Source organism: Leishmania major, chromosome 24 (genome assembly GCF_000002725.2).
Source record: "Leishmania major strain Friedlin complete genome, chromosome 24".
Taxonomy (NCBI): Eukaryota; Euglenozoa; class Kinetoplastea; order Trypanosomatida; family Trypanosomatidae; genus Leishmania; species Leishmania major.
In genome coordinates, this window is record NC_007265.2 from 1 (window position 1) to 132,760 (window position 132,760).

General features: G+C 59.6%; 39 protein-coding genes across 39 annotated transcripts; all 39 read left to right on the forward strand.

Moving 5' to 3' along the window:
- Positions 1-4,495: 4,495 nt before the first annotated feature.
- Positions 4,496-5,947, forward strand: LMJF_24_0010 (putative pyruvate dehydrogenase (lipoamide) kinase; the record flags this gene model as incomplete). Its single annotated transcript, XM_001683467.1, has 1 exon — positions 4,496-5,947. The coding sequence occupies one exon, from the start codon at positions 4,496-4,498 to the stop codon at positions 5,945-5,947; it is 1,452 nt and encodes a 483-aa protein (XP_001683519.1).
- A 682-nt stretch (positions 5,948-6,629) lies between these two features.
- LMJF_24_0020 (putative clathrin coat assembly protein) lies at positions 6,630-8,081 on the forward strand (the record flags this gene model as incomplete). The annotated part of the gene is made up of 1 exon (XM_001683468.1): positions 6,630-8,081. One exon carries the CDS (start codon positions 6,630-6,632, stop codon positions 8,079-8,081), a length of 1,452 nt encoding a protein of 483 aa, XP_001683520.1.
- A 466-nt stretch (positions 8,082-8,547) lies between these two features.
- On the forward strand, positions 8,548-9,048 carry LMJF_24_0030 (conserved hypothetical protein; the record flags this gene model as incomplete). The annotated part of the gene is made up of 1 exon (XM_001683469.1): positions 8,548-9,048. The coding sequence occupies one exon, from the start codon at positions 8,548-8,550 to the stop codon at positions 9,046-9,048; it is 501 nt and encodes a 166-aa protein (XP_001683521.1).
- Positions 9,049-9,458: 410 nt separating this feature from the next.
- LMJF_24_0040 (putative 60S ribosomal protein L17) lies at positions 9,459-9,959 on the forward strand (the record flags this gene model as incomplete). The annotated part of the gene is made up of 1 exon (XM_001683470.1): positions 9,459-9,959. The coding sequence occupies one exon, from the start codon at positions 9,459-9,461 to the stop codon at positions 9,957-9,959; it is 501 nt and encodes a 166-aa protein (XP_001683522.1).
- Positions 9,960-10,421: 462 nt separating this feature from the next.
- On the forward strand, positions 10,422-11,822 carry LMJF_24_0050 (conserved hypothetical protein; the record flags this gene model as incomplete). The annotated part of the gene is made up of 1 exon (XM_001683471.1): positions 10,422-11,822. One exon carries the CDS (start codon positions 10,422-10,424, stop codon positions 11,820-11,822), a length of 1,401 nt encoding a protein of 466 aa, XP_001683523.1.
- A 576-nt stretch (positions 11,823-12,398) lies between these two features.
- LMJF_24_0060 (conserved hypothetical protein) lies at positions 12,399-13,643 on the forward strand (the record flags this gene model as incomplete). Its single annotated transcript, XM_001683472.1, has 1 exon — positions 12,399-13,643. The coding sequence occupies one exon, from the start codon at positions 12,399-12,401 to the stop codon at positions 13,641-13,643; it is 1,245 nt and encodes a 414-aa protein (XP_001683524.1).
- Positions 13,644-14,538: 895 nt separating this feature from the next.
- LMJF_24_0070 (conserved hypothetical protein) lies at positions 14,539-15,858 on the forward strand (the record flags this gene model as incomplete). Its single annotated transcript, XM_001683473.1, has 1 exon — positions 14,539-15,858. One exon carries the CDS (start codon positions 14,539-14,541, stop codon positions 15,856-15,858), a length of 1,320 nt encoding a protein of 439 aa, XP_001683525.1.
- A 1,028-nt stretch (positions 15,859-16,886) lies between these two features.
- On the forward strand, positions 16,887-18,116 carry LMJF_24_0080 (conserved hypothetical protein; the record flags this gene model as incomplete). The annotated part of the gene is made up of 1 exon (XM_001683474.1): positions 16,887-18,116. The coding sequence occupies one exon, from the start codon at positions 16,887-16,889 to the stop codon at positions 18,114-18,116; it is 1,230 nt and encodes a 409-aa protein (XP_001683526.1).
- A 576-nt stretch (positions 18,117-18,692) lies between these two features.
- Positions 18,693-19,379, forward strand: LMJF_24_0090 (conserved hypothetical protein; the record flags this gene model as incomplete). The annotated part of the gene is made up of 1 exon (XM_001683475.1): positions 18,693-19,379. One exon carries the CDS (start codon positions 18,693-18,695, stop codon positions 19,377-19,379), a length of 687 nt encoding a protein of 228 aa, XP_001683527.1.
- Positions 19,380-20,223: 844 nt separating this feature from the next.
- LMJF_24_0100 (conserved hypothetical protein) lies at positions 20,224-21,063 on the forward strand (the record flags this gene model as incomplete). Its single annotated transcript, XM_001683476.1, has 1 exon — positions 20,224-21,063. The coding sequence occupies one exon, from the start codon at positions 20,224-20,226 to the stop codon at positions 21,061-21,063; it is 840 nt and encodes a 279-aa protein (XP_001683528.1).
- A 932-nt stretch (positions 21,064-21,995) lies between these two features.
- Positions 21,996-23,312, forward strand: LMJF_24_0110 (conserved hypothetical protein; the record flags this gene model as incomplete). Its single annotated transcript, XM_001683477.1, has 1 exon — positions 21,996-23,312. One exon carries the CDS (start codon positions 21,996-21,998, stop codon positions 23,310-23,312), a length of 1,317 nt encoding a protein of 438 aa, XP_001683529.1.
- Positions 23,313-24,132: 820 nt separating this feature from the next.
- Positions 24,133-25,800, forward strand: LMJF_24_0130 (beta transducin-like protein; the record flags this gene model as incomplete). Its single annotated transcript, XM_001683478.1, has 1 exon — positions 24,133-25,800. The coding sequence occupies one exon, from the start codon at positions 24,133-24,135 to the stop codon at positions 25,798-25,800; it is 1,668 nt and encodes a 555-aa protein (XP_001683530.1).
- Positions 25,801-27,729: 1,929 nt separating this feature from the next.
- On the forward strand, positions 27,730-28,914 carry LMJF_24_0140 (ankyrin/TPR repeat protein; the record flags this gene model as incomplete). Its single annotated transcript, XM_001683479.1, has 1 exon — positions 27,730-28,914. One exon carries the CDS (start codon positions 27,730-27,732, stop codon positions 28,912-28,914), a length of 1,185 nt encoding a protein of 394 aa, XP_001683531.1.
- Positions 28,915-29,856: 942 nt separating this feature from the next.
- Positions 29,857-30,519, forward strand: LMJF_24_0150 (glycosomal membrane like protein; the record flags this gene model as incomplete). Its single annotated transcript, XM_001683480.1, has 1 exon — positions 29,857-30,519. One exon carries the CDS (start codon positions 29,857-29,859, stop codon positions 30,517-30,519), a length of 663 nt encoding a protein of 220 aa, XP_001683532.1.
- Positions 30,520-32,294: 1,775 nt separating this feature from the next.
- LMJF_24_0160 (conserved hypothetical protein) lies at positions 32,295-33,164 on the forward strand (the record flags this gene model as incomplete). The annotated part of the gene is made up of 1 exon (XM_001683481.1): positions 32,295-33,164. One exon carries the CDS (start codon positions 32,295-32,297, stop codon positions 33,162-33,164), a length of 870 nt encoding a protein of 289 aa, XP_001683533.1.
- A 930-nt stretch (positions 33,165-34,094) lies between these two features.
- Positions 34,095-34,823, forward strand: LMJF_24_0170 (conserved hypothetical protein; the record flags this gene model as incomplete). Its single annotated transcript, XM_001683482.1, has 1 exon — positions 34,095-34,823. One exon carries the CDS (start codon positions 34,095-34,097, stop codon positions 34,821-34,823), a length of 729 nt encoding a protein of 242 aa, XP_001683534.1.
- An 859-nt stretch (positions 34,824-35,682) lies between these two features.
- On the forward strand, positions 35,683-37,290 carry LMJF_24_0180 (putative ATPase domain protein; the record flags this gene model as incomplete). Its single annotated transcript, XM_001683483.1, has 1 exon — positions 35,683-37,290. The coding sequence occupies one exon, from the start codon at positions 35,683-35,685 to the stop codon at positions 37,288-37,290; it is 1,608 nt and encodes a 535-aa protein (XP_001683535.1).
- A 1,087-nt stretch (positions 37,291-38,377) lies between these two features.
- On the forward strand, positions 38,378-40,819 carry LMJF_24_0190 (conserved hypothetical protein; the record flags this gene model as incomplete). Its single annotated transcript, XM_001683484.1, has 1 exon — positions 38,378-40,819. One exon carries the CDS (start codon positions 38,378-38,380, stop codon positions 40,817-40,819), a length of 2,442 nt encoding a protein of 813 aa, XP_001683536.1.
- Positions 40,820-43,930: 3,111 nt separating this feature from the next.
- Positions 43,931-44,848, forward strand: LMJF_24_0200 (transcription elongation factor-like protein; the record flags this gene model as incomplete). The annotated part of the gene is made up of 1 exon (XM_001683485.1): positions 43,931-44,848. The coding sequence occupies one exon, from the start codon at positions 43,931-43,933 to the stop codon at positions 44,846-44,848; it is 918 nt and encodes a 305-aa protein (XP_001683537.1).
- Positions 44,849-45,649: 801 nt separating this feature from the next.
- Positions 45,650-46,651, forward strand: LMJF_24_0210 (putative transcription elongation factor; the record flags this gene model as incomplete). The annotated part of the gene is made up of 1 exon (XM_001683486.1): positions 45,650-46,651. The coding sequence occupies one exon, from the start codon at positions 45,650-45,652 to the stop codon at positions 46,649-46,651; it is 1,002 nt and encodes a 333-aa protein (XP_001683538.1).
- Positions 46,652-47,617: 966 nt separating this feature from the next.
- LMJF_24_0220 (hypothetical protein) lies at positions 47,618-48,640 on the forward strand (the record flags this gene model as incomplete). The annotated part of the gene is made up of 1 exon (XM_001683487.1): positions 47,618-48,640. The coding sequence occupies one exon, from the start codon at positions 47,618-47,620 to the stop codon at positions 48,638-48,640; it is 1,023 nt and encodes a 340-aa protein (XP_001683539.1).
- Positions 48,641-50,784: 2,144 nt separating this feature from the next.
- Positions 50,785-52,401, forward strand: LMJF_24_0230 (putative protein kinase; the record flags this gene model as incomplete). Its single annotated transcript, XM_001683488.1, has 1 exon — positions 50,785-52,401. One exon carries the CDS (start codon positions 50,785-50,787, stop codon positions 52,399-52,401), a length of 1,617 nt encoding a protein of 538 aa, XP_001683540.1.
- Positions 52,402-53,424: 1,023 nt separating this feature from the next.
- Positions 53,425-54,825, forward strand: LMJF_24_0240 (WD repeat protein; the record flags this gene model as incomplete). The annotated part of the gene is made up of 1 exon (XM_001683489.1): positions 53,425-54,825. One exon carries the CDS (start codon positions 53,425-53,427, stop codon positions 54,823-54,825), a length of 1,401 nt encoding a protein of 466 aa, XP_001683541.1.
- A 1,003-nt stretch (positions 54,826-55,828) lies between these two features.
- Positions 55,829-57,646, forward strand: LMJF_24_0250 (putative ATP-dependent RNA helicase; the record flags this gene model as incomplete). The annotated part of the gene is made up of 1 exon (XM_001683490.1): positions 55,829-57,646. One exon carries the CDS (start codon positions 55,829-55,831, stop codon positions 57,644-57,646), a length of 1,818 nt encoding a protein of 605 aa, XP_001683542.1.
- Positions 57,647-58,753: 1,107 nt separating this feature from the next.
- Positions 58,754-68,272, forward strand: LMJF_24_0260 (conserved hypothetical protein; the record flags this gene model as incomplete). Its single annotated transcript, XM_001683491.1, has 1 exon — positions 58,754-68,272. One exon carries the CDS (start codon positions 58,754-58,756, stop codon positions 68,270-68,272), a length of 9,519 nt encoding a protein of 3,172 aa, XP_001683543.1.
- A 1,117-nt stretch (positions 68,273-69,389) lies between these two features.
- Positions 69,390-73,403, forward strand: LMJF_24_0270 (putative protein phosphotase; the record flags this gene model as incomplete). The annotated part of the gene is made up of 1 exon (XM_001683492.1): positions 69,390-73,403. One exon carries the CDS (start codon positions 69,390-69,392, stop codon positions 73,401-73,403), a length of 4,014 nt encoding a protein of 1,337 aa, XP_001683544.1.
- Positions 73,404-74,277: 874 nt separating this feature from the next.
- LMJF_24_0280 (dynein intermediate-chain-like protein) lies at positions 74,278-76,338 on the forward strand (the record flags this gene model as incomplete). Its single annotated transcript, XM_001683493.1, has 1 exon — positions 74,278-76,338. The coding sequence occupies one exon, from the start codon at positions 74,278-74,280 to the stop codon at positions 76,336-76,338; it is 2,061 nt and encodes a 686-aa protein (XP_001683545.1).
- Positions 76,339-81,035: 4,697 nt separating this feature from the next.
- Positions 81,036-81,752, forward strand: LMJF_24_0290 (conserved hypothetical protein; the record flags this gene model as incomplete). Its single annotated transcript, XM_001683494.1, has 1 exon — positions 81,036-81,752. One exon carries the CDS (start codon positions 81,036-81,038, stop codon positions 81,750-81,752), a length of 717 nt encoding a protein of 238 aa, XP_001683546.1.
- A 2,248-nt stretch (positions 81,753-84,000) lies between these two features.
- On the forward strand, positions 84,001-89,361 carry LMJF_24_0300 (conserved hypothetical protein; the record flags this gene model as incomplete). The annotated part of the gene is made up of 1 exon (XM_001683495.1): positions 84,001-89,361. One exon carries the CDS (start codon positions 84,001-84,003, stop codon positions 89,359-89,361), a length of 5,361 nt encoding a protein of 1,786 aa, XP_001683547.1.
- Positions 89,362-90,368: 1,007 nt separating this feature from the next.
- LMJF_24_0310 (conserved hypothetical protein) lies at positions 90,369-91,328 on the forward strand (the record flags this gene model as incomplete). The annotated part of the gene is made up of 1 exon (XM_001683496.1): positions 90,369-91,328. The coding sequence occupies one exon, from the start codon at positions 90,369-90,371 to the stop codon at positions 91,326-91,328; it is 960 nt and encodes a 319-aa protein (XP_001683548.1).
- A 4,078-nt stretch (positions 91,329-95,406) lies between these two features.
- Positions 95,407-97,056, forward strand: LMJF_24_0320 (putative fumarate hydratase; the record flags this gene model as incomplete). The annotated part of the gene is made up of 1 exon (XM_001683497.1): positions 95,407-97,056. One exon carries the CDS (start codon positions 95,407-95,409, stop codon positions 97,054-97,056), a length of 1,650 nt encoding a protein of 549 aa, XP_001683549.1.
- Positions 97,057-99,384: 2,328 nt separating this feature from the next.
- Positions 99,385-102,507, forward strand: LMJF_24_0330 (conserved hypothetical protein; the record flags this gene model as incomplete). Its single annotated transcript, XM_001683498.1, has 1 exon — positions 99,385-102,507. The coding sequence occupies one exon, from the start codon at positions 99,385-99,387 to the stop codon at positions 102,505-102,507; it is 3,123 nt and encodes a 1,040-aa protein (XP_001683550.1).
- A 917-nt stretch (positions 102,508-103,424) lies between these two features.
- Positions 103,425-106,346, forward strand: LMJF_24_0340 (putative ethanolamine phosphotransferase; the record flags this gene model as incomplete). The annotated part of the gene is made up of 1 exon (XM_001683499.1): positions 103,425-106,346. One exon carries the CDS (start codon positions 103,425-103,427, stop codon positions 106,344-106,346), a length of 2,922 nt encoding a protein of 973 aa, XP_001683551.1.
- A 964-nt stretch (positions 106,347-107,310) lies between these two features.
- Positions 107,311-108,102, forward strand: LMJF_24_0350 (conserved hypothetical protein; the record flags this gene model as incomplete). Its single annotated transcript, XM_001683500.1, has 1 exon — positions 107,311-108,102. The coding sequence occupies one exon, from the start codon at positions 107,311-107,313 to the stop codon at positions 108,100-108,102; it is 792 nt and encodes a 263-aa protein (XP_001683552.1).
- A 2,662-nt stretch (positions 108,103-110,764) lies between these two features.
- Positions 110,765-112,567, forward strand: LMJF_24_0360 (putative UDP-galactose transporter; the record flags this gene model as incomplete). The annotated part of the gene is made up of 1 exon (XM_001683501.1): positions 110,765-112,567. One exon carries the CDS (start codon positions 110,765-110,767, stop codon positions 112,565-112,567), a length of 1,803 nt encoding a protein of 600 aa, XP_001683553.1.
- A 5,180-nt stretch (positions 112,568-117,747) lies between these two features.
- Positions 117,748-119,043, forward strand: LMJF_24_0370 (putative aspartate aminotransferase; the record flags this gene model as incomplete). Its single annotated transcript, XM_001683502.1, has 1 exon — positions 117,748-119,043. One exon carries the CDS (start codon positions 117,748-117,750, stop codon positions 119,041-119,043), a length of 1,296 nt encoding a protein of 431 aa, XP_001683554.1.
- Positions 119,044-121,284: 2,241 nt separating this feature from the next.
- LMJF_24_0380 (ppg3-related protein-like protein) lies at positions 121,285-124,308 on the forward strand (the record flags this gene model as incomplete). Its single annotated transcript, XM_001683503.1, has 1 exon — positions 121,285-124,308. One exon carries the CDS (start codon positions 121,285-121,287, stop codon positions 124,306-124,308), a length of 3,024 nt encoding a protein of 1,007 aa, XP_001683555.1.
- A 2,387-nt stretch (positions 124,309-126,695) lies between these two features.
- Positions 126,696-128,564, forward strand: LMJF_24_0390 (conserved hypothetical protein; the record flags this gene model as incomplete). The annotated part of the gene is made up of 1 exon (XM_001683504.1): positions 126,696-128,564. The coding sequence occupies one exon, from the start codon at positions 126,696-126,698 to the stop codon at positions 128,562-128,564; it is 1,869 nt and encodes a 622-aa protein (XP_001683556.1).
- Positions 128,565-129,903: 1,339 nt separating this feature from the next.
- On the forward strand, positions 129,904-131,889 carry LMJF_24_0400 (conserved hypothetical protein; the record flags this gene model as incomplete). Its single annotated transcript, XM_001683505.1, has 1 exon — positions 129,904-131,889. The coding sequence occupies one exon, from the start codon at positions 129,904-129,906 to the stop codon at positions 131,887-131,889; it is 1,986 nt and encodes a 661-aa protein (XP_001683557.1).
- Positions 131,890-132,760: the final 871 nt, after the last annotated feature.

Genomic DNA, 132,760 nt, shown 5'->3' on the forward strand with positions numbered 1-132,760 from the left:
AACCCTAACCCTAACCCTAACCCTAACCCTAACCCTAACCCTAACCCTAACCCTAACCCTAACCCTAACCCTAACCCTAACCCTAACCCTAACCCTAACCCTAACCCTAACCCTAACCCTAACCCTAACCCTAACCCTAACCCTAACCCTAACCCTAACCCTAACCCTAACCCTAACCCTAACCCTAACCCTAACCCTAACCCTAACCCTAACCCTAACCCTAACCGCGAAATGGCAGAGCGGGCCGCAGGCAGCGCCGCACCGATGCAAAGACCTTCCAATACGGCGAAATCCAGCAGCCGACGAAAGACCCATGAGATGGAGAGTGACTAGCGTGGTGGTGCGGTGGGGGTTCCTCGATACGCTCAACTCGGTCACAGACGCACGGCGCAGAAGCACACAACGGGCAGCCAAGCATCTGCGCAGGGGCGTGGGAGGTCGCGCAGGGACAACCACGAGGTGACGAAAGACCACGACGACAAGCAAATGTGCCAGGAACATCTCGGTGCAGCGCAGGTGGCACAAAAAGTAGTCACATCCCTCATTCCCGTGTCCTTAGAGGGCTTTCGAGAGGTACCAGGCATGTGAAGCGCTGCTGCGGTGCCTGGTCGGCACCACATGCAACGCGCCCATAGGAGGAGCGAGGACCAGCCGCTGGGTGCCGCAGGCGGGGAGAGTCATGGAGCGTAAAGACAGGGGCAAACAGGCGCACACATCCACCCATCAGCACACAGGCTGGGCTTTGCCGACCACCGGTGTCGACACCTGGCGCACTTGACGGCCTTCAGGTCCATGAGCGGCACGCAAGCCCACTGACGAGGCGTTCTTTTCATACACACCGGAAGCACCACTAAGGCAGGCCAACTGGCGTTACGGCCGCCTTCACCACAGGCGAGTAGACAAATGCGAAGCCGAGGGTGTTCCAGCGCGACGCACTCAAGTCCACCAACTCTGCGACGGGCACGCAACCAAATAGCCTAGGGGATAGAGGTGTCAACGCCGCCAGCGCAGCCGGGCGCCACAAGGGAAGCAAACGAGTCGCCTCAATGCCAAGATCCCGCTGACGAGGACTTATGCAGCAGCGACGCACCCGCAACCAGCAAAGCGAGCCAGCCACGGTCGAAAGTCATCCTGGTGAGCAGGAAAGTTCGCGTGTTGGCGGTCCAGGATGTGCCGTGAGGATGCGGCGAATTGCGTCGTCAAAGGCGGGGTCGCGTCGCCCGTCCATCACGGGAGCACGGAAGCGACTACTCGACAGAGAGGAAAGCGACGTGCATCTTGTGCTGTTTTTCTGCGGCAGCGCTCCTAATCGTAGCAAGCGCGCTGCTGAGGAGAGTCGCGTTGACGTGGTTTCAGTGCCCGTTGCGCATCATAAGGTCCCTTTGCTGGCTCTTGAGATAACTGTGACCTTGCAGGCTTGTTCGTGGACAAGGAAACCGCACCGATGGAACGCAGCCCCTGCTTCCCGGGCGTGGGCAAGGACGCGGGGGAGCTGGCGACATCTGAAGTGTGAGAGCCGACACGAGCCGCACAGCTTACAGAGCCTGCTATTGGCCCCAAACGCTGAAACCACACCCGATCATCCGGACGGCAGATGCCGCAGCCGCGTCCCTCGAGCGTGGCTTCGTGCATGGGCTGGGGCGCTCAGCGAGCCCTAATTGTTGCTGCGCCGACCGAGCGGCATGGATGAGGGAATAAGGCAGGACAAGTTAGCGTGAGGGGCGCTTTCCCCTGCGACGGCAGATGGTTTGCCATGGACGCCTGCGGCGCAGGCGCGTTGCTGCGACGGCACTGGAGCTGCTGTTGCTGGTGGTAAGTTGATGGTGGTGAGGTTGTGCGTGAAAGAAGCAAATAAGCAACCAAAGCGGACGAACCCCGTAAACCTTGTGCGGGCCGTGGTGTGGGAAAACTGCTGGCCGCCGCTGCCAGTGGCAGACTTGCAGCGGCTGCGCGCGGTGCGGGCGTGTTTTTTTTTTGGATGGCGGTTGGGGGTTCTGGGCTTCGGGTGTTTTGCCGCGTTTCGTTGGGGTCGAGCCGCGTGGCGCCTGTGTGGGGCGGGGGGCCCCTATGACGCCGGGGCCTTGAAAATACCGGGGGGCTGCTGGGAAAGTTTGGCGTCGAGGCGGGGGAGTCGTGGCCAGCAGGTTCTGAGGAAGAGGGTAAGCGGAAAGATTTGTGGCTGTTGACATCTGTGCACCTCCTGTATTTCAGCACAGGGCATCTTCGATTCGCTGGCGGTGGCTTGAGGCAGGCGACCAGTATTGTCGATTTTCGGCGCCTTTATAATGGTAGCATAAAACAGTGAAAACGGTGAGGAAAAAGGGGGGTACAAGTAGATCGTTCGCGCGGAAATGACGTTCAGCAGTCAAAAATAGAGAGAGCGAGGTGAATGAATATGTGCATGATGCATTCCAATACATGCGCCCCGCTCTTCCCAGCTGGCGAGTTCGCTATTACCGATCAAGAGTATGACAAGCTGCAATCCTTCGCCTTGCGCTCACGATAACACTACGCAAGAAGACGAATACCTACTTATCTTTATTTTGTCCCGTCATTCAAGGATCCCTGTCTCTTCATTTTAGTAGCCCTGCGCTACGCCCCTCATGGCTGATAAGAAGCCACAAGACGGCCTGTCTGCAAGAGTATGCTTTAAACGAATGTAGCGACATGGGAGGAACACGCCCAGGATACCGAGAAATGTATGAATGCGTGCAGTCTCCTCTGCCCCCGTCACACACGGCGGGAAGCCTCCTCTGATGAGTTCCAAAGGTGATGTGTGTCTCACACAAAATATGTGAATGCACGGCAACGTGCGCGGCAGAGCCCCGAATAACCTAACCCTAGGGTCCGCGCTCCAGCCTACACCACCGCCTATGGCGTCGTAACGCAGTTTTCACCAGCTGTGCGAGCCTCGCCACTTTCAGAAAACAAAGCAGCCAATCAGCCAGAAAAGGGCGCAACTGTAACCAGAGTCACCGTCGGAGCCTCCCTCTTCCCTGACACGAAACACGGCGCGTTGTCCTCTCGGCGATTCGGCAAATCGGTGGCCTGCCTCAAAGGCACTCCTGGGAGACCCGCCCTTTTTGACAGAGCCAGGTGATGTGGCTTGGGTTATCCACGCTGATGGCACTGAGCACTTCCTTTTGGTTTATGCTTGCGCACCGCGGCACGCAAGTACTTCATCGGGAGCTCCATTGGAATGATTCTCGTGTTGCTCTGAAACGACCCGTGGTGGCACTTGCGAAAAGCCGTTCTTGCGTGTATAAGCGAACAACCGCCCCAACGTGGCACTGTCTGCCTCGGCCATTCCACGTCAAATGGCCAGGGCGGGTTACAGCGTTGCTGACCAACAACATGAGCGAACGTCGCGCCGTCTCGGCTCGCTCATGAGACACTACCAGGCCCACAGGCAATTTCGTGTGCAAGAAGCGACTCCGCAGTCTTGCCCGACAAATCCCTGTATGTGCCTCCCCACGCCCTCACGTCCTTGAGAGCAAACTCACCCTCCACACCGGTGGCTTCCTCGCTCGTTGTAAGACTTTGTTGGTCAGAAGAATGGGTCAGAAACCCGGTCTCACAGCTCTGGGGAGCTAGCGGTACCTTCTCAGCTTCGTGGTGCAGCCCGAGAATAAGGGACGTGTGAGTGACAAAGGTCTCCACCACGTTCTCCAACTCGCTCGTCATGCTCATCACCTTGAGAGCAGGACGTAACAAAGACACTGTGTTTCGACTCAGTCTTTGTGCGAAAATCCCCTGCATGAGGTCAAAGGACGCCACCAAACGCATCAGGGATGGCCTTCGCTGTGTCGCCACCCTCATCCACGGCCGCCACAGCTTGTCAAATGGCCTCCACTAACGCTTCCAAATGTGCTGTGTGCTGGAATGAGGATATCCATGTCTTTCTCCAAAGTCGAGACTCGAGTGGCTAGCTGACCATCCTACGCACAGATCTGGTCCCCTGTCAAGCTTTCCATTGTCGTTATTTGTTCGCCGTAGCGCTCCTCCCATTGATGAAATTTAGTTTTAACAGCAACGCGATTGCTTTTCTCTGCCAATGGAGCTTTACGGGAAAAATACTTTTTGCGGCTTTGGCAACTGAAACTTACGGAAGTACGCACGGTGTCGCTTGCGCATGCGCAGAAGCAAGTGCTATGAGTTACTGGTGTCCTCAGCGTCTGAAATGCACAGAGGTACAGGAAATGGAAAAAACGAAAGGTTTAGGGAATGATCTTGTTGCACTGGAGGACAGTATTTCGACGTGTTTATCATGATGATGTGATTCATGTGCAAGGATTGTCAGAAAAAGATGTGGAAATGGCTTACTTGCATGTGGAACGCAAGCGACTCTTGTCTAGTGACCCAGGGAGTAGGCCGCAGTGAAACGTGTTCTGTGCGAAAGTCTCAGTGTGCCATCGGCGGTGAGGAACTCATACGTGCGGCCTACTGTTGTGCATGAAAGGATACTTTCTGTGTCCCTTGTCGGTGTGGCGACATCATGTCTCGACTTTCTTTGCCTTCACTTGGCCTTTTCGTTGTTTTTGTGCGCGTTTTGTGTAGCTGCATCACTCACGTCGGGAGAGCAGATCTACAGATGCTTCGTCGAGGCTTTTGCCGCAGTATCCCGCTCTTGGGACCCACCTTTACAGAGCTTGTGGAGCGGCTGGACTCCTTTGAGAAGGAGTTCATCGAGTGGAAGGCGTTTCGGAAAGCGGTCGAGTCAACGTCTCCGAAGGTGACGGAGGCAGCGAAGGAGATTATTGCGGAGAGCATGAAGGAGGTGAAGACGAGCAAGGTGAACTTGGAAAACCCGCTGACGCCTGAAGAGTTCACGGAGTTGAACCAGTTTTACGCCAAGCAGAAGGTGAAGGATATTTTCTTCGAAAACTTGCTTTACATCAACACACCGAATGACTTGATGCAGCATTCGGAGATCGTTTTTCGACAGTACCTTGTGCGCATTGCCCGTCGCGTTCGCCACTTGAATCATGCCCCGTACGGCCTTTCGCAGATGCCGGGAATTCAAATGCTGAAGAAGTGGTACCAGTGGAGTTTTCACGACGTTCGCAGCACTCCTGTTCCAACGACCCGAGACGGATGCTACCGATGTGACCGCATGGTGCGGCGCGTTTTCCTACGCCACTACAACGTGAGCTCTCTCATCACCGATGGTATGGTCGAGTTTGCCGGCCGCGAGGGATGGACGCATGTAGACGAAGAAGTGATGCACACGTATGATGAGCTGCAGCACTTTTTCGAAGCATTTTGCCTGGGTCGTGTCCGTCTTCGCTTTTTGGTAGGCAATTATATGTATCTGTCAACCAAAATCCTTGGTGTCTCGAGGGAGGAGTACGCCGTGAATGACGCAGACGGGCTTACAGTGCCCATCTTTTTCGACCATAATGCGGACGATTTTGTTGGGCAGATCTGCAAGAGATGCTCTCTGTTGGTACTCACGAAGTGCGCGATCAAAGAAGCGCAGGCGACTTATGATGCGGAGATCGAGCTAAAACTGGCTGGGGATCCTAGTTTGGTCTTTGTGGGGGTACCGTATATCACGTATGACATCATTTGCGCGATGCTGGAGGACGCCGTGTCTGCCAACGTTGATCGCCAGGAACGGACAGGCAAGGAGTGCACCAAAATCGAAGTCACGCTGGCGCAGTGGCCGACAAACAAGCGCTTTGTTCTGCGTATATCTGATACGGCGGGCGGAATGACCTTACGCCAGGCTTCAATGCAGCTGTCCTGCTGGTCTCTTTACAGAAATATCCAAGGTCATAATCAGGATACGATTTCAACGTGGACCTCAAGTCCGATTCGGCTACCCTATGCGTACAATGCCGCGCGCGTGATTGGTGGGAACATTACGCTGGCGTCCATTGAAGGCTACGGCACGGATCGGCAGCTGTATCTGCCGTCTACTGGACTTGCTGGTGTGTCGCTGTGATGCTGCAGATCACCGGAGAGAAGGGGCCGGGTCACCACAGCTTATGCGTTGGAGCGGTGCCGTGCCTTATTTTGTTGCTTTCTGTCTTCCTTGTTCGCGCTTTTGCTTTTCCATGTGCGTTCTGTGTCTCTTAGCTGACTGCTCCTGTTACCGTTCTGTTTGTTTTGGGGGTAGTAGGCGCCGCTCATTGTCGGTCGAGCGCGATTTTTTTTTGGTGTGTGCTGTGGAGGTATCGTGTTTCGCTCGATGACGTGCTTCACAGCATCTGGATTTGGCGCGTCTGTCGACGGCGGTTTGCTACCCTTATTATATACCATCCTCTAGTGCCTGCACTCCGGTTGACAACAAAAAACAAGTAGGTAACACACCTATCCGACTGCGGGGCAAAGCATATGCCGACGCTGATTTTGCACTCTGCTCTTCACCGACTTCTGCTACCAGTGTCGTTGTGCCTATACTTAGTGGCGCATCTCTCTGCTCTTTGCTTCTCCCATTCATGGAGCACGCTACGTCGTAAATGTCTACGTGAGCGTTTTTCCGTCTTCACACGCCTCCAGCCTTTCTCGCTTGATTTTCAGTCGGGTATGCCGACACGACTTCGCACCGTGTATTTCACCCACACGCCGCAGAATAGCGCTGTCTCTCTTTTTCTCTTCTCGCGGAATAAAAAAGAAACGGAAAGATGAACAGTACCGATACAAAACAGAGCGCCGGCTACTTTAAGGAAAAGGCGACAATCGGCTTGAGTTCCTTCAGTGGCGATGAAATCGTGAAGGCTATTTTGAAGACTACCAGTCACCTACTGAAAGCACCGAAGGAAAAGTATATGCAGAAGCTGGTGGCCGCCTCGTACGGGCAGTATGGATCTGGATTGAGAGAGGGGCTTCCGATCAATGAGTTCATTGTCCGCGAGCTGGAGAAGCGATCTCACACTCACAACTGGATTGTAGTGCTGAAGACAATGGTCTCTTTTCATCGGCTGATGTGTGATGCCTCGGACAGCATGGTGGAAACGATCTGCTATTACAGACATGTGTTTAGGGCCTCAAACATCAAGAACCTGGCTGACACCGCTGACGGGGCTGGTCAGGCGTATTTTATTGCTCAATACATGACTTATCTGGAGGAGCGCTGTGTTATGCAGAGTGCTCTCGGAAAGGGTCGGCGCGTTGAGATTCGTGAGTTTGAGGAGTACCTGGAGACGCTGAATGCAAAGTCGCTCCAGCCGGTGTTTGAAATTCTGCTTCGACTCTTCGAGGCGGTGCCAGCAGTCGAGTACCGTGAGGCTGTGGTGAACAACTTTTGCACTCTGGAGGCGTATCAACTGCTTGTCCGGGACGGAAAGCAACTCTTCCAGCACTTGGCAAAGCGTGTCATCTTCATACTCGATGGATTTGAGGACTTTTCGCTGCCGGAGAAGCGGCGCTGGTTTGACTTGTACCGCAGATATGCTAGTGCATTTGCTTCTGTCAAGCAGTACTTCGATTCCATGTTGTGTTCCTCGCGCGTTTTTCTGGAGCCGGTGCCCAAGTTAAAGCCGCTACCGGAGTCACTGCTGACTCGTTTGGAGGGCGACATACGCGCCAGTGAAACGGCAAAGGAGGGACTGTGCACGCTGGAGAGCCTCGGTATCTGCAGCAGAGAAGATTCGCGCGTTGATAGCAAGGAAGAGAAGATTCGACCGCCGCGCGCGCCAGAGCCGGCTGTGGTAAATCAGTCAGAAGCTGTCACCGCTCTCACGCCAGCTGCACCGACCGTTTCATTGGATGACCTTTTTGTGCCAAGCCAGGAGCCAACGAAGCCAGTGCAGCCTGCTTCTTGTCCTGCCTCTTGGACACCTGCACCACTGGCGGCCACGTCATTCCAACAGGGTTCCGAGCAATTTCAGTGGGAAACTGGCGTGCCGCAGAACTGGGGATCTGGCGGCCATATCACCCTCCAAGCCATCGCGACGCCACCAGTGCCGCCGCCGCAGCACGCCTTTTCAGGTGGTGCACCACCGCCTGCTGGAGAAGGCGCGCTGTACCCTCTGGTGCAATCGGCGTTGAAGCAACCGCCGCCGCCAGTGCAGTTCAAGAAGCCGGCGGACCCGTTAAAGGACTTGTACAATAGCTGCCACTGGCAATCGAACTAGACACTGATTGCCGAAGGAGAACGTTGTTTTCGGACTATGCTGTCTGGATGACGTCCGTCGCTGCAGACGCGTCGTGCGTGTTGTTGGACGCGGTTCTAAGGGGATGCGAGAGAAGAGATGCCAAGGGTTCGCTGTATTACGGTCCTCACCCTGTCATCCTTGTCGACACTCTTCCGGGGTCTTTTGTCTTATTTTGCTGTACTCTTGCGAAAAGTTACGGATATGAAGGATAAAATGAAGCGAGCGAAGAGATAGGATCGAGCGCCTTGGTAGTAAGAGGGACTTACGCAGAACGAATGCGATGTAGCCTCTCTGTGGCGCCATCGCGCACGGTGTTGCTTCTGGAACTGGACAGTGGCGTTTTGCGTCGTTATCATTCTCCCCTTTCCTTACACTCTCTCTTGGGATCTGTTGCGAACGGATCCGGTTTGCCCTTTCTTAGTACGTCTCACACGTCTGTTAGGAAATGAGAGTGCTTTGTCTTCGGTCTCTGGCAACTTGGCCTGCTGGCTTAGCGGCTCGGTTTTACGGCGGGCAGGGTGGAGCACGACCTCCTGCGGGTGGGCGATATCCGCGGGCCGTCGGTCCTCCGCATCCGGACCGACGAAACGTACCCACGGAGCCACAGATCGTGGCACGCCTCATCACATGTTTCCCGCGTATCAACACATTTGTTCCGATCAGTCGATGGGCTGCTGCGCTTCCAGATGACCTGCGAGAGGCACTGGTGCCGTACGGGGGTCTCGGTGCCTTTGCCAGCGCGCAGAGCAACTTTTTCATGATTCGGAAGGAGAATGGCGTGACCGTGGCGTCGTTGTCAGCGATGGGGGCAGAGCTAGCAATGGAGCACGAACGAAAAGAAAAACAAGAGCAGAAGCGCGTGGAGAAGTTCAATCAGAGGAGAGACAAATTTGCGTCGCGCGGCCGTAGCTTTTCACCGTCCCAAGGCGGCCCGTCGCGGAAATAGTGGTTGCACAACTTCGGCCGTAATCGAGGTGGGTGACACGGTAGAGGCGCTTTTCGTGTGTTCGCGTGTGTCTCCTGTTTTGCGTGTTGTGTGGTTGTTGCTATGAGGATGTGAATACTAAACGTGTGATGCTACCGCGAGAAGATACATGATGGAGAGGCAGCTGGTTTTGTGCTGGCGCAGTGATAAGCTAAGGCATCATAGTAGGAGGTGAGGTGTGCTCACGGTTCCGGGGTTTTTTCTGCCGTCTTCTCGTGTGATGATGTCGACTGCAGTTGATCTCGCGCGTTCTCAACTCTTCACGGCTTTGGTCCCCCTTCTCGCTTTTTGTCTGAATCTTGCTTTTTCTGTTCTGGCACCATGCACGCAACAACAACAAACCGATTCGGTGGCTAGGTCGGTTCGTGATCATGACGCACTACTCCCGAAAGCCGCAGGTGTCGTCGAAGAGCGCCAAGGCGAAGGTTAGCGACCTCCGCTGCCACTACAAGAACACCTTCGAGACGGCGAATGTGATCAACGGCATGCCGCTTCGCAAGGCTCAGCAGCTGTACCGCCAGGTGCTCGCCAAGACCCGCTGCATCCCGTTCAAGCGCTACAACGGCAAGATCGGCCGCACCGCTCAGGCGAAGGAGTGGGGCCAGACCAAGGGCCGCTGGCCGCGCAAGTCCGTCGTGGCGATGATGTCGCTGCTCAAGAACGCCGAGGCCAACGCCATCGAGAAGGGTCTTGACCCCAACCAGATGGTCATCAAGCACGTCCAGGTGGACCAGGCTGCCCGCATGCGCCGCCGCACGTACCGTGCCCACGGTCGCATCACGCCGTACATGTGCAGCCCCTGCCACGTGCAGCTGTTCATGTCGGAGAAGAAGGAGCGGGTCCCGGCCCCGAAGAGCGCCCCCAAGAAGTGAGTGCGGCACGCATGAATTCATAGGCCAACATTCTGTTCTGATTTTAGTTTTATGGGAGCGAAGAAAAAAAAAACAACTTTAAGGATGACAAGCGCGGTTGCGCTGCAGGTGTAGGTGTGTTTTCTTATGAGGAGATGCGCCGAGAAAGCTGAGTGTCTTCATCTCGCATGCGGAAGAGCAAGGAAGCGTGATTGTCCACGCGCTGCTCCTGTTTTGCAATGAGGTCGTGAGTTAGGAGATTTACCTTTTCGGCTGTCGGCCCTCTCCCTTCCCCAGAGTTCTGCTCAACTCCCGCATGTCTTCTCCTTTTTTTCTTTCGCCTCGTGACGCGGCATTTTTACGCTTCGCATTGCGTTTCTGGTGGCATTCACTGTTTGCCACGAAGTATCGAAAGAGTTCAGCTGCACGTTCTGCCGCAGAGCCGGTTGCTGCGTTCTACAAGTAGGCGAGGATGCGCTCAGAATGATTCGATGGGCCGCAGTTCTGCGTTGTGGTGCTCATGGCGTGCGCGAGGATCGCCAGGCCCTGGCGCGCCATCACTTGAATCTTCTTGACAAGCGCCACTGGGAACTGACAACGCCGTCGCGGGCGCTGCCGGTGGTGGAGGTGTTGATCCGTTCCGGTGTGCTGATGGACAGGCTTGAAAAAAGCAGCACCAAGCCCCTGGCGAGCTTGACTCCATCCATGACAAAAAAGGAGCGCAGTTTGGTGCAGAAACTCTCCCACATGCTTCACCAAGCCTCGCCACCTACGGCATGTCGCGTTTCCAGGAATGCAGTGGAGGAGGACGAGGCGGTTCGTGCCGCTTATTCGGCGGCATGCGCTACCGGAGCGTGCACAATCGATGTGGTAGTCGATCTCGCTTTCGTCCGACACCTTCGATTTCCTTTGTCTGCGCTGATGCTGCTGGAGCTGGTGGAATCGCGATGCGTGAAAGTGTGCTGGACAAGAGGGAAGCCGTGCCTCTCTAAGGAGTTGCTAGACTCCATTTGCGACCTCTTTGCCGAACACGAGCAGTCACTGGACTTCAGGGCAACGTGGTGGTTGCTCTCGCTGCTGGGCGGTGGTACCCAGGTCCGCGACTGGCCGATCACACTGTCTGCTGGAAAGCGGCTCTTCCGGCTTTGTGTGCGCCGCATTCATTACCTGCTTCCTGACCTGCCGCTAGAAGATCTCCTCCTCGCGTACGTACAGCTTGCACGCATCGAGGGCTACGAGAAGCCGTTCATCGTTCTTGGCGAGATGGAGAGGCTGCTCCTCGCCACCTCGTCCGATGAATACACAGGTGTAAGCACCAACGTGCTCCTGAGGTTTATGACGATGCCGTTCGCGGTGCGGCACGCCGATTTGAATCTGCGCCTGTGTGCCGGCTGGAGCGCGGCTTCGAGGATAACAGAATTCACGCAGGAGGAGTGCCTCGCTGCGTTCGCGATCGTCGCCGCGCTGCATGAGGGCTGCGTTGCTGAAAGTGCAGCCGCGGTTGCGGCTCTTCGGGACTGGGAGATGCTGCACGATGCGCTTTTCGCACAGGTATTTTGTGTTGCGCATGAGATGACGGCGGCCGACTGCTTTCGCATCTTGGACCAGTCGGAGCTGATTAATGTATCGGGGTGGGGCATCACCGTGCCGCAAATGCTGCTCGAGAAGCTCAAGAAGAGAATCCTGTCGGAGTGCACGCACTACGCCATGGATGAATGCCGTGTTCCTGAGACAGCGGAGCTACTGCTGCGGGTTGCGCTTGGGCTGCAGGCGTTGATGCAGCGCTACACGGTGCTGCCGAGCAGCGCAGCCGACGAGCACGCTGTTGCTGAGTGCATTCTTCTTCTCGAGCGCTGTATCACGGTGCTCCCACCGCACGGTTGAGAGATGAGACTTGGGGACACATGCAGACGCGACATGTGCGGCTCATTGCGCCGGCCGTTTCATGCGTTGAGCGATGTCGCGTCCAGTGAGCAGCTGCTGTCGTACTTGCTTTCATCTTGTGCTCCAGTTGTGTGCTACACCGATAGAGTTGCTGCGTTGAAGTCGCCCTCTCCTTCACACGTCTGTTTCAGTGAAGATGATGAAGAGGAAGGCCTCTAGAGAAGTGTGGTGTGCGAGCAGGACGCACATGTGCACGTACACGGGTGTGCGCGTGGGTGACGCCGGTGCAGGAGCGTGGTGCACAGCACCACAAGCTCGAAGTGTCGTGCGTGCAGCCATACTGTGTTGCAGCGCGTATGTTTCTCACTCCCTCTCTCCGACAATGCCATATATATATTTTTTTCAGCGGCGCCTCCTCCACTGCCTTTGCCTCATTGGGCTCTCTCTTTCTTGCTCTTTTTGTAGTGCGTTTCCACGCCGTCCGCTTGCGTATTGCATCACCACTGGTGCAATACGCAGCTGTCTTTTCTGTGCTGTTCCTTTTTTTTTGCGTTTCACGAACATCGAAAAGTAGTCATGTCGTATTCTTCCCTGTTAGCTGCGCTCATCCTATTTTTCGTCTCGTTGGGTTTCGCCAATGGCGACAGCTCGTTCAACTTCGAAGCTCAGATGATTTTAGAAAACGCTACAGTAAACTCTGACTTTGTGGTGACGTCCGACTTCACCGAACTCATCACAACCGCGCTTCAGAGCGTCTCAAATCCGCCATCGCCCCTGAGTACGGTGGTGCAGGCTGTCCCGCCTCATTTGGTGATCGTGCTTAGTATGTGGTATACGGGAGAGCCCGAGTCTGTACAGAGGGCAATCAGCAATATTAACGGGACCTACACCAGATGGGCAAGCGGTGACACCCTCGCCGTCAGCGGGGCGTTGAGCCACACCTGCCTGACAAACATCGGCCAACAGCCAACGTTCATAAATTACACAAACAGTTGCAGCTCCTGGGACGCGCTCCTCCCACCAAGCAGCAATCAAACGTGCTGGCGGAACTTGTCCCTCACGTTCTACACCGCAGTCACCAGTCAATCCGACCCCCGCGCCAGCCTCCAGTCTTCTCTCTGCAGCTTTCTTCCCACCGACTGTGGGCTTATTACCTACGGCGATTTGACAAGGACACAAATCACTATCAGCGACTCGGTTGTTACCGTCAACGTCATGCCATTCACCGTAATGTCCGAAAACCGGGAGGCGACGCTAGCGACGCTTGTAACGTACGCCCAATACGCCTCAGTGCTGGTTGAGCACAAGATCGTATACATTTTAGCCAACGGAGTGCAGGTGTTTTTTCAAGGTGACCCGCAGTCGTTATCGATTAACGGCACCTTTGAGCAGTGCGTGAAGAAGATGTGGTACCTCGTTTTTTTGATTGTCCTTGTCCCATTGTTTCTCATCGTTTCATCTTGTCTGTTTCAGCGCGGACGGGCATCTGGAAAGCGGCACATCAAGGACTCGGAGAGGGAGATCCGCGCTGGCGTTCGCTTTAGCGCCGCACCGTGGACTAACATCGGCGGCGGCTATCAGTACGGCCCTCCGCAAGGGTACGGAGGCGGCTACGATGGTGTCGGTGGTTGGCAAAATGCCGGCGCTCTCTACGCGTCGCCGCAAAATGCCCCGCAACGGTTATCGGAACAGGGGTTACAGGGCGGGTTTGAGTTTTGGGGAGGCCAACACTACGATGACCAGTACTTTGGAAGCCAACAGTATGACGCGCAGCAACGCGTTCCACAGGAAAGCTACGAGAACCGAAACAGCCAGTTGTAGTACGGTGGAGAACAGCACGGTGGTGCAAACCAGTGTGGTGACGACGGTGCGGGCCCTGCGTACCAGTGCTGGCTCGAAGAAAACAGTGTTCTGCGGGTTCTGCTCTATCCTACGTTTCCCACCGATTGCTCATCTTTTCCGCTTAGTGTGTCTCCTTGTGAGCGGCGATGCCGTGTGTGCATGGAGGTTCTCTGTTTTCTTGTGCGTCGAATTTGCAAAGGCTTTGCTGTCGGTGTCTATGTACTAGACTGCTACAGTTCTTAGATAGCTTGCTTGCTTGCACAGAGGCCTGAATCTTTTTCATTGCTTTGCTTTCGCGTTTTTCCGGCGTTGCTTTTTTTAGAAGCTGAAAAGTGCGACGGGATGACAGGCACGTGGATCTGTGCTCGTGCGATTGCCTTCGTCTTTCGACTTTTTCTCTACGGTTGCCTCTCTTCATGGCGCTTTACAGGTGTCAGTGCTCGATCTATTGTACTGGTCACTCACGGAGTGCGTTTTCCTCAGATTATGCAAGAAAAAGAAAACAAGGGTCGAGCAGCCGGAAACGTTTCCACGTGCGTACGCGCTCACTGCGCACTACCACCTTTGCACGACCGCCGGCTTCTCGGGAAAGAAGCTTTGAACGCTTGTATGGTGCAGAGTAGGCGATGCACTTCATGCATGTGTGCTTCTTCCAGCTTCTCAGCACTTACTTCAGAGTACTTCAACTCCACTTCCATTCCCTTGCTCAATCTCCACTGCTTCTCGGCCGACATGCCCCCGTGGGTTGTCGGCGCTTTTTTGTTGTTGCAGCTCTTCGGCCGTTATCCGTCGTGGGGAAAGAGGAAAACGCGCGAGACTCTTCTCGCACATCTTTCTGAATAAGAGCTTCGCGTTGGGTGTAGGCTTGCACCACATGAGGTGCACTCGTTTCTGGCTGTGTGGCGCGCTGAGCCACGTGGCTGAGGGAACGGGTGTGGTCAAGGACTACCAGAAGATTGATTCGCAGAGGAAGGAGGTGGCGGCGCGCGAGGCGAAGAAGGAGTACGAGGGCTACCCGCTGCGCTACCAGCTCCTGGAGTGCCGGCCGGGAATGCCTCTCGCTCTGACGAAGCTAAAGTATTTGCTGGCGTGTCGCCGCACACATCCCGACGCAGGTGGGGATGCCGAGTCTTTTCTGAGGGTGAGCCTGGCATACCAGGACGTGATGAAGGACTACGGCGTGGAGACGGTCGACAATAAGATCGTCAACTTGGGGAACTTCCAGTCCGATGATCATGAAGCGCAGAACTACCTGGAGGCACGGGCCAGCATTAGCTCGTACATCCCTATCTCGACACTCGAGGATCACATCCGACAAATCGAGGAGATCCAGAGTCGCCTTGGAGACGAACTTTTGGAGAAGCTGACGTCAAACAGCAATGAGGCGATGTGGCTACTGGAGGACATTGAGGACGTCATGGAGCAAACAGGCCTCAAAACAGTCAAGCTTCGTGTGCTGGAGGACGGCAAGGTACGAGTGAGCGATGTGCAGATGCTCACGGATGGCACTGAGAGACCGCTGTTCCTTGCAGACGGAGAAGCGCCGCCGGAGCGGCGCATTCCTGCTAGCGCCACCGGCGCGGAGACAGCAGGCGTAAATAGTGCCCCAGCGAACGCGTCTACCGCGGATGCACCGTCGAACCCGGCGATGGAGGCGCCTCAGTCAAGCGAGGAGACGCTGCATGAAGCAGAGGTTTCCAGATCGGACATTGATATTTTGAACGAGAAGAACACCCTGCAGGACAGACAAGATGTGGCAGGCCTGGCCGCGCGGACGGCCACAGAGGTCATGAACAACACGGAGGAAGTGAAGCAGATGAAGCTGGAGTCCTCTGTGCTATTTGTGTTTCTCGTTTCGCTGACGACGCTTGTTTACATCTACATCGAGGGGGCGATGCGGGCGAAACGTCAGGCGAGCTCACGTCCGGAGACTATGGAACACGTCACGAGCGACACAATGCTTCCGTGGTGGGGCAACGATGCCGAGTATGAGAGCCAGGTCAAGCGCATTTTCGTGGACGAGTGGAGAAAGGCGCGCGCGTCGTCACGCAGGGCGCAGACGTTTCAGGATGGCGTTGCTCGCGAGTCCCTGGACGAGGAGACTAAGCGCGAGATGGATTTGAAGATCTTCACCGTCACCGCAGAAAAGCTGCGCGCCATGCGTGACAATGCGGAAAAGCACCACGTCCGCTAGGATGCACACCGCATTCTCCATTTCCTTTGTCATCTGCGGATTCTCTACCTACGCGGTGCGTGCTTCTTCATGTGGGGAGTTCTCACAATGGGTTACCCTTGCAGGCTCAGGGGATGTGTGTGTGTGTGTGTGTGTGTGTGTGTGTTGCGCGCTGCCGTGGTGGTGATGGGAGCCTTCTGCTTGTGTGGACATGGGGCGGCGCCGCAATCTCATTACTGTAGTTCGTGTTTTCGCGCTACTCTCACAACGCCTTTCGGCCGTTTTTCCAGCCCGGTGATGCTGCTACGCTCAGCTGTCTTGCCTGTTCTCCGTCTGTATGGTACCCTTGTCGAACCCGCAGACATCGTCTGAGGACACGTAGTGAACGAGTGAAAATTGCGAAAGAAGGAGCACAGCGAGGCACGCAGCAAGAGGTGCCTTTTTTTTCCTTTGCCTTCCGTTGTATGCACACCGCTGTAGCTGCGTTCAAGCGACGTGCGTCAAAGACTTCAACGGCTCTAGCAGGCAGCGATGCTGCGGCTTGCTGATTGTTAACAATTAGCGTATCCGCTGCTTGTGAGCTCGGGCAAGTCGAGGTCTATCCGCCCCTTCTCCTCTGTACGCGGCACCGTGGTGTGAGGCATCCTCATTCACGTTCGTGCCGCGATGGGCGTCGAAGTCTCAGTCAAAGAGGCACCGTTTCGTGCTCAATTTCCACACCCTCCTTTCTTCGCGAATGTATATGTTTATGCTACGGCAGCTTTTATCGGAGTTGCGGAAGCATCCTCTTCCATCCACCGCTTTCGGCAGCTGTCATCCAACACGAAAAGTGTTTCACGTCAATGCCCGTCATCGGCTACAACTGCGATAGCGGCGCTGTGGTAGAAGTTGTAAACCCGGCAAGTGGGGCGCTTGGTTTTGCAGGAAAAACTGTCATCCCGGGCGGCATTGTCTCGGCAGCCTCCGCCGGCGATGGTACTCTTTACTACCTCCCAACGTCGTTTCCCTCGATGCTGCATCGGCGCAACTTGGAGAGCGGGGCGGATGAGATGGTCGAGAGTTTAGCTCGCGCGCACACGCAGGTTTTTTTTCACCGCAACAAGGTCATGTGCATTTCCGCCGGGAGCACCGAAGTGGCTGTTTATGACCCGCTCTGCAGTGTGACTGAGATTATCTCTCTCCCGTACCGTGTCGTTCGCGCCGAGCCGGCCGACCACGGCTTCGTCTTTCGCAGCGACTGCAACAGGGTGTTCGGCTACGATTTTAACAAGGGCCTGACAGAGGTGATGAACGGGTGTAGCATAACGGGCTTTTTGGGCCACTACAAGCAGTACGCCGTTGCGCTGCTTCACGACGGCGACGAGCGTGTGGTGGGCGTCACTGAGGCCGGCAGCATCGTAGAGCTAGACGCAGCTTTGCCATGTGTGCCGTTCACGTCCTTGGATGATGTCGTTCTCTACACAAGTGAGAATGAAGTGGTGTCCTTGAAGGGTGGAAGTGCGGTTTCTCCTGTCGGGGAAGTTCACCTTTCGAGCTCGCAGCCAACTGATAGCGAGGTCCTGTGCACCGTTTGCTTGTGCGAGTTCGATGGCGACGACGGTATCACCTTGGACTGCGGGCATTACTTTCACAAAGAGTGCATTGAGCAATGGGTGGGCAACTGGATGGACTTCGCGGCGAAGGGTGAGCACGTGAAGTTTACCCGCGCTGTCTGCCCTGGCGGGTGCAAGCACTTGGTTCGCCACCCTCTGTTGGCACAATCGAAGCAGATCAGCGAGTTGTACACGGAGGTGACTGCGAAAAAGGCGGAGCAGCTGAAGCACTTTGATGCGACAAAGGCCCAGCACGAATTCCTTTTCTATCTCTGCGGCAGGTGCGGGGGCGTGTTCTACGGAGGCGATCAGGTGTGCTCACGGATGCAGGGGCACGAACCGTCGTCTTCCCCGCAAGAGCTGGTCTGCGATACTTGCATAGGAAAGGACCATCGAACATGTAACACTCTGATGGCCGTCTTCAAGTGCCGCTACTGCTGCAATCCCGCCACACAGCGATCGTTCGGTACTCGTTTCATGTGCGATCGGTGCATCGCGCGGTGGGACACCGCGGAGCCTGCGCTCATTCCGTGCCCGGGAGCGGACAGCTGCCCGTTTCACGGAAATCACCCGGAGCCCGTGTGCAACATTGCGGCCTGTCTTACGTGTCTCGATCCGGCCATGGTGAGCCATATTTTTGATCGAGTGGCGGGCGTTGCTGACGGTGCAGGTGGCGGCACCGATTAGTCTGCCATGCACAGGACATTGTGCCCCTCCTGTGCGAGGTGTTGGACGGTATGCTGGCGGCATTATGCAAGCTGCACCTGCCTTCTCTTATTACTGTATGAATGTGCTTACGCTAATGAGCGGCTTGCACGTGCACTAACATGCATCATGGGCGCAGCAACATCTCTTGAACACACTGTCATGTCGCTTTTTCGCCGTGTGAGAGTGCGTGTGATGTACTCGTGCTACTGGGACACGTCACGAGGTCTCTGCGCGGCTGTTGGAGTTGGACAGGACAGCGCGTACAAAGGGAGATGTTCTTTGCGCAGTCGTTTGTTTTTGGCTTTTTTGGCAGCAGTTGACGGTCGTGGTGGACGCGCCTTTCGCGCGCGCGCGGCCTTGTGAAACGCGATCGGCTCTCTCTCTCTCTCTCTTCCAACTGGGTACGACGGCTTCACTTCACCCCTCTCCAAGCGGCATTGGGCAGCGTCCGTGTTTCCGGGTTTTCAACCTCTCGCTTTTCCCTCGACTTGTCTATCTGTTTATCTTCTCGCGTGTTTGTCTCGTCGTGGTGGCGCGAGCGCAACATGCAATTCGATGCTGCTTGCAAAGAAAATGTCGTCTGGCAGAATATACAAGTTTTTGTTTCGCAAGGAGCAGCCCCAGTGGCTGTGGGATATGGCGCTTGAGGTTCGCCTCCCCGCCTTGTTTCTGCTGGGCGTGGTGTACGTGAACACAAAGTGCTACTGTGACTCGCTGACCGCGTACCAGGCGGGCTCAAGATGGGGCATTACACAAGGAAAGCTGCTAGAGCTACGGAAGCTTAACTATAGGTACATTATCGTCCCGCGGTATGCGGTCAAGTACGAGTTTGAGGTGGATGGCAAGCAATACGTCTCGACTCGTGGCACCACCGGCTCTCCGTATCGAAACTGGATGGAGGGCTGGTATTACGACACGATCACGGAGGCGGAGTACCTCCAGGCCATTCCAGTGCTTCGCGTAGGGGAACGATGCAGCGTCTTCTATGACAAGAAGAACCCCAAGGCACATTCGGCACTCGCGCAGGACGCCAACTCATTCGAGATTTCCTTTCTGGGATTCTTGGCTGTCTTTCCGCTGCTCATGGGCCACTACATGAAGGCTCATTTCTGGATGCTGCGAAAGGCCTACATGCCGAACAGAAAGATGCGTATCCGCTTCCCAGTTTACGATCATCCGAAGCCACCCCCGTCGCCTCCAAAGGAACCCCAACAGATATCGCAGCTGCCGCCAAGGAATTGACCACGTGCGTGTGCGAGAGTGTGCTAGGGAGACTGCAAGACTTGCCTTGTACGGTGTTTCCACGGGGTACTGCTACGCGCGTGCCTCGTAGAGGTGTGCCTGTGACCACCACGTTGCCTTCGGCGGCACACAGGTGGAGTTGTCCGCGAGGGAAGCCCGATGCGCAACACCAGTCTTCCGGTTTTTGTGGAGGCTCTTTCTCTGTCTCTCCTTCTGGCGTCGCGTGGTGCGGACGTGGCGTCTTAGCATCAACACTTGCCGATACTCACAGCCGTGCACAGATGCTGCTCTCCGTCTGTGTGTTCGTGTGTTTTTTTTTGTACGGAGCCGGACTTTGTGCTGCGGCGGGGACAGAGTTGCTCGACTTGTTAACCGTCTACATCTCTCAAAGCGTTGTGCAACGAAAAGGAAAGCAAAGTGATGTCGCGTACATACGCAGCGATACATGCCAGAATAACATGAGGGAGCTGTAGGCCGAACCTGGCCGAATGCGTTTTTCCAGAAGGCAAACAAAGGTGTGCTGCTTTCCAAGGTTGACTGCGTCCGAAGAAGTGGCGCCATTTGCGTGTGTGTGTGTGTGTTGTCGTGATGGGAACCTCTATTATATGGGCGTGCTGGTGTGAGGTTTTCTCTGGTACCTATTTCTCTGCGTACTTCCCCCTCTCTTCCCCCCTCCTCCGTGTCGCTTGATGTGTCCCCGCGCACCACAACGTTTCTCTCGCTTTGGTGTCTTCTCTCTTTGTCTTCCGTTGCCATTGGGCCAATCATGTGGTATTCCGCTGACCAATACGCACGCTCGCTGCAGCCTTCGAAAGGTTTGGAACACTAACCCTTGCTCCGAAACATGTCTGGTGAGTGCGTGTACGACTTGGTGAGCGCCAGCGACTCCTTAGGGGCGGGCGGGAACGTGGTGAACGTCAAGCCCGCTGCCACCGCCAAGAAGAGTCGCCGAGCACCACCGCCTACGGCGTCCACCTTCGGCATTCACGGCACAAGCGCTGTTGTAGCTAACGCCGGTGGCGAGTACACAGACGCCTCGGTGCACCCCTCGCGGAAGCCCATCGGGACTTTTGGCCGCGAGGTTGGCTCGACCGTGACCCCGGAGAACTTTCTCCGCAAAAACGAGGGTCCGCTCACCGCCAGTCGCGGCGCACCGACTGTGGACAACTCCGCGTTTAAGAAGAGCGAATACCACCGCGAAAAGACGAAGCCCGACGTGCCTTTGCGTAACGAGCGCCCTGTCATGGGATTACGGACAGAGAAGAACTTTGTAGTCGCTAACGCGGTGGAGAACACGATGGCGGTGCCTACCAAGGTAACGCCAGCCCCACAGCCTCGTGCGACGGATCGCGAGGACTTTGGCAAGGTGCCGCAGTATATCACAGAAATCAAAGAAGACATGACCGCGCGCAAGCAGATGCTCGAAGACCACAAGGGGGCGGAGAGAGCTGCGCAGGAGCGGTGGTCGGAGCTTTCTGCGTCGGAGCTGGCGCAGCTGCTTGATGGCCTTCAGCGTCGCTGGGACGCACTCAACAAGGATTACCAGACGAAAGGGTTCAACAAGTTGGAAACACCGTCGCAGCGTGCACATCAGGAGCTCGTAGAGAAACAACTCGTGGCCGTAGAGTTTGCGATACAAAAGCTTAGCCGGCAGCACGTCTTCGTATTCGACGATCAGAAGTGAGCCGCCACGTGTGCGGCGCCACCTCTCTTGCAGGTCCGTGGGTAGGAGGCTAGACGCGTGCTTCGATGAGTGTGTGCGGCATCAATACAGGCGTTTTCGGTTGTAAAACAAACAAATGTACCTTTTCCCTCTGTATCTCCTTTCCTTGTGCTCATTTCGAAGCCCGTCTCGCAGCGGTGCCCCGCTCAGGGCTGCCTTTATCGTGCCCTACCTCGGTTGTTGCGTTTAGAGTCCGCGACTTCAGGGCGACCGGGCGAGGGATGCGGGAGCGGCAGCCGATATAGATGACTGAACTACTGGGCTGCTTTTGGTGAACTGAAGATGGCCGGTGCTGTGCGTGTGTGTGTGTGTATGTGTGCGGCTGCGTCGGTGCTTCTTTGTGTGCCGGATGTATAGATGACCCTGCGGTGTTTTTTTTTGTCCGTAATTGTGCATACGAGTGACGCCCGCTGATGTACCTGTGCCTTTTTGTTTTGTCTGCGCATTTTCGAGTGGTGCAATCCAATTGAACACACACCGCAAGACGCAGCTGTTGGACCCGCTGGTGGTGCCCATAAGGTTGTCCGACTTTAGCGTTTGCCTTTTTACAACGGCTCCTGACATAACGTAGCGCCTTGGGTGCAGAGGATGGCTTCACAGCCGGTGAGGTCATGGTCTGCTGCCCATCGGTATCACGGAACCAACGTGGGTGTGTCTACTACGTCGGCTACGGCGCTGCTTCGAGCCGCCCTCTCAACACTGCTCCCCTTACACTCTTTCCTTTTTTGATTGGTGAACGGCGCGCACTCACTGCGTCGTGCCCTTGTCAGCTGTTGCCGGTTTCTTTGTTCTTCTCCCTGGTTTCCTGTGCGTCTGTGTGAGATCCCTGGTTGTAGGCATCAGCTGCACGGGTTTATGACGTTGACGGGGCCGCACGGAAGAAACTAGGGAGAATGTTCTTCGACCAGCGCCGCGTACTTACGGAGAATGCGCCGCGAAGGCCGTACCAGAACAATGCCTCTACAGCATCCTTCGAGTGCCCACTTCTCAAAGGGCTGCACTACGGGCAGCGGAAGCTGATGCTGTCGGAAGTGGAGTTTTTGGTACAGATTTCCATGCACATCAAACGCCGCTGCAGCGGTGCGGCTCCAAAGAGGGTGCTTGTCGTTTACGCCGGCGCTGCTTGCGGACTTCATTTACCGTTTCTCTTTTCGCTGTTTCCAGCGCTCGATTTTGTTCTCATTGACCCAGCACCATTTTGCCCACGAGTCAAGGAGATCGCGTCGAAGGAGGGGAGCTGTGTGCTGGAGCTCATCGAAGACCTCTGCACCGCGGAGCTGTGCTTGCGGATTCGGCGTACGTACCACGAAACGCATGACATTTTCCTAGTGAGTGACATCCGTTCTGGCGAACCTACGGGAATGTCGCTGAATCAGGAGCACACGGACATGATCCAGCAAGACAACAACGCGCAGCGAGAGTGGTGTTTCTCCCTGGAAGTAGAGGCGGCCATGCTGAAGTTTCACCCTCCTTATCCTGCCGCCAAGGATAGCGACCCGGCCAACTACAAGGCACAGGACGCGACGGTGGAGGAGTACACATACCTGGACGGAACACAGCTGCTTGGGGTCTGGGCACCCAAGTCTTCCTCAGAGGTGCGTTTGATCGTCGTCGGTCCTTTCAAGCGCGGCTACGCGGCGCCCACTCGGCGCTACTACTGTACAGTGCACGAGGAGCAGTGCTACGCGTACAACACGGATAACCGCTACGAGAAGGACTGCACGGCGGAGCGCCTCATCCTGGAGGCGTACCTCAGCGCTTTTCCCGGCGCGTACCAATCCGTCGAACCACTCTCCAAGGAGCTCAGTGAGCAGCTGGAGTATCCGCTGTTTTGTCCGCTGGAGCCAGGGTTCACAGAACAACATGCACGGTGGGTGACACTGCTGTACTCGACCAGGAAGCCTGCTGCTCTCCAGTACTTTGACCTGCTAAAGAACGACATGTCCGTCGAGCAGGTGGCAGGCCTTGTGACGAAGTACAAGGACTGCTGCGAAATCCCTGCTGGCGTTAAAGTTGGCGATATCGAGTTGACACCTCATTTTTGGTCCGTCTTTGCAGCTGGTGACTTTGCTGTTGTGTACTGCTTCCCCTTCGTTCGATGGGAATGGAAGCGGCATGCGCATCGACGCCAGCCGGACAAGCGACGAGACGACGGGAGAAAGAACCATCGCAGATTCGCCGGGAAAAAGCGAACGGCAAACACTGCTTGACAAGCGACAGCCGAGGAGTGCGCGAAAGACGTTGGTGTCGGTCTCTCTGTGGCCACCTACGACAACAGCCTTGGGCGCTGCTCGCGAAGAAGCGTCTTGAGTCACTGCTTCACAGGCTGCGCAACGCGAGAGAGTGAGAAATGAAGCGAATCATCGCTGATTTCGGTCGAGCGGTGTGTTTTGCGTCGGACTGCGCTCGTCTCTCGGAGGCAGTGCACAACAAGGGAAAGAATGACAAAAAAGAGCACAAGAAAGTTGAATCGCGCAAGTAGCCGGGCTACTGAAAATAGTGCAGGTCCAGACAGAGGTTCTCGAACCGATGGCACGGAAGTTTCCCTTTGTTGGTTTCTTTCAAATGCTGCGGAAAAGCCTGTCTCGAGATCCCCCCTCGCATCTCCTCCACGATTTTCAGCACAGTGTCACTCGGTCTTTGTCACCGCTGGCAGAGTCGGCCGAGGTGAGGAGGGTGTCGTGGTGTGTATGCGAACAAGCGAGCATTGAGATCAGGGTAAGTGAAGTGCAGAATATGGTTTAGTCTTCTCTTTCTCTTTGGCTCACTACTCTCCTTCGCTATCGGACGTGGTGCACACACTAACGCCTCCCAATCTCCGCATCCATTTTTCGATACTGGCACTGTGCTCGTGCCCTTACTGCGGCTGTGCACTTCTCACGACACCCCCGCACGCATAGATCGCACTTTACTCTCCACGCTCCACTCATATATTGTTAGCCGTTTGGTCAGCTCATTTTCTCGTTTTTGTAGTTGGTGCTAGCCAAGGAAACACAGACACACACACACACACACACACACGCGCCAGAGATGAAAATCACGATCAATATTGAACTCGCGCACTCGGAGCTGTACAAAGCGGCACATCTTCAGCAGACAGTGTCCGAGCTAGACCCGAATGCCGCGGTGCGATTCAAGACGGATACGAGCTTCCTAGCGCAGCGCATAAAGGATGCGGTGAAGGCGAAGCAGTACGATACAGTAGTGAGCGAGCTGGTCCACCGTCTCTCATATCCTGCTTCCTTTGCGGATAGCCTGGAGGTGATGTGCTCGATGGCGTTCTTCAGCAAGGGCCGCGTGGAAAGCGGCGAGGGCGTTGCTCCATTTGTAGAGGTGCTTACTCGTCTGCCTGAGGAGGCGAAGGCGCACGCAAGGGAGGCGATCGTGCAGCGCGCAATGGCGTTTCTGTCGAAGCCACGGCGCCTGGACTGTAGCCGTGCACCCTTAATTGGCTATGCGGAGACCTTGGCCATGATGACGCGAAGGGAGCTGCTGAGCGTCCGTAGTGTCGTGGGGACGTTGGTGCAAATGATCGAGAACGACACGACTCGGACTGCTGGCATGACGTGCTTAGGCAAATTAATGGAGGTCGCGTACGAGGCTGTCCGGAACTGCGACGCGGCGACGCTGAGCGCTTTGCGAGGCGCGGTCCGCCTCGCACAGGTGAACGATACATTCCTGTACGACGTGGAGTACATTATGGAGGCATTCGGATGGTCGCCGTACAAGCCGGCGCTGAGCCTGCGTCGCTCCAGCTGCCATCATGAGTTCCCCATTCTCTCTCTTGCCTACTGCGGTGGTGCGAACCATCGCGAGGTGGTCGTGAGCTCCTCTTCGGACGGCACGATAGGGACGTGGGACGGCGTCGGCGTGCTGCTGCAGAACGTCCTCCTTTCGCGCCATTACGCTTCTTGCCTAGACCTCACAAACCGCGGCCATACGCTGATCGTCGGCGCGGTGGGGCGATACACAAACACCCCGCCGGCCGTGATCTTTTACAACGAAGATGGCAATCGCAAGGCGCAGTGGCAGGAGTGCGGCGGCACTGAGCCTGACGACGCTAGCTTTATCTCTAGCCTCAAGTGTCTGAAGGACTCGTCCGGGTCGCGGTACTGCGTCGGCGTGCAAACGTCAAACGCGAACTCCCTCATGATCTTCGACGGCCAGCACGTGACGCAGCGCTACTTTGATCACACGGACATCATCACAGCCATTCACGTTCCCAGCGACCGCGAGAACCTAGTCATCACCGGGTCTCGCGACTGCTCGACGCTGATCTACGACCTCCGAGACCCCCGCAGCGTCAGCGCGGCAACGCACCACACGAACACTGTTTCCTGCATCACGAGCTGTGACAACAACCTGTTCACGGCCGGGCTCGACAAGCGCGTCGTGGTGGAGGACTTCCGAATGCTGCGCAGCCCAAACGTGCAGCGCGACATGGAGAGCGCCGTGCTGAGTATGTCTGTTAGCAATTCGCTACAGTGTGCCGTGGCGACGCTTACTGGCGTGTACCTGATCAACTTTTCTAGCAGCACCTCCGTACCCACGTCGTCGCGCTCCGACTGTGGCGGGAGTGCCTCTCGCTACAACGCCGTGTGCTGGAACAATGCCGGCACCATCCTCTTCGGTGGCGGCGAGGCACACACGCTGGATTTGTTTGCCCCTGCGTACGAGCTAAACTCCTTTGAGGTTTAATGGTGGTATCGTGCATCCATGAGGGGCGAAAGGAACGGCAAAGACACGCTAAAAGTGAAACAAACAAAAAAGATATAGGTGGAAGCAGCTCGAGCGTGTTGTAGTCACATACTGCAGCAACGTGTGCCGAGTGCACGCTCTACGTGTTGCCTCACCTGATCTCCTCCTGCCCTCCTAAGCTTTCTCTGACCCCTCCTCTCAATATCCTTCCGCAACTGTTAGGCTCGTGTCTCCGCTGTCGATGTCCGACCTCATTTTCAGCGCCTACACAGGAGAAGTGCACTTGCACTTCTCCTCTGTGCTTTCTTTTCTCTACTTTCCTCCGTTTGTTGCAAGTAATGCTCTAAGATGAAGAGAGGGAATGCAAGCCGACGCCCACGACTTCTCTCCCGAAACACCCACGTGCCAGGGTCTCAGCAGGGAATCGAAGAGCGTGGATGCGCCGAGTAGCCGGGTGGGGCAGCGGTGCGTGTAAGAGAGAGACGGGACTGAAGTACCGAGCAAGCGTGTGCTTGATCGTTTGTGTTCTTTTCTACCTGTATGCTTTTTTTTTTGAGGTGACTAAATCCGGCTTGGAGTGCAGCAGTTGCATGCTGCCATGCTTTGTTCTTCTGTTCTCCTTTCAGTTTCCCCTCCTTCGTGTCTTTTCTGTGTCTATCTTGTTGGATTCGCGTCTGTTTTCTGTTTCTTTTCTTCTGTTACCTCTTACTGTCCACTGAACCCCTCATGTCAGGAGGATACCTTTAGCGTGGTATCCAGGGTTCAGCACCCGCTGCGGGCGAGGAAGCCAAGCAGCCACCCTCTCCTCTGTCAACGCCGAACCACGTCCGGTGCTGACAGGGTCAGGTACCTACGCCGTGAGGAGGTCAGAGCAATGTGTGGCTGCTGATGCCGGAGGTGGGGCTGTGGATGGATCTGCGGTGGAGCGGCCTGCGGCAGCGAAGACATGTACACTATCCATATTATAGGCAGAGCTGCAACGTAGCGCGAAGGCAGCCCACACGGCCCTCGCACTGCCTCCTGGTATGGGCTGCCTCGGCCACCCCGAGGAGGATGCACGAGGTGGCGGCCGGCAGAGCGGGAGGTGGGTGGGTGTAGTTCGAGGCAGGGGCCGTGCTCGGGTGAATGAGTCGGCGCATTTCGTGTGCCGCGTGTGTCTACGGCTGCTTGGCAGCACGCGATGGGGCCTGTGGTCGTCTGGCCGGGGTGGCGGTAGGGTGGTGTCTGAGGCATGCTGTGTGGCAGAGTGGCCACGTTGAAGGGAAAAAAAAGAGCTGTATACTGATGCATATGTATGCACCCACACCTACATGTGTTAGTGGTGGGTGGAGGAAGTGTGAGGGTGTCCTCGCGAGGAATGGACGGCACGCATCAGTGTGGCGTCCGTGCGATAGAAAAGCGAGGAAGAGTCACACATCTCAGATGAAGTGCACGTTGCACGTCTTGCTGGTTTTGCCTAATGCGCTCACCACTCGCATTTCCGCAGCGATACCGGCTTTTCCTCTCTGCTCTCACCATACGTCGTCGACATCGAACACAGCACTCTTGTTTTTCGCAGGTTGAAATCAATCTCGTTGGTGAGCGGAGAGAAGAATGAGCTTGGCTGACCTTGAATGGAAAGGAGCGCTTCTGAGCATCTCTGGTCACCACCACCCATAGCAACTTTCCTCTGTTTGATTCCTTGTTCTCATTGTTGGTGTGTATGCGTGTGTGTCTGGCGGGGGGGGGGGATAAACTCTCCGTGCACCGGTGGCGTTGCCGCGAACGGCGGATAACCGACCGCGGCCTCCACTGGCAGCACAAACAATTGCACACGTTAGTTCGTAGAGAGCGGTAGCGAAAGACGAGGAGGAAGCGGTGCGCGCGAAATAACGACATCATTGGAGGGCCAGTGCACGTTTTCATTCCCTGATAACGACAAAAGGAGACATGGACGACGGAGCTCGCATTGCCGAAGATGTGGAGAAGTTTCTTCGCGCTGCGCGCTCGCGCGAAACGGCAGATTGCAGCCGAATGCTGAAGGAAAAGCCAGAGCTCGTGAACTGTGTCGAGGCTGGCGGCTACGCTGCCCTCCACTTTGCCGCCTTCAACGGTGATGCAGAGACGGTTCGTCTTCTACTAGAGTACAAGGCGGATCTGAACATCGAGAACATGGACGGCAACACGCCTCTGGTCATGAGTGTGAAGGGACGACAGCTGGGGTGCATTCGCATGCTGGCGAACGCGGGCGCCGACGTAAACAAGGAGTCCCACTCAGGAAGCACGGCTGCGCACTACGCCGCATCTATGGGATACCTGGACTGCCTCCGCCTTCTTGTGGAGCTGGGGGCCAAGAAGATATACGGGGAGAGCGAAGCGGGCACTCTGCTTCACTGGGCGTGCCACTCTGGTGACGTCAACTGTATCGGCGCTGTCATTTACGAGCTGAAAGTGCCAATCAACGCAGTGGACAAGCACGGCGGCACGGCTCTGTTCACGGCCATTTTCATGAAGAAAATGGAGGCTGTGGAGTTCCTAGTTGAGCATGGCGCGGCGGTCAACATCGCCATTGCCAACGACGGCAGCACGCCGCTGCACATTGCTGTAGAGCATGCAAACTCGGAGTGTGTCCGCCTGCTGTGCAGCTGCGGCGCCGACGCCAGCGCCAAGAACGGAGAAGGCAAGACGCCGCTGGACTTGGCGAAGGCCGCCAACAACTCTAATGCTGTCAAGGAGCTTGAGAAGGCGCAGCTACCGCAGGAGAAGCGTGCTGATGAGGCGGCACGGTTCAAGAACCAGGGCAACAAGGTGTTCCAGCAGGGCGAGAACGTCAAGGCTGCAAAGTTCTACACCCTTTCCATTCACCTCGACCCAACCAACCACGTCTACTACAGCAACCGCGCCGCCTGCTACTTCAACCAGCACTTCTACACAGGAGCTTACTGGGATGCTCTGCGCTGTATCGCACTCGACCCGTCGTGGCCAAAGGGCTATCTGCGCAAGGCCGCCACTGAGCTTGCGCTGAAGAAATACAGTGACGCACTCACCACCGCCTCACAGGGCTTGAAACTCGACCCCACGAACAAGGACCTCCAGCAAGTGAAAGACGAGGCGTTCAAGATGCTGAAAAAGTGACCAAGGGATCCGTTTCGCGCAAAGAAAAGAGCGCCCAGGCTGCTCTCCGCCCCTCTCCCGGTACGCGGCGGCGAAGAGATGGGGTAGGAGCAGGGAAGGGCTTGCCTGGCGTTGAGCAGATAAGCCGCCATTAACGCAGCTTTTGTAAAACCGTTGTGGTGCACGGTGCAGGTGGGAAGTGAGAATGGAATACGACGGATGTCTGGCGCGGTCTCTCCCTCTTTGCAGGTGTGAATGCGTGGGTGCTTGCTAACGTACTTCCTCTTAGCGAATGTTACGGGTGCCGCCACGTCGCTGAGAACAACGGAATGCAGAGCAAAAGTACAGAGCGTAGATCAGCTCCGACCTCTCTTTCGCTGCAGGAGGTCACACGGGTACGCTTAAGCGTCTTCACGGTCACTGCTGCTTTCTGCGTGTCCGCGAGTAGGCGCGACGTATCATGTGTCCGAACCCGTTTTTTTTTTCTGTATAGCGCTAACTTTAATCTTTAGCAACGCCCCTACGAGAAAGCGAGGCCCCTCATGGTGCGGAGCGGGTAGCGCCGTTGCTCTTGCATCTCCTGCGATGACTTCTCTCCTTACGATGGCACTTGAGCTGCCTTCCACTGCCATGTGGAAAACGCACTTGCGCGAGTGATAGTGTGATGCGTCTGCGAGCCAAGGCCTGTGTGGCAGCGGCTTCTGCTGCATGGAACGGCTTCCTTGTCGGCCTGCTGTACACCCTCCCCTTACCCTTTTCTGCTGTTACCTCGCGTCGTGTGCCTGTGCATCCGCTGCTCCACTCCTCCGCCTTGCACGATTGCACTCTTGCCGCCCTTCTGTTCAGCGCTGCTCCCCCATTACAGGCAAGCACACAGCCAGACCATTCGTGCTCGGCACAAAACTATAGTCCCCCTCTTCGTCTGGTATTTCTCCCTCAGCACCACCCCTCCAGAAGTTCAAGATGTCCGTTGTTGGCACTCTTAGCACCTACATGGCCGCGACCGACTCACGCGACAAGATGATTAAGGGTGCCGGGTGCTTCTTCAAGCTGATGGGTGCCCTTTACGGCAACCCCAACTTCATGAAGGCAGGCGCGGCCATGTCCGATGCGCGCTGCTTGATACGCATGCTGTCGTGGCTCAGTAACGTGCAGAAGATCAGTGACGCGATGGAGAAGCGCATCGTACAGCCCCGCGACGTTCTGTTCGTGCTGCGGGTGCTGTTCGACGGCATCTTCAGCCTCCTGGACAACATCGTGTTCGCCGGGCGTTTCTTCAACCCCAATTCGCCAAGCTTGTCACAGATGTCGTATGTCTCGCGCGCGTCCCTCTTCTACGGCTATGCCGTGGCTGTAGTGCTCGACGTTTATGACCTCGCGCGGGATCCGAAAATGCCGAAGCGCGGTGACCGCTACCTGGTGCTGACGCGCAACGCCTGCGATATGGTTTCGGCCATCGGCAATGTGTGCACTGTGGACATCGGCGGGGTCAATGTGGCTGGACTGGGTCTCATCAGCGCCATCATCGCGACCCGCGAGCAGCTCCTGGCGGCGGCCACCAAATCTGGTGGCAACACCATCGGCACTATCCCAGCGAAGGCGGCTGCGCAGCAGCCGAAGAAGTGAGGGCTCTCTTCGCTTCAGCGCATGCCCGGCGGTAGGGTGTGCTCGGCTGCTTTTCTTTTCCGTTTCTCTTTTCCGTCCATCCGTAGGCTTCGTTCTGAGCACCAGTGCTGGGGACCCTCCGTCACTGCGCTGCTCCCCCCCCCTCCCTCCCCCCTCCGTCTCTTACGACCTCCAACGCTTTCTCTATTTACTTTTTTTTGCTCTTTATGTTATTTTGTTCTATACACGTGCGCGAATAGACTTCGCCCCCGTCGACTGTTTCTTGCTTGTCTTTCCGAGCCGCGTAACTCGCTTCCACCTCTCATGGATTTTACCCCCTCGCAAGGCCACCGTTGCCAGTCGTCGGCACGGATCTTGTCTATGCATGCCTGCGCACTAGCACGCATGCGTTCAAGCGTGCACCTCGGGACATTGCTGAGTCTTTGCTTCTAGGGCTCCTTGAGATGTATGCGTGTGTGTTTCTCTTCTGTGATGGAGTTGGACACCTTTAGCGTGGTATCCAGGGTTCAGCACCCGCTGCGGGCGAGGAAGCCAAGCAGCCACCCTCTCCTCTGTCAACGCCGAACCACGTCCGGTGCTGACAGGGTCAGGTACCTACGCCGTGAGGAGGTCAGAGCAATGTGTGGCTGCTGATGCCGGAGGTGGGGCTGTGGATGGATCTGCGGTGGAGCGGCCTGCGGCAGCGAAGACATGTACACTATCCATATTATAGGCAGAGCTGCAACGTAGCGCGAAGGCAGCCCACACGGCCCTCGCACTGCCTCCTGGTATGGGCTGCCTCGGCCACCCCGAGGAGGATGCACGAGGTGGCGGCCGGCAGAGCGGGAGGTGGGTGGGTGTAGTTCGAGGCAGGGGCCGTGCTCGGGTGAATGAGTCGGCGCATTTCGTGTGCCGCGTGTGTCTACGGCTGCTTGGCAGCACGCGATGGGGCCTGTGGTCGTCTGGCCGGGGTGGCGGTAGGGTGGTGTCTGAGGCATGCTGTGTGGCAGAGTGGCCACGTTGAAGGGAAAAAAAAGAGCTGTATACTGATGCATATGTATGCACCCACAGCTACACGTGCTCATGGCATCCACCCACCCGCAGCTGGCACTTAGCCAATGAACGTGGTGACACAACGTCAAAAGAGTGGGAGCGCATTGCGAAAGGGATATGCGCCTCGTGTGAGATTAGGGCGATAGTGGGGGAAAAGTGTTGCCACCACGTTGGTGAGGAGCGAATCTACGGCGCTCTTCATCTCATTGCTCCCTAGAAGGGATCAGCAACACTTGTAGCAGAGGGAGACGTATGCCGCTAGCGCACGACAAAGTAGGAGCCACCGTTGCATGGGACCGTAGTGCAGTATTGACATCCAAGTTGCCGTGCCCTCACCCCTCGTCCCCCTTTTGCAGCTGTGTGGCGTTTCCCTTCTCCGTAGACGGCAAGCGAGTCACACCGTGACGTTGCAGTTTCACGAATCTTTCGCACTGCTCGTTTGCACACTTTTTTTTCGGGTTGTACGTTGCTTGTCTGTCTCGTTCGAACCCCGCCTCTCATGCTCACCTGCCGAACCGCCGCCCTGGACCGCGTGTTCAAGTCTTCGGAATCTTCTACATCCACCTCCTCTTCCCCTCATCCTCGGCAAGGTGCACCTTTGGCGACTGTCAACCACTCCGTCTAGCGCAGCATTCGCAGATCAACCGCCTCCTCCCCAAACGAAAAAGAGGGGCTTTTTCTTTTCGCAGAAGAGTTGCGTCTTCGTGTCGCCGATCGCGCCTCGGTCGAACTCATTGGTACCCATGACCACTCTTGAAAAGCAGTTGCAGTCCAGCACGCTGAGCAAGCAGTGCAGGGCAGATCTGCTCAACCATGTCGAGGAAGTCGAGACAAACTCTCGGCGCCTGCCCAAGAAGATGATCACGCTCCCAGACCCCAACCTCCCATCCGCGGTCACGATGCCCACCGACAACTCCGTGAAGCGTGGCACTCGGTCCGCCACCGCCGGCGCTAACATGGCGCGCTCGCTGCACTACACCACACGAAAGCGGGAGAAGGATGAGATGGTTGCTAGCCGGATCACCTCCGACAGGAATCTGAGCGGAACTTACTTCAAAGATTGCTCGCACAAGTTTGTGAACGGCGCACGCAGCTGGTCTGACCCATTCCGGTCCTCGCGCAGCCGCACAGCGCTCTCGGGCAAAGATATGGATTTTGTCTACCGCTATGCCGAGGCAGCGACGGGGTCCGCAATCGAGCGCCCGCAGCCGGCAGACGACGCCTCCGTGGCTGCGACGGCGGCGTACCGCAAGGCGTTCCGGCAGTACAAGGGAAGAGACCCCACCGCGAAGGAGATGGAGGAGGCAGGCAGGCTGGTCTACGCTTTTGATGAGAACTGCAGCGTTGGGGTGCTTCAGAAGCCGCACAGCTGCTACCCTCACACGCACATCTCGGCCGTTAAGACGCACATCCGCGCGTGCCCAAATCAGGTGTACTTACCGGAAGTGCCTCCTGTGCGTGCCGCACGGAGCGAGTTCCCGGGACCGATCCCAACGTGGTCGAGCACCAAGCGCACTACCACCATGGCCACCAATGGCACGTACCGACCTGGCCATCATCAGGCCAAGAGCCTGAAATGGGAGGCCGTGAGTACGGTGGTGGGCTCTCGTTGAGCCTCACTTCTTTCTCTCGGTGCACTTACTACTCGAATCTCGCCACACGTAGTGCGTATGCGCGTTATAGACAACCTCCTCGGCTGGTGTGCGCGGCTACGGTTCTCTGTGTTGCTGTGGTTGCTGTTCATGGTGGGTGGATGTACAATCCTCCTTTGCTTGTTTTCGCTTCTTGGGTCTCCCTGTTTTCTTTGTATTGCCCTCGTCTGGTAAACAGTGCACCACGTGTGTCGAGGAGAACTGCACCATCAACGTGAGGTGCTCGCACGCACCAGCCCTCGCCTGTGTGTTTGTGGCTGCGCCTAGATGTCTCTAGCTCCACGCCTCGCACTGTTTGCCCCTCCTCTTCTAACGCCCATGTATCTTATGCGTTTTCCTTTCTTTTTTTGAGGAAGGGGGGGGGGGCGGTCTGCATGTCCCTCGTTTTTGCTGTAATTGGAGAATGCAGCTTGACGATGCAGAGCCGCATGTTCATGAAAACGGAGCGCTTGTCGTCTCGACAAGCAACCTACCCAATATCCGATTTCTTGCCCTCCGAGCTAGCCGTTTGCGTGGAGGACTTGAATGCGTCGACTCATCATCGGTCATGTACGCGTTCCAGTGCACCGGTTTGGACTGCACGGCCCCTGCCTTCCGCGCAGACACCTGCGCAGATTCAGCAGGGGGGCTGCTAATATATATATATATATGTATATTCGAAACTGGCCTGCTTTATGGCATGGGCTCTGCATGGCTCATCTGCCCCTTCTATGCTCCGCCTTCACCACCGCCTTTTCCTCCTCTTGGCCTTCGCGTCGTTTTGTGCGCTCATCGGATGGCTCGCCCAGCAAGGAAGCCATTTCAGTTTTACTTGCGGTGCGCACATCTGTTTTGCGAAGCCCACTCACAGGCACGTCTCCCTATTCTCGAAGCCAGACGGCAGCCGCAGCGATGGAGCGCACGGCTGATCAGCGCATTCGGACGACGGAGTGGGAGGACGTGCAGTACCGGTATGGCAACCGCGTCGGCAAGTACCAAACACACGAACTGGAGATACTAGCCCAACAAATTGCCGACCGAAACCCAAACACGTGCCTCATAGCCTATGACCCACAGGCGGAGAAAGTCGCAGCCAAGCTTGAGCGTGGAGGGTATGAGTGCGACAAGGGCGGCGAAGAGGAAGGCACCAACTTCATTGTGGATTCGGACGACGAGGACGAAGCGCTGGCCGCTATCCGGCGAAGACGTCTGATGGAGCTGCAGCGGCAGAAAGCGATGGAGTGCTTTGGGGTACTACAGCACATCCCGGGCGCTGACTACGTCGCAGAGGTGACAGAGGCGTCTTCGTCGTGTTGGGTGGTGGCGGCGCTCATCAAGCCGGGTCACAGCGACTGTGAGGCACTGTTGACGGTGCTTCGCACGGTGGCGCAGCGGCGCCGATCGGTGAAGCTCGTTTCGATGATCTACACCGAGGCAATTCCGAACTTTCCTGACCGCCTCCTTCCGTGCGTGCTGTTGTACAAGGACAAAGAGTTGAAGAAGCAGATCACTGGGCTGGCAGGCTGGCAGGCCCAGAAGAGGCTGAGTGTTGCCACAGTCGAGCTGGTGCTTTCTCGCAACGGTGTTCTGCCGCCTATCGAGGACGACGGAATCGAAGAAGCCCTGGAGAAGGATGAATGAGATGCCCAGCGCTTGTCTCTCGGACGGCTCTTCGTACCTGTAAGTCATGTGAAGCCTGCAGCGCAGCTGTTTTCCGACTTTGGAGCTGCGCTTACTCTGAAATATCCAGTGTGTACCTCTCAGGCCGCTACAAAAGAATGCCTCCTCGTCGATGTCGTTACTCTTGCTACTCCGCGTGCGTACGGTCATCCGCTGCCAGGCTTGCCGTTTTCGAGATGCCACACCGCTATGAATCGCCCAGCGATGCATGTGTATGTGTGTGTGCATGTGTGTGTGTGTGTGTGTGTGTGTGTGTGTGTGTGTGTGTGTTGCTGCCTTTTCCCATGAAAAGGGGTTTGCCTGTGCTCTCTTTCTGCCCTGCCGCTTCTCCGCCTTTATCACGCAGCTGTGACGGCGAACCGTTGACGATGCAGGACTGAAACCCAGCGTCAATGGCGGAGGTCACTCTAGCTCTCTCTAGGAAGATGGGGTTGCTTCCGTCGCAAGGAGTGTGGTGACAGTGAAGGCGATGCTGCTTTCCCAAGCGCTGACAAGGCATACATGGAGTGCCTCGCGTGAAAGATGCTGCCAACAACGCTCCCCGACACCAACGGGGTGGCTGTCCGATCTCCTCAACTAATATCGGCTCCTCCGCCCCTCTCTCTTTCCTGGCCGCTGCCGTCAACGCCCTTGCTGGCTCCCTTTTCGCCGTTCGTTTTCGTCTGTTTTTGTGTGGGTCTTCGCACCGTCGCTTGACGCCTGCACGTACGCCTCCGCTCTCCTTCTCAGTCCCCGCACTCATCCGCCAGCCTGTCTTTTTGCCGATCGTGCTCGCGCTTGAGTGGGGGAGGAAGGAGGTTACCATCGGCCACTCCTCGCCATGTCCGTTGACGGACACCTTATCGCTGATGTGCAGCGACTTCGCCAGCTCGGGGAACAGTCGCTCTTCCTCCTCGTTGTCGGCGGTAAAGGTGCGGGCAAAAGTACGGCACTTCAGAGCTTTACAAGTGGACTGCAGGTGGCGACCAAGGCCCGGCACGCGGCCGGAGTGCACGACTGTGTTCTTACCGCACCGGCAGCTGCTTCATCTGACGATGACTTCACGCTGTGGACACTGACCTACGCCAGTGTGGCGCACAGCAGCTCAACGTTAGGCGCGCTCTCTACCCGTGCGCCACTGCTGCGGCCCTTCTCGATCATCGTCGCTGATGATATTGACCTTCTCTGGCTTCTATGCAGCATGAACGGCTTTCTGCCACTCCTCCAGCGTCTCCTCCACGCAGCGTTGACGAGCTCTTCATGTGCGGTCGTTGCCAGTGCTCCCAGTCAGAACACGGTGCCGGCATGGCTACTAGAACAAAAGGTACCCGCTCTCTACCCGCTCCGCGAGCTTACCGAGGCGGGAGCGAGGCGGCTGTTGCGCAGCGTTCCGCAGCCACTCTTCAAATCGCATGGCGAGCTGCTCATTAGCGCACAGGCCCCCTTCACCTCACGCCAAGTGTTTCTCTTCAACGCATGCATGGCACTGGAGGCCGCCTCGCACGGCGCCACCGGAGAAAAGCTGCGCTCACTGGTTCAGGAGGACTGCACATTCCTCCACCACCAGCGTTCCCCTACTGGCGCGCAGCGCGCACCTCCTCACCTGTACGGTTTAGGCGAGGTTCGCCATCGCATCCGCACTCTTGTCTCTGTGTTCGCCGCACACAGTAGCCCAGGCGGTGGCGGTCGGCTGATGGGATCCCTCCCCTCCTCCACCGGGTTACTTCTTCACGGCCCGTCGGGGTGCGGAAAGTCGAGCCTCGCCCGACAGACGGCCGCCGACTTTCAGTCTATCCCGTTTTTCTTTGTGGAATGCACAATGCTATTTTCCAAGTACCTTGGCGAGAGTGAGGCGCAGTTGCGGGAGGTTTACCGTCAAGCACGGACGCGCCCTCCGGCGGTGGTGGTACTGGAGGACCTGGATGTCATCGCACAGTCTCGCGGTGCGATGCAGCGCGGAGACGGGGACCAGAGCAGTGGCAATGGCAAAAGCCAGCTCGACGTCACAAGGCGCATGCTGGCGGGTCTCCTCTGTGAGCTGGACGGCGTCACAGACAACAGTGGCGTACTCACCATTGGAATCACTAATGCACCGCAGGTGCTCGACGCTGCCGTCCTCCGCCAGGGCCGACTTGAAACGCTTGTGTACATTCCGCCCCTCACCCAGGACGGGGCAGAGGAATGGTGCACGCATTTTTTCGAGCGATTCGATGGCACAGAGGAGCAGAGGCGTGAGTGCGTCGTGATGGTGGCCAGCCACGCGGTCGGCTGCGCTGCCGCGTCGCTGCAGTACGTCCTGCGAAAAGTTTTCGAAGCAAGTGCGCTGCGTCACGGTTGGGACGCAGCGTCAGCCGGATCGCTGCCCTTGCCGACCCTTCTGGAGATTCAGGGACACCTCTTCGAGAGCTGCTCCGTGCTGCGGCGTGTGGAGCATCCCCACTTCGAGTAATGGGCGCCTCTCACAACGCCTGCTAATCAAACCAAACATAATTTCATAGACCAAAGGCACAAAGCGCTCTGCGTGGCGTGTGTGTCGGCCTGCGTAATGCAGACGGGAGTTCGTGTTCTTGGCCCCTCACCCCCCGACGCGCTGCTCTTCCTAAAGGCGCTGCGTATATCTCTATGCACGTGTGCCGCAGAGCGGTGAAGTAGGTCTGATAAAAGATCTCCGGCATAGCGACGCCCTCTCTCTCTCCCCACGTTAGCCGGTGCTGCTCTCTCCGTCTCGTGGTGCACCCACCTCAGGCCTTCCGCTTTGAAATGGTCTTCTCTGCAGACGTTTCAACGTGCGTCGCCCAGCAACGCTGTTTGCTCCTCTCCGTCGCGCATCTTCCCTCCACTCTCCCGATCTCTCCTGCTCTTTGGGGCCACAGGACGTGGCAGGCACACGTACACCGGGGGACGCATCGACCGCATTCGTCTGTGTTTTTTGTTGTTGTGTTCCGTTTGGAAAGAGGCATCAACTGTACGTTTGCTGTTCTAAAACTCTCGTATGTTTGGAGCCCGCCGCGCCTGCGTCTCTAGGGGCTCGTGATTGACCTTGGCTGCCGCTCAAAGGCGATCAGCTCGCACGACGAGAGTAGGCAGCATACACATACACTCGCAACGTCGGGCGCCTTGTGGGAAGGGTGAGGGGCGGTGGAGAATTGCTTTCCTCGTGTTTCATCCGCCACCCTGCGTCTAATCAGCCGCGTGCACACACCACGGCTGCGCGTCGCTCTCTTGCAAGAACCTTCTCGAGGCGCCTACCTGTTCTTGTGGTCCGTCTTGGTTGCGCGCCCAGGCCCGAGGGCGTCACGCTTTCCGCGGAGGTCCTCCCGCAGTGCTGTGAAGTGGCGCCCTCTGGTGTTTTTCAGTGTTCCTCTCCAACACGCATTCTGCTGCCTGCCTCGGCAGCCCCTACCCATTCTTGCAGACACACGCGCGCGAACGGGACCCGTCCTGCCACATTGTTCATCGCGGCATCTCTTATCCTCTGTTACCTGCGCTGTTCTACCATTGTGTCTTCTCTTCCGTATTGTCTGACGTGACAGCGGATGGATTACCGGTCGCCATTTGAGCTACGCCAGCAGCTCCTCGAGGAGGCCCGGGCTTCCCAGTCAACGTTGCCGCCAAAGAAGTGGAAGAGCAAGACCAAGGGTAGCAGTGGCGGCAACAGCGACAGCTGTGCGGCGCCGCTTCCTAGGCAGTGCACAGTGGGTAAAGATGGCTCGGGCTTTATGCCCTCCACCGCACTTCCTGATGACCCCACCGCATTAGTGCGCGAGGTGCCTGGCGCCGAGAACATTGAGGCCCTCAACGCGGCCCTGGAGCGCGAGGAGGCGGTGCAGCGTTATGTGGAGAAAGAGAAACTCTCGGTAGAGGAGTCGGCCAAGTATATTATGGCAAATGGCAGCACAATGCAGCGCATCTCTTTTTTCGGTCATGTCCGCGAGCAGCTTGTCGAGTTGCCCTCGAAGGGGATCTCCAAGGTGCTGGAGACGTTGCTGGACTCGATGTGGGCGCAAGACCCTGAGCTGCAGTGTCGCGCGCCGGAGAATCTTCTGAAGCTTGTAGGTTTGTTGGACCCTAACACGGCAACCAAGATGTATGACTTTACCAAGACGATGCTGACCGTCCAGACGCCGGAGATTCGCGTAGCGTGGTGTGAGTTGGTGCTGGGGCTCATCGACTACTTGCCTGTTAGTGTGCTGCAAAGCGATCTGATTGTGCTCGCCGTGAACAAGTCAGAGCACGCGCAGCCGCAGGATCAGCGCGAACTGAGCTGCAAGCTCCTTGGCGCCCTCTGCCAACATATATCCTCTGACAAGGTAGAGGAACTCATACTGCCCCGGGCCCTGGCCTTGTGCCAGGACACGAACGTCGGCGTCCGCCAGCGAATGTGCCAGCAGTTGTGTGCGATTGCGCATTCACTTGGCGTAGAGAAGGCCAAGACACGTGTAGCACCGGACTTGTTTGAGCTCCTGAGCGACGAGGAGCAGGCGGTGTCGCGAGCTGCCTTCTCGTGTCTCATCGACTTAGTGGAGTTTTTCGGCCCCGTCTACCGGCGCGAGAAGCTGTTCCCCATCATCAAGAACTTCATCTCGAACCCACCAAGCGAGGTGGTCGGGCTGCTCGTCGGAGAGTTCGGTCGCTTCCTCGACGCCATCAAGACTGATATCGTGTCAGACGACGACGTGAAGCTTTTCGCAGACTTTTTCTGTGCCGCTGCGACGCGACACGAAGAGGAGGCGCGCCGTCAGTGCGCCTTCAACTTTCCTGCTGTGGTGGCATCGCTTCCTCGCACCGTCTTCGCCACACACCTGAGCAAAGCGCTCTTGTCTCTCTCCTCTGATAGTTGCGTTGCTGCCCGGGTCAGCGCCGCTGCGGGCATGCACGAGCTTCTTCCACTGCTGCACTCGCCAACTGCGGACCTGTTGGAGCGACCCTTCCTGCGCCTCATCGGTGACCCCGACACGTTCGTACGGGCGGCGCTGGTGAAGCACATCAACAACCTTCTTGATTACTTCCGCAGCGAGCTGAAAAGCTCGTCCCGCGTGTCATTCTTTTCTGCCGTGCTTGACGCTCTCCTTTCGTGGGTGTCGGAGCCCGTGGTGAATTGGCACACTATGCAGCACGTCATGCAGATTGTGGACCACTATATTGCCTCGTTCGAGGAGAGGACGCTGACGGAGCAGGTGGTGCCGCGGCTGTGGGAGTACGCCAAGACCGGGGCAACGATATTGAAGGCCGATTGTGCCACGCTCATTATGCACATAGCTTCCCGCATCGAAAATTCTATCGTCAAGGCGCAGATGTTTAGCCGCCTGAACAGCGAGTACGGTAGATCCAACTCTTGCTACGCGCGCCAGACGTACATCTACTTTGTCTCTGCATCTTTTCGCTTTTTTTCCATGCGCTGTGTTCGGGAGCGTATGCTGGAGTGCTGCCTCGAGCTGCAGCGCGACAGCGTGACGGCGGTACGACTGGCACTAGCGCGTAGCCTGCCGCTGCTGTCGCAGACACTGCGGAAGAGCAACGCCGGCGCCCTCGAAGAAGAATTTGCAGCCATGGTCGGCCGACTATGCGAAGACGTGGATGAGGAGGTGCAGGAGGAGGCTGCAAAGTACGTAGCGGGATGCAAACGCCACGCTGGCGCGGACGCCGCTGCGCCAAGCCGGTTCAACGAAGAGGTGGATGGCAGACGAGAGAGGGCGGAGTTAGCGATGTTAGAGCACGCGAAGGAGACGGACAAGGCGGAGCGGCGTGCAAAGCTGCGTGACTTGCTGAAGAGCGAGCGTGAGAAGGAGCTCATGGAGTTGCCGTCACCTCCAAAGGGGCGCAAGCCGGCGCCACCGGCCAGCACAGCACCGCTTCCGTTAGCGCGTCGCCACGGCAGCAAGATCTCTATGTTGCCCGCTGCGAACACGGTGAGTCTGCCCCGCATCGCGACAGCGAAGCAAACACCGGCGCGGACCATGAACCGCAAGAGGCCTTGAGAGGAAAAGGAGCGGCAGAGAGGAGGCGGAGGAGGAGGAGGACGAGGAGGAGGACTGTTTACGCTTATGCCGATCTCCTCGTCTGTGCTCGTTAGTCTTTTTCGTTTGCTCCGCTTTGGCGCTGCTGCTGCTGCTGCGTACGTTGGCTGCAGCGTCACCGTGCTTCTTTTATGGGCATACGTCGCCGGTGGGGGCGGGAAAGTATGAAATTTTATGTTCCTTCACGCTGTTCTTCATCCTCTACTTCTCTTCCATTTCGTTTTACCGATCGGTCATCGTGAGCGGAACGGCGGGGGGGGGATCTCGCCCGTCGGTGCTCACGCGTGACTCTCGTTTTTCTTTGGTTTCTTTGTGCTTCTTTCTTCCAGAGATCCTGCTGCTTCTGCTGCCGTACCCGTTGCACTTCGTTTCTTAGGGACGGCGCTTCTTATCTCTGCGTTCGGGCGTACCAACATCTGCCCTTACAAGACGTGTGTGTGTGTGTCTGTTGACTTTCAGCTGTACATGTTTTGTGTGTACGCATGTGTCTTAGCGTGCGGGTGTGTGAATATAAATGTATATATTTGCACACACACACACACACACATGCATACAACCTATATACAGCGCTATATAGGTGCGCATGCGTGTTGATGGGGGGTTGTGGTGGGTGTCGTTTTATCTGCCCTGGCGCCGCGCAGGCTCTCTCTGTGTTTCTCTTCTGCCTTCTGCTTTCTTCCTTCTAAGTCTCTCTCCCAAATGTATACAAACCACAGAAGCACTGCCGCAATAAAAAGCAGTGGCTGTGTGACACACATGTAAAATTTGCGTTTTGTTTGCGTCTAGGCCGCCACCACGGTCGTACCCTCTGCCTCTGCCGCTGTCACCTCTCTCGTTCCCCCGGCTCTCGCACGGAGGAGCACACATACACACCCCGCTGATGAAAATGGCACCGCGCTGAGCACTTGTGTGTGCGCGTGTGTTTTTGTTTTTGTTCATCTCCGTCTTTTACTCTGTTGAAAGGCCGTGTTTTCGCCTTGCTAACTTGCTCTCTCGCTGTCTTTCTGTTCGTTGGTGATGAATCGGTTATGCAATGATGATGATCTGTGTGTGTGTGGGGGGGGGTCTGGCTGTGCAGGATGCAACTTTTCTGCTGCCGAGCCCCCTCACTGGCGTGTGTGCTTGCATCTGGGGTGCTTCGTTGTCTCTCTATGTGGTTGACTTGCAGGGTGGTGGTGCGTGTGGCCGACGACGCCACAGCAGCGCACAAATTCGCAGTCAGAGAAAAGAACGCACCCTAGGAGGTCTTCGTTTACATTATTTTTGAACAATACTGCTCTTTCTCTCTGTGTACGCGTTTTTTTGTGCGCCTCCCCTCCGTCTCGCTGTCGGACGTGCGTGTGCATGTGCGCCCGTCTGTCTGTCGGTGCGAAGGATGCGGGAAGAGGGACGGGGGGAGGGAGCATGCGTGTGTGCGTGTGTCTGTTCAGCTGTGGTGGCACTTAGCAATATGGATTTTTGCACCAGCGTCGTTAGACGTTGCTTCTCTTCTCGAGACTCAGATGATGAGCTTTTGCCAGATGTGCTGGCAATGACCCATCAGAGGTCCCTAGGAATCGAAACAAAACAGTATGCACCGCTAATGGACAGTGAGGCTGTAGTACTCCACCCGTGCGCGTACGGGGAGGCGGTGCTTCGTCGACGTTTCTTGCGCCAGCATGCGCGCTGATTCGCTGCATTTTCAATACCGGGGCGTCGGAGTCGCCCTCATCGAGCAGCAGAGGTAGCGCTGACCATGCGAGGGCGGTGGCAGCACCAGCAAGCGTGCGTGTCGACCGGACTTTGCGGCTTTGGAGTTCCCTACGTGGTGTGGAGCCTGATTCCATTCTATATGTTCTCAATTTTGCAGCTCGTGCGCTCCTTTCTCCTTTTCTTCTTCGCTCTCATGACTGGTGTCTTCTTTTTGCCGCAGCCGTTCTCTGCTGGCGCATTGCTGCGCCCTCAGACGCTCGGAGTCATCAGGGCTGATGAACGCACCACCTCTACTTAGTTGCTGCATGGAGCGTTGCGCCACAGAAAGTTGATACGGCAACGTTGAACGTGCCTCTCTCACAGTCTCTTCCCCGCATCGCCGTTCTTCACATTCAGAAACCGAGAGACAGATACGGATAGGGTATGTCCTCGTACACTGTGGCTCTATGGATGCTGCGCCCGCGTGATCTTCGCGCGCACCCGAATCAGCCGTCTTCTACTTTTTTCTTTGCGCATATACTATCGTGAAGGCGCGCCTCGGACAGTGAGGGCTGATTGCGAACTCTCGCTCTCTGTCCAACTCACCTCCTCCTCTCCGTCCCTCCGCCAGTGAGCCCCGTGCGCACCCCGTCCCTGCCTGACCTCTGTCGGTTGGTTTCGTCTCTGTATGTATCGCCGTGCTCTTTTCTCTCGGGGCATGACGGTGCGGTCAAGACCGGGGGGGGGGCAGAGAAGGGGTGAGGCTTTTGTTTTCCGTTTGGCGTCCGGTGTGTGGAGGCGATGACGTCTCTGTTCCTGTGTCGGGGCTACTTACCTCCTCCCGTCTTTTGCTATATCTTTGGCTCTGTGTGGGGAAGGGCGCCTCTCTCCCCTGCCCGCCTCTGCCAGTGACATCATGGGCGGTCCCATTCTCTCGCTATCGCCCTCTCTCTCGTCATTCCCACTCTCAGTGTCTCCCGAGTACGCCCCCCCCCCTCCCTCCCTCCCTCCCCACCTCCCCGTCCGGGACCCCCCTCCTTTACTTTCTCTGCTCGGTGAGACGGGCAGCTGGACGGACGTATATCCCCGCACTCTCGCTTGGACACACAAGCACCGGCACACACACACACACACATATTTGTGTAGCTGTGTGTGTGTGTGTGTGTGTGTGTGTGTGTATGGTTGCTCTTCTAAAAGAAAGGACGGGCTCCACTAGTACGGGTGTGGCACTGGTGTAACTCTCTGTCTGTCGGTCTCTCTCTCGCCCCCTCTTCCATCCCTCTTTCTCTCTCACACACACGCACACACACCTCACACTGGCGCCGCAAGGTATTCACAGGCTCGTCTACTGAAGGCCATCGATCGCGTATTTTCCATGTGCTAGACCCTGCAAAGCAGGGCATGTCGGATAGCGAGTGGAGCTCTGACAGCGGTGTCTCAAACGCTGAGGCGATCGCCGCTGCCTCCCTGAATAAGCATCTTGGCGAGCTCATGACGTTGCAGCACCCGTCGCGCGTGACTCACCGCCGACCTGCTTACGCGACCTCTGAGGGCACGACGGCTTCATCCGCCACGATCTCGCATACGCCTCGCGTTAGTGGCGAGGCGCCTCGCAAGCAAGCTCGTATGGACATTAGTAGCCTCATCCGTCAGGCCCTCTCGCAGAGTAGTGCGCATTGCACATCCGCCAACGTCGATGAAGTGGCGGGCCGAGTTGTCGCTGCGCTAAGACAGAAGGCTGGCGGTGCGGAGGTGGCCCGAGCGGTCACCCGCGCGCTTGCCGATCCACTTAACGAAGAACTCAGAGAGAGCGTTCTCAGTGGTCTTCTGCGTCCTGAAGAGCTCGTTGCCCTCGACGAAGTGAGCCTCCTCAACCAAGCCGAGCGGTCAGTGCTGGCAAAGGCTCGGCGTGAGCGGCTGAATCAGCACTCAGTGGAGTATCTAGAGAGGCTCAACCTCACCGTTACAAACATGTTAACCTGCCCGGAGTGTAGATCTCATGAGTGCTACGCGAACTTCCGCTTCACCGACTTTGTGAAGTGGCAGGGCGATGATCAAACGCCGACGCTGCAGCGGTGCTGCAGGTGCTCCGTATCCTTCTGCAATGAGCGCGGGAAGAGAGCAGCGAGTGCGCCTGGTGCTTGCCTGTGTGCGTGGGTTGCTGTCAAAGTGCTTTCTGCCACGACTGCTTCGAGGCCCTGTATCCATCCATCCTCGAACCGCCACCGGACAGCGCGTCGAGGAAGCACACGCGAGACAGGAAAAATAAGCAGGTTTTCTTCGTGTCGCACTCGGCACCACTTTTGTCAGAAAAGGTGAATGAGCACCTCCCGACTTGTGCAGGGTGCCGTGCACGCCGGCGCAGTCGTTGCCACCGCCTCTTGGGTGGCTTGCAACGGCAAACGGGGCGCAGCGCCAAAGTAATGACGCACCGCTTGACGTCGAGCTGGCGTACGCTTCGGCACACACACACACGCTGCCGCTCAGACGAAAACCTCGCCTATGCTACTCTTTTCTTACGCATCGTCTGGCGGCTCTCCTCTCTGCTTCTCACCGGTGCGTGTCTCCGACGCAGCGGACTGCACGCCCCCGAAGGTGCGGGAGCCACTCGGTGCTCGCACAAGTGCCTGCGCGCTGCCTTCAAGAGCCCTTTCCTGTTGTATGCGCCGCAGAGGTGTCAGGAACGCACGAGAAACAGCGGCACACCCGTGCCCCATTGACGAGTGCTTTCATTGGCAGCGAAGCGCACCGACCGCCTGTCACAGCCAAGCTCGAAGTTGCTTGCACGCCATCACGCGAGGGAGCCGTAGTGCTCCTTTTCTTTACTCTCGTACACACATATACGTACACACATATACGTACACGTACACACACTCGCATAGACTCATACGCGCATTATAGGGTGGCGGCGCTGGTGTCGCTCTCTTCATCCGGCTAGTCGCTCGCATACCTCAAAGCAGCTCCGCTTGCAAGCGGCGTTGTTCACTTGACTCGTGCTTTTTCACGTCACATCTCTGCCCCCTCGTGCCTCGCGTCTCCCCGCATTCTGTTGTGCAGTACTGCTGCGGCTCCTCGTCGGATCGATCGTTGCAGCGTCTACGCAGCAGGCCGCGTGCGACCATGTCAGACTCCGTCCAGCTGCCTGCTTCATCCGAGGCGTCGCCGCCGAGTCCGCCGCCTCCGCCTGGTGTGCCGACGCATTCTGTGTCACCGCTAGCAGCGCCGTCGCGAGAGGCGGAGGACGTGCAACACTCATCGGCCGCTTCCCCGCTGAAGCGCCCACGCGTCGCCGAGCCCGTTACTCACTTTCTCACTCCCAACGCTCTAGGTGGACTCAGGCATAGCTCCAACTCGGTTTCGCCCTCCCCTGCGACTTTGACAGCGGAGCGAGTCTGCCATGACGCCCATGCCGATACCGACGCGGTCTCGCCGAAGCAAGCGAGGGTTGAAAGCAGGTCTGTCACACCGCGATCTCCCTACTCCAACCTGCCGCGCAAGATCCCTCGCAAGACGCCCGTCTCGAGCCCCACCTCGTCCCTCGCAAACTCCACGCTTGTCACGCCTCCGACTGCCGCCGCTGCATCTCACGCATGCACGTCGGCGCCTAGCGTGACAACCGCGGCGAAGAGGATCACGCTGCATCAGCGGTGGGCGGCGTTACTGCATGGCGTGCTCATGAAGGAGCGGCCGTCGAGCGAGTCTGAGCGGGTGATGGGTCTGTGTGTGCGTATCGTGGAATCGATTCCGGGCGATATGGAGCAAACGAAAGACACTTTTCAGACGCTGCTGTTCAACATCAAGGACTCCAAGAACGGCGAGTTGCGACGGAAGGTGGTGGAGGGAGAGCTGCTGGTGGAGCGACTCGTCACGATGGACGACCTTGAGCTGGCCAATCCGGAGCTGCGCAAGCATATCGAAGAGAAGATTGAGGAGCGCTCCAAGGACACAAACCTCAGCGAGATTAGGAAGGCAATGCGGACGAGCAACTCGACACTCTTCAAGTGCCGCGTCTGCGGCGCCCGAGACTCCTCCTGGGAGCAGCGGCAGACGCGCTCGGGCGATGAGCCGATGACGGTGATCATCACGTGCAACAAATGCAACACGCAGTGGCGCAAGTACTAAGCGCAGGGATAGAGTGGCGCTGCGCCGGCGTAGATGGAGTGTGAGCCGAGGCAACGACCCTCTGCGTATGCTTCCCCCACACTTTCTTTGATTCTCTCACATGGACACTTGCTGGCCGCTGTGATTATCATGGAAATAACGTCCGCCGCAGCGCTCAACCGCTGTCTGTGTGTGTGCGCGTGTGTGGGAATGTGATGTGCACCGAGCTGCGGCGTTCGGCGTGCGATCTCGCCATGTTTAGCGTAACTCTCCACTGCGTTTTGACTGCCCTTACGTTGCTGTCGTCTGACTGCATTGCAGAGCACAGCCGGGCGTGGGCAAGGCCCTTGAACGCCGCTCCAATAAGCCCGAAGAGATATTTGTGCGACATACCCGCATTTGCCTGCTCATGAGTAGACGTAACTTGTGTGCAGGGCTACATGACGTCAGACAAGGTCTGCGCGATCCATGGACCCCGCGCCGAACGGGGCTGCACCGCACCTTCAACGGCTTCCTCTGCACTTCACACCTCTCTCCTTCTGCCTTCATTCGTCATGGCACGGATGCTCGTCTTCGCCGGTGCCTTCGGCGTGGGCTCATCCATTTTCCGTGAGCGGCGTCGACGGAGCGTGCCCATTGTCTGTGGGAGCCCACCGTCAGACGCTCAGCTGCCCTTTGGAGCCCAACTGCCTCTCTGCGCGTTCGCCCCGCACACGCATAGAGGGGCATCGGTGTCGTCGCACGGGCGAACTGCCAAGAAGCGAAGGGAAGCAAAGGCTCCCACACACGTTGCTGCAGCGGCCGGCTCTCCACCGGGCTGATACCAGAGCTGCTCTCAGCGCCCTGTATCAGCAGACGGCCATCCCCCCTGTATTCCTGCGCTGAAGTCTAGCATTCGTGCGCGGACGTGCACGGATCCGTCGCTCTCTGTTCTGTGGCCGCTGCTCGCTTCGTTCCCTGCTTCGATCACGCACACTTGACGTACCAATGAGGGTGACGGTCAAGTGGTTTCTGACGGGCAGGTACTCCGTCATCGAAGACAGTGATGCTATTTTGTCGCCGGACACCACCATTGCGGAACTGAAGGGGCTCATTCAGATTCGCTTCGGCTTTGCTTCGAATGAGCTCTTGTTGATCCTGGATCACCTGCTAGAGAACACGGTTACCCTGCGCAGCCTCAGCATCATGGGTCAGCCGTGCGACCCCATCATGACGGCACATGTCGTGAGAGAGTCGATGCTCGAGATGAGCAACCTCGGCGACCAGGACGATACAAGTAAGGACGATGACCTGCACGAGTTCTCGCACGCCGATTTCATTCTGGCCATGAAGATGCTTGGCAAGGATGTGCCGGTTCCAGACGATCGTCTTGTAGCCATGCGCCTGAACGCCCCTCGCCAGCGTCCAGTCTTCCTCGACGCTCGGCGGGAGGGCGAAGACGACGCTGCTGGTCCCGAACGAGTCCCTCAGCCTCCACCCGGCATGCCAGGCTTGGCGGGGTGCGAGATTCCGGCTTACGACCCGAAGAAAACGGAGGTGTACCAGATCGTCTCCCGCGTCCGTTATGGTCCGCGTAAGGAGGGCGTGGACACCGAATTCGCAATCCAGTACCCCGGTGTCGACGAGCCCTTTCCATTTTGGGACATGCGCACACCAGACCCGTTTGCCCGCATCGATGGGCAGTGCGCCCCTGGCGAGGTCTGCCTCGAGCTCTTCTACTTTGGCGATTTCGACGCTGTCAAGGACCAGTCCAGCTTCTTATTGGTGGTGCGGCAAAGCCTGCAGTCTAAGGCTGGCGTGCGCCTGCGGACACCGCTGCCGCTGCGTGAGGCAGGGTGCATGTACCCCCTTATTGCGGCCCCCATTGTGCTGCACGAGATGGACGCCATGGAACTCGGTGACATCTTCTTCGAGGACTTCGGGAAGGTGGAGTCTGCCCGACCCCTCAAGCGCAACAGCGACGGTGCAGAAGTCGCTGGTAGCGGCGGCCTTGGCTGCGCTCCACAGTAGCCGACGCGAATGAGTAGAAGAGAGGCGGTGGCGCGCAGTAAAGACCCCGTCAGTCACGCGCCTGCCGAACAGCCCGGCCTCCTCCACGGCTGGCCGGGGTGGGGTGGGGTGGGAGGTGTGAGGCGTGATCTACCGATTGCTTTGTAAGATAGCCGCAGAGCGAATAAACGAAAAAGGAAGATGCGCCTCCATCCACGCAGGAGAGGAGATCGACTGTATTTCTTCGCGCACGGGCGCTCCCCGCCCGTGCCACCTCGTTGCCCGCCGGCCCTCTCCGCTGCTGCCTCACGTCTTCGTCGGCGGCTGCGAAACATATATGCGTATCCTCGTTGGCGTATTGTTTGCTCCATCTCTTCGTGTTGTGGCTCGCTGTCAACGCTGTCCAAGCAGTCACCGAGCGCTCATGTATACCCAACTCAACCGGTGCAACTACTTGAACCGACGCAGCCCACCAGGTTACTCATGCCTACGCATACGTAACAAGTCTGCGTGAAGGCACTTGCCTGTGCACAGTTTTCCGGCCGGACCTTCCGCCTCCTCGCCTCGGCGCGTGTGTGCACGCGCAGTGTGCAGGAACGTGACTCGCTTGATTTGCCGCTTCTCCCATTCTGTCTTGGGTGTCGTGGCCATCTGAGGTGTTTTGTATCTTTCGTCGTGCATGCCACGTGCGACGCATCTCGCAGCGCCTCCTGTCCGTGCGCTGGGCCAGGTTGTTGGCTTTCCACCGCCACATCGAAAGTACTCACGAGTGCGAGAGTCAGGGTGGTTTGGAGGAGTGGAGGAGATGTGCCGTTTATGGACCGCACTAAGCCTGCACACACGTTCGAGCATACGTGCATGCCGGTGCGCCGACCCGGCGGGCAAATCTATTTGATAACCTCGCCGTCGCGTGTAAGTTTCTTGTTATGATTGAACCTCACATTCTATGCCGCGATCCTCTGTGTTAGCTTCTCCTCCCCCCCCCCCCCCCACTCTTCGTTCTTTCGCGCAGATGCCTTTGGATGGGCGCTGTGGCTGCACGGCATGGCGCCTAGCAGTGGTATCGTCTACATTTTTGTCGAGAAGTGCCCTCCCTTCTTCTTTTGTTCTTGAACTCTGGTGCTGCGTTGATCTCTGTGTAGGGCGGCGCGTTGATGATGTCTTTCTCGCCTGTGGTTGATTCCTCTCCTCTCTGGCGTCTGTCGCGCTCTTACCGCTCTTCTCCCTCACATTCGGGCGCACGCGACGGCCTCAGTGACGGGCAGCGAGGGCATGCTCTGCTACTAATAGGAAGCACCTGCGTTACAGCCTACAGAGTTCGGAGAGAGACAACCGAAGAGAGAGAGCGAGCAAGGTTAGTGGCAGGGGCGTGAGCATCTTGCCTTCACTTGGCAAATGCGGAGGTGCGTTCTTGTCTCTGTGGACCAGCTTCCATCCGCGAAGACGCAGTTATCGCGGTGCTGATGTTGAGTGCGTGTTGCCGCGCCTCACCCCCTTATTTGCTTTTCGCCGTATCCTCCTTGGCGTCGGCGCTCGCCCTCCGGCGCCCTCAGACGCGAGGCACGTTCAAACGGACAAGAGAGGTCGGAAAAACGGCAGCGGAGAGGGGCGGCGCGCGCGCTAGGTGAACGCCGCGTGGGTGCATGAGTTGGCGCACACTCACAGACGATGACACCTCGTCGCTCTTGCCTCTTTCGATTGTTTTGTTGCCCTTTGTGACCTGCATCGTCGTCGCACACGTGCCCCACAGCAGCAGGGGAAACAGCTCTCTCCCTTCCCCCCCCCCCACACACACAGCTGCTCGATGTGCACATGGGTATGGTGATGTTCACAGACAGCAAGCTGCACTTGGCAGCGGCAGCAATGACGCGCCTCTTTCGTTGCGCATCCTTGTCCGCTGCCGGTACCCTTCCCCACCCCCTTTCGGTTTCTCTGCCTCCTATAGTGTTACTACCCATATGTATGCGTACCTGCGGCCCCGCTGTCTTTTTCTTGCCCCACCTCTTGCCCTCCTGTCGTCTCTCCTCTGTGTGCTGGTGGGTACCTAGGTGAGAGAGGCTACCCCCCTTCCCTCCCCCTTCTCGCTGCAGCCTCTCGTCCGCTACCTTACCTGCCCCCCCCCGGCGTGCAACCGCGAATACACGCACACCAACGCATACGACCACATGGAGGGGCCCTCTGACAAACTTTTGCGGGAGCCCTTCCAAGCCAGCCTCAAGCGAGAGCGCTCCAGCTCCTACACCACCGAGAGAGGCAGACCGACGTCTCCGCATCTTCGGCGGCTTCGGCCCCTGACGACATCGTCTTCTGAGGGCAAAGGCGCTGCGGACGGCGACGGCGAGGAAGACCCGCATGCTCGGCGGCACGCCGAGCCGGAGCTCTTCGAACTCACTCCTCTTGGCGGAACCGCCAACATAAACGTGCGTGCGACGCGCTTTGGTGTAGAGGGTCTTCGCATCGGGCGCGATCCCAGCTGCTGTGACCTGGTGCTTCCCTCGAACTTGGTGTCGCGGCTTCATTGCGTGCTCTCTGTTCTTGGTGATGACGTGTTCGTGCACGACAACAGCTTCAACGGCACTTTCATCAATGGCCGCCGGGTGGGGCGAGGCCGATGCTCTGCGTTGCATCCGCGCGACACACTTTCCTTCCTGAACCCCACACTAGAGGAGGCAAGCCGGTGTGGGTTTGAGTTTGCGTCGTTGCCGGGGCACTCCTCATCAGGCTTTACAGCAGTGGAAGGACTGCAGCGGTACGAGCTAGGGCCGGTGCTGGGCCAGGGGAGCTTGGCGGCGGTGCGGCTTGGTATAGACGGGGAGACGGGGGCACCAGTCGCTATCAAACTGATTGAGCGGGGGCGCTTCTCCTGTGAGGAGGCTGCGGCCTCACTGCACACGGAAATTGAAATGATGCGCAGCATGGATCACCCACACGTTGTACGGGTGGTGGACGCGTTTGAGGGCAGCGGCTGTGTCGCATTGGTCATGGAGTACGTGCGAGGCGGCGACCTGTTCGACTACATCGTCGGGCGTGGACGCAACCCTTTCACCGAGGCTGAAGCGCGCCATCTCTTTGGGCAGCTCCTCGAAGCGGTTTTGTACATTCACGGTCGAAGCATAATCCACTGCGATCTCAAGCCAGAGAACGTGCTTGTTGACGTCGTCAAGAGAGGGACCGATGACGAGGTTGACACGACCTCAGCCTCGGCAACGGCAACGGCGACGACGCTGCAGACCGACGGCGATGCCGCGCTCTCCGTCGTGGACGATCATCAGGCGGAGGCAAAGGCGGTTTCGCCATACGACGTGAGGCTAAAGCTGGCGGACTTTGGCAGTGCCAAGTACGAAGGCGGCGGCGCAGGGGGCGGCATGCTAGAGACCACCGGTGCCGCCACGCCAGTCTACGCAGCGCCGGAGCTGGCGTGTTTTCCTGCGGACGGAGCTCCACCGCAGGAGATCAGTGCGGCGGTGGATGTGTGGTCTCTGGGAGTGCTCCTGTACATTCTCTGCTCTGGCACCGTACCGAAGCCCCCCCGCTCTGACACAGTCGTCGCCTTCAACCGGTCCATGACACATCTATCCGTTCTGTGTAAGGACCTCATTGCGCGCATGATGACCGTGGACCCATCGCAGCGCCCTTCCCTCGCCGACGTCTGTCATCACCCCTGGCTCGACGGCGTCACGATCTCCGGCGCACCGGACAGAGGCGCACTGGGCAGCAAAGACGTCTTGTCTGTGACGGCGAAGCTGTCGCCGAGCTTTCCGGAGGCGGCGAAGCCGCTGTAGGGGCGCCACATCGCACGCTCCAGCTTTTCCTGCAAGTGTGCTGCTGTTTCGGAAGGTGCGGCGGCTCGGACGTCGCCGCTGAGGCGAGATCACGTGCCACGCTGCGGCACTCCGTTGGTACCAGCGTCACTGCATCTTGTTGCGCACGCGCACAGAAAGGGGCGCCGCGCTCCCCTCCTCGGTCGTCTACGAGTGTGTCGCTGCATGCCATGCTGCGCATCCGTGCCCTCATCGGAAGCAGATGCACGTTTCCGGCGGAAAGGATGGACATCCCGTGAGAGGCGAGAGCCAAGCGTTCCTCTGTGTGATTTCTGGAACACCTGCGTGTGTCAGCATGCCATATCGTCAGCTGCGCGAGAGGGGTAGGGCGGTGGTGCACACACTCTTCCGTGCAAACGCTCAGCGGCTGGTGTCCGCGTCTCAGCGGCGCCGCGTAGATTTCAGTGACAATGCGCAGGAAGGAGGGGTGATGGTGCTGTCTTCAGGATGGTAGGCCGTAAGCGCAATCAAAACACAGTCAGCGGAGTTGTGGTGAGGCTGCGCCGTCTGCATTACACCGACCGCCTGCATCACCGGTCCCACGTGCCGAGGGTACCGTGAGCCCACCTGTAAAGCTGCCTGCCCACACGTCCGAAGTAGGGTGCTTGTCTGTGTGGCAACAATTTTTTGCAAACCCATGACAAGCAGTGCTGTTTCTCTGCAGGCTGCTGGGGCTTCTGGCGAAGGCGTTCCGCGTGGCGTGTGTAGCGATGCGGGGGGCCCCTTTCCACTCTCTCTCGCGCATGCCGCCTTCTCCCTGCCCTTCCTTCCCGCCTTGTTCTGCCGCAGGTTCGTCTCTTTCGTGTTGGCGCCTCACTTCACAACTGTGCAGCGCAGACAGACACGTGCCGCTGACAGCGCCCCGCAGCTCCCTCTCCGCGCCCTTCCACCGCACACCAACCTCTCCGTTTTCTTCTCCCCACCGCGGCATTCACGCTCTCCTACGCAGGGCTGCGGTGGCGGACGTCAGCATCATCGCCCATGATGGAGTCCGGCGCCGATGTCGTATGCACCGGAAAAGTGCCGCCGCCGGTCGACGCGGTCTCGCAGACGTCGTCCACTGCAGCGGCAGAGGAGGCGACCTCGTATCAAGAGACGGTGCGCTTCTGCACGTGGCGCAAACACGTGCGCAACTTGTATCAGCACCTGTTTCACATTGACCTCGTCTGGGAGAGTCCGGTGGCGCAGTTCATGCCGTACGTGACGACAAAGAGTGGCCTCACCACGCACACCATACTGAGCGGCACGCGCACAGGCGGCCAGGAGCAGAGCTACATCCAGCTCCTGTCTGCAACGGTGCCGCAGGACACGCAGGCCCTGGACGGGTCCGATATAGCCTACAGCGAGGCCACCGGTGAGGTTGGCGGGTACGGCATGGCGCCACACGCCTGCGGCCTCAGCATTGAGCGGCGCATTCTTCACGATGGGGATGTGCTGGCAGCCCGCTACGCGCCAGTAAACCCGCTCCTCGTCGCATCGTCCTCTAGCAACGGGAACCTGTATGTGTTTGACTGGTCGCGAGTGCCGCTGGGCCGCTTCCCGAATGAGCCTCCGCGGCCCCGCGCGCCGCTGCCGCCAAACGAGCTCAGCAGTGACGCGACGGAGGAGGAGCGGGCCCAGTACCAGAAGCGCATGCGTGCACTCAATGTGGTGGTGACGGAGCAGGACCGATGGGACCGTCGCACCGGTGAGGGGCAGCACGTGCTAACGCTGAAGGGCGGCAACGGTGCCTCGGAGAACTTGGACTGGAGCACCAATGCGGAGGGTGTGGTGGCGTCTGGTTCCACAGGACGAGTCTGTGTGTGGCGCGTGGCCAACTTGTCGAAGGACGACAGCCGCCAGGTGGAGCCGTTCAAGGTCTTCTCGCTCGAAGACGAGGAGGCGCGCGTCACGCAGGTGAACTTTTCGTGGACGTCACCGGACACCTTCGTGGCGGCGTCCTCCACTGGCGCTGTGTACTTCAACGATGTGCGCATGCAGCACACCACCGAGGTATTCTCCATCGAAAACGCGGCAACCTCCCTCGCCCTCTCCCCACTCGACGGGAACGCGCTGCTCGTTGGCGACGCGCTGGGCAGCGTCCGTTTCTTCGACTTGCGTCAGAGCAGCAAGCCGGTGCAGGTGGACTGCCTGCATGACGACGAGGTGACCACCCTTCAGTGGTGCCCACACTCACGGCATCTCTTCTCCTCCGGCGGTCATGACGGTGTCGTCTGCATCTACAATCAGACCCGGCACAAGGCGCTGTTCAAGCACTGGGGCCACACCGATGTGATCATGGACCTGGGCTGGAGTTGGCAGGAAGATGGTGCTGGCCATCTTGTGTCCACCGACAGCAACGCTATCATGCTATGGAGGCCGCGAGACTTCTTCTACTGTGCTTGATGGGCGTCACACAACAAAGGTACTATGGGTAAGCAAGACGGTATGTTGGCGTGCACTGCGGCGGCCCTCTCCATGGTGGGAGGGAGGAGGGAGGACGGAAGGGGCTCACCGCCTGTTGACGCGACTAAAGATGAGGGTCTACTGTTCTCTTGTCTGTGCGCTGTCACGGGTGGATTGCTCTGCCGCGGAGGTGCAAGGGTGTGCGTCGTTTCTCTCTCTCTCTCTCCTGCGAGTCTGCCGCTCTCGCCTTAGTTTCTGGGAAATTTCGGGGGTGGATGCTTGGCTGGGCAACGCGCTGAACGAGCGGCATGGACCTCGGGTCCTGCTCCTCGGCCCGCTTCTATTTTCCTCACGTGGGCGTGCAAGCGCCGCCGGCGCTTGCACGCGCACCCGTCCTCCTCTCTGTCTCTGTGAAGCGCACGCTGTCGTTCAGAAGCATTGGCGGAAAGAGGGTGTTGGAGGGTGTCATAGAAGGCATCGGATGCCGTCGCATAATAGGGTGCGCGCATGCGTTGCGCGCGCACTTGACGCGAGGCGTGCGTGCGTGCGTGTGTGCGCCGTTTGGCAGATGCATAGAGACGCTAGACGCGGGTGAAAGAAAAGAGGGCAAGTGTACGCGAGAGACACGACTGCGAGCGCGCGTTCTCTTGGTTGCGTTCCGCACTGCGGTGGCCGCGGCTGCGTGTCTGTCGGGTTACTCTGGTGGATGTGGCGTTGAGCCGCTTCTCGCAGTGTGTTGTGGTTGCTCCTGTTCTCTTTTAGTCGCTTCGAATGCGGCGGCCTCCATCCGATGTTTTCCCCATCTTCCACCACGTGCCCATCGGTCCGGTCGCCAGGTCTGACGGCACACCGCTACACTGCATCTCACTTCTACTAATCATCTCCGTGCCCTGCTTCCACGGCCCACTTTCATGGCCACTCCGCGTGCGCGCCTCGCACTGGACCCCTCTTCCCCTGCAGTTGTGCCCCTCTTCTAAACCACATCGTTCTCAAAGCAGCGCTCATGTCTGAAGCCGAAGTACAGACGGAGTGGTCTGAGCTGCTGCTTGACACGCGGGTGCTCGAGGCCCTCGAAGACCTCGCGTGGAAGCAGCCGACTGCCGTCCAAAGTGCCTGCGTGCCGCTCGCCCTCAAAGGCAAAGACATCTCCATTCAATCCCGCACCGGCTCTGGTAAGACCGGTGCCTTTGTCATCCCAGCCGTGCAGCGCATCATCACGGAGCGGGAGCAGCGCAGCAATGCTCGAGCACTGCCCAACCCGTGCGTCCTCATTCTTGTTCCGTCGGTCGAGTTGTGCGAGCAGACGGCCGAGGCGGCGCAGTTGATAGCCAAGTATGTGCAGCCCCGGCTGGCCATCGACAACCTGACGTCTGGCGGCGCCGTGACGGCAAGGCGCATTCAGTCCGCCCACATAGTCATTACCACCGCCGCCCTACTGGCGAAGGGGTGCAGCCAGGGCACCGTGACGGCCGACACCCTCCAGCACGTCCGCCTTTTCGTCCTCGACGAGGCCGACGTGGTGGCCTCGATGGCGGAGCGATCCCTGCGCACGGTGCAGTCGTTGTTGCCACCAAGCATGCAGGTCATTCTAGCTTCCGCCACCCTAACCAAAGGCGTCGCGGCCGTCAAAGGTCAACTGCTGCGGCACCCGGTTAATGTGGTGCTCACGTCGGAGGACGTGGAAGAGTTGGTGCGTGGCGACGTCGAGGACAGCGCGGCCTCGCAGCAGGGCCTGGTTGTCGAGTCCCGTGTGAGGGTGAGGGACCCACTGAAGAAGACACTGCACCAGTACTACTTGGTGGCCACGGACGAGTGCCACGGCCACACGCTTCTCTTTGGTCTCTACCGCATGGCCCTCATCACCGGCAAGACTCTCATCTTCGTGAACGACGACGAGCAAACGTATCGCCTGCAGAATTTCCTGGAGCAACTCGGGGTGGCAACGCTCGCGTACGATGCGAACCTACCCATCAACGTGCGCCTCGACACTCTGCGTCGTTTCCAAAGCGGCATGGTGTCCACGCTCGTGTGCACCGATGGCACACTGGAGAGCGCAATGCAGCTGCAAGCTTCGCTGGAGGAGCCGCAGCCAGGTGAGAAGGGCTCGGACGGTCAGTTGTGGTCGTCGTCATCGCGGCGTCGGCCACGGTCGGCTTCCGTGCGTGGTCGTGCGAACACCGAGGCGCCATCGGCATTGCACCGCGGCATCGACTTTGCGCACGTGCGCAACGTCGTTCTGTTCGACGGGGTGGAGGCGACTGACCCGATCGCGTTGTCTCGTTACACCCACCGCATCGGCCGCGCCGGTCGTGCCGGCGAGGAGGGCGTGTCCATTGCGATCTTTACCGTGCCGCAGGCCCGCAAGTATCTGCGCCCGCTGCAGGAGTACTGCAGAGAGCGCGGCGACGTCATTCGGCCGTTTCGGCAGATGCAGCGGGCTGAGGTGGCAAAGCTGCAGTACCGCGTGGACAGCGTGCTGGGCAACATCACGCGCGCCTCGACGCGCAAGATGCGGGTAGCCTCCGTCGCCGCGGAACTGAGTCGTAGCTCGTACCTGGCGAACCACCTGTCACAGAAGGACACGGACGCCCTGCAGAGAGTTATGCGGCGGTCCTCAAAGAGGATCAGGGTTGAGCGTAACATCCTCGAGGTGCCCGAGTACATGCATCTGTCGACGGCAGACGACGTAGGTGCGTACCGGAAGCGTGTGCAAGCCAAGCAGACGCAGTCCAACCGTCTGCGCAAGGCAACGCAGAAGGCTTCCGCCGACCCACTGAAGGCGGTGGTGTCTAGGCTGCGCTCCTCCAAGCGCAAGGCATAAAACCATAAGCGCAGAGACGAAGAGGGAGGGAGAAGGTGAATACAGCGCACTCTCTGTAAAGTGAAGAGAGACGGCCGGCCGGTACGATGAGGTGCTCTCTCTCTCTCTCTCTGTGTGTGTGTATTGCTGCGGGCAGGTGTCCATGCACGCATGACTGGGTGGCGCCGCTGGCAGTGGCTGGTTTTCTGGGGGAAAGGGGGGGGGGGCTGCCGCTCTTTTGTTTTTTGCACATCTTCGTAAAAGGGCTGTAGAGGTGTGCGGAGCCGTCCCCCTCCCCCTCGCCATCACCAGCACGTAAGCAGGTGTGCTACGCTCCTTGTTGTTCGATTAAGAGACGCATTACGCGATTCAGCATTCTCAACGTCTGTCACTGCCTCGAGCAGCGAAGAGTGTCGTGACGAGCGCATTCCTCCTGCTCTCTGGCCAACCTCACGAGTCACTGTGTGTCACAGGCACCGTAGCGAACGCACCGAAATTCGAGGTTTTCCACTGATCAATGCGAGTGCATATGCCGGTAGGAGCTACGCTGCGCATGCGGCACCGTCCGCGTGCCGTGCGTGCCTGCGGTCCTTCTCTCGGCGAAGCACGCCATGCGACATGCTCCCTCTCACACTCCACTTTGTTCTTCGGTGGTTTTCGTCCTACTACGAACGATGGACTTCCGGTGCACATGTGCGCGTACACACGCGCACACCGTGTTGACACACCCACGCACACCTGCACATCGGCTCTTTCTCTTCTTTGCTCATTGTAACACGGCGCCTGCGCAACTGTGGGCGTATTTCATGCGCGATTGAGCGACACTGTTCCGCGCGTGAGCAACACACGCGCACAAGAACGGTCACTCCGACAAACTAATCGGCCAAGATCCGGACACGGGCCAGAGAGAGCCCAAGCCGTTAGTGACGCCCATCCGTGTGCGTGTGCTCGTGCGCCGAGGTGTCGCGCTCGAATCACCTGCTCGCCTGCTCGGCGAAGAAGGGCGACGAGGCAGCAACGGTGTGGTGTCGCTGCAGCGTCTGATGTGAGGCGCTGCCATGTGTTTTCCGTGCCCTTGTTTTGTATCGACCTCGTTCGTTGTTTTTCTGCCCCTGTCGTTGCACCACCATGACGACGGATGCGTCACCGGTGAACCCCTATCTGCTGTTCAGCCGGGCGGACGAGTTCAGCACGGATGCCAAGATCGACTATGCGCTTCGTCACAATCACCTCTACACCTCGAGGGGAGACAGCGCCACATTCGCGCCCACGCCGCTGAATACCGAGCTTGATCGCCGTACGCTCGTCCGCACGCTGGAGGAGCTCAAGCGCGGCGTCTCCTTGGGTGACCGGCTGCTCCCAGTCACGCCGAGCACCTGCACAACGCATAACACGACCGCCAGCGCCTTCTCGTCGCCCGAGGACACCGCGTCGCCTCAGTTTGACGCCCCCAATGACGGCGACGCCTCGAACGTGTTCTTCGACGGCATTGACGACCTCGACACCAAGCCGTGGGACACCGCCGCGAGCAGCCAGGCAAACTACTGGAACTGGCAGATGGAGGTGCTCTACCAGTCCTACCACATCTGGATTGCACTTGATTACGGGCGAGGCGTCTTTAGCATCACGCGCAACGGCGTCGTGCTGGTCGACCGCATGCCGACCATCGTCGCGTCGATCCTGCAGGTGGTTGAGACGACGCTGCACGCGCGCGAGCAGGACCTGCAGCAGCTGCGCAGCTTCGTCGAGGGCGCCATCGCCGACGAGCAGACTCGATCACGCGTGATGCAGCAGGTGTGGAGTCCCACTGTTTTTGTGAGTGTGGTGTTGCTGAACGTGCCGCATGAGGTGGAGAAGGCAGTCCCCTTCAGCCGACCCACCTCTTCTGAGGCGGAGGCGGCCCGCAGTGGCGTGCACCGCCAGCGACAGCGACATCAACCCAGCATCATCATGTACCCTCCCGAGTACCGCCGCTTCACACCTCTGGAGAATGACGACAGCGAGCACTCTCGCTGCTCGGCTGTGACAGTGCTCTTTCACTGCGATGCTCGGAAGCTGCTCAACGACGGCACATTCCTGGACCGCCTTCGAGACCTTCTCAGCCGCTACGAAAGTGTCTACCGGGAGCGCAGCACGCCAGAGAAGTGGCCGCAATCTTCGCTGGGTGCGTCGCTGGAGTACCTGGTGTGCGCGATGCCGGAGAAAACGCCGGAGTGCAACACACTTATCTTAGTCAGCAAAGTCGGCGCCAAGGCCTCGTCGGAAGCATTCAACTTCTTGCAGAGCACGGTGCGACGCAAGAATCTCATCGTCTCCATTGTGGCGCTGAATCGCCTGCTCGCGTTCGACTCCCCCGAGCTGAGCCCGCTCGTCCGGTTCCTGTCGTCTGTTGGCGGCTTTGCCGCGCACGTGGACTACTGGTTGGCGCTTGCGGCACCCCGGCTGAACAACGAGTGGTGCCGCAAGTTTGAGGGGGCGCGGTGCTTGGCGCAGCAGATATTTGTACACCTCATCAAGGGGTTTCCGGTGACCATCCCGGGCGCCGCGCGGCGCGATCTGCTTGCGGACGCCGTTGGCGAGCCAGTAGTTCTCTATGATGGTGACCACGACCTTCCCGACTTCGTCATTGGCGCCTCCACGAAAGAGCTGCTGCGTGCCTCGGCGGCGCTGCGCTTCAACCAGGGGTGGAGCGTGCTGATCGACTATCGCGATGAGTCTGCCACGTCGCATATGGCTGCACGCTACGACCACGACTTCCACCGCGGCACCATCACGCTGCACTACGAGATGAACATCAACCGGCCGGCGGTCTATCGGCGGCTGCTCGTGTCAGGGACAAAGGCACTGGTCGACCGCTTCTGCAAAACCCGGTGGGACGACGAGACGACAAACTGGGTCGGCGAGGACAGCGGCCACTGGCTCGCGTATCTCTCGCTGCTGCGACTACGGGTGATAATGTGGATGAAGGCAGAGCAGACGCTTATGCAGCTGCTCAACGCGGGCCCGCGGCAGACGCCGATGAACGCCATCCCTGATCTCGCCCATCTCTCCTCCGCCGAGGGCATGCTGTCGCAGTGGTTTAATGTTTCCACGGTGTACTCTCTAGGCGTCTTCTTCCGGTTTGAGCAGTTGCCACCCAGTATGCTGGTGAGCTACACCCGCGCCCAAGTTGCGAATGGGGCGCCGACGGAGGCTGCCGCGCGCGCCTGTATACGTACGGCGATGGAGCGGCGCCACCGACTTGTCGGCCGGGAGGAAGATCTCACGTATATGCACACGGAGACCGTGACGACGCCGTCTTTTGCAGGTGCCGCAAACGCCGCCCGCGACGTCTTTTCCCTGGTGCAGTTCTTCCCACAGTACGAAACAAGCTCCGGCAGCGACTTTGGTCTAGCCGGCGCCTTCGAGTGCCGTGTGAGCTGCGTGTTGTGCGATCGTGCCACGCAGGAAGCACTCATATGCGCGCTGCTGAGCGACATCGAGGAGGCGGTGAGCGAGCGCAACAAGGCGACGGCACGCAGAGATCGGCATCTGCTGGTGCGCACGTCGCATCATACAGAAAACGAACAGGCGCTTCGGTTGGTGAAAACGAGCCTCAGCACGCGGCGCATGCGACTGCTGACGAGTTACGTGGAGGGGAAGTGGCACCCCGGCGCGGACGCCGGCTCCGCCGTAAAGAAGGAGAAAGGAATGTTTAAGTTAGGGTTCCCGTTGCTCTTCCGCATTCCGCTGCTGTCTTTCCCGTGGCCGCTGCTGAATGCGCTGTGCTTCCGCTGGATCCTCGGCTGCAGCGAGTTTTACCCGTTCCTCGCTGAGGAGATCTTCAGCCACATTGTGTCGCGCCGCCTGCACGCGGGATTTGTGCTCATCGTGTACTACACATCATCGCTCAAGGCAGTGCTCATGAAGCGCGTCGGCGATCCCGAGACACACTCGCACGTGTGCCTATTCGACGTACTGGAGGCAATACCCTCGCCGACGTCGACGTCGGTGCCGGCGGCGCCGATTTCCCTGCGGCGCTTTGTCACGCCGTTCAAGCGAGCGCAGTCGTCACAGTGGACGTACACGCACGACATCGAAGAGGACATGCACATTGCCACGGCCGTATTCACGTGCAAAGTCATTGCCACGCAGCAGCCCAGCAAGCGATCCCTTCTGGCTCGGCAAATGCGTGAGCGGGGCTTCAGCCCTATCGTGGCGCGGGTCGAGTCGATTCTGTTCTCTCTGCATGTGAGATATACGGAGTACGTGGAGTTGCGCTCACCTCCCTCGCTCGGCGTCAAGGGGTGTGTGCAACTACGCGAACGGCTGCTGAACATTGTGAGCTGCGTCGGGGATCGCAGCGCGGTCGTGAAGGCCCGTATGTTGCAAGCGGACTACGTGCAGCGGCTTTCTTCCGGGGCCGACGTAGTGGACCCCGATACGGACGTGTACGTCTCCGTCTTGTGTCCGATGCGCTACAAGACAGCACTTTGTGTCTTGATACTTGAGAGCGACACGGAGGCCGGGACGGGGAGGCATGTGGTCAAGGTTGCGCTGGCTGCCCTTGATGGGCAACTGCTCGAGTACGCCATCGCTCAGCAGTACCACCACTCCCGTCCGACCTTGCCGGGCGGAGACACAGCAGCTGCGTCATGCAGCGAGGAGTGTGCCGCGGCATCACCCTCGCACTCGGCGATGCCGGAGTGCATTGCCGACCGCGCCGTCGTCTTGTCGCTGCGCCACCTGCTCACAGTCTTTACATCCGTCTACTGCGCCCGCGAGCTCATCTCGTTCATCAAACGCGCGTCAGCGGAGATGGCGGCACCCGCTGTGGCGGAGTTGACAGACGCCTACGCCCACCTCGGCAACTACGCGGTGGAGATGGACGTCACGCATCTGCTCAACATTGTGCAGTGGCGCTGCTGCGCAGCGGCCGGCGGGTTGCCGTGGAGGAGCAAGGTGCAGGAGGTGTTGACAGGTGTGCTGGCGTCGCAGCAGCGGAGCTTTTCGGCGCATCCCACGCTGTGGCTGCCGAAGACGAGAGCCGACCGGGCGCTGCCGCGCGACGAGATGTCCTGCGGCGGTGCCTCGTCCCCCTACGAAGCGGCAGATGACGAGGACGTCCCTGAGTACGACGGCGCAAACGACGGTCTCAGCGCCACACGGGCGAACGCGACGAGTGAGGACGGCGCGAACAAGGGGAAGAGCGCGCATCCAGATTTACTCCCGGTCGCGGTGAAGGCATGCGTGCTTCTGCCGTTGTCGACCAGCGGCGTAGGCATCGAAGAGAAGGCGGAATGTCGGTGGCTGTCGTCGGCGTTCAATAGCTGTGATGAGAGGAGGCAGAACACATTGCGTGAGCGGTCTGAGTGGGCGATTCCGTCGGCATCGCTCAAGGACTCCACCGCGACGGTTTCCTCGTCGTCGGAGGCGGTGTACGCCGCAGTGGAACGGCTGAAGCTCCGCCTCTTCGTGAAAACGGTGCCGGCGGACCTGCTGTCCCTGTGCGAGGACGAGTCTTTCTACCCACCCCAGACGGCTGTGCGGCGTACGCTGCGGCTCCTCTATTACCGCTTCACATCAGAGGAGGCGCCTGCCGCGGTGGGTGGCCCCTCCATGTCGCAGGCTGCGTCCTTTGTAACCGCACCTAGCTACCTAGGCGCGGCGGACGAGGCGGCGACGACAGAGCTGGATGAACTGTTCGCGCAGCCGATGGCCGTTGCTTGGGATCGGCAGCGCTGCCATGACGCCTTCCACAGCTGCACGGACCGCGGCTCGCTCCCGATTCGAGTGGGGCAGGTGATGCAACAAATTGCAGAGAGGCTCAAGTGGCGCGTCGCTGTGTACTGCTTGCAGAACGCGTGCTACTGTACCTCCTTCCGGCAGCTCAAAGCACGCGTCGACGCGGAGCCGGCGACACAAACGGCCATTCCAGGCGTCACGACTGACGGCGCCGCCGCAGTTGCAGCAGGCGAACGACGGGATGACAAGGCGCGAGAGACGCGGCTGCGCGACCCCGTCCTGTCGCACAACGAGAGCGTGAGAGCGACGGGGCTGACGGAGAACGCGGAGTTGCACGCGCTTCTCTGCGACGTTGTGACCCCGGCCCTGCTGAGTTCCCATCGTTTCGTCTGTGACACGTTCCCGGTCGAGTTCACCCAGCAGAAGACGAACGTCGGCCGCGTAGTTCCGGAAGAGGCGATCAAGGACGTGTTCCGCCACTGCGTGGATGAGGACTGGATGTGGGTCCTGCCTACGCTGCCCCTCACCTACGTGGTGGTGCCCAACCGCGAGCACTTTGGCGAGCGCTGGGTGCTTGTGTGCGCCACGACAAAGCCTTCCCAGGGCGTCAGTGGCGCTCGCGTTCTTTTATACGACGCCCAAGGCACGCCCGCTGCCCTGGAGACGATGCGCAGCTACAGCAGCCACCTCCGCACTCACATGTGCAACAAGATCAAGCAGGTGAGTCAGCTGCATCTGCTCAAGCAGCTGCGCGAGTCCTTCAACGCCAGCGCCGAGCTCATCCCCCCAGCGTGGGGAGACCAGTTCAGCCAGAGTAGCGGCGCGCCAGGCTGCAGCGGCTCCGCGTACCACGGAAGCCCGCCGCTCGACTCGCAGGACGCGTATGCGGACGGGTCTCCTTTCTACCTGAGCGGCCGCAATGTGCTGGAGATTCCAATCTACTACAAGCTGCAGCATCAGTGCAAGAAGATCCTGCACCGCATCCAGGGCCACTGCTCGCGACTTGAGCTCGTCGCCATCTTCAACAGAGACCAGTGCTTCCTCGCCGCCGACGATGTTGAAGGGGACACGTTCCACTACCTTCGCTTAGTGTTTGTCAAGGACACGGCGCACACTGTGTCGGTGACCTCCCGCCCGCCGCCGCTGACGTCCTCGGATCGCTGCCCGCAGCTTGTGGTGCAACTCTTCAGCGCAACGCCGAACGCGAGTGTGCAGCGGCCGCTGCAGCGGCTGCAAGACTTCTGCTACTTTCTGGCGGTGCAGGAGCTGCAGGGGCACCTCAACTATGTGCAGCACAAGATGATCTCCTTCAACGACCTTGTTTTCCTGCAGAACCAGCGACTGGAGCCGATCGTGGTGAACCTGCGCACCATCTTCGATATTGCTCTTTCCGATTCTGACCACGACGCTCCCCGCGAGTCGTCGCGCGACGTCGGCACATGCCAGGAGCGGCAGCGAGAGATTGCGATTGCGCTGCTCTTCCTGAACCTGCGCGAGTACAAGTTCAAGCCCTTCGGCGTCCAGGACGAGCCCACGCATGCCACGAGCAACTTTGTGGAGCACTACAACCTCGAAAAGAGCCTCAACCTCGAGCCCGCGAAGGACGCGGCCCCACGCCCGAACTGCGGCAGCCAAGCGCTGCAGGCGTGGCGCTTTGTGAAGATTGTGGATGGCTTGACGGACGTGCTGGTGTCGTGCTGTCTCCACGTGCACCCCGACAACCCGCACGTAATCGTCCTCGACCGCTACCTGACTCGCATCCCAGCGGAACGCTACATCAACGGCGACTCGGAGAACACCATCCTGGCCCACCTGGGCCACAGCGTCGAGAAGACCATATCGCAGCTACGGTTTTTCGGCTTGACCTCGCCAGGCCATCCCTCCTTCCCGCTCTTGCGCTCTTCGGTCCACACGACGGTGGGCGAGCTGCTGCGCATCAGCCAAGAAACGTCTTCCAAGGACTCGTCGCTGCTGCGCTACCGGCACTTCTCACTCGATAACGTAAACCTGGCGGTGCTGCCAATGCTGATGGATCGCATATGCGGCGCGCTCTCGCACTACGGCCCGACCTGCTTTACCTACACTGCCGGGCGCGCCGCAAAGGGCGTGGTGCATGTGCCGAACTTCTCGTGGAAGTGGATGGAGAGCATCCAAAACGACGCGATGGCAGACCTGCTGGAGCTGTACGTGACATGCGGCTACGATGTCATGGACTCGCCCGAGGCGACAGCGCCGTTGGCGCCGACCCGCGTCGTGCCGTACGTCGTGCCAGGTGTCCCGATCACCTCCGTGACGATCGAGGAATCGCAGATGTCGCTGCTAGGCGAGTACCAGCTGTGCGAGCGCGGCTGCCCGTTGCTGGAGTACCGTATCGTTCTCTCCGTTTCCTTGACGGAGGGCCTCTCGTTAGCCCTCTTCAACCTGCGCGACACGGAGTACGTTGTGCGCCTGCTCGGCTATGTCGTGCTGGCGATGGAGGAAAAGTCGGCGCTGTTGGAGGACGTGCTGTTGCAGCGCATGGGCTACGCCGTGCCATCCTTCTTCAGCGAGGCGGATCTGGCGCGCAACTGCTGCGGCGACGACACGAATGTGATTCGCACTAAGTCGCTGTCCATCAGCTTCGACGCGTACCGGCGGCGCGTCAACAACGTTCGCTTCCGTCCGCAGCCAGACGCGGAGCGGGACGCGCCCTTGGTGGTGATACTCGAGGGGCTGTACAACCGAGGTCTCATTGTAAACTACGCGTTCTCTCTCGAGGACGCCGTCAAAGTGCTGTTCGACGAGTGCCCACAGTACTCACTGCAAGAATGCGTGCGCGTTGTTGATGCGCTGCTCGAGGCGCACGTGCTGTGCGACTATCCGAGTAGTGTGTTAAAGCCGCAGATTTCCGTTCTTGCTTCCCTGCCTCACAACGAGCAGCTCAGGTCGGACGCGCGCAACTGCCGGCTTAGCGAGGTGAGCGGCGTGCCAGAGGATGCCCTTGTGGCGTGCGTCTACCATCGCCACATCCTGGCGTCGCACATCATCGTGGAGGCACAGAACGCTCGCTCTGGTGTGACCGAGGTGCTGGCGAAGTGCGATATGCTGTGGCGGGCGGGGCCGCAGAACAACGTGCTCGAGCTGGCGAAGGCGATCGTAACGCTGCAGCTGAAGAGCAAGGAGGTGTTCGGCACGCGCGTGCCCGACTTCTCTCTCCGCCGTGAGCGGTGGCGGCACGAGGACGATGTGCTGGACCCGATCCTTCCTACCCAGACCCAGCAAAACATGAGCTACGCCCGCCCTGTGGACGCGTCGCTGCAGCTCTACACGGAGCACCTGCACCAGCTCTACCCCTCCATGTGCATCATCGATCTCGACCCCAATGACCCGCTCACCACCTCAGACGAGGTGTTGCTCAACCGTCTGCGATGCCGGTACGGCAAGGTCACAAGCGAAGACGGCGGCGTGGTGCTCTTCAGCCCGCACCTCTACTACGGGGTCATTCCGTTTGTGGACCTCCTGCGCTGTGGCACCTTCTACGAGCGCTACGGCCCACTCGCGGACGCGCTCGGCGAGGAGGCCATCGTCTCTCCCATCACTACCAGCGGGCTCTTCATTATCGAGGTGGGCTTCCAGGTGGTGCACTACGCTCTCGACTTCTTCGTCATCAACGGCGACGCCGTCCCGCCGGGCATTACGGCGAAGGTGGCCGCAGACTTCAAGCAGACGCTCCTGTTCGAGAGCGTCTTGTACGACGCTGCGGTGCGCAGCCTGGCACACTGCATGCGCACGCACTCGGTCGCGCTCTCGGGGCAGCAAAAAACGTACATGGCGGTGAAGAACCTGGTCAAGTACCACCCCTTCCCCCCGATGCACTGCGCCAACATTGTGGCGGCCTACACCATCACGGACCCGCGGGTAATGCGGCTGAAGAACCTGACCCCAGGTGGCGCGGCGAACAGCGGCGACGTGCACGTCGGCACAGACGGTGTCCTCTACCTCTCGCCACACAAGCACCACCTCCTGCAGCGCGAGCAGACAAACGACGTGTACATGTATGATGGCCTCATCATCTGGGAGCGGGCCCAGCTCTTCGTGCTTCTCACCAGCACAACGGGCGTGAGCAAGGCCTCGCCGGAGTCGAACCGCTACCTCTCTCAGCTCGCTCTGAGCGCCCGGCACCTGCTGCTGAATCAACTGCTAGACAGCACCCAGCAGGAGCGGCTAGATGTGGCGTGGCGGAAGTTTCTGACGGACGGGCGCGTGGCGGCGACGACGGCTAGGCGTGGCAACATGGAGCGGGAGCTGCCGAGCTATGACGAGTTTGAACTGTTGCGCGGCCACTCACACAAGATCGTCCTTCACTCGTACGTGCCAATGCTGCAGATGATTCTGGAGCCGGTGGAGTGGAGTGGCGACGGGTGGCGCCTGCAGGCCGTGTGCGCGCAGTTGTACCCCGAGCATGTTCTGCGCGTGATTGGGCGCCAGCGAAGCGCCCGCGACTCCCCGGAAACATCCGCTTCAACGCCACATGCACGCCACTACGACCTCAACACGAGCTCCCCGGCCGGGGCAGCGCTGCCAAGGCACGCCGCCGCCGCCTCCATAGCAGCCGGTCCGATTGGCGGCTACGACATCACTCGGCTGTTCATGTCGCCGTGCTTGACCGGCTGGTTTGTGGTGACGTTTGCGCCGAGTAAGGCGGAGGAGAGCGGCTGCTTTCTCGCCATGGAGTGCTTCTCCGATCCACACCGGCCCTTTGGCGCGAGTGTCGTGGTCGAGGAGCTGAGCCTGTACTGCAAGCCTTCTCGCGCCCTTCACCAGCATCGCGTCATGACATTCCTCAGCGAGATGGAGCAGGCGCTGGTGGAGCGATTTGTGCGACTGGTGAACAGCGCCGTGTGGTCTAGCATTGTGCCGTGTGTCTCTCAGTTTATGATGTAGCGCCACGACTGGCGCGCTCTGTCTCTTTCGGGTCCGTCGCCGCCGTTCTCCCTGCCTCCCTCCCTCTCTGGCTCGCTCACTATTTCCGCATTGGCCGTTGTTGAGGGGTGAGCTCGTGTGCACGTGTGTGGGCTGTGCGCGTGTCGCTGAGTGTAACGGCGCACGGCGATGACGCCTCCTGCCGGCGAGAGCGAGGCGGTGGGAGGAAAAGAGGGGGCCGGCGGCAGAAAAGCGGTTTGTGGCCATCTGTGTCTATGGGCGGGCGGGTGATGGGGGTGGTGGTGGTGGTGCACGCAGCGATGGGTCACTGCCCCCCCCCCGCCCCCTCTCTGCCGTTTTCTTTTGCCGTTTCATTTTGTTGTCTGAAGTATTGCTGTGGTACCGGCAACAAGCAAAACACGACCACCATACGCGCCTTCAGCCAGCGTGCATGCCGTACACATCGCCGCCGGCGACGCATGTTCCGCGGCAGGCGGGCGGAAAGGGGGCGGGGGGGGAGCACAGCAAGCCGCAGCACCGACGCCACAGCAAACTGATACGTTCGGCGAGCGTGAGTGCAAAAGGCGGCACTGCTGCCGCCCCTCAGCAAGTCACCTGATCCAAGGCAGACGCCGCTACCACATGCGTGCGAGGGTGCGCTTGGGTTCGTATACCCTTTTGCCTTTGATAGCCTTCTACGTCTCGTTCGAGTTTCGCTTTACTTGTCTCCCCCTCGATTTTCCTCACTGCCTCTCTCTTCTGCTTGCTGTCAAACACGCGGCTTTCAGACACTCGACGCACGCGCAGGCGTAACGCGGAGCCCCACGCTGCTTTCTCTCCCTCGCATGTTGTGCGGGTCGCCCTGTTCTCGCACTTCGGATCAGCCCTCTCCCTAGCGTTCGCGACGTGCTGCGTCAGCACCAGATGGATGCCACAGCTCATGAAAGGCAGCTCACGTGTGAGTGAGCCGGTGTGCGACCCACCGCTGGCGTCAACGGCATCACCAGTACCGCTACCCCCGCCGGACCTCAGCACCGGCCGCTCGAAAGTGGTTGCCGTCCCGCGCCACGGCGGCGGCGCTGTTGTGAGGTGGCACAGAGAGAGTCCCGCGGTCAAGGTAACGGCGGCGGGTGCCGCAATGCACGCTAGTTGGGTGAGTGCGGCACGCCTCTTCGTCAGCCCGCACACAGACACGGTGCAACTGACACTCCTGCAGCCTGGGGTACGCACCTACGTTGATGGTCAGCGCCTGCTACGAATCGGCTCTCCCGTAGAGGTGCTGGCCACCCAGCGAATATCCTTTGGTGCGGACCCGACGTCCTACGTGGTAACGCCAGCCCCGCACAGCCTCGTTCCAGGCACGCATGCAGCGTGCCCACCACCACCGTTGGCGGTGCCGGCGTATCCGGCAGCGGTCACTCGGGAGGGGCAGACGTCGTCGCTTTTCACGTCACCGTCCTCGTGCGTTTCGCCCCGTCTAGGCTGCTCTCTGCCACCGCTGTGCGTTGACGAAGAGGGAGAGCGCGACACAGCCACAGCCGTCTCAACGTCTCCGGAGGCCTTGACAGCCGTGGTCGCACCAGCGAACATGGAATCGAGGCAGAGCGGCACACCGCGCGAGGCAGTCTCGGGCTCCCCGCTTCTGGCAGCACCGCGGGCCTCGAAGATGCGCGGGTGTTGCCTTACCCACGCGTCGCGCAGCATCGCCGTCACAACCACCTCTACTGCAGAGAACGCAAGCGCTGTCCGCCGGACGACGGAGAAGTGCGCCATCAGCGCACCGGCGACGGAGAGGACATCAACGGACCTTCTTGTGGAGTGCACCGCGACGGTGGCACGTTGCTCTGCGGACGTGGTGAGTACCACCACCGGTGCTGCTTTACCGCCCGCCTACTCGAAGGAGGAGCGGCTCGGGGCCGCGGCGTGCTCACCGTCGCAGGGCCTCACCGGTGAGCACGCGCACTCACTCGCATCCCTCTGCAACGAGACGGCTGAGCTGGCGCGGCGCGGAATCTTCAAAGGCGAGTCGCGAGCGCGCGCGCATCTCCACAACAGGCCGTGCTGGACCTTGGGCCCCGTCACCAGTGTGCGCTCCCCTGACTGGGAGGTGCTGCGCGCCATGCAGGGTGACACAACACCACCGGGGCCAAAGGGCATCTACCAGCTCAGCTGCGGCAGCGTCGGCTTCGATGAGGCGATGACGCACCTTCGCAGAGGACGCGTTGGCCCTCTGGCACCGTCAGCGGGGGAGGTTAGACAACGACCACAGCCCCTGAGGCCGCGCTTGCAACGGGCTGGCGCCGCCCGGCACTGTGGAGCCCGCCACTCGAGCCGCGGGCTCTCTTTGGAGTTCACCGAGCGCACCTCCGTCGATGTGGAGGGCGAAGGTACCGCAACAGCCACGCACGCGACGCCTTTGTCACGGGATGAGGCAGTCACCGAGCCTTCCAGTGTCCTGAGCAGTGACCTCACCGCTACACAGAGTGCACGTCAGCGTCCTTATATGCGAGAAAAGCTGCACTTGTTTCCGCGCGTGCCGGTGAACCCGTTTATCGTCGAGGCGTTTGGCCAGACGCATCGGTATCGACCGCTGGCTCACCTGAGCGACACTCCGCAGGCAGACAGCAGTTGCAGCAGCGCCAAGAGCGAGGATGGGAGTGCGCCAGTGGACGTCTTCGACCGGTTTGCTGGCGTGCCATGGCGGCACCCGATCGTCGCCGACGAGATGGTGACCCCGCGAACGGCAGCGCTGCTGGGCGATATCCTGCGGCGCCGCCCTGACTCGACGCCGGCGTCCGAAGACGCGACCTTTCTGCACTGCGCCCTGCGACGCTCATACGACGCAGATAAAGACCGCTTCTCGTACGTGGACTCACCGGCATTCGTGCAGCTAATCTACACGAGATTCTCCTCGTTGCTAACGGCTATCAAGGCACGTATGCAAGTGAGTCGTCCTGTGCTGCGCCTGTCGTCCCCGCTGCTGTGCGGCGGGGATTTACTGGGCAGCTTCGCGGACCTGATGGTGCTGCTTGGCAGCGTCGCCCATTTTGCCCACTGGTCTACGATGCACACGCCGCTGCTGCTGCTCGGCAACTACGTGGACGTCGGCTGGCACAGCGTGGAGGTGTGCATGCTGCTGTGCTGTTGGGCGTATTTGCAGCCAAGCAAAGTGCACCTCCTTCGCGGCCCCCACGAGGACCCGACAGTGAACGGCAACTGCCGCCTGCTGGGCAAGCGGTGCCTGCGTTATAAGTGCCGGCAGCGCTTCGGCTCGCGCAGGGGTATCGCCCTGTGGGCACAGCTGAACGACGTCTTTACCCTGCTACCGGTGGCGGCGGTGATTGATGAGCGCGTATTTGCCACGCACGGCGGCGTGCCACTGCTGCGCGCGTCGACGGCACCGGGTGGGGAGGAGGAGAAGGGTGCTGCAGTGAGGCGCCAGCGTGGCGGCAAGGCACCAGTGCACTGCTTGTACAGCGGCACCTCTGGCTCACCGACGCCGACCTCGTCGGATGCAAACACTACGGTGTCCTCCTCTTGCCGCCTATCGGCAGGCGTTTGCGCCGGGGAACGGCGGACTGCCTGCGCGCACGAGAGGGGCGGCGACGATGCCAGGGAGAGCGTGCTGTTTGCGGCGCTCTGTCCCTTCGACATGCGGTATCACCGCTCACAGACACCCGTGATGGAAAAACCACGCGATGCTATCACGGCGGATGACGCCGAGGCGCAGAACGACATCACCGCGATCGGGCTGCTGTCACTCGCACCGCTCTCCGGCTACCAAGTGGACGAGAGCGATGGATGTCCGAGAGCCAGCACAGAATGCGCGGCAGCAAGAGGTGCGGTGGTCTCCGCCACGGCCCTTCCATCATCCCCGACACCACCGAGTAGTACCGTGCCACCTCCTCGCCAGGGCATGACGGGGGTGGCACCCCAAGGCAGGTGTGACATGAGCGCTGCCGTTGCGCTGCCAGCTGCAACCACCCAGGCACCCACGCCAGCACTGGTTTCGCCATTTTCTCGGGCCGCCGACACTAGGTTCATCGCCGCCGCCGCACCTTCACACTCCGAAGCGCTGACGCGAACGACCCCTGCGTGTAGCACGCCATCTGCCGCAACGGGCGCCGTTCGGTGCGTTGCGCATGGCGGTCGTGTCGCCACACAGAGGTCCACGGACGCGTGTCGTGAAGCCTCCTCATCTCTGGAGCGATCGCGGCGAGAGGACTTTTTGCCATTCGAGACACTTCGACAAGGGTGCGCTCCTCCAACAGCGGCAGCAGCAGAGAGCTCCCCGGCACCGTGCTCCGCCGCCAGCGCATGCGTCACCGGCTCTGAAGTGCGGAGCTCGCAGGAATGCGAGGCCGACACATGGTTGCCTTCAACGCACACCTCGGTGGACGAGGGTGCGCCGTCCGAGGACGACTTTGCCAACCTTCTTGCGGCCATGCACACAGGTGAGTACGCCTTTCGCACCCTCCAGTGCTCCACCCCGTTGGAAAGCCAAGACGTGACCCGGCGCCTCCGGCTCGTGCGCGAGCTTCTGTGGAATCGACCTCGTGAGGCGACCGCCAAACTGCTCATGCCTGAGGAAGAGCTGGACAGCGATGGAGGGAACGCGGCGGCGGTGCCGTGGTGGCGACCTTATCGAGTGGAGGGCTGCTGCTGTTGCTGCCCTGCTGGCCGTGCGCATCGCTGCTGCCACACTTTCGGCTCTGGCGCTCTCATCCGCTTTTTCCTCCGCTTCCGCTATTCCATGTTGATACGCGGGGCGCCGGAAGACCCCTCTGAGCTGTGCGGTGCTGAGTTATCCGAAGAAGGCCGGCTGCTGACACTGAATACGTGCAGCCGAAGGTGCAAGACGGTGTTGCAGGCGGCGGCGTGCGTGGTGGAGTCCCAGACGCTGCGCCTTGCCACGTGGGGGTCGCAGGAACTCGCCGATTCTCTTGGACAGCTGTCACTGAGCAGTCTTCCCGGTGTTCGAGAGACGGAGGCGGCGAGGGCGGACTTTGAACAGTTTGTGTGCAATACGCTGCACACCCGCCTGCGTGATCATCACATTGTTGGCCCGGCCGATCAGTGGAGTGTGCTCTCGGCGTACAAGACCTACATTCAACGGCGAGCCGCGGCTAGCGCATCGTCGCGAAGGCTGTAGCTGGTGTGTATGCCGGTGTGTGTGAGTGTGTGCCGGTGTATGTGTGTGTATGTGTGTGTGTCTGCGCACGCGATGAATCCCTTTCCCTCCGTATTATCCGTTTTTTTTTTTTTGTTTCGCTGCTTGCGTCGCGCCTGTCCACGGCTGTCGTATTCTCTGCTGTGCTTTCCTCATGTCTTGGCGATGCGTCTGCGTGGGCCCTTCTGCGCTCGTGCTGACAGCCGAACCTCCGCTGTAATATGCTCGACGCTGTCGGGGTGCTACCCACCCCGCCCTGCCCTTCTCGCACGCATCGCTGTGTCGAGTCACTTTTCTTCCCCTCCCTTACCCACTTGCTCAGAGAAGTCAAACAAGGATGAACAAGGAGCGAAAGTGGGAACTGATGCACAGACCCGATTCGGCCAAGGACGGGTCGCGCAGGCGCGCCTGTCCGTCAATGCGATGCGTTGCTTGTCCTCGCCCGCCCGTCCTCCGCCCCATGGGGCCAGACGGAGGCCAGCGACGGCACGCGGCGGTTATGCCATTTGCTTCCATCATTGCCGCCTCCCCGCTCCCCTATCAACGAAACAACACCCAAGAGGACCAAAACCAAACACACAATCAACGTTGAGGGCACACGACGAAGGGGACTGTGTGCTGCGATTAGGCAAGGCACTGATTTCCACCACCTTCGAAAAGGCGCCTCCACACGTTGTTCGGACCGTCGGCGTCGCTAACCCACTCAGACACACGCACGCACGGCGTCCACGCCACACCCTCCGCCTCGCTCACCTCAGCAAGCTGTGCCAGTACGGGTGCCTTTCTTCCGCGCGTCATTTCCTTACCTTCAACACCGTTCCTCTCTTCACCGCTGCATTGAACGAGTCTCGGCAAGATGAACACCGTCGCAAGCCCTCGGGCTTCCATCGGCAAGCACCGCGCCTTGCACAGCGCGGCTGCCGGCAATGCCGTTCGAAAGCAGAGCAGCGGCGGACAAGCAGAGGTGATTGCCGCGGTGCTGGGGCGGGAGTCGAACAAGCCGGCTGCCGAGGTCGTCGTGGAGCGCATCCTAAAAGCTGCCGACCCGCACGTGATGTCGGTACCGGTGTACTACGATTATAAGAAGGATGCGCGCGTGTACAAGTGCTTCCCCAGTACACGGCAGGTGTCGACCCTCTTCGCCATGGACGGCAACACTATCGCTAAGGACTCGCTTGAGGCGCTGCAGCAGGAGGAGGATCGCCATCGCCGCATCCAGGAGGTGGAGGTGGCCGCCGCGGCGGAGACGAACCCGGACTTGGTCGAGGAAGGCGTGTCGACGCGCATCCTCAAAAACCAGTTCAACTATAGCGACCGCGGCAGCCAGACGATGAACCAGCCGATGAGGGAGCGCACCGTCATGACAGACCCGCCGCCGTCGGCCTCCTTCGGTGCGCTCGCCACGGCGTGGGCCATCTACGACGCCTACGAGGGGGAGCGCATCGAGGCCGAGAAGGCAGCGGCGGCGCAACGGCGTGCCGCCCAAGCCGCACGAGCCAGCAAGGATGAAGAGAACGCGCTCACCCATGCCGCGGCTGAAGCGTCTATCCGCGACGGTGCGGATGTCGGCCCGAAAGGCGTGGTGGAGCTGCTGGCGTCGCCGGAGTTCCGCAGTGCGCTGCAGGTAATGGAGCGCATGGTGAACCAGAACGACTGTCACGACATCATTGACGACTTCAAGTACTGGGAGGACCAGAGCGATTGTTACAAGGAGGACGGCACGCTGCTGCCCTTGTGGCGATTCTTCACGGAAAAGACGCGCAAGAAGGCCGTTACTGCCATCGCCCTCAACGGTCGCTACTCGGACCTCTTCGCTGTCGGCTACGGTAGCTACGACTTCCTGAAGCCATGCAAGGGCACGGTTCACTGCTTCACTCTCAAGAACGCGGTGCCGACGGGCTCTGGCGCCCCTGTTCCGGCGCACCCGGAGTTCTCCTTTCACCTAGACTGCGGCGTGCTCTGTCTCGCCTTCCACCCACGTGAGCACTCGCTGCTTGCCTGCGGCCTCTATGACGGCAGCGTGTGCGTGTTTGACATGCGGGTGAGCTCCCACGACGCGGGGGGTGCAAACCACGGTCGCCCGCTCTACCGCGCCAACGTGCGCACCGGTAAGCACATGGACCCTGTGTGGCAGATCATGTGGATGGAGAGCACATCCGAGCTGTCCTTCTACTCTATAAGCACAGATGGCCGCGTGGCGAACTGGATGCTGAGGAAGAGGGAGCTGACGTCGCGGGATGTGCTGAAGCTTAGCACTGGCGTTTGCACCGCGGACCCGGAGCAGATGCTGCTGAATGAGCTCGGTGGCATGTCGTTCGACTACTCGCCCGCCCATGACAAGATGGCCGTCGGCACGCAGGAGGGCAACCTGCTCCTGTGCACGGTCAGCCACAATGGCCAGTGCGTCGAGCGCTATGAGGGGCACAGCATGGCGGTCTACACGACGCGCTGGAGCCCATTCCACCCGGACATCTTCCTCACCTGCTCAGCAGACTGGACTGTCAAGCTGTGGATGAAGGGCTCTCCCTCTCCGTTGGTCGTGTTCGACCTCGGCGACGCCGTCGGCGATGTCGCGTGGGCGCCGTACAGCTCCACTGTGTTTGCCGCCGTCACCGCTGGTGGCAAGGTGTGTGTATTCGACGTAGCACAGAACAAGACAGAACCCCTGTGCGCGCAGACAGTCGTGAAGAACGCGAAGCTGACGCACATTGTCTTCAGTGAAGCGGACCCGATACTGTTCGTCGGTGACACTCGCGGCACCGTTCTGACGCTCAAGCTGTCCCCTAACCTGCGTAAGGTTTCGAAGCCTGGAAAGGGGGAGCCGACGGATGCGGCGCACATCAAGACATTGGAGGTAGAGAAGCTGAACCACTTGGTAGAGGTCACCATGAAGGACCGCGCGCTGTTGGGTGTGTAGAAAGAACACAAGGCTGGATGCGTGCTGCCTCCTCCTGCACACAACCGTGTTGCTCAGTTGCTCTTCCTTTTCTCTCTTGTGGGGCCCTTGCCGTGATTGTTGGCGGGCCAGCGCACGCATGTGTCCGGTGCCAGAGGCGGTGTGGGAGACCACGTGGCAGTTTTGTGTGGGCTGTGCGGATGAACGTGTTTGTTTTCGCGTCGCGCTGCTTCTCCTCTGTTGCAGCTCCGACGCGGCCGCTGCTCCTCGATCCGCCCTCTGCGCCTCATGGCACTTGCGTGTGAAAGGTGCGATTATTGGAGATGTGCTACGGAGTTGGCTTTTGTTGTTGTTTGTGTGTGCATGTGTATGTGCCTGTTTCTCCTCTCCCGTTCTCCCTCGATGTGCGTTGTGCACAGAGCTGGTGCTTTAGACTGCGCGCCAGACGGCACCCACACAGGGAGAGAACGGAGAGGACGGGGGAGGTAGGGAGGTCTCAGATAGAAGGGGTCGCTGCATCCTGCTGTACAGGAGAGAGGCAAATGCAGTCGCAGGGCGACGTGAATAATGGTCGTGGCCGTGCAGCGGCGGGGATCGGGGGGAAGGGGAGAGGAAGGAGAGGGTAGGGCAGGAGTAAAGGTAGAGGAGTGAGAGCGAAGCTCGGAGCGGGGCGTTGGGTCGTTCCACATCCGCGCAACGTTTTCTCCCTCCCATGCCCCTCTCTCGCCCGCGAATTCACTGCGCGCCGTCGAGTAACGCCCAACCTCTCTTTTTCGTCGAAGCTGCCTCCTTCCATCGCCGACTCGCCCCAACGTCTTCCCTTGTCCAGCCTTCCTCTCTCTCTCTCTCTCCTTTCTTGCTCTGTTCTTTCAATGCTTTCTTGCCTTTTCTGATGTAACCAAGTACGATGTACAGCGGACCGTTGTGTGTGTTTGTGTGTGTGTGTGTGTGTGTGTGTGTGTGTGCTTGCTGGGCTGTAGATGTGGCACTGTGCCTCCCCTACGTCACCACTGACCCTTTGAACGCGGAAAACAGGAAGAGTAGCAGCCAGCAACGCCGGCGGTCTTGGGTACGCCTCACAGCGGCATCCCCCTCCACCCCCGCCCCCTCCTTTTCCCTTCGTGGAGAGGCAGCGCGAAAGTGCTTGGTGGGGGAGGGACGCCCCGGTGCGTCCGGTTATGCAAGAGAGACAGAAACGACTGCCGGCACAGCCGAACGCCGCCAGCCCTACACCTAGTCTACAGGAGAGGGTGTCTTTCAGCCCCTGCCTGCTGTGGCACTGCACTGCACCCTTCTATTGCCTCGGAGAGGTGAAGGTGTGTGCACAGCTCGCGTACGCGCTCCACGGCTGACGCCGGCGCGCAAGCTCTTGAATCAAGGTCCAGAATGTGCGACAGACGCAGGAGCGTGTGCTCCCCTCCGTCGCCTATTCTCTTGTCAAGGGTAGCAGACAGACTTCTCTGTCACTGCCCCCCCCCCTCTTCACGACCCAATTCTCTTTTCATTCTCTCGCTTCCCCGCCTCGCCTTCGTCCGTATCATTTGCCTTTTCGACTGTGCGCATCAACGGCATCATGCCCGCCTTTCACTGCCGATCCTCTCTACAAACGGCGGTGACGCTCCCTGACGCATACACACACGTACACACGTACACACGTACACGTCAAAAACAACGACAACACCGACACACGCGCATGCGCGTTTTCAAAAGAGATTCTGCGGAGAAAACGGCGACTGGTCAGCACACGCACGCACGACGAGACGAGGGGTAACCAGACAGTGTCTAAGCAGACTCCGATATTCTTTGTACACGCTGCGAATCCACCAGCTCCTTTTTCTCCCCGCTTCATCCCTCGACTGTCCGCGCGCGCACGCTTCTTCTCGCAGACCTCTGCTATCCCTGCCTCCCCCCCCCCATCCACCCACCCTCTGACTCATACTCCGCTTCACAACAATCAACGAGAGCAAAAGACGTGCTGGAAACACCACCGTCGGCGTAGACGACCAGTGCTTCTGCTTCGCCCACTCCACGGTCTTTAGAAGGAATAACAGAGAGATACGCATAACAGATATATACGCAGACTCACCGATACGACAGAGACGCACGCACGCACGCAGTCACCCCGCTTCCTCCAACTCTCGCGCACCGACACAAGGGTGCACACGCTGCCTGTGGACTCGTCTTCGGGCTGCGGCTCCTACGCTCTGGCACCTTGTCGCTGTTAGACCTATACGTACGCGTCCTCGTTCTATTTTCTCTCTGCGGTGCGGCTAGCCTCATCCCCCCCCGTCCCCCGCCCCGCCCTGCCCCCCGACCACTTGCAAGCGCATACACAGACGAAGCGCGACACAACGGAAGGGCACACAACGGAAACGGGGCAAGACAACCGTGATACTGCTCAGGCACCCTTACCATTGCTTCCCCGTTGAACTGCATCCTCTCCCATAGACATAGACAGACACGCGCACCGAGGGGCACACTTGCTCGCAAGAGCTCTCCCTCGCGCGCTGCAGACAGGCAGAAAAAACGGAGGAGCGGAAAGGAAAAACGCACCACGTTCAACTCACACGCATTGTTCTATCGCACCGCATCTTGTGTGTGTGTGTGTGGGAGAGCACGTGCCAACATCGCAAGCGCCCATCGATATAGATTCACCGTGCTTCCTCGGCATCTGTTGTTGTTGTGTGATCGTTCGCGCACACGCGTCACGCTTGACGGCTTATTTTCGCTTTCCCCCGCCCACACTTCTTTCCTTTTTTCGCTGTGCCGTGCTGATCTCTAGAACGCGATTGGACCGCAGCTATCGCCACGTATATATATATATATATATATATATATCTGTCGTTCTTGTTCCACCCACGCACCCACCCTCCCGCTTCCTTATCCATTCAATCCGCTTCCGAGGAGTGATCCCTCTCGTGTGCATTCTCTTGCTCAACCCGTTCGCATCCTCCTCTAGCACGCCCGTGAGCTGCTGTTGCTGCAAAACAGAAGGAGCAATATACATGCACAAGCCCTTCTTGCAAGGCTGCACGCTTTCATTGTCGCGCTATCGAGAACACCAGACACACCAGCTTCACACTCACCCGTCACTTCCCAGACAGCATCGGCACCCTTGGTGCCCTCCTCCCCCTCCCTCCCTCCCCCCCCCTCCGCTCACCTTGCCCATCGATCGTGTGTCTTCTACCCTTCTCCGCCACAGACAACCGCAGACACTCTTTTCCTGCAGGCCCACCCGACCCTCTCCCCTCCTTACGTATTGTGTTGTGCTCGTCTGTCTGGGTGTGCGCGCGAGTTTGAGAGTAGCTCCTGCGGGCCGCTTCCCTGCTCTCGGCGTGGCGCACTTCCGTTTCTCCATCGATTAGACGGCTCCCCTAGACACTGCTCTTGTGTCATCGCCCACGCTCTCCCCGCTCCTGCTCGTCCTTTACCCCCCCCTCCTCCCCCCCCCACACACACACACCTGTAAGGGGTCTCCTCGCCACTCGTTGCTCGCCAAGGCCACGCACCTCTGCACGCAGACACCCGTACGCGCGTACGCGGCGATAGCTTTTAGAGCGGAAAGGTGCGGATTGTGGGAGAGGGAGTAAACAAGCCCCACCCCCTCCGAACACACGCACACACATACGACGTGCACTGGCAAAAGCTTTTCCCAGTTCTTGTTTTCAGACCCCGTCGCACATCTTCGGTTATATGCACACTCACTGTCTTCTTTTTCATAGACTCAGCTTGCTTTGTGCCCGTCGCCGTCGACCCTCGCCGCTCTTCTTGTTCGTCGCAGGCGCACACAGGGCCATCGTCGCGCACGACAACATCGCAGCGCATCGAAACTCGTTTGCACCGTCTCTCCCTATCCTCACTGCTTCTACTGTGCATCTTCTTGTCTGACTCGAGGGTGTGGACTGGGCGCGTGTGATCTGCTGGCTGGCCCCTGTCTTTGCCCGACCTCCTCCTCATCTCCCTCTCTACATCCCTGTTCAGCCGCTGCCGGCGTTGTCTCCAGCTGCGCGCCTTTTCCCTGGCTGCATTATTCCTTGTTTTTTCTTTTTCTCACGTCTCCGTTACAACCCCCCCCCTCCTCCTCTAGATTCGCATCCGCCTCTCCTCCCCTTTGTGCTTGTCTCTCTTCGTCACGACACCGTTCGTCACACGGGGTGCTTCGTGCGTTGGAGCTGGCTTCCAAGCTCGCTTGCCTGTTTACTTTGCCTCCTCCGTCACCGCTTCGCTTTCGTGGCGGCGACCACCGTTGCTGCTCACCTGCTCTTCATCTTGCATCAATGACAACGTCTATCCACAGTCGCGCTAGCAGCTCTTCCCCGGATCGACAGCCCCCCGCGTCGCTGCCGTCGTCTCTGTCGACGATCACGCGTGTGTGGAACGACCGCCTGCGAGCGTTTTCATCGGCGCGCGACGTTGCTGCCGTGGGCGAGCCCGAGGACGCTGTCAGCGGTACCCCGAAGGTGAATGGTGAGGCGCGGCTGCGCCAGGTTGCCTTCGCTAGCTCCGGTGGTGGCCGCCTCGAAGCCGCGTCCGGGGTGGATGACGGCCTCACGGACAGCCCAGCCGCGACGGTGCGGACTCACTCCTCCTCGCTCTACCCCGCAAGGACGAACAGCAAGCGAAGGACGGTGGTAAGGTTCAAGGATGTGACCCCAGTGAACCCTCACGCTTCCGCTGTTATCGCAGCGCGGCACCCCGTCGACCCCAATGCCGAAGATATGGTGGGCCTCGTGAAGCCGTTGTTTCCGAACACGCTGCTGACTGAGGCGCAGGATGAACGGCGGCTGCTGACGCTCGTGTTGGACCTCGACGAGACGCTTGTCAGCAATCGCGACTCCCGTCAGTCAGCTGCCGTGCTCCGGCCGTACTGCCTTCACGTACTGAACGCCCTGCGTCACATGAAGGAGCTGGAGATTGTGCTGTGGACAGCATCCACGAAGGAGACGGCGTTGCCGGTGGTGGATCAGCTGCATAAGACGGGCATAATCTTCGACGACATCATCTTCCGCAACAGCATCTGGTTCACGCAGCCCATTCACACGAAGGACCTGCGGCTGCTCGGACGCGACATGAACCGCGTGCTTATTGTTGACAACTCCGTCGGCTGCTGCAAGCTGCACCCCCGCAACGCTCTGCTCGTCGAAGACTTCCACGGTGTGAAGCGTCGCGAAGACGCGGCCCTTGTGAACGTGTACTACGTCGTGGACGCCCTGCTGCGTATGATGCGGGAGCGTACGATGCCGGTCTCGGAGGGACTGGGGTGCCTCATGGCGGAGGGGCAGCTGTGCCACCCGGTGAGCTACGACCTGCCGGCGTTCTTCAAGTGCATACCGCTGACGGAGGTACCAGAGCTAAAGCGGCCGCCGGTCGGACGATTTGCGCGGGCGAACACGGCCCCGCCAAACACGTCCATCATGCAGCATTGGGTCTACTAGAGGGCGTGAGACAGGGAGAACAAGCGGCCGAGCTGAGGCGGGTGACAAGGCGCGGTGGGTGGTAGAAGGGGTGCACACATCTGCGTCTAAACTTGGTTCTGTGCGCCATCACACGGTAGCCTTTCACGGACACGGTGCATCTGATAGGAGAGAGGCGCGCTATTACCCCCCCCCTCCTCCCCCCCCACACACACACAAGGACAGGAGAGGTGGCGAGGAGGAGGTGCCGGACGGATAATGTTAGCCGTGCATCCCCGCTTCCGCCCACGTTCTACTTCTGTTTACTCTTCCCCTCCGTCAACTGAGTAGAGTGGCTTCGGCTGCGCTATGTGGTTCCTCATTACATCAGAAAAGGTGCTGAAGCACCACCGCCCGTCCCTTCTCTGTTCTCTCTCCGTCCCGGTGCCGTGCATGCAGGTGCGCGTGCGTGTGTGTGTTTCGGGGCACCGCGGATGTGCCACCCACCACATTTTCTTTTCCATTTTCTGCACGCGCAAACCTTGTAAAAGGAGATGTGTATAACAGAGCCGCCATGTGTTCACCTACTAACCGGCCCACCCACCCCCTCTCCATGGTTGCGAGGCCGAAGGTCGCATACACACAAGCACGCGCACCTCATAAAGGTATCTATAGATACGCTCACTTCATTTTGTTTGTGTTTCCTTCTTGCCTGCTGCCCTCTTGTACTGTCGCGCTGCCCTTTCGCGCGTGAACTCGTGGACTGGTATGCGTGCATCTGTGTTGGGGGTGGATGGGGGCTGAAGGGCTCTCACGTGTGTTACCCTTTCTTTTTTATCTCCCTCTCTTTCTCGTGCGCCGCATGCTTGTCAAAGTAATGGTGCCCTGCTGATACGGTGGTGCTCGAAGTGAGCGCAGATACACACACACACACACACACGCAGAGAGAGAGTGTGTGTGTGGAAGGGAGGAGGACCTATTCGAGTCTTCATCATCCCCTGCACCGTCGCCCCCTGCGACGCCCATAAACTCACGCCCGCTTCTGTCGGGCGCCCCACCTTTTCTCCCTTCACCCAGGTGCTGTTTTTTTTTTTTTTGTTGTTGTTGTTGGTTAGAATCGCCGTTTACCTGTTCCACTGCAGCGCATTCGCTGTGTCGTTGTCTCTGTTGTTGCGTGTGTGTTTGTTCCGCACTCGGGTCCGTGAACGGCGCCCTTGTCCGCCCCATCTCTCGTCTCTCCGTCGTATTTCCCTCGGTCTGCTGCGCCTCGCTCTCGCTTGCCCACTCCTGCTGCTGCCGCTTCTGCTCCCCTCACCCTCCGAAGCAAGCGTGGGCACATGTGAGGTAGTTGTGCGCGCGCGCGTTTTGTAAGTGCCCTTGTGTGTCCGTCGGTTCACTTGTGTGTTGGTGGCACTCCCGATCTCCCGTTCACGGAGGGACGAGACGGAAGACGTGGAGCGTAAACAGGCAGAGGCTGAAGGACGGGCGAAACCCGCCACCAGAGAAAGAGCGTCGGACTGCGGGACGCCGTTTGCGCAAGGCTCCCACCCCGAACGTAACAAGGCAAGCTCGCAAGTCGTCGCGTAGGGGGTGCATGCGTGTGAGCGTGGTGGATGCGGCCATTTCCTCTCAGCGGCAGCGCCTCGCACCAAAGCGCCATCCCCTCCATTGTCTCCCTGCTCGACAAACTGTTGGAGTATCAACAGCGGACGAGGAGTGCACGCGCATTGTGCTCTTAACCACGGTTTCTCATCTTTCACCTTGTACGCTCTCTCTCTCTCTCTGTTCCACTTCCTGCCTTGTCATTGCACGGACCACCTCGCGCCGACGCACACACCCGTACGCGTGCACGACGCATTGCACATTGGCTCGATTTCACAGATTTCCTCCATATTCTCGTCTACGGACGTGGCCTCTTCTCCCCTTTACGCCGGCCACGCACGCGCCTGACGAACCGCCGCGCTCGCCTGAGGCGCACTCGCTCTCTGCGTGTGCGACGTGACGTTAGTGTATCTGCGGTCGAGTGAGGCCTTCTTCGCGCGTGCCTGTGCCGCTGGCTCTGCGCAGGCGGGGTGTGTGAGGCAGCGAAGTCGGCGCTTGTTGCACTGTACGTATTCAGCATCGTTCTGCTGCGCGTGGCTCTCCTCTGTTCTCTCGATACACAATCATCGGCATCCTCGCACAGAGTCGAAGAGGCGGCGGCGACACCATCATCGTTGCACGTAATCCATTTGTTCACCCGCCCACCGACCCACCTCACTGCTCCCTTCGTTTTTTTTTCGCCTTTGAGATGTCCCGCGGTGTCAAGAGCTCGCAGAGCAGCGCGGCACGCGCGATGGTGTCCTCGATGGGCACCCCGGCCGGCCTCAGCTCCTTCTTGGGCGGCTTTACCACCGGCTTGGAGAACAGAGCGAACGCGGAGCTGGAGAGCGACTACGTCGTGGGCCTGAAGCTGCTGAACAAGACCAGCGAGATCACGAAGCAAAAGGCGTTTGACCGGCTGCTCGAGCTCATGAAATCGACTTCTGACCAGGTGCTCCTGCAGTTTGCCAGCGCCACCGTTGAGGCAGTCATCCAGCACGCCCGCCACCCAAAGCCGTCGATTCGAACGTCCAGCTATCAGCTGCTGCAAGCGCTGATGAGCAAGAATAAGGAGCTGAAGAAGACGATCGTGCCGGAGCTCAAGGTTCTGTCTGGTGTCTGGGTTATGGGGATGAACGACATGGAGACCGCCGTGTGCCAGGCAGCCGCGGCCGCCTTCGACGTCGCGTTTCCCGCGGAAAAGAAGACGCTCATGCTGCAGCAGTTGATGGACGCCATCATGGTGAGTCTGCGCACCGCGGTGGAGGAGGTGATGGCCTCGAAGAAACCGCTTCAGGATGACGCGCTGGACCCGAACGCGAACAAGATCTACGCGGCGCTGAAGTCTATGGGGTATATGGTCAAGCAAGTGAGCGCCGCGCAGACAGCAGTGCTGAAATTTGTGCTGGACCCGCAGCTCTATGGGGCGCTTCTGCCACCGCGAGAGGCGCCTAAGTCATACCTGCTCGTCAAAACACCACTCGCTCGCTCCGCGGTGCTGGCGCTCCTGCGTGACGTGGTGTCCTTCTGCCCTGCGAGCCCCAAGGTGCACCAGCTCGTGTCGCAGGCGCTCTTCGGATCCATCCTGGACCCGAACGTAGCGATGGCTTTGCGGACGTGGGAGCTCCTCCTCTTTTGGTGCCGCAGCAACGTCTCGGATGTGGTGAGCCACATGAAGGGTGGGTTTCTCGATGACGTGGTGAACTGCTTCATGGGGTGCCAGCACAGTGAGCTTGGGGAGGTGATTTTCCCGTGCTTGTTCCCTCTCTTGACCTCGCTCTCCAAGGACGCGCGGTGCGAGGGCATCCTGGATGAGTTTTGTGCGGCGCTGGTGGAGCGGCTGAGCGTAATGAGCGAGACGCCGAACGTGAGCGCGCACGATCTGGGGGTGGTGCTGACGGCGCTGATGGAGTGCTGGGAGCTGCACTGCGTGCGCAAAAAGACGAGCCGCGTGTCTGAGGACAGCGTGGAGCTGCTCACGGTCATTAGCTTCAACGTAGTGAAGCTCATGCAGACCGAGGCGAAGGCGACGCGTTACCAGGCGGCCATCATAGCCGCCATGGCAAAGAGCCTCCTCAAGACCGCCAACCGGTGCGAAGATGTGTGCAGGCAGTGCTTGACCGTGATCGGCGCTCAACCCGGAGCGGCGTTCCGCGTGCTCCCCGACTCCCCCGAGCCGGCCGTGCAACGCAGCTTTGCTCTCTTCCAGGCTCGCCTGCTGGGGCGGCTGTGCGCGAGCACGTCAACGCCACCGCCACCGGCGCCTGCTGCAACGACGACGTCGCCGACGACGCGGACAGAGGGTGCGAGCACCGCGCACGGCAAGGCGCTGGTCGTGGATGTGGCGAACACGTGGCTGCTGCAGCAAGTGGCCGTCCGCCCTGATGAGCAAAAGTGGGCTCGACTCGCCGCCTTCTTTGATGAAACGCGCGATACCCAGTTCTACCCCTCCGACGCGGTGGCAGACGCCGTCCTAGACATCCTGTGCGCGTATGTGAGGCACACCCATGGCGAAGACACCTCGGCACAGGCGCATACGCGTGAAAGCAGGGCGGCACTGGCGACTTTGATAAAGGCGGGTCTGGAGTGGAAGCACCGCCCCGCTTCCCGGGACTTGATGGAGGCGACGTCGTCCACTCAGGAGCACACACTGAAGGAAGCTGCGCTGCGGCACTTGATGCAAGATCCGGCGAGGTTGTGTGAAGTACTAACCTGCGCCGTCGCCCAGTGCGACGTTGTCGGTGTTAGCCAGTGCGTCGCGGTATACGTCGAGCGTGAGCTGACCCTCTCGGAGGAGCAGCGACGCGGTGTGCTGGAGGCTCTATGCACTTCAGTGAAGGAAACGCTAGCGATGGTCACGGAGAGCGCAGCGGACTCGGACGCAGGGTCGACAACCACCAGCGACTCGGCGTCTAGGTACAGCTCTTCTGAGACCTCATCGATATCATCTGCGTCGTCGTCTACATCATCGTCATCGACCAGCGATAGCGGCCTCGGCAGCGACATGGCGGATGTGTCAGCATCCGCCGCAGGTGGTGGCGACACCGCCAACCTCGCCCCGGAAGCGAGGGAGCGGATGAAAAAATGGGGACAACTCTTGCGCAGCGGCGGGGCCTTTGCCGGGCTTTTGCATCTGGACGCCGCGTACGTTGTGGGCCACCTGCTGACACCTCTGTCCTACATCAGTGCCGCTGTGGCGACGCGCGTGTTTGTGGAGCAATACATCTCGGTCAAGGCAATGCGAGTCGCGCTGCAAAGGCAGCAGCACCACAGCGAGGACAACGATGACTTGGTGGCGTACGCGATGGAGCGGAAGGTGCACTGGTCGAGCATCGCGGATTGCAATGCCGTGACAGCGGAGGTGGGGGAGCTGCTGGACAGCTACTCCGTCCGCGCCGAGGACCGCGACGCCGTGGCTATGGCGCTTCTCCACTCCGTCTTCAGCGACGACGACGATCTGCCGCTCTCGTTCTTCGCTGTCTATCGACTCTCCCAGCTCGTGCCGTACGCCTCCAAGGCGTGCCTGGAGTCGTTCGCGACGTCCGAGTCGGGGTGGCAGCAGGCGGCGGTGGAGGTGCAGGTGGCCGCGCTGGCCAGCAACGAGTCGGCCCTCTCGCTCTATGATGGCTATCTGTCTCTCGACCTTCTGCGTCCCACCTTCACGACCACCGTACGCACAGCGCAGCTTGTCCGCCTGATAGACAGCGTCGACGGGGCGGCCGCAGCGGTGGCGATGGCCAACGCAGACCCCAAGACGGTTGCCCGTGTCTTCGGCCAGCTGCTGCGCGTGGCGGCAGCGAAAGAGGTGCTGGCGGACGGTGTGCGTCGCACGCTCTTTGGGAGTGTCTTCCCGGCCATGCTGGCGTGCTTAGACGTGGCCGAGGTAGCGGTTGAGGTGGCGGCTCTCGTGACCTCGACAGAGGGACCTATGGCGGCTGCTGGGGTGCCGTACCTGCTGCCGACGCTGGCAGCCGTGCTGCGCGATGTTGCGCAGGCGGAGGACACGGTGTTCCTGCGCCGTGCCGTCCGCCTGGTGAGCGCCGTCTCGAGCACGGCGGTGACGGCCCTCTTCCATGCCGAGGGCGCCAAGGGCATTTCGCCGGTTCTGGCAGCGGCCTACACTACCTTCTTCTCAGTGCTGGATGAGGTTGCCGATATGCTGCGCTTCAACATCGCGGCACAGCTTCCGGCGGAGCAGGAGCGGCTGCTGCTCGAGGCGAGCTGTCAGCTGCCGACGTGGGACTTGACGACGGCGAAGCTCACCCTCGTGGTCCTGCGGCACCTCGCCTCTCTGCCTGCGGTGGCCGACAGCACTGTGAAGAGCCTCATAGCGTATGCATCGAAGCAAACACCGCTGTCTGGGCTGGAGCTGCTGGCCGAGCTGTCGTGCACCCGCATCCCCACCCCTGATGTGTACAGCGAGCTCATCCGCGTCATAATCGACGCCCTCTGCCGCTGCCACCGGCTGCGCCACTTGCCATCCAACGGCCGCCTGCAGAAAGAGTCGGGTGGCTCGCTGATGGGCAGCGCACCAGCTGCCCTGACAACCCTGCGCCGAGTGGTCATGGCGGCGGTGCTAGCCAGGCGCGGCGTCGTGCTCCATAGCCGTATGGACAGCGTCCTGCGCAGCACGGTAAACCTCGTCGTGTTCGATGCCGTCTGCGAGGCGGTTTCGCAGCTGCGGTCGACGAAGGAGGGCGAGGTGGCCCCGCTCGCCAAGCTTATTGCCTTCACGTCACGCTTCATGGGCGACTTACTCACCAGCGATGTCATGACACTGCGAGGGTCTAAGATGAGTGTGGAGAAGATTGCCTCGGTGCTGTGCTTCGCCTACGCCTGGCTGTTTGCGACGGGCATTGCGAAGCTGGAGCAGCTCGGTGTATCGACAGTTGCGAGTGTCATTCGCAGCGTGTGCCTCCTGGCGAACCTGACGCTCATGCGCGTCACCGTCCCGCTTGCCGCGCCGATGCAGACCATCATGCAGCGTTTCTCGCTGAAGCCGCTGCGCGAGGAATACTCAACCGCGCAGCCGGCGAAGGTGGCACAGTTCCGCCACCAGAACTCGGTGCTGACCAAGACGCAGAAGCAGAAGATGCTGCTCTTCCCGTACTTGCTGTCGTGGTGCGTCTACCTCACCAGCGCTCCACCGCCACCAACAGAGGAGGCGCAGGGCACTGGCAGCAACGCCGCGTGTGACAAGGACTGGCAGCGACAGGTGTACAGCCTTCTCGATCTCTTGTTTGCTCTCATGCTGACTCCGATGGAGCGAGTCTCGACCAGGCTAGATTCGACGTTCATTGGTGCCTCACTGAACCCCGGTGCCGCAAGCGACAGCAGCGCCACCGGGCCGCTCGGCTTCGAGTTGGTTGCGCTCACGCGCGTCGACGCGCCGGATCAGATGGCGCAGCTGGCTCGTGGTGCCTTCGCCGTCTTTACGCAGCTACTGCACGACAACACCTTGTCGCTGACGAAGAGTTGGCTGGAGACAGTGGAGCGCAAAGGTCGCGCACTCTTCTACAGTTCCGTCGGCCAGCACATCACCGGTATCCTCATTCAAGAGAGCTTCCTGTCGGTGCTGAGGCACAGCCCTGACGGCAGCAGTAGCTTCAGCGTCGGAGACGGCTGCAGCGTGGAGGTGAACGTGGCTCAGCAGCTCATTGACCTGAGCTATGAAATGGAAGACGCGAAGGTCGCCGTGCGTATCACCTTCCCGCCGGCATTCCCGCTGCACCCGCCCGTGGTCGAGTACGAGACGGGTCGTGAGTGTGGCGTTTCCCTGAAGAAGTGGCGCTCGTGGATGCTGAAGATGTCCGTCATCCTCTTCGGTGGCTCGGCGAACGTGTGGGAGTGCATTGACCTCTTCCACCAAAACCTCGATGCGCACTTCCGCGGCATCGAGCCATGCCCCATCTGCTTCGCCGTCGTGAGTCACGTGAACCACAAGCTACCAGACGTGCGCTGCTCCGTGTGCCACAACTCCGCCTTCCACTCGAACTGCCTGTACACATGGTGGGCTACAGGCTCCAACAACGTCTGCCCGCTGTGTCGTTCGCCATGGATCGCGGAGTAGACTGCCATTCTCCACCCCCGAAGCGGATGACGAGGAAGGAGGACCGCAAGAGACAGAAAAGTCCACGTTGTGCTTGTGCTTGTGTACACTAACGAGGTCGAGAACACTGATGAAGTGCGCGACGACATCTGCGTGCCTGTCGCGGCCAACACGCAGCTGCACGCACTGCGCTACCTCCGCGCACGTCCTGGGCTCACTAGTTCAACCCCCTCCCCCTCCCACACACCCCATCATCTGCGCGCGGCAGTGCTGCCGCTAGAGCGGAAGCCTACCCCGCACTGCCCTTCGTTTCGTAAACCAGTATGACGCTAACTAATCATGAAGCGATGGAGCCCTTCAGGCGGTGCGCTGCGCTATCTTCCCCGGTGCTTCGAGCTCTTCGGGTTCATGGGAGGGTGCGTCGGGCGGGGCGGGGCGGGGGCAACGAAGACCCGTACGGTATTACACAGCGTGGGGGAGTGGGCCTGGGTGCTACCCACAGCAGCATTAGTGCATCCACTCCCCTCTGGCATCCACGACCTCTCCCCGGTTGACTGCCTTCGCGCGTGTCAGCAGACGCAGCTGTGTGCAAAGATTGGTGATGAGAGAGCGACACGCTTTTTATTGGCCTCCCCCTCTCTGCAGGTGGGCGCCTGTGCGCGCCTTCTCACGTCGCAGAACGGGTTAAGCCGCGAGTGGGTTTACATGCGTCCTTCTCGCAGCTCTTCCTCCGACGCGTCACCCATTGTGTCTCTCGTCCGTCTCCGCTCTCTTCGTCTCTGCCCGGCGGCGCCATCCACCCGGCTGACTCGCAGCTCTGCACCTTTCCTTTTTGTTCGCCGCTTGATTTTCGTGTGTGTGTGTGTGTGTGCAGCAAACAAACGCAGAGACGCAAGCGCAGATCCCACAACCGCACCATCGCATACGTGTGCGCTGCGCGCTGGCCGTCTCACCGTCCCCCCTACACACACACACACGCACACACACACACACACCATTATCATCATCCGCATCCCCCTCATTAGCCGATGAAGCCGTACGTGTGGCCAACCTCAGACGAGGCGCCGCCACCCTCTGGGCGCCGTACTTTTCCGCGCCAGTTCCAGGTGAATCACGGTACGCTCAACCTCTTCTCCCCCGCCGTCCCAGAGTCACAGCAGTGCAACACCAGGGCTGCGGCAGGGTCGTTCTCCATCACAGGGCAGCGAGGTATTCTGCACCAGCGCAACCACAACAAGGAGTCTACGGCAACCCGCGAGTTCCCCGTGAATGGGCTGCGACGTGTATCGGCACCGCAGCGGAGTGAGACGCCGCACGGCATACGCCACATACGCGACGCGGCGGGGGCCCAGCAGCATGTGCAGGTTGTAAACATCACGGACGCCTACAAGGACCCGATGCAGATGGGCCCAAGGCGCACCGGCGTCAAGTGTTTGCCGCAGAAGAGCGAATCCGACGACGTCAGCGTGGCGTTGTCCTTTGCGGGGTCGCGCCAGCAACTTAGTGCACGTGTTCTCGCCGCACCGGTAGGGAAACCGTCGCGGCCCTCTCTGTACCCGATTGATTACTCAGACCAGGAACGTTTTGCGCAGGCGGTGCGCGATCACGCACAGAAACGCACACGTGGCTTGGCGGAGTTTTACGTGCAGCTCGTGCGCGACACCGTCGGTAGTGTGACGAGTAGCACACCGAAGCCGGCCATCGTGCCGTGGTCTCTCGACCAGGAGCCGACGCGGCGGGTGCTGACGCTGGGACGGTGCCGCGATCAACTCGTGGCGCTAACCGCAATGCCCATCTCGCTGAGCGACCTCGCTCTTCTTCTATGGGGCGCCGGCAATGGCGAGGTGGCGAACTCGGATAGCCTCACGAGCGATTGTGACAAGGATGCGTCGCTCCCGCTGAACTGCCGCCCCGTGCCCTTTTGCGACTTCGCAGCCGCCTTTGGCCAAAACTCTAGCGACGTGAGGCTCGCCCGCATGAAGGTGTAATGGCAGCGCAGCACAGGCAGTTTTGGACGGCAGTATTTTACGTGCTGTGGCTGTCGGCGCGTGGGCAGCTACCAGCGTGGAAGGGTTCCTACAAAAGACAACGAGTCCCTATCCCGCACACATGGATATGCAGGCACAGACGCATAGACACAGACAGATGCAGGCAACAGTGGCGATACTGCGTCTCTCTCGGTCATAGACTCCATAGATGCCCTGCCATTGCCTCTGCCCGTCTTCCCCAGTGAAGGCGGCAGTCGGGGGCGTCCGTGTTTTTGGCGACGTGATGGTCTCTGTAGGAACTGAGCGGGGGATGGGGAGCCCACTAATCGGGACGTCACCGTTCCTCTAGCCCCCACCACAACTGTGCTCCGATTAGCCTACTCGTCGCTCTCCGACGTTCGCGATTCGTTGCTGCTCTTGTCCTCTTTTGAGTCGTTTACTGCGCTGCCTACTTTGAGGGAGGGGGGAGTACTTTTTCCAAGATAGAAAGATCGATGCCCACGCCAGAGATGCTGGCCTGCGCGCACGCACTCACGCACTCGCTCGATTGCTCCCTCTTTGCGAATCCCTCTGAAAAGGTCAGCGAGCAGCATCGATGCCGCTGCGGTACGTAGGGGCATGTCACTGAACCGCACATCCGAGCATAATAGACGTGAGGCCCCTCATCTCAGACATCCTGAACGTCGCTCGACATGTTTGAGGGGTGCACGTGGAGTCGCCGTGACCCTCTCTTTGCGGATTTGTTAACTCTTCAACTGAACTGATGACAAGAGGGACACATTTCAGTGCGTGGCATTCTTGGGGCTCAGCACACACCACTCTCTCTGGGGGGGGAGCCTAGCGGCCCCTCAACCTCTCGTCCGTGACAGGGTCCAGCGCCTACGGCACAGGGAGGTGAGTGCGATGTTGTGTCGCTGCTGGTGTCCGCGGTGAGGTCCTGTAGAGGAGGGAGGGCGGTGCTGCGTCGGAGCGTCCTGCTACAGCACACACGCTGGTGCCATCTGTGCGATGGGCAGTGCGTGTGCGTGTCTCGAGCGTATCTCGCGTGGTCCTCACCACCCATTGGTGGGGAGGCCGAGTGTCGTCCCGAGGAAGATAGCAGGTGGCCACCTGCGGACCGGGTATGGGGGTGGGTAGGGCTTGAGGCAGGGGCCGAGCGGCGTTAGCCTCGTCTTGTACGGCAGGGCGACGGGGGCACACGTCGAAGCGGAGAAAAGGTAAACTCTGTTCGGCTCTCGTCTTGCCCACGAGGAGCCTCTCTGTCTCTGTCTGCCCCCCCCCTCCCCCTCCTCACCGCTTGCACACCTAGACGTGCACCGTCCTCACTGCTCAACAGGTGTGCCTCCGCGCCATTTTTAACTCAAAAACTCCAGGAGAGCGAGCGCATGTACTCGCTGTCCTCTTTCTTTTATCGCCGGCTGCCTTGCAAGTCAGTGCGGCATCCGGCAGCCTTGTCACGACCACCATCTTGTCCTGTGACCGCTGTCGCTAGTAGCACCGGGTATGGCGTCGAAAACACACACACACACACGTACACACCAGCATTTGGATGTGGGAGCGATGATCGACTCTTGCTCGTTATGGAAGCTCCTTCCCCTATCGTAGTTGTACCGGCGATTTCGTGCAGAGCCGCTCACGCTCTCTGATGGTGGCATATCCCCAGCGGTACCGACCTTGTGCTTGTGGGTCTGGATTGATTCGCATACACCCATACGCCCCTCATCCCCTCCCCTCCCCTCCCTCGCACACAACGGCGCGCCTCCGACACAGATGCGTTTCCTGTAGCGTTTGGTTCGACGTAGACCGTGTCTACCGGGCGTCTGTGTGTGCGTGTAGCTGCACTCACTGGCGCTGTTTCCGGCTTGCGCTCTCTTCATCTATCGCCATATCGTTGTCGCTGTGGTCATTAGCCTCAGCCTTGCACGCCGCGACGAATGGCCAGCTCTGGCGTCCCCTCGCTGATGGATACATCTCGCCCAGCCCATCCGCCTGTCTCGCGTGTGCGTTCTTTCAGAATCGTCTTTGCCTCTCTTATTCCGCGTATTGCCCCTATCCTGCCCGTCCACATACAGCCACGAGCGCGCACGGAATTCGCGGCTCGTTGCCGTGTGTTTTCGCACGCGGACTCGCACCCTTCTCTTCGCCTTCAGCTTGCTTCTCTACGGACCCCTCACCCTTGTTGCCGTGCCTGAGCTCGAAACGGGGACAGCATCCGCCCCACCCCCACCACGCACGCACGCACCGCGGGGTGAGGGCATCGTTGGTATGTCTTTCACCACAGCCACAGGAGGGGAGAGCTCAGTCTGACGTCTTTGCTTGATGAAGCTGACGGGGTCGGGTGGCGAAGGGGGAATGAGGCTAAACGACGTTTTGAGCGATGTTGGAGGGTTGGAAGGCACGGAATGAGAAAGTGTGTCGGCACAACGTATGACAGAAAAGGAAAGCATGAGTTGACATCGGAAGAGACGAGGCTGCGGAGAGGGAGGGAAGCTTGGAGCTGGCCTTCGCCCCACCCCCCTCCCCGCCACCGCTCTTTCATGCTCGCCTTCCTCTACAGGTGTATGCGGTCATGCCTCTCCCCATCTCGGTATGTGTGTCTGATCGGATTCTCCCTGCTGCTTTTGAAGCTGCTGCCTGTTTTCGTTTTTGTTATTCTGCATGCTGTCACAACGATATCCTCCCTTGCCCCTTGAAAGCTTCTCTACGCACCTTTGCCCCTCCCCTCCCTCCCTCCCCCCACATCTCCCTCTCTGTCTTTCGCTTGCCCCCCCCCCTCCTTATTCCTTTCTCTCTCTCTGTGTGCGTGAGTGTGTGTGGGTGTGTTTGAGTGGCTTCGTCGTCTGCTTCGCTCAGCTTCATCGTGGTGTGTCGGTCCTCCTCCTCTGCCACGTGCTGCCGTCATGAAGCACACACACACACACACACACACACACACACACACACACACACACACACACACACACAGAGCACTCGTGTTCGTATGCGCCATGCGCCGACTTGTTATGTTTGCCGCCTTTTGTTTTTGTTTTCCCGTGTCCGTGAACGGTCGCCGCAGGCCTGTCACGCCGTTGCCCCGCGAACTTCCCCCCCCCCCCTCCACCGGCTCAGACGTCTTGCAAAACTGCTGCCAGCCTCGCACTTTCTCTCGTGCGCGCGCGTGCACCTTCTGCGTGTTTGCCGGGACGGCTTCGGCTCATCATCTCTCTCGCCTCCATCGCTGCCGTTTCGGTGCCTTTTCACCGCTCCCCATGTTGCATGTTTTTGGCCTGTTTCTTGCTCCCTCGGTGTGGTCGATGCTGCCGCTTCACGCTGCGGGGAAGGGAGGGGGGCGGTGACGGCGCTTGTTATGGACCCTCTCCTCCTGCCCCTTCCTGGGGCTTCGTCGTGGCAGCGGCAAGTAGTGCCATCGACAAAAATCGTGCAAGTGCCAGGGTGATCATACCAAAGTTGCCGTCCCCAGTGCGCGCGATATGCACACTAAGAACGCAGAGTCGGAATCCAGAGAGGAGAGGGACGGGGTGTGAGAGCGAGGGTGCTTGCATAGGTCGTGGAAGTGCCCCTCCCTCTTTACGCAGACATGCACGCGCGCACGACCGTCAGCACTGCAGAGACAAAGGCGAATCGAGTAGAAAGGCACGCGCTACTCCGGGGGTGCACAAAACACCCCTGCGCGACGGCGCGGCACTGTTCGCCGTGCGCCCCTCATGGAGGCCTTCGGCGGTGCCGATCGCTCACCTCCTCCCTGCCCCTCTCTCTGTCTCGCTGTGCGTATGCGAGGCATTCTTCATGCTTGCATAGGCTGCATCACCTATCCGACACCCACCTCCTATCACTCCTCTCTCTCGCACCACCAAGCCTCTCTCCCCCTCGCCCTCTCCCTTCACCACCCGTCTTCTCACGGTGCCGGCTCCGTTGCTGCCGGCGATAGAAGAGCATCGACTGGCTTTGTACTCCTCGCTCCGTCAAGGCCTCACCCGTGTACAGCCGCCCCCCCCCCTCCTCCGTCCACCATCTTCCTTACCTCATACACGCACGCTTGCGCACACTTCACAACGAAAAGGCACACTGTATAAGCACCATGCTCCGCCGCCTTGCCCCGCTGCTGGCGGAGTTTAACTTCGTTCCCCTAGTGTCGAAGGTGTCGCACAAGGAAACCAAGTACCGTCTCTTGACCAAGGACTATGTCTCTGTGGTGCAGCCCGGCGCTGGACTGCCGGAGATGCTGCGAGTGGATCCGGCAGCGCTTACGCTGCTGTCCTCCACGGCCTTCGATGACGTAGAACATCTGCTGCGCTCTTCGCACCTGATGTCCCTGCGCAAGATCTTCGACGATCCCGAGGCCAGCGACAATGACAAGTTTGTAGCGCTGCAGCTGCTGAAGAATGCGAACATCTCCTCGGCCCGCTTGCTGCCCGGCTGCCAGGATACCGGCACGGCCATCATCGCGGGCTACCGTGGCGATCAGGTGTTTGTGCCCGGCAACGACGAAGAGGCCCTCAGCCGCGGCGTGTACGACATCTTCCAGAAGCGCAACTTTCGCTACAGCCAGAACGTACCGCTCAGCATGTACGATGAAAAAAACACCGGCACGAACCTGCCAGCACAGATTGACCTCTACGCCAGCAAGGGGATGGAATACAGCTTCATGTTTGTCGCGAAGGGCGGCGGCTCGGCAAACAAGTCCTTCCTGCTGCAGGAGACCAAGTCCGTGCTCAACCCTAAATCGCTTCGCAATTTTCTCAAGGAGAAGCTGGCCATGTTCGGCACCTCGGCCTGCCCGCCGTACCATGTCGCCGTCGTCATTGGTGGCACGAGCGCTGAGATGACCATGAAGGTGTTGAAGTACGCCTCCTGCCACTACTACGACGACCTGATCACAAAGCCGGACATGAAAACGGGCTACACATTCCGCGACCTCGAGCTGGAGGAGGAGGTATTGAAGGTATGCCAGAACATCGGGATGGGTGCTCAGTTTGGCGGCAAGTACTACGCCCATGACGTGCGCGTGATCCGCATGCCTCGCCACGGCGCCTCCTGTCCCATCGGCATCGGTGTTTCGTGCAGCGCGGATCGCCAGGCGCTTGGCAAGATCAACAAGGATGGCGTGTGGCTGGAGGAGCTGGAGATGGAGCCGTCCCAGTATCTGCCGGACTTGAAGGAGGATGAGCTGCTTAAGACGCCGGCGGTCATGGTGAACCTGAACCGGCCCATGCCAGAGGTTCTTCAGGAGCTCTCCAAGCACCCTGTCAGGACCCGCCTCAGCCTCACGGGCACCATCATCGTAGCGCGCGACAGTGCCCACGCCCGGATGCGCGAGATGCTGGAGGCTGGCAAGCCGCTGCCGCAGTACATGAAGGAGCACCCCGTGTACTACGCCGGCCCGGCGAAGCAACCCGACGGTCTTCCGTCCGGCTCCTTCGGTCCGACGACGGCTGGCCGCATGGACCCGTTTGTCGACCTCTTCCAGTCTCACGGCGGCTCCATGGTGATGCTTGCCAAGGGCAACCGCAGCAAGCAGGTGACGAAAGCGTGCCACAAGTACGGCGGTTTCTACCTGGGCAGCATTGGCGGCCCAGCGGCCGTGCTGGCGCAGAATGCGATCAAGAAAGTCGAGTGCCTCGACATGAAGGACCTTGGCATGGAGGCAGTGTGGAGGATCGAAGTGGAGAACTTCCCAGCCTTCATCGTTGTGGATGACAAGGGCAACGACTTCTTCGAACAGCTCTAGACAGCGGCGCGATGAAGGATGGGCGCAGATGCGTTTTCGCACGAGAGTCGTGCAAGAGGGAGCGGGCTCTTTCGTTTTTCCTGTTTACGTATCGGCATGGTTGCAATCCGCGCGAGTGCGAGGTGAGGAGCTACAGAGGGCGGCGCGGCTTGCGCCCGCGTCTGTGCGTGTGCGCCCTGGCCATGCCGTGTAGGTGCTCGCAGTGCACGCCGGCGCACACACTCGCAACCGTTTTCCCTATCGTTTCCCCTTCTATGCCACCCGCTTTGGTGCTGTTGCCGTCTAAATATTTCTGCATCCTGTACGTGCGTCCGTGCGTCTGACCAACGTCTCTCTGTGGGTGTCTGCCAGTCTGCGTATGTGTGGGTGTGGGTGTAGATGGCCTGCCCCTGCCCCCACCCACCCCCTTCCTCCTTGTCCATACAACGAAGGGCCCCAGAAAGGAGAACTGAGCATCTCGAGGATAGGGCGCTCTCGCAGGCTGAGAACATGCATGGAGGGGGACGGGGAAACACGAAGGAACGCGCGCATCGGTGCGGTGTCTCTCGTCTATCCCTTCAAGTATACGCAGACGACAGGCGTTCGCGAACAATCGAAGGACAGAACAGCAGCCAACATCGGCAGCGAGAGAAGAGACGCAGAGGCATGGAGTGAAGCTCGCCCATGTGTTGACGTCGCGCCTCACGTTACACTTTCCGTGGTGTGGATGGCGCACGCTCGTCTCTCTCTCTCGAGCCCTTCTCCACCCCTTCCTCCTCGTCTTCTCAGGTGTTCACAGGCTCTATGCGCCGTCTTCGAGTGGTGATGCCGACCGTGTTGACTGGCCACTCCTTCGTTGTGCGTGCTCGCTGTGCCTGCGCGAGTGAGAGCGCACGCGTTGTGTAGGTGCGTGGGCTGCACTGCCTCTCGTCGCCGTCCTGCTCGCCCCCCCCCACCACCACCACTCCCGTGTGTATCACCTGCTTCACTAGTCCCCCCCCTTTTTTTTTCTTAGAAGCTAGCTTGATGTCTCACGGAGGTTGCAGCCTGCGCCACCTTTTGCCTTGTCCTTTATAGTGTATGGCCTATGCCGACTTGTTTCGTGTCTTACCGCTTTCATAGACTCTACGACTCTTCTCACCCCGCGCTCTGCGGGAGTCGCTGGTGCGCGCGTGGGTGCGTGTTCGTCGTTTGGGTTCTCTCACCGAGTCGGCAGCCCCTTCCCTGTTCGGTTGCTTTCGTTTTTGTTCGCTTGTGCTCTCTTACTTGACGCCTTCTTTTAACCTTATCAGTTTGCTAACTACACACATACACACACACACACACACACACACCGCACCCCGGTCCCACCCCACCGCCCACCTGCGCAACGATCGCCGGCTTATCTCTTCGCCCCTCCTCCCACCATCGTCACCACGAAGCACCTTCGCTGGACACGTGAAAAACGAGGCAGCTTCCCCGCATGTACCTCACTTCTACGCTCATCCTTCATGAGGAGGTAATAAAGTCGACGTGCGCAGAGCAGCCAAAGAAGAGGTCCGGAACGGGAAGGCAAGCCGATGCTCGCGCGCCTCTGCCTTGCTCACACGCACCTGCACAAGCGCGTCCATGCAGGTGCAGGTTGGGCTCCTTTTCCGGCGTTGTGAAGAAACCTGCGGTCCAGCGATGCGGCAGCCACGTACCGGTCCCCTGCGCCGCTGTGCGTGCATGCCAGCGGCGGGTTCTTCTCCTCTCCTTTGTTCCCGTTCTCTTTATGGTCCTGCGGAGAGCGTCTGCGCATTACGTCGTTGATGAGACATGCGCCGACTCTTTGACACCGAGTCCGATGCGTGTGCATGCGTGCGTGTATGTATAGTCTCGAAGCCCACTGACATGTCTGCACTCCCGCATCGTTCTCGTCTTCCGCCTCCCCCCCCCCCTCCCACCCTCTTCTGCCCTCTTGGCGGCTGCTATACTGCCCCTTGTTCCTTTCTTTCTAGCTGTCTGTCTACTCTTGTCGAGTAGCACCGTCTTTCGCCTGTTGTTGCGCGCTCGTGGAAGTCGACGTGACCGTGCCTGTGCAGGTGTGGACCAACTTAGTTCGACTGCCGCGCGGTGTGCGCTGGCCGCTCTCTTCGCGTCTACATCAATTCCTTACTGGCATCCACCACACGCGCACACGAGGATCAAATACGTCTCGCTCCTGGGCAGCTCTGCATCTCCTGGCGCGTTCGTGGCCGAGCGCGACGCACAGCCCCATCAGAGGAACTCACCATCACCATCACTATCACCACCGCACACACACACACACACACACACCGCCTGCACGGTTGTTCTACCCTTTTTCCTCTTTTCGCTGCAACGAGGGCAATGCTGCGGCGACTTGTGGGCGGTTTGGCTTCGCGAGGTGGATCCATCATGAACCTCCGCGCATCTCACTTCTCTCTCTCATCACCCTCGTCTCCACTGCATGCCTCTCAACCATCTCCATGCCACACGTCGGTGCGCGCCATTGGTACTGCGATGCCCGGCGCGATGCACCAGCCCGGGGAGTCGGGGCAGGCGGCCGGGTCGAGTACCACGATCCCCGGAAAGGAGACATGGGGGCAGTTCAGTGCCAAGATGCGTCACGGCCGCCGCCGCATCCGCGTCATTGACATCGCAGCGAAGATGTCCTATGAATACCAGATGTTGAAGAAGATGTGCAAGCGGCGCCCCGCCATGCGGCAGTGGGCGGTGCGCGACGACTACTGCGACATGAGCCCCGGCGTGGTCGTCATGTCACCCTCTATGCAGGCTGCCTTCATGAAGGTGTTTCGGCTGAAGGACAAGGGTCTCATTCGCCAGTGCCTGCGCGACATCATCCCGATCATCGAGTACCGCAACCGCGAGGAGCGACCGGCCGCAATGCGCGATAAGGCGTCCGACATGATCCCCGAAGGCGAGCCCGACACCCTCAACCAAAAGAAACGCGAGCTTTTCGAGCGCAAGGAGACGGGCGAGAACTTCAAGCCGCTCTACCTGCACGACAAGCGCTCGCAGGCGAAGCTGCGCTTCAAGATTCGGCAGCGGCTCATCAAGTTTCAGCGGCAGATCGCCATCGCGAACGCTGTGGCGAGCCGCACCGTCCTGTACTCGACGGATGACGCGATCGGCTACTTTCTCTTCCGCGGCGCTGCCATGTACGCCGGAATGCACCGCGTCTTCTTTGAGCTGAGCAAGCAGCTTCCGCATTTTGTGCCGAAGAGCATGCTGGACTTTGGCGCCGGCACTGGCACGGCCATTCTAGTGGCGAAGGAGGTGTACGACCCCGGCGCCCTCGCTTACCCGCTTTACCGCTCCATGCGGCAGACCATGACCGGGAACGTGAGCGCGCAGGCGCAGCAGCTGCGCGAGCTTCGCTACGACCTCCGCCGTCTTAGCCGAAACAACACGGAGAAGAGGAAGGCCCGCTTCATGGCGGTGGCGGCACTGCTGGAGCGTGGCGAAGTTGACCCGGCCGATTTGCCGGCCGACCTTCGCCGCGAGATCGCACAAGTCGCGGCCAACGCCGCAGCAAACAAAAAACGTCGTCTCATCAGCGAGTCGCACGCCCGCTACCGCGAAGTCGTCGACGGCACCGAGTGGGAGGATGGCGACCCGCTCGGCGAGAAGAAGAGCATGGCAGAGGACCCAAGCAACGTGTTCGACGGCGAGGAGGACGGCGACGGCGGCGGCGACGGGGCGGCGGCAGGGGAGCGGACGTGGTGGGAGAAGCTGGTCGACATGGAGAACGCCACTGCGCAGGAGCGGGCGAGCCGGCGGCTGCAGCCGCTGCAGGAAGTCACGGCGATCGAGCCCAGCCCAGGCATGATGGAGATTGGCACGATGGTGCTCCACGACGACATCCCTAACGTCGCATGGAAGCGGTACCTGCTGCCGGAGGACGAGTCCATCCAGCACGATCTCGTAGTGGCTGCCTACTCCCTCAGTGAAGTCGCAGACTCGGCGAACCGGACGCGGCTCGTGCAGCAGCTGTGGAAGATGACACGCGGGGTACTCGTGCTTGTGGAGTTCTCGAATCTGCACAACTTCAACCTCCTGATGGAGGCCCGCGACACGATCCTGGAAGAAAAGGGCATTGGTCTATGGGACTGGCAGCCGACCATTGTAGCCCCGTGCCCGCACGAGCAGCGCTGTCCGCTGCGCCACTGCAAGGCGGGCGTGAAGAGCAAGCGCATGCGTCTCTGCACGACCGAGGCACAGTACCGTGCCACCTTCATCGATGTCTGGGCACGGCACATGCCGCTGAAGGTGGGCATCGAGCCCATCTCTTATATGATTTTTGCCCGCAACGAGCTCGTGCCGGAGCGGGCGGAGCGGCGAGAGGCGCAGGTGAAGCGGGAGGAGGCGGAGCGGGTTCAGGCACGAGATGCGAAGCAGCGAGAGCTCTATGCGGCCTCGCTGTCGTTGAAGGACGTTGTCTTCGATCGATTGAGTGACGAGGCGCTGCACCGACCCTCGACCGGCGTGCCGGAGAAGTTGTCGGGAGCAGCGGCCGCCGATGACGTGGCTCCCTCGTCGACACTTACGCAGGCGTTGCCAAGCGGCGCCACCAGCGCCGCGGAGGTGGGCCAGCTGCCCTTGACCGTCCCCCGCCTAGCCCAGACCTCTGCGCAGCGGTACAACAAGCTCGTCTACCCGCTCCAGTTTCCACCAGCAACGCACCGGTACAACCGCGCCTTCGTTGACGCCGGGTATCAGCGGCAGCGCGCCATCACGCCTTCCGAGATGCTGGTCGTTCGCGAGGAGTTGAAGGACATGCTGCGTCGAGTATCGCGCGTAAGCCCATCATATCTGCGCGTGGTGCGCGACCCTACGTGCCGGGGCAAGATCCAGGCGTGCTTCTGCACACCGGATGGTGACCTCATCACCGCCCGCGTCTACCGCCGCTTCTACGGCGACCACAGCAGCGTCCGCCGCCACACGACGATGCGCTGGCAGCACATTGGCGGCTGGAAGCTGCTGAAGCGCATCCGCAGCGGCTCTCTCTTTCCACACGACCTGCCGCTCTACGCGGTGAATCGGCATCCCCAGGTGGATTTTCCCAACACCCTCGTCGGTGTGAAGCACTCCACGGTGGAGAAGACGGCGATGCAGTACAACGACCCGATGTCGCTGATGGAAACACCAGAGGAGGAGCTCTCGCGCGAGGAGGTGAAGCAGAAGCGCCGCCTGCTGCGCGACGAGGAGGAGCACAGGAAGGCAGAGGCGAAGCTCGAGGAGGTGCTGGGCACCAAGATCCGAGACGCCTCACTGGAGGGTCACATCGACGCTCGCCGCCGCATCTCGGCCGAGGAGTGGGCCAAGGCGGTGCGCCATGCGAGGCAAAAGACGGTGCGGCACACGCAGCAGACGATCCCGAACGCAGCCAAGATGCGCGCGCTGAAGCGAACGCTCGAGGTACGGCATCGCAACGTGTGGCGAGAGATGAAGCAGAATCGTCGACGCTGAGGAGCGGTCGAGCGGGAGATGTCCATTCGTTGTTTTCTGTGAAAGCCGCCCTATCGGCCCACTGGCTCTCCTCAGTACCACCAGCGCCCTTTTCACAAGCTTGCCGCGCCAATGGTCCCCCTCTTGTGCGTCTGTATCTCTGCTGCTCCGCGCGCGGTTGTGGTGGCGGTGGTGGTGGGAAGGAGGAAGGGTTTGCGAGAGTGCGACCACCGCCCTCAGTGCCTCCATTCTCTTGTGCTCCAACTGTGCCGCAGCCGATTGAAGCTCACACACTCGTGCATCGGGAGAGGGCTGATAGGGCGGAGCGGATCGCCGTGGTACGGCAGGAGAGAGAATTTGGTATAGTGCGGCGCAGTGGGTCGACTCGCCCTTGCCTGCTGGTATTCGTTCACACAGTAACCTAATCACACACAGGCATGCACATGAACGGCTCGCCGGTTGGCGGCCCGCTCTCCCTTCCGTGGCTGCTGGAAACGGGGTGTTCGAGACACGGTTTTTTGTTCTTCAGTTGATGGTGACTCGTGGCACAAGCCGGAGCGTTATTATGTGATGTGCCGGCTGCTCACCTCTTCCGCGAGCATCGGCACAGCAGCCCCGGTGCTCTTTGCGTGCTGGTGCATATATATGTGCGCGCGTGCACGCTCCCCCCCCCCTTCGCCGCCTCCCCTTCTCTCTCCTTGCCTCTTGGCTCTCTTCTCTGGACGGTGCCTTTTCGGTTACGTTTCACCTTCTCGCCTCTCTGCTGTCACGCGCACTGGATGCAGCGACCGCCACCACCTCCACCAGCTCAAGCACCGGCTGCCGATGCTTGAGCGGGAGCGAATCGCGCCACAGAAGGAGAACGCACTCCTCTCCCCCAATCCCCCTGCGTGCTTGCGCGTTATCTGCCGATTTTTATTGTCTTCTCTCGGTGCACGATGGCGCGAGATGAGCGCTTCTCGTGGTGCCCAGTGCTGCTGGTGATAGCCCTGTACACCGGCAGCGTGCTGCTCTTCACCACCTCAATGCTCTCCACCTCCACGGTGATGCGGACGGTGGCGACAGAGCCCTGCTGTGACACGAAAGTGCCGCCGGCAGATCAGGTGGTACTCATCTTGATCGATGCCCTGCGGCCCGACTTTGTGCTGTCCTCCCTGCGCCCCTTCGCCCGCACGGGTGGCCAATGCACCGTGCACGAGGACGCGCTGGGGCGCCAGCGCGTGGACGGGGTCTACACCGGGCCAACGCTGCACTACATGGAGGAGTCGCTGCGCTCGAGACGGTCGGCGTCCGTGGCGTTCTTCCTCGTTGCAGACGCCCCAACGACGACGGCGCAACGCATCAAGGCGATCGCCACGGGCACGATGCCCGCCTTTCTCGAGGCCGGCTCCAACTTCAACAGCGAGGCAATCGAGCTGGACAGTATTCTCCGTCAAGTGAACGGTAGCGCTGTACTGCTGGGCGACGACACGTGGGAAAAGATGTTTCCTAACACACCAACGCGACGCCACTGGAAGAGGGCGGTCGGCATTCCTTCTTTCGACGTCGCCGACTTCGACACGAATGACAATGCCGTGCTGGCGGAGGTGTACAGCGTGCTGACAGCCGAGACGCCAGAGGCCGTGTCACGGGTCAGGGTCACCCCCCATGCGGAGGCAGAGGAGCAGGAAGGGCACGCGCGGCTCGTGGTGGCGCACTTCCTCGGCATCGACCACGTCGGCCACCGCGTCAACTCCGACAACCCGTTCATGAATGGCAAGATCCTGCAGCTGGACCAGATGCTGCGCAACGTCAGCCGCACGTTGCGGGAGCGGGCGACGTCGATGAACACAATGTTGCTAGTGCTAGGCGACCACGGTATGACGAACAGCGGTGACCACGGTGGTGACTCGGCGCAGGAGACGGACACCTTCTTGTTCGCCGAGTATTTCCCAGGCACGGACGCAGGCGCGACGCACGCGCATACGCGGTCGTCGCCCGGGGCGAGCTTGGCGAGAGCGCAGGCGCTCATCGAGCAACGCTGGCGAGATGGTGTGGACGCTGAGTTTGACCGACTCCGCAGCTGCCACCGACGTGCTGGGGTGCCGCGCGACCGACTTGGCGCGACGTATCAGGTCGATGTAACGACCACTGTGGCTGTGCTCTTGGGAAGACCCATTCCGTACTCGAACTTTGGCCGCGTGATCCCTGAGGTCATGGTGCTGGCAAACTCCTCTGCCGACATCGACGCCGTCGAACGGTGCAATCTGCGCCAGCTGCAGCGTTACTTCAAGGAGTCGGAGATGAAGGTGCCACGGGACGCCTCGTGGACGAGGCCGGGGATATCCGTCACGCAGAAGCTAGCTGACATGAGCCTCTACGCTCGCCGCACCCGCACGGACATGAACCGCCTCGGCATGTTCATCGGTTCCACCGGGTTGCTGCTGTGCGCCATGTCCCTCCTGTGGTCCCCAACCATCCGCGCGCACGTTCTGCCGTGCAGCGGTGCCGGCTGGTTTATGCGGTGGACAGCTCTCACGCTGCTGCTCCGGCTGTGCTCGGTGTTCTCGAACAGCTTCGTCGTGAACGAAGACTCGGAGGTGCTCGGGCTGCTGAGCTCGCTCCTTATGTTCCTGCTGGTCTCTCGGGTATGGGAGTCGTGGTCGCAGCGCCGATCGAGCCGCGCAGGTCCGTCGTCTGCCGGCGACGGCGCCAAGCTCGCCACTGCGCAGCAGTCGTCTCGTTTGACCGCACTTGACGGTACCTGCTGGGTTGCCACCATTCTTCCGCGCGAGACAATCTTCCTCGGCCTTCTCGTTGTCGGACTGCGACTCGGCGTGCCAATGCTGCTGCGCTACCGCGCCCACATCACGCACACGGTGGACACGGAGAGCGCTGTGGACCGCGCGCTGCTCACGTTGCCGGCGGGGCTGCGGTTTGAGCGAGTAGGCATTGTTTTCGGTGGCATCGCCTGGTCTGCGTTGTACCCGCACCATGTGGGACGCACAACTATGGTCTTCACATGTGCTTGTCTGGCACTAGTCTACCATGTTCCTGTAGCCCACCATGTCGTGCCGCTCCTCTGTATTGCCGCTTACCCACTGACATGTAAGTGGGCGTCGTCGTCGTGGGTCTTGCAGCGCCGCCCTCGTAGTCGAATGGCATCATTAGCCGCCACCTCTGGTCACACCGCCTATGCGTACCTCGTCACGGTGCTATGGCTGAGCTCGTTATGCAACGAGCGGGTGGGGACGGCGATTGTTGTGGCGCTGTACGGCGCCAGTCTCCCATTTCTGTGCTGCTTGCTCCGCGTCGAGCCGGTACTCACGCAGGGTGTCGTGCTGCACCTCTCCGCTTTCGTCGCCTTCTTCGCTGAAGGCCACCAGTGCATGCTGAATACGATCGACTGGAGCTCGTCACTTGTAGGAATGCCCGGTTACAACATGTATGCGGGCGGCGCACTGGTGCTCAGTCGCACCTTTCACACTTTCATGCTGGTACCCTTTGCCCTGCGCGCGTGGCCTGGCGCCGCCGCCGCTGCCGCCGTGGCAAAGGAGAAAGGCAGCCATATCGACGGTGCGGCGTGTGAGGAGGCGAGGAAGGGACATACCACCGCCACCACCGTGGCACTCTCGATGCCCGCGCCGCGAGCGGGAGTCTCCGCCACTGTTGTTATAACCGTGTATACGTATCTCATGCTGGCGCAGTCCGCCATCTCCTGTTTCAACGGGTACGTTCAGAAGGCGCACCTCATGCTCTTCCCAGTCTTCTGCCCCAAGCTGCTCTTCGACGGCGTCATTGCTCTGCTGACTTGCGCAGCAGCGCTGCTTGCACTCATTCATCCCACTCCTTCCAGGCATTGCGTTGTTTTCCCCCGCTGACGTCGGAATAAACGCGAGCGGTTGTGGCCGAAGAGTGCAGGAGGATTGGACGGGTGCGTGCGGTGCGGACGCCATCCGCGTAGGGCAGCTTGCAGGGTGCTCCGTCTATCCATCAGCGCGTGTGCGCGGCGCTCCCATGTAGATATGCGAGGTGCGCACGTCGCCGATGGTGGGGCCTGTGACAAGGCTGGTCGGTAGAGGGGTGGTGGTGGTCAGCATGTCGTGTGTCAGGGAAAGGAACTTGTCGCATAAGAAGGTAGTCAAAAAAAAATGCGTTCACTGTCGATCGTCACATTCTCTCTCTCTCTCACACACACACTTGACGACCGTCGCACGCGCTGAGACGTTGAGTGTATGCTCAAGAGGAGGGACGGAAGGAGGGGGAGGGGGCGGAGTTTTTGATTCTGTCCGAAGGTGTGCGCCCTTTTGTCGCCACCCACTCCCACCCCTCCTCCGTCTGCTGCTCCCATGTGTGTGTGGGTGGAGAGGGGGGGCTCCTTGGTGCAGGTCGACTTCTTCACGCCACAGGCGCAGCAACGACAACAGCCCCCCACAAATACATATACATGTGTATATGCAAGAATCGTAAAGGGAGGAAGATGTGCGGCGTCGATTGGCGTGCCGTAGTGTCGCGTGCGCCGAAGTCTGACACTCCACCGTCTTCACTTGCGCACGTCTCTCTCTTCTTGTATTTGTGCAGAGGGCAGAAGGACGCGTACCCGCTCTGCGCCACTGGTACACGTTCGGGGGGTCGGCCGTCGTACTCGCAGCCCGCGTATGCCTCTCTCCCTTCTTTTTCCTGCGTCTCTTCGCGGTGCCGCTTGCTTGCCTGGCCTGCTGCGGCGACTCCGACTGTGCAGCATACCCGTACGTGGGGACTCACCGCCTCTCCTGTTTCTCGCGTTTGCTCTGCTCCCTCACGCCCAGAGCCATACGCATGTGCCCATAAGCACAGGGGCACATAATGGAGGCCTACATGCACACGCTGCGGCTGCGCGTGCGAGATGCAGCACATTCGTGCTGGACGGCAGCCTTCCCGTCAGATCGTCCGTCGGGTGCCTATTCGATCTATACGTGTATGATCAACAGCGGCCTGCTGGTCTGGAGCTTTGCCGTGGTGCTGTCGCACCCGTGCGAAACGGTGGCGGGGCTTTGGGTGTACGCGGGCATGGCGCACTGCTTCATCAACATGATTTTCGGCGTCTTGGTAGTGGTGCTGACGAGGCGGCAGATCGCCGCCGGCATTCCAGAAGAGACGTCACAGTGGCTCGTGTGTTTCTCTAACCCTCTCATCGCGGTGTACTCGCTGTACCTAGTGTGGGAGATTGTATGGATGATCGCGGTCGGCCAGTTTTCCGACCGCAATCCCCACACCACCTGTTCCTCGCACTTGAACGTGCAGGTTGCCTTCTTTGTGTTCTATCTGCTGGTCGGCTTTGTTCTCTTCCACAGTACGTTCATCACGGAGCGGTGGCGCCGACCGCGGTGGCGGCGCTTTGCGGCGATGCGCTACGACTACCTCCACCGCACACGCACCCGGTACACCGTTCGCTGGAACGATGAGGACACTTCCATCGGTGGCGACGGGGAACCTGTGGACCTCGACCGGGTAGAGATGTCGCCTCCTGACGGCACAGAGCGCACCACCACACTGGACTACGCGAGCGTCACGGATGACTCGACAACGGCAGCTGGCGATGGGCGGCGGGACCGTGATAGTCGCGATGCACGCGGCTGCAGGCGAGCAGGGGGATAGCGCTGCGTATCCATGCACGCAGGCGTGCGTGACGGAGCGACTCCGCCTCCCCCCCCAGTAAAGCAGTGCCCTGGAATCCTTCTTTCTCTGTCGATGTTATGGAGATGTCGGCGTGTTTACACCCACGCACGATTTGTGCGTGGACGCGTCGGTGGCCGCCCCATCCCACCCCTTATAGTGCTCCACTCGCACCTCCTGACCGTACCTCTTCGTCCACCGTCCTTTGTTGGACTTGGGGGCACGGCCGCACCTTTTCCCTTCGTGTTGCGGCTTCCGCGAGCTTTGCAGCACGCCGAGAAGTGTTGGGGAAGGTGTACACAAGCCCACGCGTACGAAGGCAGAGGAACGAGAGCGAGCGCGCTCAGTACACGTGATTCGTTATTGCTTTGCCGGCCTGTGAAGACCTTGCTCCAGTACCTCCTGCTGCTGTCCACACACCCTGTTCTCTGCAAACGTGTGGTGTAAAGAAATGTCTGTGCCAGAGTTCACTATCTTGGGCGATGGAGGCTGCGCTGCTTGACAAGCCTCTCTGTCGGATTGTGGGGACTGGTGCATTCGTCACCACTGTCACTGCACGGTCGGTTGTGTCCCACTCACCCACGCAACTACTCACTCATCCCCATCCACCCACCCCACCCACACGCGCGCCCACGTTTCGAAAGGCTCTTTTCCCTTTCAAGCTACAGACATGCACTGACCCATTCACAACTGCACATGCTCACGTGTGTGCGTGTGAACACACAGCTCTGAGCCTTCCTCCTCCTACCCCGCAATGAGTATCAACGGTGTGGCATTCGCTTTACCCAACTGCACGTCCCCTACTCGCTGCACATTGCCCACCCGTTGATCTCCCTCCCCCTCCCCCCCCCCCGCAGCGTGCGAAGGGGCAGCACATCTGCGGCAGCCCTTGTTTTCAGCTCCCGGCCTTCTTTCTTATGGAAACACTTCTATCTGCTTCGCTTGTTTTCTGTCTCTGCGTCTCCCTTATCTTTCTCCAGCGTGAAGCCTCTGCCTCTTACACGCCCCTTCAAGGCCCCTCTCTTCCCCCTCACTCCTCGCAAGCAGCTCCTTGTCGCCCGCGCTGCGTCGCGCCTGCAGCTTGGCGAGAGGTCCACGACGTTATTTTTTCGGTGTGCGCGCACGTGCGTGAGTGGTGATCCCCCTTTTTCGATTCGCTTCTTCGCGCTCGCACAGGCGCCTGCGCACATATTCTATCATGAAGAACCCCGGCGGCCGAGGAGGCGATGACGGCGGCAATAAGACGTCGTTCGTCAGCGACAGGTCGTATGGGAGGTCGTCTTCAAACAGCCCGTGCCCGATCGCTTAGACGTGTCGGTGTACGTATTCAGCACATCCCAGCTGTGCTGGGCGCTATCTTGCGATCCACCGTGCTCAAGTTCGGCATGTGGTGGTTGATCAACGACAAGCGACCAGACTACTCGAAGCTGGGTCGCACTCGGCCGCCCTGGTGAGGTAAGGCGAGGCGGGTGATCGGGGACCGTGCGTGTGGCGCTTGAGGAGCCGGATAGCGGTCCCTGCTCAATAGACGAGGCTCTTTAGGCTCTAGGTTCGGCTACATCTTCTAGTTTCCTGAGGCAGCCACGGTTTGGCGTGCTGGCTAGTTTTGCCGAGGAAGCACATGCGGCCTCTGTTGGCTTTGCCTGTGGGTAGCTTCTCTGTGTGCCACGGCGCTTGCGAGAGAGGGAGAAAAACATGTCGCTGACATTCCTCCTCACTCCCTTCCCTGCCTATTCAAACGTGAACTGCCTCACTAGCGCTCCAGCCCTTCTATCCACATCCGTGTTCGCCTCAAATACGAGAGATTTGTGCCTCGCTCCAGCGCCTGTGACGTCTCCTTCTCTCTCCTCCTTCCCTGAGTTCTGGTTGCAAGTACGTGGGTGGTGCACACACCACTCGTGCGCAGCGGCCGCGCGCGCACCAACGCATCGTTCCCTGGTGGTGGCTGCGGGTGGACCCTCCCCCCGAGACGGAGAAAAGCTGGCGGCATGCAGGCAGCGACTCCCCCGCGTGGCGGAGATTGCTCGCTCGCCGTGGGCAGAGGGTGCGGCGCAGACAGACATCAAGTCAGGAGCGGCCGCACCGCCCCCTAGCCCCCATGCACGCATAGGCGCAGCGACAAGAGACTGCAGCCCCCTTGGTTGCCGCCATCGCGCTGAATGTGGCGCCGCGGAGCTGGGACGTGTGCTGCTGCGCGGAGAGCCTGGCCAGCCACGACGCAGAGGGCCACGCGTGGCCGCTGTTACGGGCTGGCGCTCCCTCCTCACGGCGCTCGACGCGGCCCCTGCAGGGGCGGAGGGTGGCGTATTGCGGCGCGCTTGGCCGCCATTCGTGGCGCTGCGGCCCCGCCGCGCGCGCGTCTCATTGCCGCCTGTCTTTGGTCGTGGTGAGTTGGAGCACGACGACGACGCCGACGAGCTCGCGACATCTACACTGCCAGAAGAGCCGACGCCAAGCCGACAGCCCCTGCCACCCCGCGCGACAGACGCGGCGCGCCGTTCGCACCTTCGCCTGCGTCTGGCGACGAGCGCGCCTGGCGCGTGGCCCGATTCGGCAGCAGGCGGCTCGTCCGAGACGCCCAGGACGTGGCCGTGGAGTGGCAGCAGCGGTGGGCGTGCTGTGGCTGCGTGTATGCGCCCGTTGGATGAGCTGTGGGCGGTGGCAGGAGTATGCGCGTGGAGGAACAGATGTGCTTGTTTGCTGTGCCGGAGTGCGCAGGGGGTTGCTCTGCCTGCCCTTGTCGCGCCCCTCCCCGCCTCCACGGCGAGGCGAGCCCCTAACACACCACTTTGCCTGTTTGCCGCCCCACAATACGAAGCATATGCACATACGGCGCCAAGCGTCCGAAGGATCTCCCAAGGCCACCCGCGTGAAGCGGCATCCCCGAATGCGGGCCGATGCGACGGGCGCCTCCCCCCTGTGTCCTCGCAAGCGGCGTGTCTCGCCTGCACCTACCCACACACTCTTCTCCTCTTCCACGCCTCTCTCGCCCTCCACCGTCCCCGCGTGCTCTGACGAATCCCTCAAGAAGCATTTCGTCTGCCGCTCCTCCCGCTCTGGGACGTCACACTACCACCATTGCAGCGTCGACATGGGCAGCTTTTCTTCGCCAATGTGGGTGCGGCGCTACGTGCTCAACTTCAATGCCGCGGCGCTGGTGCTGCTAGCGGTGCAGAACGCCGGGTATCTAGTCCTGATAAGCTATTCGCAGCAGCAGGGGAAAGAGTACCAGCTGCCTGCTGGCGGTGCAGAAGCGGAGGAAGAGGAGGGGCGTACGGTCACCTTCAAGGCTTCGCACTTTCTCGCGGCGACGGAATTGGTGAAGCTCTTTCTATCGTTCCTGTGGTGCGTCGTGGACGAAGCTCGGGCAATGCAGCAGGAGCGCTGTTCTGCCGGCGCAGTCGCGACACCAACGGCGGCGTTGCCGGTTGAGGATTCCGGGCGGTGCAGCATCGCACCATTTGCCGAGACGCCCAAGTCCGTCGCGGGTGCCTCGTGTCATCTCTCGCACAATCTCGACGACGCCGCAGACAACATGGACGCTGAATATTTCGATCACGCGGTCCCGCTGCGGTTTCTCTTTTCCCGAAAGAGGTTCGCTGCTGTATTTCTGAGCCGCATGCGCCATGCCCTCGGGCTGGATCACAAGTACAAAGAGGCGCTGCTCATGATTGTGCCCGCCATTGTCTACGCTATCCAGGGGCTGCTGCTCATCTACTCCCTCAAGCTGTTGGACCCAACCGTGTTTCAGGTCCTGTATCAGGTGCGCATCCTCTTCCTGGCAGTCATGATGCGGGTCGTGCTGGACTTCCGTCTCTCGCCCATCCGGTGGGGCGCCCTGGTGGCGCTGATGTTTGGTATCACACTGGCACAGATGGGTGCGCAGAGCACGCGAGCGGATATGACAACCAGTAAAGCAGATGACGCTGCACGATCAGAGATGGAGATCGCTGCGGCAACCGAAAAGACCTCCAGCACGTGGTCAATGGAGGGTACACTGGCGGCGCTCGCTGGCGGCTTCCTGAGCGCGTTCTCCGGTGTGTTCATGGAGTTCGTGGTGAAGAAGCGCGGCAACCAGTTCCACCTGTCAGCGCGCAACATCCATCTCGCGTTCTTCTCGGTCGTGTACTTCTTTATTGTCTTCCTGTGCGAGGTCTTCCAGCCGGAAGAGGGGGGAGGCGGGCTTGATGAGTTCGCGAGCACGTTCTTCGACGGCTTTACCAGGCTGGTGTGGTTTCTGGTGGTCCTGCAGGCGATTGGCGGGATTCTCGTGGCTCTGGTGGTGCGCTACTGCGACAACATCGTAAAGTCGTTCTCCACGGCGTTCGCGATTGTGCTGAGCGGCACGGCGTCCGTGTTTCTGTTGCACACGCCGCTGAACGGGACGTTTCTGCTGGGCTCCTTCCTTGTGATGACCTCCATCACCATGTACACCGCGAAGAAGTAACGGCACATCGAGCTGAGCGACAGGTGGGGCGAGGGGAAACGCATTACCGTTTCTCAGTGAGCGGCAGCCCTTTTTTTTTTTTTTGTTTGTTTGTTTGTTTTTTTTGCATGTGTCTCTGCAGCCTATTTGTTGTTGTGTGCTTGCGGAAAGCTTCGTCGCTCCGGATGGAGTACGCGCACACCTCAGCGCGCGGCTTTCTCAGTGTCCGGTGACTTCACCCACAGTGTCCGTGGAGAAGTCAGGCAAGCCCCCCCCCCCTATCCCCTGCCGATGCTGAGCCAACTCGGGTGGTAAAAGCATCATCCGCCTACAGAGTAGGGAGGCCACTGCGATGTCGTGTCGCTGCTGGTGTCCGCGGTGAGGTCCTGTAGAGGAGGGAGGGCGGTGCTGCGTCGGAGCGTCCTGCTACAGCACACACGCTGGTGCCATCTGTGCGATGGGCAGTGCGTGTGCGTGTCTCGAGCGTATCTCGCGTGGTCCTCACCACCCATTGGTGGGGAGGCCGAGTGTCGTCCCGAGGAAGATAGCAGGTGGCCACCTGCGGACCGGGTATGGGGGTGGGTAGGGCTTGAGGCAGGGACCGTGCTCCGGTGACTGAGCCGGCGCGCATTGTTGTAACGTGTGTGTGTGTGTTTGTGTGTGCCGCTGCGCCGCATGACGCGGTGATGGGTGGTGGGGCCTGTGGCAGCGTTGTTTGTTGCAGTGCTGGTAGAGGTTTAGTGTAGCGTCAGGCACCGTGACGGGATGGTTGTGTTGAAGAAGAGCCAAAGCGAGCTCACAAGCCGCAACCTTCGACAGGCGTTTGATGCGCACCCGTCACTGAAGGGTGCGTGCGGCTGCGGGTTGCGTGTGTACACAGGCACATCTGCGCAGCGTCCTGCAGAGCAGGTGTGCATTCTTGGTAGGTGGAAGGTGATGCGGTGAGGGAACACTGAAAGGCCCAGCGGCTGAGCACGGATTTTCGCTTCCTGCGTCAGGGCTGTCGTTAGACACCCCTCTCCCCGCCCCGCACCTGCATGATGAGGGGGCCGCACAGTGGCCTTGTCGAGGGAGAGATGCGTTGCCGTGGTGCAGGGATGTGTGCTTGCCTGCCTGGCTGCTTGCTTGCTTGCCTCCTTGCCTCCTTGTTCTCCCTTGGTTCAGTGTTTTCTTCTACCCCTTCTTATGTTAAAGTGCTTCGCATTGTCTTTTTTATTTGGTTTGTCTGTTTGTCGGTGTGCTTCGCATGCGTGCCAGCTGCATGGCCCACATTCCCCCTTTCCCCTCTTCTTTACCTTCCCTTTCACCATTTATTTAATTTGTTTTTGTTGCGAGTGAGCTCCATGCAGCTCACCTCGCCTGCCTTTTCTCTCTCACTCTCTCACTCACTCTCTCTCTCCTGTGTGCATACAGGTCACAGGGGCGGCGGCGGCGGCAGAAGAGGCCCCGGCGTATCGCGCGCGTCTCCCCGAGGGGAAGCAAATCATTTTAAGCAGGAGTGCAGGAGAAAGCCCGCGGAAGGTGTTTGAAAATGACAGCGTAGGTTGACAGACAACCTGCCCTCCCCTGTGCACACGCAGATGTAGACATTCCCAGGCGGCATGCCCTCTGTTGAGCGCTCTCGATGCGCGGCCTGCGCTGTCAGTCTGTGCGTGCGCGGAAAGCAATGCGCTGCGTTAAGTATTAAGGGAAGGAGATTAGAGGTGCTAGAAGAGGTCCTTCATCTTGTTGTTGTTGTCTGGGGCAGGCTCGCCATGAACGGCTTCCTCCACGCCCCATCGATACAACTGCACTCGGCACCCTTATACTCTCACAGCTCTGGCGTCACATTGGCATCTATACAGAGCGACTATCGTACTTGTCGCTGTCGGAGTGCTGCACTGCCATTGCTGTTTTCAGCGAACCCGTTTGACTGTTGTTATCTCTTATTTTCTACGGACAGTAGTACTGGCATAAACACTTGCCGTGTGTGTGTGTGTGTGTGTGTGTGTGTGTGTGTGTGTGTGTGTGTGTGTGTGTGTGTGTGTGTGTGTGTGTGTGTGCTCATTGGCCATGCTGGATACGGATTGCGTGATCCCACACAGAGCTGTGTCCTGTGTATGTAGGTGTGCCCGTGGCTGCTGGTGGCGCCAGCTCGCCCTCTTCCCACATTTTCTCACGCCCTCGCGCACATATATATATATATATATATATCAGCTTTGGGTGCCTCTACACATCTGCCCAAACGGTGAGCGGCAAAGTAACGGGCAGTAGCTCAACGGAGGCCATCATGACATGCCGCATACCTATGCGAGTCTAGAGGGTGCCGCGAAGCTTGAAAATTGGTTTTGAGCAAGGAGCCGTCGAAGCGGGACACGACGATGCACAGTTGTATCGAGGAGGATGTCGAGGCCGGACCGAAAGCCACTCCGAATTGTGTGAGCGAGGTCTTGTGAATACAAAGGTATAGGAGTTGGTACCCCCTCCCTCCCATGTACGCCTTTGTGCAGGCAATCAATGTCCGGCGAAGGCGGTGCGGCGTTGGTGTCCCTCTCAGCACAAAGCGCACGCCACCACGGCTTCCCGTGAATATGTGCACATCGATGTGTGCATAACGCCCTCCCCCCTCCCTCCCTCCCTCCCTCCCCCTTTTGCTGTATATGCACATATATATATATATATAGGCGCATACATGCACGCATCTCTCTCTCTCTCTCTCTCTATATATATATATATGTAGCTTTCTGTATAAGTGTTCGTGTGTGGATCTATATAATGATATATATATACATATATGCATATATATGTATATATATATATGTTTGTTTGGGGGGCGGGTGTTATTCTTCATCTTTTTCCCGTCCCTCCCTCCTCCACTCTTTTTTCGTTTTGTTTTTCGCTTCTCTACGTATCTTTATCTCGAATACGCCCCCCCCCCCCACACACACACACACGAAAAAAAAAACGATGGGGCCTTCCTGTGCATGCATCTCGTGTTCCGCACCCACCTCCACTACACAGACGCATGCTTATCTTCTTATCTTCTCGTCATTGTTTCTTCAGCCGCAGGGGGCCGAGTGATGAACCTGCGCAAAGAAGAGTTCTCTTGTTGTTGTTTCCTTGTATTGCCCTTGCACGGCACCACACGGTATTTGTAGGTGAACATGATGCGTTGCCCTGGTGACACCCGCACGCTGCTGTAAAGTCCTTCACCCCCGCCGTGTGGTTCACGCTGTATGGTACCGTCTCATTGTTGTGTTATTAGATAGTGTAGGCTCATTTTCTTTTGCGTGTCAGTGTGCGTCTTCCTCTGCATTGCGCTGCAGTCCACATGCCACGATGCGGCTTATCCGTTCCACCTTCTTTTTTTCTTTCTGTGAGGCAGCAGGCATCCCTGCAACTCACTTCACGCCCCTCGGTGATTTGGAGCGGGTGGCACTGTCTATACGGACCGCGCAACAAGATTCCCACTGATATGTGGACGCGCACTCGCGACGGTGCAAGAAATGTTTCATGGTCCGTCTTTAAAGCAGTGTATTGGCTGCGCGTGCTCTCTCTCGGAAAAAGAAGATCTTGAAGCTGTGCTTGACCTGTGTCTCGGCGGTTTTACTCCAGTCGCCGCTAGTAGGATGCGTTTACAGACCTGGCCAAAACTCTACCTGAAGGATCAATGAGGCCCGCGGGCGTAGTAAAGACGCGGCGGAATGTGTGCGCCTAATTATGACGGAATGCTGAAAAGTGCATGGGGTCAGCCGGGACCGCCAGCAAGGAGTCTATCACGCTCTCCTCATGCCTTCCACCATCTCTTTACTTAGCCGCGTTGACACCCATGCTCTTCTCATTTCCACCTTGCCGCCCCAAGACACACAAACACGCTGGATTCATAGAACGCCTCGGTCTTCTCGCACCTTCGCACAGTGCCGCTCTCCCTCCTGCCCTCCTTCCCCTCTCCTCGCCTCTCTCCTGTGTATCCACTCCTCCATATCAATGCATGCCCTCACGCTTCGTCGTCGGTGTGCGGCAGGAGCACTCAGGCCGACACAAGCGAAGCATCCCATCACAGGCGAAAGCAGGGTCTCCTAACCCCCCGAAGCGTGGCGGTGCAGACGAAACTAACAACGAAGGGTCTGAAAATGTCTCCGTCATCATTTGCGCGTTGCACACTCAACACCGACGTCAGCGACAGCGATAAAATTCGTGCAAGCACCGGCGCCGAAGCTCCGTAACAAGCACTAAGCGAAAAAAAAAGAGCAAGAACGGTGCAGACATTCGCGAACGTTTTTTTTTTCATCGTCTTCACTACTCCCGTGCTCATGCTTCCCGGTTGCCATGCGGTCTCCTGGCGCAGAGTAGCGCCGTGGAGAAGGGACGGAAAGAAAGGAAGCACCACACACACACCACACACACATGACTGCCGCCTCTTTCAGCTCCGCTCTTGCGTTCTTGTCCCTCTCCCATTCTTTTTTCGTTGTTTCGCGTGAAGCGTGCCAGTCCTCCTCCTCCCCTCCTCCTTCTCGACTCGTCGGCACAACTGCGTCTCTGTTGCCGGTCGGCGTGTTCTCATGGCAAATCGGACTTTGACTGCCTCCCTCCTCTGCCGTACCTCACGTCCGCTGCCCGCCTTCCCCCACCCCCTTTTTTTCTATTCTCTCTCGATAAGGTCGTGTGCCACCACTTCGACCCCCCCCCCTGTTGGTTAGTGTTGGTCTTCTCGTCCTTGCCAGCCATCTCTCTTCTGCTGCCACAATCAAGAAGCCGTAGATATACGCATTGCCTGCGCCACGCTGTCCGTCTGTCTGTCTCTCCCTCTCACTCTCTCTCTGCGAACCCCCCATCCGACTTGTGCCCCTAACTTCCTCCTCCGCTGCTGCCGCCCGTGCGCCACCCAGCCCCACTTTTCCTTCGTCCTGTTGAGGGTCTTTTGAGTTTCGCTGTCGCGCATGGTTGCATCTCTGTTGTTTCCTGCGTGCGTGCGTGTTGTCCTTTGGTGGGGATTTGTATCTCTCCTCTGGGTCCCCTCCCCATCCCCCATCCCCAACACACACACACACTCACAACCCTTCCTCCTGCCTACTTGCCTCGTTCTCTAGGTGCACACCCATACACATACACGCACACACACACACACATACACACACACACAACCAGTCGCAGCCCCCGCACACGCCTACACGCCTCGACATCGGGTACATACGTGCATTCAATACACCGTTTGCGCGCATATGCTTCGTCACGTGTGCTCGTCCGCCGTCGTGGCCTACAGTGCTGGCCTGGCGCCGGTCAGCTGCCGCCGTGACGGGTCGACGAGCTACTTCTCGGCCGTGCCGCGCGCGCCTCCAGATGCCATCATGGGCATTGCTGCGGACTTTGCCAAGGACATGTGCCCAAGCAAGGTAAACCTTTGCATCGGAGTCTACCGTGATGAGCAGAACAAGCCCTTTGTGCTGGAGTCTGTGCGCAAGGCCATGTCGCACATTGTGGAGCGCGACACGCAGATGGACTATGCACCCATTGCGGGTCTGCCGTCCTTCGTGAATAGCGTGCAGCGGCTATGCTTTGGAAAGCCAATGCTGGACGTTCAAGGGGACCGCATCGCCTCGGCACAAACTCTTAGTGGCACCGGTGCCCTGCACCTCGGCGTGCAGCTACTGCAGCGCTCCTCTGGTGGCTCCGGCACCGCGACGCTGCACATCCCGAGCCCCTCCTACCCGAATCACCTGAATATCCTGCAGCATCTAAACGTTGAGGCTAGCTATTACCCGTACTACAATCTGAACACGCATCGCTTGAACATCGAGGCGATGCTCAACTATCTGCGCCAGCTGCCCGCCGGCTCCGTGGTCCTGCTGCACGCCTGTGCGCACAACCCGACTGGGTGCGACCCTACTCCAGAGGAATGGCAGCAGATTGTAGACGTCATCTGCCGAAGCGATCTCATTCCGTTCGTTGACATGGCATACCAGGGTTTTGCGACGGGTGACATCGAGCGTGACGCCTACGTCCTACGCGCGTTGAATCAGCAAGAGGTCCCCACGTACTTGGTGGCCCAGTCGTTGGCGAAGAGCTTTGGTCTCTACGGGCATCGCACTGGCGCCGTCCACATCCGCTGCACCACGCAGAAGGAGAAGGCAAATGTCCTGTCGCAGCTGCAGTCGACGATTCGCGCCACCTACAGCAACCCTCCCATCTTCGGTGCTCGCATCGCGGACGAAATTTTGCGAACCCCGCAGCTGCGCGAGCTGTGGAAGTCGGAGCTGAACCAGATGTCGAGCCGACTGCAGGATGTTCGGCACCGCCTCGTGGCCCAGCTGCGTGCTTGTGGCTCGACGCGCGACTGGGAGTACCTCGAGAAAGGTGTGGGTATGATGTCGCTGACGGGGCTGACGGAGGAGCAGGTGATGGCGCTGCAGCAGAAGTACAGCGTCTACCTGACGCGCAACGGTCGCATCGCATTTTCTGGACTGAGCTCCGAAAATGTGGCCTACGTCGCTCAGTCCATCCACGATGTGTCCCGGTAGACGATGGACAGACACGGGGTACGTGGTTGATGTGGCCCCCTTCCCTGCCAGCAGCAGGCTGCGTTGCTGCGCACGCGTTCTCTCTCTCGCTCACTGCTGCAGCGAAGACCAGCACGCGCGGTCTCTGCGTGGCCTCGGCATCGGACTGTGAGCGCAAAATGCGTCGTTATAGTTCCGTTGAGCGGTGCAGCTCATCCTTGCCCCATCCCTCCTTCATTGTCCGCGACCCGCTCCCTGGGCGTCTCCAGCCGCCGAGTCGTACGGTGCCGCACATGCGGAGACGCCCACTTGCAGGTTTGGGCAGACGTGCACACGTAAAACGCTGAGAACGGTGGAGAGGGCGAAGACGCCAACGTAGCAGCCGAATTATCACAGAAACGGGGAAATGGAGTGGAAGGGCTCGAAGGCGGCAAAACAGGCCCAAACTTCGTGCCGCCGCCCGAAACGAGTTGCACAGATGCGGTGCGGTGAGACCGCAAGACAACCCTCACCCCCGCCCCCCCCCCTCCCCTCAACACCTGGGGGCGGCGACGAACATGTCTGCGTGCGTGCCTTTTGCCTTACACTGAGGCATGGGAGTGCTTCTGTGCGTCAGCAAGAGAGGGGGCTGCGCGGACTGCGAAACCGGCCGATCCTTCCTCCAGAAGGAACGAGAAAGAAAACAAAGCACCGCTGAGTCGTGGGGCGCCCAGTCACGGTGTGCTCCTCCGCTGCGGTGCCGGAATGCAGATGAAGGCACGCATGCGCATGCACGCATCGCAGCGTCGCCTTCTCACGTGCCGCGGCAACGGTGCCCTCTCTTCGCCCCACGCCCCACCTCACTCCCGCAGGCGGAAGGAGAAGGAGCAAGTGCCCAACAAACCCGGAGCATGGGCGTCGGCGTCGTGCAGGTGTGGGCTTACCGCTGCTCGTGCTCCTTGACACGAAGCCATAGGCTCCTTGCCTCTCCCCTCCCCCTACGCCCTGTAAACTCCCCCGGCAACTGCGAAGAGGCTTTCGCGGTTTCGATGGCTAATGCTTTTCGTGTATATCTGTGTGTATGTGTGCCCTCGTAATTAATGCACGTGAGGCGCGCAGCAGGAGCCGGTGGCGGCTCAAGATGATCTCTTGTTTTGTGGCAGTGCTAGGATGCGAGGCGTCAAGGGCGACCACCCTCCTCCGCCTCCCTTCCTTTCGTAAACCTCGAGCTCTGTTGACTGAGCACATGGCATGCCATGCCATCCACACACACACACACATACATACACACGCACACGGCCCTCCCTTTGGTTACTTGCTCAGGTGTGTCAGCGTAAGCGTGGGTGCCGGGAGAGGGAAGGAGGGTATGCTTTTTCTGGCGTTGACATCCACGCCCCTGAAACCCACCGCACAGCTCGCACCGCGCTACCATAGATGAAGACGGAAGGGGGGCAATGGGCCGTTGATGACTGCAAGCGTTCCACGTCTGCAACAACCAGTGAGGGCCGGAAAGGAAAAACGACAGAACAGGCGTAGACGAGCGTCAACACAAAGTCATTGCTGCACGGCGCGCCCATCCTTGTGTGTGCGAGCCGCCTCAAAGCATGGGAGGTGAGGAAAACGAGCGAAAGGAAAGGGGGCGGGTCTCCCCACCCCCTCTCACGTCACCGCACGCCCGAGCTCACTATGTCAGGAAATCCTTTTCGATTCGCTCGTTGCATCTCCCATACGGCGTGGGGCGTTGTTCAGAGGCCCGCAGTGAACTTGTGAGTGCGTGACGTCTGTATAGGGCTTCCCCCATAAAGACACAAGAAGTCGCCTGTGTGTTGGTGTCTCACGTAAAAGAGGTGTCCACCATTGCTTTCTCTCCCTCTTTCCTGGTCACCTCTATCCCTTCCCTCAACGTTCAAACGTGCTCACACACGCACACACACACACACGTCTTCGACCGGCACCAACACCTGCAGTGAGGGCTGAGTCGCTCGAACTTGACCGGCACAGCAACTTAACGCAAGGTGCCACGAGGAGGCGTTGAGGTTCAGGGGTAGAGACAGCGAATCTGGTGCAGACGTTGTCCACACCCTCTCCTGAGTGCGGTACAGCATAGAGAAACGGCAACTCTCCTCCTGCCCTCGCCCCGGCCAAGAGCGTGGTGGCCATACTTTGCTCTCCGACTCTGACTCCCTGCCGCGTGTCTACTTGCGAAATACTTGGCATCTGGGGCATCGCCTGCTCATTTCTTGCTGTTGCTGCTGCGCGCCTTCTCCCTGACGGCGCAGCGCGATGCTGCAAGACCAGGATCGCAGCAGACGGGCCAAGAGAAAGCACGCGCAGACCTCTTCTTCTTTCGACCGCTGGCTAGAACGAACGCAGCGGCGTGGTGCTGGCGCGCACGGTAGCGGAGTGGATCACCGGTCTTACATGGACGACGGATGCCACGTCGACCCGCAAAGCATCGGCCGGGCTGCGCTGGGCCACCGCAGCAGCCACGCGCCGCTGCCTTGGTCGCCGGTGCTGTACCCTATCTCCCCTCCGGGGCAGCACAGCCGCCTGGAAGATTTAGAAGCTCGGTTGCTAATGCAAGGGCACTACAACCATCTTTTCCCAGCGGCCGCTGCACGCGACGAGGTGGGCTATAACGCCATCAGCGCACCGCAGGTGGCGCCCGCGAGCCGGACTCTGGATATGCCGCCCAGCGATGCGGCATCTTCGCACTCGTGCGGCGGCGTCGCATACTCGCTCGGCGGTACCGTGGATGGAATAGCCAAGGATGGCGGTCGTTCTGTCGCGATTGGCGGGCCGTTGTTTCTCAGCACACCCCACCGCCATACTCAGGAAGTGAGGAGCCGCTGCGCGCTGCCGAGCGGCGGCACCGATGCGACGGGTGTCATCAGCGCAGCCGAGGTAGAGGCAGAGCGGTACATTGCGCGTCTCGAGGAAGAGGTGCAGACGCTGATGATGGAGATCTCTGACAAGGATCGCTGCATTGTCTTGATTTCGGCTGCGAAGGAGGCGATGGCGGTTCAGCTGCAGGAGCAGATGACGAGAGGGGACCTAATCTCGGACGAGAGCGCCACGCGGCAGATGCTGAGCTACAACTTTATGCGTAGGGTGGCGTTCCATAAGACACAGGCGGAGAGTAACCTGGCACTGGAGCTCAACACCCAAATCTCCGTTCTCAAATACGAGCTGAAACTTGCAGAAACCATGCTAGCGCAGTCGCAGAGCAGCGCCACCGCCGCGGCGTCTCAGCACCAACAGCAGCTGCTCAAGGAAAAGAAGGGCGAGGACGAGCTGGCCCGCTCCTTCTCCGCCACTTTAAGGTCTCTCCTGCAGGACGAGTACGATCGTCTGGCGCAGCTTGTGTCAGAGATGCCAAGCAAGGTGCAGATGATAATGTCCGCAAGTGGTAGCACGCCGCGCGGCGAGGGGGACAATGCCGCAAAGGATGCGGTGGCACTCCAGCAGCGACGGCTGCACGAATTGCTAGAGTCTCTGCTCGCCTCGCGCGGTGGTGCGGCAGCCTCGCCGTCGCCACCGCCGCTCAAGGACGCGGACTCGTCGCACCTTGTCGGCCTTGTCTCGAGTGTGTGCCGCCATCATGCTGCTATGACTGATATCTACTGTGCCGAGGCCGACCGGAAGGCAGCGTTGGCGCAGTATGAGGGCGACATTGTGCGCCTCATCAGTGCGAAGCAAAGCGTGCTTACCTGGGCAACGCTGTATCAGGAAAAGAAGGATGAGGTCAAGCATCTGAAGGAGAAGATCATGAGCCTGCGGGCCGAACTGCGGGCTGCACAAGAGCAGAGTCGACGAGTCGTCAGCAGCGGTCCGAGCGCGGGTGGCGGGGTGGGTAGCGCCATCAGCACGCAGAGATACGAGGCGTACGCTGCGCCATACGTGCCTGCCTCGGCGAAGCTGCGAAGGTCGTCGCGTGATGCACCTGAAAGCTCTTCTATCTCACCGCAGATGAAGCCTCGAGCTGCTGCCATCAAGATGCCGATCGGCGTACTGCGAGAAGAGGCTCGGCGCCTCGGTGCCCTGCCGGCGTCGTACTACTGGCCGCTCGTCAGGAGCGCGTCCCCGTCAATGGGCTCTCTCTCCGCATCAAGCAGCCCGGCGAAGGCGGAACGGAGGCTTCGGATTCAAGACCGAAAGCATGAGGCGAGCGGCAAGCGCGGTGGCTCTGAGGAGGCGGTTGCGGCGTCTGCTGTTGTCGAAGTGCTCACAGTCGTCAGCAGCTCGAGTCACGCGTGCAGCCCGGCTGTGTCCGCCAGTCAAGCCGCACCGCGCCAGCTGGAAAGTGGAGGCACGTCGCCGTCAGCACCGTCGCCTCGGGCGGCGCTGCCACGCACAGAGAAAGCTCAGCGCTCTGCTGCGCAGTCGCAGCCGCGGGTGCGTGGCCGGAGACAACGCTCGCAGACGACGAGTCAGAAGTGTAGTTCACGAACGGCTCTCTCCAGCTCGTCGTCCTCGTCCCGTCAAAGTAAGGTGCTTCCTGCTGCCCGCGCGCTGAAGGTGGCAACGTTGAAGCGCGTATTCGCAGCGGAGGAGGCGAGTAGCTTGGACTCTTCATCCTCGGCCTCCTCCCTATCTGTACTCAGCCACACCAAACCGCAGAGGGCGGCTGCCAAGCCCACAGCGGCGACGGCGACGCAGCAGCCCCGACCGAAGGCACTGCACAACTCCTTTGACGATGCCGACAGCGGTTCGAGCGACGCGGGAGCAGCGACGGTGCCAGAGGGCACTTTCGATGCGTTGCACAGACGTTCAACCTCAAAGCTTGCAGCGACCGGTGCGTCTGCCAAGGCCGCCGTGTCCAGCAAGACGATCTCCTCGGCCGCCGCAGCGTCCGAGAACCCAAAGAAGCACCGCGCAAAGGTAGGGGGAGGCGATGACGCGTCGTCTGCCAACGTCAGCATGACGTCGCTCTCATCCGTACCTGTGAAGACCACCGTCGGCGGCCTGAGCACCTCGGCGCGTACGATCGAAAATAAGGGCACAAGCGCCGCCTCCGCCAAGCCAACTCACATGCGGAGGTCATCCTTTGATGAGGACGACAGCGACGATGGAGCCGAAGACAGCAGCAGCAGCTCCGACAACGCCTCGGCCACCCCGGTTCCTGCACCGCGTGCCAGGGTCGGCTCAAGCACGGCAAGGGCCTCCACCGCGGCAGCGAAGCCTTCAGCAGAAAGACGATCGGTTTCTGCTACCACCAACACCACCCCTTCCACTTCTAGGCTCGGGGAGGCGACATCAAAAATATTATCTGCAAAGCCAACCAAGCTGAAACTACCCACGTGGTAAGTTCAATGAAGATGCGGGTGGTGCTGCTGCTGCTGCCGCTAGAGGAGGGAGGGAGGGAGGGGGCGCAAGACGTCAGAGAGGGTGGCCAGCGTAAGCGTATACGTTTGCCTGCCAAACTTGTCGGAAAAGAGCAAGCGAGGAAGCGGGCGCCACCGTCTCACACGTGGATCAGTTCCACAATCACTCGAAGCAGGCCAGGCTGTACACTGCTCGAACGCGCTGCAACGTATGGCAACCGTTTGCGCGTGACATCTTCAATTGAAGGATGACGGAGTGGTTCGTGCTGCGTTGGGGGTGGCGCGCGCAATACACAGCGAGAAGCAGAATGAGCGGCAGACATCGTCTGCTGATGTGTGCATGTTTGGCATGATAGATTAGCGCGCCTGCGTGCTGCAACCCCCTTCCCTTACAGCGGTTGTTCACATGCCTGCACTAGGTGGTGGTGTCGGCGTGACGGCGGCCGTGGGTGGAGAAGGGTATGCATGTTTTTCTCCTTGTGCAGCGAAGAGAGAGTGTCGAGGAGAGAGAGGGGGGGTGGATTCCATGACGTGCACTACTGGGAGACGGTGTTTTTTTTGCTGCCAGACGGGAGAGAACGAAGGGCCTCTACCGTCTCCGTCGCAGTGGTGCGTAACTGTGAAAAACTTTCTTCTGCTTTGCTGCTGTGCGCTTGCTTGTTTGTGCGTCTCTGTCGCTCGCCTTCTCTCTGCTGGCGTTGCGCGCGTGCTGATCGCTGCTTGGCGGTTGCTCGTCTATAAAAGATGTAGCGCACCACCGAGCGTTCCCCTCTTCCTCTATGCACACCTATGTATATGTGCGTGTGTCTGTGTAGATGTACGTGGTTGTGGATTTATGCACCGTTTCCGTTGGTGCGTCTACACATGTCAACCTGTCTTGCTTTAGATGTGGATGTGGCCTGTCGCTGGCTAGGTGTGCATGTGTGTGACGCTCATCAACTGCACAGCATCGCCCTTCCTTCTGCTTCGCCCTCTTTCCCCTTCCACCCTGAGAAATTTTGTCTCTGTGTTTGACCTTCTCTCCCCCGATCCTTTTCGTCGTCGGGGCAGGGAGGGGAGGGGGAGATGGTTCTTCGATGCTGCTTGCTCGTTCGCTATGCTCTTCCACGGGCCTCATCCGTTCATTACACGTCGCCGACTTCCGATTTATGTGGATGCCCAACTCGCTTGTACACGGTTAGACGCCTACATCTCATGGCATCCGTCCCTCTCTCCTGCTGCCTTCCTGGTCTTTTCGAGTCCCGGCTGTCGCGTAGGCCTGCGTGTGGAGAAGGGTGCGAGCGCAAGCTCAAAAAGCGACGAAAGACAACCCCTCGTGACAAGAGGGACACATCTCAGCGCGTGGTATTCTTGGGGCTCAGCACACACCACTCTCTCTGGGGGGGGGGGAGCCTAGCGGCCCCTCAACCTCTCGTCCGTGACAGGGTCCAGCGCCTACGGCACAGGGAGGCGAGTGCGATGTCGTGTCGCTGCTGGTGTCCGCGGTGAGGTCCTGTAGAGGAGGGAGGGCGGTGCTGCGTCGGAGCGTCCTGCTACAGCACACACGCTGGTGCCATCTGTGCGATGGGCAGTGCGTGTGCGTGTCTCGAGCGTATCTCGCGTGGTCCTCCCCACCCATTGGTGGGGAGGCCGAGTGTCGTCCCGAGGAAGATAGCAGGTGGCCACCTGCGGACCGGGTATGGGGGTGGGTAGGGCTTGAGGCAGGGACCGTGCTCCGGTGACTGAGCCGGCGCGCATTGTTGTAACGCGTGTGTGTGTGTGTGTGTGCCGCTGCGCCGCATGACCCCGGTGATGGGTGGTGGGGTGATGAGGGGGGGGGGATGAGCGCAGCACATAGTAGATTACCGGATAGACACGTTAACAACAAACCTAATGCAGGATGCGAGAAGCGTCAAAAGACGAAGCGCCCGAGGCTGCGCAACGCTGTGCGGCGACGGGACGTGTCTCAGGAGCGGGGAGGAAGCGCTGCGGCGTCCAAAGGGGGGCATTGTGTATGTGTGCTCGTACCCTCGACGCGCGCGCACACACACACACGAAAAGGCATCACGCGTTTGGGAGGTTTTGCTGGGAGCTCATGCATCGTCTCTCCCTCTTCTCGCCACCGTGTCGACAGCCCCTCCTTCCTCTACACCGCCTTTTCGTTTCCTGTCGACTTCCCTTGCTTCCAGGTTGCCGGCCTCCAATCAAGGGCGCACCTGCTACTCTCGAGACTCCTTGGCACAGCGTGGAGCGGTTTCCCGCGGATCAACAGAGAGCCCTCGAGAATCGCCGCGTACTGATCGCAGCGAGGGCACCGCCACGTGCGTTGCAGTGTAGTACACAGATAAGCAGAAGTGTTAGAACCCCCCCCTCTCTTCCGCTGCCGCGAGGATGGACCCTGCACCAAGGGTAAGCGTTATGAACGTGACGGTGCTCACCTGCATTTTGGTCCTTTACATTGCACACGACGCAGGCTTCCGCTTCTGGATGACGCGCAGCGATACCCTTCCGCTCACAGCAGCCCTCGCGCATGACACTAAGGTACTGCAACAGCACGGCGACGTAGGTTTGGCCTATGATGCCGCCATCGGACACGTGCGCACCCCTCCTCTCCAACTCTACTCCATCAATGCTGAGCGCTTCGCCGCCAACTACACTGCACGGATGAGGGCCGCCGCTGCCGGGACCGCTAGCCAAAACGATTCTCCACGCCCCAGCTCTGCACCGTCTGCCGCCGACGACACCTTTTCCGATGCGCTTCCAATGGCAGCGGTGGTGGTGGAGAGCACGTGGCTTACCCCTGACCAGGACGCTGTCTCTTCTGTGTACGCGCAGCGGCTGCTGGAGGGGTACCGTTACGCTCTGCTCAGCGGCGCACCGTGGCTGCTGCTCTCCGGTTCTGCAGCGGAGGCGTCAGTGGGACTGCAGTTTCTGCGGCTCCTGCCCCGCCCAGCCGAGAGGATCTTCCCGGACTCTGTGCTAGAGCGGTGGCCTCTGCCGCTCGTCACCGCGGCGCTGCAGCTGCGCGAATCGATGGCACCGTATGAAACTCTCGGAGCGTGGGTGCACGGTGCGGGCACGAGACCGCTCAAGTCCTTCCCCGCCTCTTCGATGACTTCAGGAGCAAGCCAACAGCAGGATGCTCATGAAAGCTGGGTGCCGGGTCACTCGTCTCTGCAGTCGTCCCTCAGTCAGCTGCTCTCGGCCTACTCCTTGGCAGTGACAGGCGCGAGTCATGTACGCCCAGCCTCGCTCATCCTGGGCGCGGAGTGGATGCGGCGCATGGATGCCCAGCACCGGAGCAGCAACACCGCCACCAACGCTAACGGTGCCACGAGAGCCGCGGCCGACGGCCACGCCGCGCCTGAGCAACCACGCGTGACAGTGTACGCAACAAAGCCTGACGCCGACAATGGCGACGATGATCTGACAATGGAAAAGAACGAGGATGGAGGTGCCTCCAAGGACGCGGCCAGCGCTCCGTGGGAGCAGCCGCGGGTGCTCGAGCTTCACGTGAACAACACCTCCACAGCGGTGCACGTGACTGTGCCTGGCATGGTGATGATCAGCGACGCGAACATCAACAAGCGGGCTCAGCACATGGCAATGACAGTTCAGCAGCTGGTGGAGCTAACACTTGTGCACCGCCATGCCACTCGCAGCTCCAGTGCGCCAATGGACACAGAAAGGGAGGTGGGGTGGTGGTGGTGGCTTGGTCGGCCCTACGGCGTGACGGTCATCGCTGGCAGGTGGGAGCAGCAGCGTGTCAAGCTTCTCTACATGAAGGCCTTCCGTGAGGCCGTGGCTGACTCGCAGGAGGGGCTGCGAAAAGCAGTGCAGCTGCTTCATCAATCTCGCTGTCAGTTTGAAAGACCTCTGCTGCCGCTGTCATGCCACGGTGTTCGCGGTCCACAACTCCCACCATCAGCGCTGCCTTTCAGCACCGCGGTGCCGGCGCGCTCGCGCATCTTCGTGCTGCCCCCGCCATACGAGGATCTGCAGAGCGTCCAGCCGAAGCCGGAGTGGCTCAACTACACAGGTGAGCTGCCCGCGTCCATCAACGCAGAGGCGTCGCGTGTGGCGAAGCTGCTGGGTCGCGTGAGTTTCTTCCTGTACTTCAATTACCGCCGGTGGATGGACTGGTTTCTGGCGTCGCTGCCGGTGGGGTCTTACCAGGATCACTTTGTGCTCATATCGGTGTTGATGTCCGACTTCGCCGAGCACCGCATCAGCTGGATGGATGTGTTACACCTCCGCTAAGGCGGAGGGCGAAGGCGAGGAAGGGAGGCTGGAGGCCTCCTCTGCCTTTTCATCCTGCGTGGTATAACGTCGCGGTGTGAGGTAGCCGGTGTGCATGCCTCTTTAAGTGTGTCTCGGCGGCGCTGTGGCTGCTGAGTGCGTGGGCAACTTCTCAGATGATGGGCTGCTTCATCAAATAATGGCAAGGAAAGGGCGGACTCACGCGAACGGATGGTGCTTCCCTCCCATACCGCGTATGCATGCGTGCGCCGGTGGAGGGCGGGGCGTTGTTCGTTTAACGGACCCCATCCTTTGCGTGGGGAGGAGGGGGGCGTCGAGGAAGGAGGGTCGCCTTTCTTTGCGCAGACGGACACCCATGTGCTCATGGGGGAGCCCCCGCCTCCCCTCTCCATCGTCCAAAGCGACGTCATGGTCAGTGAAACGAATGCAGGGGGTGTGCGTGTTGGCGATGGCAGAAACGGAAGGATGAAGGCGCTAGTTCAACCGTCCGCTTACTAGGTGCAACGCGTGCGTGCGCCTCTCTCCACTTCTATCTTCACGCGCCCCCTCATCGAGGGCTGTCGCTCTCCGCGGCCTCTGATCACCAAATGCCCTTCTCTTCCTCTGGCTCCGCCTCTCCCCCACCCCCCCCCACACACACACCATCCTCCCTCGGCAACTCGTCCATTCTACGCATGCATATATGTGCACACGAACACCTCATTACCTCTTCCACGCTGATGCACACCCGCAACTGTTGTCCATCACACGCGCGTGTGCGGTGGTGATAGTTGAGGTACTGTGTTACGTGCAGCCACACGTACGTTCATCGGCACGCTCGCTCACAAGCGCCCCCGCACCGGCCTTCGGTCGTTGATCTCTCTACCGCACCACCACCCCATCCTACGTAAGTCCTCTGTGCGGTAGAGAGAGCGTGCGTGTGTGTGTGTGCTCCTTACGTTATGTATCAACCCCCACCTCCACCACGCCTTTGTATCATTTCTCGCCTGCATCTCCCTCGCCGCTCTCTGTCGGGCGGAGTGCTGAAGAAGAGCGCCCTCCTTTGCCGTTACGTCTTAGCTTCCGTGCCTTCCCTGCCTCTCCACACACTCGCGCGCACACGAACGCACACGACGACAGCATCGCACAGACAGAGAACCACGCGGACACGCACAGGGGAGGGATAGCGACACCAGAAGGGCAGCGCAGAGAGGCATATACGCAGTCGGGTCAACGCGCAGGCGCACGCGCGGAGTAGCTGCAGCGTACCGCACTGCCCCTTCGGTGTCCCATACGTCTGTTTCCCGTCGGCGCTCCACCACAGCGCACCTGCCTTCCCTTAGCGGAACAGCGACGGAATATGGAGGCGGCATTGACGGAGCTCAAGAACGAGGGCAACGCGCAGTTTGCGTCCGGCGACGCCAGGGGCGCAATTGAGACCTACAAGAAAGGCATTCGCCTCATCGAAGCCGATGCAGGCCAGCAGCAGCAGCAGAATGTCGACCCCATGGGAGCGTCGGCCACATCCTTGACGGCATCTGAGGAGGCGCGAAGGTTACACGTGCTGCTCTACTCGAACATGTCGAACGCCTACCTGAGCCTGAGGGAATTCCGCGAGAGCTGGGAGATGGCTGCAGCGGCGACGAGACTCGACCCGCATGCTTGGAAGCCGTGGATGCGCTTTATTGAGGCCCGCCGGCGCGGCGGCTTCCCGTTCGACGCCCTCGTGCACTCGTTGCGATATTTGCGGCCACTTCTGCGAGCGGAGCGAGAGCAGCGACGCATGACGGCAGCCGAAGCGACGGCGACTCTTGACGCCATCGAAGCTCCGCTGTGTGATGAGCTGGGACTGCTGCGCCTCTCACCGGACATCGAGCTTGTCGAGTACGCTGGCGGCGTGGCGCTGATCAGCCGTCGCCAGTTTCAGCCGAGGGATGTGATCTTTGTCGAGCACAAGTACACCAGGATCAGCTTCGAGGAAAGCGGGATGAGCACTCAGCCTGACCTTACCATGGAGTTGATTGTGGAGTACTTCGCAGAGCGCCTGCGCCCTGAGCAGGCTGTGGCGGGTAAGCGTTGGTGCGACTTCAAGAAAGATTTCACAGGTGCATGGCCGCGCAGCGACAACGACATCGACGTCGACACCCGCGAGACCATAAGCAGACACCTACGCACCCGCTTCCCCGACGTTGCCGAGGACGACTTCCGTGAGCTGCTCAGCACCGCCCTCATGTGTCGCTTCAACTGCTTCCACTCGGGGTTCTTCCGCACCTGCGCCCTGGCGAACCACAGCTGCCACGCCAACATCGCCATGAAGTATAGCAGCGTGGAGGAGACGGTCAAAATGATCGCCGTCGACATCATCCAGCCTGGTGAGCTGATGAACGTGAAGTACCTCAGTGACGCTCACTTCCTGCTTGGCGTAGGCAAGCGCCGCGAACTGCTGCGCTCCTGGCTCTTCTGGTGCCAGTGCGACCGTTGCCAGCGAGATAGCCAGGCCACGGCACTCTCGGAGTTCGTTGAGTGTTCTGCTTGCGGTGCCTTCTCGCACTCCGCCCTGATGGGCTTCAACCCTGCCTCTGATCCGCTGCTCCAGGCTAGGGAAGCATGTTGCGCGTGCAGCGCGGACATGGTGTGGTCACCAGTGCAGCGCGACCTCCTCCAGAAGGAGCTCATGCGCACGTTCACAAGCAGCACATCTTACTACACCGCCACTGAGCTCGCTGAGTGGATGCACACGCAGCTCGAGATGACAGAGAAGCTGCGGCTGCACCCCGAGCACTGGGTCTACCGCGCTCTCTTCTACTTTTTCGCTGTGGCGCTAACCGCAATGGTCGATTGTGTCAGCGTGGGGCTGAGCGAGCCGCGTATCTCGCAGTTTGTGGTAGACGAGATGAAGCATCTTTTCGGGGCCTGTGGCCTGCAGACATACTACCTTCCCCGTTGCGCCTCCGCACGCGCGAAAGCCGGTGCGGTGAAGCACATGGCTGGTATGGTGGCAGTGAACGAAGTCGTGTGCACCAGCAGCGACAGCGGCGGCGGCTGCGAGTTTCTCAAGAGCCTCATCATTCTCTGGGAACTGCTGGTGCCCTTCTACCCTGTGAACGAGATGTGGTCCGTCAATGACGCTATCTGCAAGTTGGTGCTGCTGCACTTGGTGTACCCTGCGCCAGCGACGACTCTGGCCCCGTCGCTGGCGCTGAGGCTGCTCCAGCGGCATGGCAGCTACATCGGGGACGTCAACGCTGCAAAGTGGCTCCACAGCTATAGCATGCACCGGACCACCTTCAATGCAAAGGAGCCGCTGCCGTTGACGAAGGTGAAGAAAGCCTTCAAGGGTGGCTGACTGCGGACCGTTAACCTGTTCACGTGCGCTGCAGCATGCGCGCGCATACACGCGGACGGGGGAGCGATCTTTGGTAATGAGGGGAAGCGCCGTGATACCAGCCTTCGCCTCCCTCGTGCATCTACGTCTCTGCGCCGCTGTGTGTCGCTTGCAGATACATAGATGTAGATCTGTGGTGTCTGTGCATGAGCATCCCTCGCTCTCCCCTGATGGCAGAGGCGAGGGCGCCTTACACAGTGCGCGATGCCACAGGGTCCAGCGCCTACGGCACAGGGAGGTGAGTGCGATGTCGTGTCGCTGCTGGTGTCCGCGGTGAGGTCCTGTAGAGGGGGAAGGGCGGTGCTGCGTCGGAGCGTCGTGCTACAGCACACACGCTGGTGCCATCTGCGCGATGGGCAGTGCGTGTGCGTGTCTCGAGCGTATCTCGCGTGGTCCTCACCACCCATTGCTGGGGAGGCCGAGTGTCGTCCCGAGGAAGATAGCAGGTGGCCACCTGCGGACCGGGTATGGGGGTGGGTAGGGCTTGAGGCAGGGGCCGAGCGGCGTTTGCCTCGTCTTGTACGGCAGGGCGACGGGGGCACACGTTGGCATACCTGCAAGAAGAAGTTTCGACTTGTTTCCTCTGGCTGCCGTGGTGGTTATGGTAGGCGTGGTGGTTGTCGGCACCGTAGTCCCGCACTGCCGCGCACTCTCTCTGCCTCGGTGTCTTTAAGTTTGTTTTTTAGTCTGATAAGTGCCTTTGACGTGTCTATCTCTGAGATGTGCACAAGGCATTCGTACACGCAAATCCATGTCCACACAGCTACGCGCATGTCTTTATTCTCCCTTGCCCGCCCACTCTACCCTCCACTCGTCGGAATCTCTCTCTCTT